This window comes from Schistocerca serialis, chromosome 5, assembly GCF_023864345.2.
Source record: "Schistocerca serialis cubense isolate TAMUIC-IGC-003099 chromosome 5, iqSchSeri2.2, whole genome shotgun sequence".
NCBI lineage: Eukaryota > Metazoa > Arthropoda > Insecta > Orthoptera > Acrididae > Schistocerca > Schistocerca serialis.
Genome location: NC_064642.1, coordinates 525343454 through 525487632, shown reverse-complemented (window position 1 = coordinate 525487632; position 144179 = coordinate 525343454).

Genomic DNA, 144179 nt, shown 5'->3' with positions numbered 1-144179 from the left:
TACAAGAGAAGCAAAACGGCAGTTCCACTCACATAGCCCCTCAGTTACATACCACACTGCTAAGTGGGCGTGCTTATAGTACCGACGTATTCGTTACCACAGTGCCGGTCTATAACTGTAAAGCAACACTTCTAAAGAAAGAAATAAAAAAAAACTGAGTAAACAGAAAGTTGAAGTAAAGTAGTATGAGATGTGAGAGGGGGAAAACCTGTTAGGCTACGTGATCGCCACGCTGGCTCTATTAGAAGACGCCATCATGGATGCAACGCTTAATTTTTAAATGAAAAGAGGGTCATGTGATCTATCAAACATACAGAGAAGTACACGAGAAAAAGAATGATGTCTTTCATTTGAGCACACCTTTATTCGTTTTCAAGTTATGTCACATGTTTGCAAAACCAGGCAAATGCTGATGGTTATAACGGCTACAGAACGTGCTCAGTGCATTATCCAACAGGGTGTATACTTGTCGTTATGTACCTCATTTATTTGTTATGGACTTTAACCAACACTTGTACGGGAATGCGATCACACGTATCCTGACGTGAATAAAGTTTCTGATCTTCAATGCATACACAACAGCCTTCACATGTACATACAGATAGGAAGCTAAGAAATCAGAGGAACGGATCAGCCACTCCTTCGGACTAGTACGACTTATCCATTTCCGGACAGCTCATTACCGATGTACCGCGGACCCAGTGTCCTCCGATATGTGGCGAGTTCTGAACTCTGGAGCCTTGCTTAACAATCCACAACAACGATAGATGTTGCTTCACCGGTAACCGTTCTCGGTCACCCAGATTTCTGTCTGTCTGGGCCAGAGTGTGTTTCACTGACTGTCACAAGAAGTTTCACCACTGCACTGTGGGTAATGGATGGCGTCGCCCTACGATAACATAAATGCTCATCTCTACTAATAAGAGGATGATTGCTGTGCTTTTGGTTTGCGTTTTTTCCTTTCATGCAACCTGCGAGGAAGAAAATTAAGCCGTAACCTGAGAATGAATAAAGCTATGCTCAAATGGAAGGTATTATTGTTTTTGTCGTATAATGATCTAATATCTGATGTGTCGCATGAACCTCCTTCTGTTTGAGAATTAAGAGCTGCATCAAAGATGGCTTTCAAAATGGCTGCCATGTTGGTCACATTGCCTGATAGTTTTTCGTCTCTGTCATATTATACTCCTTTAATTTTCTCTCTACCCAGCTCTTTTTTGAGAAGCGTTGTTGCACACTTATGGACCACCCTGTAGTGTTCACGTCGATACGAAAATTAGAGTACTGCTCTTCGATTACGTGACTTTACCGGAACTGTGAAGCAGTTACACGGCAGTCACAGTGTGCGATAGCAAATGACAGTATAATGCTCTAAAGCAGGGGAGTCCATCCCTTTAGCTCACCTGGGCCACATTAGAAGAAGACAAGTATGAAAGAAACGCGACGGACCTGTGAGAGAATAGCGTCGTGTGGCAGGAGTTTCTTATTGAAAGCCCGCATCTCGTGGTCGTGCGGTAGCGTTCTCGCTTCCCACTCCCGGGTTCCCGGGTTCGATTCCCGGCGGGGTCAGGGATTTTCTCTGCCTCGTGATGGCTGGGTGTTGTGTGATGTCCTTAGGTTAGTTAGGTTCAAGTCGTTCTAAGTTCTAGGGGACTGATGACCGTAGATGTTAAGTCCCATAGTGTTCAGAGCCATTTGAACCATTTTTCTTATTGAAAACATTCATTGTATCATAACTTTAGGTAAACTTTTTTCTTTCTTTTTTCTTTTCATTTTTTTTTTTCATTTTTGTTTAATGATCGTGTGGGAGACGCAGACTTCTTGGGCCGCATTGACACTTGCTTTGGGCCGGATGCAACCCTCGAGTTCTACACCCCTGTTTTAAAGTGAAATTTCACAACTGCAAATTACCTTCAGGCAGCGTACGTTTTGGAGAAAGATCGACAACAGATTTTCCTCGACAAACTACAACCATACGCAGACGATTGTTATGAGTTACACAAAATCTACGACGTAAGAATACTCGTCAGGAGTAATAAGTCTTAGATTCTGAACCCAAACTCCCCTCAGTCATTTTCATGGGCGTGACTTCATTGTAAATACGGGTGGTTCTAATGTGCTGTCTGTTGTTAACGACATGGTATACAAATCTCGAGGCGACCGGGCATATGTATTGTGACGAGAAGCTATGTGATGAAGAGGCTGACAACCGTTTCTCTAGCGTCATATATGAAAATCAAACATAAGGTTTGGCGAAATAGTCGATTTCACTGAGACGGCCTGATGATGTGGGAAGGAATCGCCTTTAACAAAAATGCGGACACTCCTACTATCGACCCGATCATTCAGAGCTCAGTTGATGGATGGTGTGTCAATAAAGTGAGTCTATTGCTCATATGGAAGAGTCACTATGCTTCTTTGTCTTAAATTCTATCGAACGTCTCGTTCAGTAAAAGTAAACGTGGCAAAAAGAGCTGATCTTTTTTAAAACTTCTCTATCTCGATTCCTAATCCTACCTCGTAAGGAATCCAGAATGACGGTCAGTACGTAAGAGTTGGCAGTAACAAGGGCTCGTATATTCACATTCCCTTTGGACAATTTTAATGACTCTCGGTGTGTCAGCAGTCTTTCCTATAGCTGTTTTCGCGTGTTCGCTCCACTTTAAATCGCTACGCCTTGATATTTAAGAGTAGTGTCGGCTTCCATTGATTGTGTGTTAATGATGTGATCAAAAAATGCTTAGTACAGGCTGCTTACACACAAAAACCTCCAGGCTGCCTGTTTATTATTCGATGAATGTGACACGATAGAGACGCGAAATTCTCGCGGAATTACTTTTCTTTACGTATAAGACAACTGGAGTTAGCCAAATGTTACTATAACCGTTATACAGACGATTATGCTGATGCTGTGTGATAAGTCTGTGGCCTATACGAGTTTGTACTGGTGCTTTAAAATCTGTTCCAGCAAATAAAGCGGCCGATGAAGATGACTATAAAATTAACACGTCACGTCTCAAGAGACTAGGCACTTCTGCCTACTGTACATGGGTAAAAATTTTCTCATTTATTACAGCACATGAACCTAGTTTTTTCCTGACATTAACTTGTCCATTTATTTGAAGATACATTGTTCCTTCTCCCTGTAATGGCAGGAGGAGAGTTAATATAGCTGTACTGCATTACAGCCTGATCTGTGTGGTGCCATCTCCTTTACTTTATCTTTAGATTACGAGTTCTTCTTCCTCTGTGTCTAACTTACTGCTCAATAATATAGAGGACAGTTAGAGGGGGAATAACCCAGCAGAGGTCGAAACTTCTGCCCTCTGTTCTCTTACTGGCTGGAGAAGTTCGCTGTGATTACTCAAGCGGGATACACGTAAGAGGACGACGGTTCAGTAACCTCCCCAGAAGCTAACTGGAATCGACTGTGCCGTGTCTCTTAAGACGGTTGCTCTGTTAGATGGTTTTATTGACATGAGGTGGAGTACTCCCTGTGCATCTTAGTTCCTTACGAACTTCTCTTAGTCGTGAAACCGCGAGGCGTATGTGTACCTGAGTAATTCACGCATTTATATCTCAGCGAGGCAAAGTGCATTCTAAGAGCTACAACGATGTATTTTCAAAGCACGTATTGCCTCGACGTCATTACAGCCCACACCATGAACTCTACTTATATGTAAAAGAAAAGGTGCCCAGCAACAACAATGAAAAATAATAACGGTTTCATTCAGTGTTTTGAGTACGCAAATACGAGCTTCCTAGTTACACGTTTTTATTTCGCGAAAAGTAATATTGACTAATATACCTGTTTCAGCGCAAAGCGAATGATTAGGTCTCTCCTTCTCTCCCCCCCCCCCCAGCCTTACCCCCTTGTCTCACTCTCTCTCTCTATCTCTCTCTCTCTCCGTCTTACAAACACATTTATCCACAAGCGCTACACAGTGCTTTCATTACCACCATAAGAGAAAGCTTCGATGATTATTATTCAACAATAATGCACACATTTCCTCTTCAAAATAACGCTACTGAAACCTGATGGTTGTCGAAGAGTTCGTTCTGCAACACTATTTACCAAAAATATTCTTTTCAGAGTATTGTATGAATCATTAATTTTGGAATATGTCAAATGTTTAGATCACTTAAAAAACGTCAGTCACCAAAGCTTGATAAATTTTCCTACAGTTCTTCGGCATGCACACTCCAGACTACGACGAAATCATTCGTGTGTTATGAGCTCAGCAGGCAAACCCGCTCCTACGTCTTCTTCGTGAGCGCCTCCGTAACAATACCTTGAAGTGCACTGCTGTCATCAAAATTTTTTCTGCTACATTAGCAGGTCTTGATTGCTATCCATTCCAGGCTGTATATCGATTCTTTCAAGACGTCCTGTCCCTGCTGCCACTCAGCACACCTTCCAGGATCTGAAATCTCCACCTCCCTCGTCTCCTCATCTCGTCCTTGTACTATCCTTGTTTTTATGAACTCCTACTTCTTTAATATACGCCCTCCTCACTATCTTTTCCTTCCATTTCTTACACTGAATAATTTCCTCTGCTCTCCTCAGTATCTCCTTACATTTTCCATCCTTCTCTACCACATTTTCACTGCTCTGTCTCTCTTCTTTTTCCATGATTCAGCACCATACACGAGGTCTTTTTTCAAATCTTTGTCCATATTCCAGCAAAAAACTTCATATCTTATAAAACATCTATTTCACAACTACTATCTTGCTTTCAATTCCTGTGCTTCCAATCACTTTCTATTCTGTTTCCTAGGTGCTTAATGTTCTGCACGTGTGGTAATAATTCTCTCTTCAGCACTATCCTTACCCATTTATTTCCTCCTAGTGTCATTAGTCTTGTTTCCTTATATTTATTTTCATTCTATAGCTCTTTCTTTTAGCGAAAATCACATACGCTGTTTCCTCCAACTGTTTTTCTCCCATTGCTGGAACGTCTGTATCGTCTGCAGAACTCAAAAACATTACGAGTATTATTATTATTGTACTTTTATCCTCTTGTCGTCTACTGGGCAGTGCTCAGTCGTAGTCACTAAGCACATGCTGAAAATGTAACACGCAGATGCCAGCGTTGTGTCACTTCTGTTTCTAATCCAGTCCAGTTAGTACTTTCTCCTGTTACTCACTGCTGCTTGATTTAAACATAACGAGGGGAAAGACAGAGGCTGTTTAGAACCCCATCACTGTATTAAATGGCGATCTTTGGCCAGATCATTATATTACAAACACTTACTGAAAGATGTTTTACAAGACGACGTGGACCTGTTGAGAACCTAACAATTTTTCAGCGTATGTAAAAATAGTTTCTGTGTACTTATAAACATGCAACCTTTGGTAAAAGTGTACACAGAACCTACCTGACGGACGTCTTCACACAGTGGATAGAAACTGGTTTCGCTGTTGATGGTCGACGCGGAGCGGTGGAAGCTTCTCAGCTAACGACTGCATCGATCGGCTCACGGAAATCATCTTCGTGCAAATTGGTTCTTGATTGCTTTCCTAAGTAGCGAGCCAATGAATAAATTACCCAAATGCTCAGGACAGAGGACTACAAGGTTTGCACTATAGCGCCGCAGGCAAATGTATTTGTCCTCGAGATAAGTTAAACAAGAAATATAGCTGTGATTTGAAATTCTTCTTCAATTAATTAAAAGATGTACGTAAATCGTAGCTAGGAAACGGATACAGATGAATGGGATTCAGAGGAAGCTTGCGTGTATTAAGTTACCATTTATACATAAAATTATGTATTGAAGATTTAACGCAATGTGTAGTAGGAGAAAAGAAACACCAAACACAGGAAATAATTTAAACTATTTCACGTCGAGTAAACTTCTACAGCACCTACAGAATCTTAGTTTCACTTGCATACTCTCACTAATGGCTATCATTGCGAGTCAGATAAAACGAATTAACCTGAAATGGTGATGGAATATATAAATATCACCCTTATAAAGCGAGAAGTTTGCACAGTGTGAAGAAGTTCCCGCAGACATCGTTTTGTGACTTCTCCTGCTCTTATGCTTGTACAAAAAGAGAATAATCGTTCTTTGGGTGTATCGATCACATAGTGCAAACATAGAAGCCTTTTGTAAATAAACTAACTGGGATCCTGTAAAGTGTTTCAATGCCCAAGAACAAGATTATCTTACTTGGAGACATAAATTTAAACACAAATATCATGACTGGACCTAAGAGTAGTCAAATAAATATTCCAGTCAGTTTTGGCATGACACTGTTAATCAATAGCGCAACAGTGGTAACAAAAACCTCAGCATCACTAAGTGATCACATTGTTGCAGTTATGGGTCGTGAACACTAAATTATAGATATAAAATATCTCTCCCATAACTTTGTGGCAATTAATAAAAGTAACAGCTGCGCTGGATGAGCCCACCAGGCTAAAATTTCTATGAGATGTTATTAGGCTTATTTTGGACTAAATTGTATACGCAAAACAAAATAAATGAAAATCTCTCTAAGGTAAGTACAATATTTAAACCAGACTTAAGTCACTGCAAAAAATACCCACATCAATATCTACAACAACAACAACAGCAAGTATAAGGAAGTCCTCCCAGACCGTGAAATATTTTTGTTCGACGCGAAAGTCTCATAGTGAGTCAGGGTTTCTAATTTATTATCAAAGATAAAAAGGGGAACAGGAAGGTATTGTTCTTGCAGAAAATTCAGCAAATGACAAAACAATTTTCAAGTGTAGCAGAGAAACTACCATAAATAATTTCCAAATCCATATGTTGTTCCAGTAATAAAATTATGTGACAAGTACAATGAGTTGTTACCATCTATGAAAATAGTACTAAAATTAAAAAATAAAAAGAAATTAGCGGGCATAGATGAAAGGTCAGTCTGTGTACTTAGTTAACTAGTCTTATATACACCTACTCATATTTCGACGTAATAAATGATTTTTTCGGGTCACATAACTTTCCAGAGTATGTGAGGCAGAAAATAGTTGTGCCTCTACTAAAGAAAGGTGATGCATAAGATACAAAAAAATTACAGGCCAATTTTCTCTCCTGTCTTAATTCTGAAAATAATTAACCCCATTATGGAAGACAGTATAACAAATTACTAGAATTAATATAACTTCATAGTGGAATGCAGTCGATTTCTGGAGTTTTACAAGTACAGAATCAGCCATTACAGAGTTTACAAAAGAGATAATTGATGCAATAGACAAACATAAATGTGAAACCTCCTGGCAGCAGGAGAGCTTCTGCGAAGTTCGGAAGGTAGGGGACGAGATACTGGCAGAAGTAAAACTTTGAGGATGGGGCGTGAGTCGTTCTTGGGTAACTCAGATGGTAGAGCACTTGCCCGCAAAAGGCAAAGATCCCGAGTTCGAGTGTCAGTCCGGCACACAATTTTAATCTGCCAGGAGGTTCCATATCAGCGCACACTCCTCTGCAGAATGAAAATATCATCCAAGCATAAATGTGTCACAAGTGTATTTTGAGATTTCGTAAGGGCCTTTGATATTTTTAACAATTAAATTTTACTAACAACAGCACAATCACTGCGAGTAAGAGGAATTGCCAGTGACTGGTTCTGATCACATCTAAAAATAAGAGGCAGAGATAGCACACACTTCAAATAAAGTAAAATCTTAAGCTAAGTATTTATCCGTTAATAAATATACTAACATTGAAATCTCTCAGGCAAGCATCTTAATATCAGTACTGGGTTTCATTTATGTCAGTGAGTTCCCAGACAATGTTGACATGGGGAAAAAATGATTTTGCTTATGACAGCATTGTTGTAATCACAGGTAAAACGTCAGAACTCCTTGAATAGGAAGCAAATGAAACCTTGAAAGATGTTTACATTTGTTCATCATTCAGTAACACATTGAACATAACAATCAGCATACATTTGTCCTTTAAGGGGGAACTAAAAGTGCAAAAATGTGGATGAAAATCCCATAGAATGTATAAGAAACATAAAATATTGAGAATTTAATACTGACTGTCACCTGAAGCCGAATGAACACACAAATACACTAACAAAGAAAATTACATCAGTTTGCGATGTCCTTCAAAGCTTGCCATCAGTGTGTAACAGTTAATGCCTTATAGTTACACACTTGTCCTATTTGTAGTCGATCTTCAGCAATGGAATCATTTCTTAGGGACCTCACAAACAAAATATTTATACAGTCTTTAAGAGACAAAAAGAGCCATTAGAATAACAACTGTACAGCTCTGTTTAAACTGCTGGGGATGCAAAATGCAGCGTGTGAGTACATTTATCAATTTGTCATAAACATCCAGAATAACATCAGCCGTTATCTGAAAAATAGCAGACTCACAGAAGAAGAGCTGCATTAAGTATACGTTTGTCAAGAGTTACCAAACAAAAACCAACAATCATCACTTTCTACAAAGGTATAAAATTGTACAATAAATTACACAAGGAGTTTAGAGACAACTAAAATCCGATTGTTTTATACTTTTTCTTCAAGCATACCCCTTAAATTATTCCCACTACTAAGGATTAGTTAGGTTACACAGAGTGGGAGATATTAATAATTAACATTATTTATTAACAAACAATAGCCATCCTGTGGTAAACTCTCATACTTTCATGGTTCTTACTGTAAATTTCTGTGACCAGGTTATGTAATGGGACATTCTGAGTCTTTTCTGTCTTGTTGTGCTGAATGTCCCAGTCAATGTGATGAGATGCTGATTCAACTTTTTCATATGGGCGAAATAATTTCTGGTAAGATTGTATTACTGTATGCATAAATAAACTTTTTGTTCTTAAATTGTTCCTTCATCAATTAAAATGTATATATCATATTTAGTAAATTCTCTATGTGTGGATAGACAACTAATTAACTAATACTTCTAATGAATCTCATAAAATTTCTGAAGGTGTGTACACAGACTATACATGAATATGAATTGGGGTGCAGGTGCATTTGTCTCAAACAACACCTTAATTACGAAAAAGAGAGAATTTCACATTTTAATTCATGGAAACAATAATAAACGTAGCTCATTATAACTAAAGTGCCATCCAGCACTTGACATAAAGACCGAATAATGTGCTTATAATTTTATTTCACTGAAATATTTCACTGAAAGACCTGAATCGAAACAAGGCCCTCGGAGGAGACAACATTCCATTAGAACTAATGACAGCCATGGGAGAGCCAGTCCTGACAAAACTCTACCATCTGGTGAGCAAAATGTATGAGACAGGCGAAATACCCTCAGACTTCAAGAGGAATATAATAATTCCAATCCCAAAGAAATCAGGTGTTGACAGATGTGAAAATTACCGAACTATCAGTTTAATAAGTCACAGCTGCAAAATACTAATGCGAATTCTTTACAGACGAATGGAAAAACTGGTAGAAGCCGACCTCGGGGAAGATCAGTTTGGATTCCGTAAATATGTTGGAACACGTGAGGCAATACTGACCCTACAGCTTATCTTAGAAAAAAAGGTAAAGGAAAGGCAAACCTACGTTTCTAGCATTTGTAGACTTAGAGAAAGCTTTTGACGATGTTGACTGGAATACTCTCTTCCAAATTCTAAAGGTGGCAGGGGTAAAATACAGGGGGCGAAAGGCTATTTACAATTTGTACAGAAACCAAATGGCAGTTATAAGAGTCGAGGGGCATGAAAGGGAAGCAGTGGTTGGGAAGGGAGTGAGACAGGGTTCTAGCCTCTCCCCAATGTTATTCAATATGTATATTGAGTCAGCAGTAAAGGAAACAAAAGAAAAATTCGGAGTAGGTATTAAAATCCGTGGAAAAGAAATAAAAACTTTGAGGTTCGACGATGACATTGTAATTCTATCAGAGACAGCAAAGGACTTGGAAGAGCAGTTGAACGGAATGGACAGTGTCCTGAAGGGAGGATATATGATGAACATCAACAAAAGCAAAACGAAGATAATGGAATGTAGTCGAATTAAGTCGGGTGATGCTGAGGGAATTAGATTAGGAAATGAGAAACTTAAGGTAGTAAAGGAGTTTTGCTATTTGGGGAGCAAAATAACTGATGATGGTCTAAGTAGAGAATATATAAAATGTAGACTGGCAATGGAAAGGAAAGCGTTTCTGAAGAAGAGAAATTTGTTAACATCCAGTATAGATTTAAGTGTCAGGAAGTCATTTCTGAAAGTATTTGTATGGAGTGTAGCCATGTATGGAAGTGAAACATTTACGATAAATAGTTCGGACAGGAGGAGTATAGAAGCTTTTGAAATGTGGTACTACAGAAGAATGCTGAAAATTAGATGGGTAGATCACATAACTAAGGAGGAGGTATTGAACAGAATTTGGGAGAAGAGGAGTTTGTGGTACAACTTGACGAGAAGAAGGGACCGGTTGGTAAGACATGTCCTGAGGCATCAAGGGATCACAAATTTAGCATTGGAGGGTAGTGTGGAGGGTAAAAATCGTAGAGGGAGACCAAGAGATGAATACACTAAGCAGATTCAGAAGGATGTAGGTTGCAGTAGGTACTGGGAGATGAAGAAACTTGCACAGGATAGGTTTGCATGGAGAGCTGCATCAAACCAGTCTCAGGACTGAAAAGCACAGCAACTAAAAATTTTATTTTTAACAAATCGTTGTGCAATGTGCAACATACTCTCCACTAGAATATTAACATGGCATGAGTAATCAACGCACAATGGGACACGACATAAAATCAAAAATGTTTTTGAAGATCTTTTCTAAACCATACAATAAAAATTCTTTTGAACATGACCTTTTCATAATAAAAAATTCGTTTAACTACGTTCTCATTATTAGAAACCCATATCAAATTCTTTTAAGCATACTACCTCAGCTGAATCATACGTTTACTTTGATTCCAGAATCGTGTTTCATATCTCGTCTCATTTCAGACTCTCCTGCTTGAGATAAGAGCCTGGGTAATTCAAAATTTAATTAAATTTCACGTTATTGTGAAAAAAGATACATACCTCACGCTTCACTTTTACTTTGTGTATTGTGTCCATCACAGCTGTTTTAAATTTTCACGTACATGTATTGTTTGTTGAGTTTAGGAATCTACAATTTCTTTGCTCTATTTCCACTCCTTTCTCGGAGATATACACGAGAGAAATAATTGGCTTTATGTCCTAGTCTTTGTGTCTTTTGATGAAAAAGTCTTCGTTGGTTAACCTTATTATTGCATTTCAAATTGTTCTTCTGCTTGTGTAGTCGAAAATATTTATCGCTTTGAATTATCGATTATTTTGATTGGTAACATCCTTCAGCTGATGTAATGTGAATATACAACAATTGAACTTTATTCGTTTGTTTTCTTAGTTTCTTAGATTTTATCTGTGCATATTAAATTGTAGCAAAGCCATTTTCTTTTTCAATATCGAATATCTGGTAGAACATAACACTATATTTCCTCCTCTGCTCTATACATCGTAATTTCTTGTATTTACTGTATTTGGTATGTCATTGGACTCGTTTTTCTATTTTTATCAATTTATGTTATCACTCATTTTCTTCTTCATGGCAGCTGTATTTTTCTTGTTCTTTTTGCGTTTTTAGTATATATATCCATTAAATCAAAAGACGATAGCAAGGCACTTTTCTCCTTTTCATGACCAAACCTGAAAACACAGAAGGGCGAACTGTTTTCGGCAGTGGATTGAGCAACAAGATTCTTTTCTTGACATCACATATGCAGTGTGCATGTGAACTGCAGACAATAAATCTTAAACGGGAAGAGACAGATAGCAGCTTTTAGAGTTGTTTAAAGTTAGCTTTGGTGAGTATTTTGCGAATGGGCCATTCGTGAGGCGTATATGGTAACTTCGCAGAACGTAACACCTTTGCCCATAACAGCACAGATTTTATTCTAGAAGATCAAACGAAGTCACTTTTTTAACCGACATTTTTGGTGTTGCTGAGTTCGTTCTTACAGAATTTAGTAATGAGCTATGCACCCGCTTCCCATTTACAGCAGGTGGTAAGAAATCGTGTAATCGTATACACCGGATGTCACTAAGTAGCTGTTGAGAATCAGACTACCAGGTCATACGCAGTCCATCGTCGATGGCTGTGGACATGTACATGAGTTTCGCGTTCACGTTCCATTTCCACCGATCTTTATTTTTTAAATAATTCTTCGTTACTTTTACGGGTCCAAATTCTAACATAAGATTCTTAATTAGCTCCATTGCAACTGGAAAGAGCTTTAAACTCGTACTCACGTGTGACTTACGTGGGAGTGTGGATGTGTACTCAATACAATAGGAACCAAGTAACTGAATAATCACATATTTGGTGTCTTGAGGGAATCGAGGATGCCCTTCCCCACCCCCCACCCCCCCCACCCCCCCACCAAAGATACTTTTATTTGAATTTGGGTTGATAAAATTAATTATTTTAAACAAATCGCAAAGCAGCTCAGATTTCGTGCAGGGTAGGACAAGATGGTTACATGGATTGAGGTAAAGCGCAGTCTGTTATAAAAGAAGGTGAATCGTCATTGTGAAATCAAGAAACGAGGGGAGTGGGCTGAACATGCCCACGGCCCTGGCCTGTCGATTACATAAGCAGGAATACAACAGGAGAAACTAGTGGAAGCGAGTGGTACTACCATAAATAGTTTACAATGAGCAAATATACGTCAAATATCTCAGTTTTCAATAAATATATGCTGCTCGTTAAGTATGGTCTCTACTGAATTATTCATACGTGCGTTATCTCCATCTGTTCACAAAAAGCTGTGTAACCTCCACTGGAATGGAGAGATAACTCACATCATGTTTGGTAGTAATGTGATATTAGAATCATGTTATATCCTCAATTTACTGACATTTATTTTACCGGAATCACCATTAATGAATACGAGTAAAATTATAAGCCATACCTAACATTTCCTACAAATTTCATGATTCTGTATATGGCCCTGTCTACTGAAAAATATTTTTCATTGCTCGTTTATAAAGGACGAATCCTAGAAAGCGCCAACACGCAGCTTGGTGTCAGATTCAATGATCTTGTCCTGAAACTTTAAATCTGTAAAAAAATTCTAAGCTAGAAGATTTACGTAATAGGGAAGGCTAAATGCACCTTAAGAACATTTCTTCAGCCTGTGAAGCACAGGCTGGTGCCTGTACTATATAGTTCATATTTTTTTTCTTTCCAAAGTAAGATTTCTCTTCTGTGTTCTTCCTTCTTAAGTCTATTATTTGTTACATATTTCATATTTCCAGCCAGTCTCCCTGACATACATAGGGCTACAGGTGTAACTAACTATAAACTTTCTGGTGTTTCGTAACGGCCATGATTGACAGTAAAGTTGTGAAGTTAAAGGACGCTCGAAAGCGATAAAATTTTGGCAGTCGTGTCAGAAACTTTCCCAAAAGAGCTCTTTAACACGTTTTTCCGTTCGGTACAACTTTTCCACCTTATTTTAAACTGGTTTCCCGCTAAACTAGAGAAAATAATTATTAAAATAAAAAACATCTTAAAACGATAAGTTCTTAAAACGGATTAAGAAGTATAAACTAATTTCTCCTAGCTCCAAACAGATTTTTAACCCCATACAGATAGTCCTGAAAATTATTGGTTGTGAATGTTTAATAGCTAGGAGGGTACTCGTAAAATTTGAACCGGAAAGCATGGGGCACACGGAATAGTTAATAGTGAGGAGTGTAGGGAGTAGCTGAGATTGAGAAAAACCACAAATATTTCATACCATTTGCAGCGCAATAAAAATGTAAGTGACCTCAGTGAACTGTGCGTGCATGAGTTATCTGTTGCATGAGCTCTAAGTTTCTGTTTTCAAATCTTACAAATTTTGCTATAGCTATGAAAAATTCACAAGCATAGGTTTTTCACGACAACCTGTATGGGTTAGGAATCTGTATTGGGCTCGGCAAAATTTTCTTATATTTTTTGTGCGTTTTAAAAGGCTTTATTCAAATTATTATTATCCAATGTATTGGCTCGAGCCTGTATCTCCCATATTGACTCTCAGTTTGAAAATATTGTCGACTATAATCGTGATATGCATTATTTATTATCGTAATACCCCCCATGAACCATGGACCTTGCCGTTGGTGGGGAGGCTTGCGTGCCTCAGCGATACAGATAGCCGTACCGTAGGTGCAACCACAACGGAGGGGTATCTGTTGAGAGGCCAGACAAATGTGTGGTTCCTGAAGAGGGGCAGCAGCCTTTTCAGTAGTTGCAGGGGCCTTGTAACACTAACCAAAATGGCCTTGCTGTGCTGGTACTGCGAACGGCTGAAAGCAAGGGGAAACTACAGCCGTAATTTTTCCCGAGAGCATGCAGCTTTACTGTATGATTAAATGATGATGGCGTCCTCTTGGGTAAAATATTCCGGAGGTAAAATAGTCCCCCATTAGGATCTCCGGGCGGGGACAACTCAAGAGATTGTCGTTATCAGGAGAAAGAAAACTGGCGTTCTACGGATCGGAGCGTGGAATGTCAGATCCCTTAATCGGGCAGGTAGGTTAGAAAATTTAAAAAGGGAAATGGATATGTTGAAGTTAGATATAGTGGGAATTAGTGAAGTTCGGTGGCAGGAGGAACAAGACTTCTGGTCAGGTGACTACAGGGTTATAAACACAAAATCAAATAGGGGTAATGCAGGAGTAGGTTTAATAATGAATAGGAAAATAGGAAAGCGGGTAAGCTACTACAAACAGCATAGTGAACGTATTATTGTGGCCAAGATAGATACAAAGCCCACACCTACTACAGTAGTACAAGTTTATATGCCAACTAGCTCTGCAGATGACGAAGAAATTAAGAAATGTATGATGAAATAAAAGAAATTATTCAGATTGTGAAGGGAGACGAAAATTTAATAGTCATGGGTGACTGGAATTCGAGTGTAGGAAAAGGGAGAGAAGGAAACATAGTAGGTGAATATGAATTGGGGCTAAGAAATGAAAGAGGAAGCCGCCTGGTACAATTTTGCACAGAGCACAACATAATCATAGCTAACACTTGGTTTAAGAATCGTGAAAGAAGGTTGTATACATGGAAGAACCCTGGAGATACTAAAAGGTATCAGATAGATTATATAATGGTACGACAGAGATTTAGGAACCAGGTTTTAAATTGTAAGACATTTCCAGGGGCAGATGTGGACTCTGACCACAATCTATTGGTTATGACCTGTAGATTAAAACTGAAGAAACTGCAAAAAGGTGGGAATTTAAGTAGATGGGACCTGGATAAACTGAAAGAACCAGAGGTTGTACAGAGTTTCAGGGAGAGCATAAGGGAACAATTGACAGGAATGGGGGAAAGAAATACAGTAGAAGAAGAATGGGTAGCTTTGAGGGATGAAGTAGCGAAGGCAGCAGAGGATCAAGTAGGTAATATGACGAGACCTAGTAGAAATCCTTGGGTAACAGAAGAAACATTGAATTTAATTGATGAAAGGAGAAAATATAAAAATGCAGTAAATGAAGCAGGCAAAAACGAATACAAACGTCTCAAAAATGAGATCGACAGGAAGTGCAAAATGGCTAAGCAGGGATGGCTAGAGGACAAATGTGAGGATGTAGAGGCCTATCTCACTAGGGGTAAGATAGATACTGCCTACAGGAAAATTAAAGAGACCTTTGGAGATAAGAGAACGACTTGTATGAATATCAAGAGCTCCGATGGAAACCCAGTTCTAAGCAAAGAAGGGAAAGCAGAAAGGTGGAAGGAGTATATAGAGGGTCTATACAAGGGCGATGTACTTGAGGACAATATTATGGAAATGGATGAGGATGTAGATGAAGATGAAATGGGAGATATGATACTGCGTGAAGAGTTTGACAGAGCACTGAAAGACCTGATTCGAAACAAGGCCCCCGGAGTAGACAACATTTCATTGGAACTACTGACGGCCTTGGGAGAGCGTCCTGACAAAACTCTACCATCTGGTGAGCAAGATGTATGAAACAGGCGAAATACCCTCAGACTTCAAGAAGAATATAATAATTCCAATCCCAAAGAAAGCAGGTGTTGATAGATGTGAAAATTACCGAACTATCAGTTTAATATTTCACAGCTGCAAAATACTAACACGAATTCTTTACAGACGAATGGAAAAACTAGTAGAAGCCAACCTCGGGGAAGATCATTTTGGATTCCGTAGAAACACTGGAACACGTGAGGCAGTACTGACCTTACGACTTATCTTAGATGAAAGATTAAGGAAAGGCAAACCTACGTTTCTAGCATTTGTAGACTTAGAGAAAGCTTTTGACAATGTTGACTGGCATAATCTCTTTCAAATTCTAAAGGTGGCAGGGGTAAAATACAGGGAGCGATAGGCTATTTACAATTTGTACAGAAACCAGACGGTAGTTATAAGAGTCGAGGGACATGAAAGAGAAGCAGTGGTTGGGAAGGGAGTAAGACAGGGTTGTAGCCTCTCTCCGATGTTGTTCAATCAGTATATTGAGCAAGCAGTAAATGAAACAAAAGAAAAATTCGGCGTAGGTATTAAAATTCATGGAGAAGAAATAAAAACTTTGAGGTTCGCCGATGATATTGTAATTCTGTCAGAGACAGCAAAGGACTTGGAAGAACAGTTGAATGGAATGGCCAGTGTCTTGAAAGGAGGATATAAGATGAACATCAACAAAAGCAAAACAAGGACAATGGAATGTATTCTAATTAAGTCGGGTGATACTGATGGAATTAGATTAGGAAATGAGACACTTAAAGTAGTAAAGGAGTTTTGATATTTGGGGAGCAAAATAACTGATGATGGTCGAAGTAGAGAGGATATAAAATGTAGACTGGCAATGGCAAGGAAAGCGTTTCTGAAGAAGAGAAATTTGTTAACATCGAGTTTAGATTTGTGTCAGGAAGTCGTTTCTGAAAGTATTTGTATGGAGTGTAGCCATGTATGGAAGTGAAACATGGACGATAAATAGTTTGGACAAGAAGAGAATAGAAGCTTTTGAAATGTGGTGCTACAGAAGAATGCTGAAGATTAGATGGGTAGATCACATAACTAATGAGGAAGTATTGAATGGGATTGGGGAGAAGAGAAGTTTGTGGCACAACTTGACCAGAAGAAGGGATCGGTTGGTAGGACATGTTCTGAGGCATCAAGGGATCACCAATTTAGTATTGGAGGGCAGCGTGGAGGGTAAAAATCGTAGAGGGAGACCAAGAGATGAATACACTAAGCAGATTCAGAAGGATGTAGGTTGCAGTAGGTACTGGGAGATGAAAAAGCTTGCACAGGATAGAGTAGCATGGAGAGCTGCATCAAACCAGTCTCAGGACTGAAGACCACAACAACAACAATACACCACAAATCCAATTCATGAATAACTTAACAGTAACAGTCCGATGCCAGCGGCATTGCCGAAGCTGTAATTTCGGTTCCCGTCGGATTACCGAAGTTAAACGATGTCGCGCTTGGCCAGACGTTGCGTGGACGACCGAGTCTGCCGAGCGCTGTTGGCAAACGGGATGAACTGAGCCCTTGTGAGGCCAACTGAGGAGCTACTTGACTGAGAAGTAGTGATTTTGCTCACAAACACTGTGATGTGCGCACCACATGCCTCCGTATCCCGCATCCAGTGACCCCAATCGGTTTGTTATGATATGATGGTCGGTCGATAGTGTCTAGCCTTCGTAAGCCTGTTCGGACAGAGTTAACTTTGTAACGTTGTGATACTGCGACGCTTCTTTGCGGCTGTCTGATGTATCCAAGTTATATTATCGTGATATCCACAATTTCGTTCCGTATAATATGAAAGCATTTAGCTACGTCAGACATTCAAGACAGTATTTTAGTACCTACGACGATTTAAAAATGGAAGTATTGAGTATATGAGCATCTTCCAGGAGAATCAATTATTCCTTTTTCTTCTTGTATTTAAGCAGAGGATTGTTGCAGGTTCTACTTGTACAATTAACAATTTAAGGCCGGCCGGCGTGGCCGAGCGGTTCTAGGCGCTACAGTCTGGAACCGCGCGACCGCTGCGGTCGCAGATTCGAATCCTGCCTCGGGCATGGGTGTTTGTGAAGTCCTTAGGTTAGTTAGGTTTAAGTAGTTCTAAGTTCTAGGGGACTGATGACCACAGCAGTTAAGTCCCATAGTGCTCAGAGCCATTTGAACCATTTGAACAATTTAAATTGTAATCAACAGCCACCATTAGATCCGGTGTCATGAGACTTTTTATGCTGCGACATCGTATTACCTACAGTTAAAGAAGGAATAAGAATTATTTCATCAGTTATGGCACGGTATTACACAGAAGGAGTCTTTGTAGTTCGTTACTGTAATTTACCTTCAGGCAATATTCTCGTTCCCATTCCATGCAGCTGATTGAGTGACGAGCACCTAACTGTCAGCAGAGCTTTAGCGAGAGCTACTGACGGCCATTTGGGCAGTGCTGGCGCCACTGCTGTTCAAATTGTGCCGTGTTGTTGCAGGGAAACAGAGGATTTCAATTAACGCAGTTCCAGACTCGTCCCGAGTTTGCTCGATTCGGCGTCCCCGCAGCGAGCTGTCCACAAACAGGGCGGAACACGGCGCTAGCAGCTGCGCCTGCGCACCTCTGCCTGCTGCTACTCGCTGCTCCCTGAGTGGGAGAAACACGACAGCTGCCGGCCACGCGATGTGCGGCGGGCGGAGGGCGGTCGAACGCTGGCGGGGCGGAAAGGGGCACAAGTCAGTGAGCGCAGCAGGGGCAACACGCCACCCCCAACCCCAGCCAGCTAGCAGCCGTAGCCAGCTACTGCAGCAGCTGCTATCCAGGCTAACGACTCCCTGAGGGCGCTGCTCCTGTCACACCTCAGGTCGCTTTTCCAGTTGCCATTACTCCAGGGGGAACTTCGTCCACTGTCCCAAGACACGTCTCCAGCAATCCAAGACACTGTCATCTGCTGTAATTCTGCGTTGTCACCACTGACCTCCTGTGACGTGATCATTGAGCGTTGGCTGTTCTTTAGCCAGACAGTTGGCACTATGTAATATATTGATTATTCCCTGCTACTGTAGTGTTGTCTTGAAGCTGTGAGAAAGGAGGACAGGCGCTCCAAGGCGCAGAAGCAGAGACGATGCTGAAGGCAGACGAAACTAGGAGAGATATTGTTGTTGTTTTTGTTGTTGTTGTGCTTTTCAGTCCTAAGGCTGGTTTGAAGCAGCTCTCCATGTTACTCTATCCGGTGCAAGCTTCTTCATCTCCCAGTACCTACTGCAGCCTACATACTTCTGAATCTGCTTAGTGTACTTATCTCTTGGTCTCCTTCTCCAATTTTTACCCTCCACGCTGCCCTCCAGTACTATATTGGTGATCCCTTGATGCCTCAGAACATGTCCTACCAACCGTTCCCTTCTTCTGGTCAAGTTGTGCAACAAACTCCTCTTCTCGCCAAATCTATTCAATACCTCCACATTAGTTATATGATCTACGCATCTAATCTTCAGCATTCTTCTGTAGCACCACATTTCGAAAGCTTCTATTCTCTTCTTGTCCAGACTATTTATCGTCCATGTTTCACTTCCATACATGGCTATACTCCATACAAATACTTTCAGAAACGACTTCCTGACACTTAAATCTAAACTCGATGTTAACAAATTTCTCTTCTTCAGAAACGCTTTCCTTGTCATTGCCAGTCTACATTTTATATCCTCTCTACTTCGACCATCATCAGTTATTTTGCTCCCCAAATAGTAAAACTCCTTTACTACCTTAAGTTTCTCATTTCCTAATCTAATTCCCTCAGCATCACCCGACTTAATTCGACTACATTCCATTATCCTCGTTTTGCTTTTGTTGATGTTCATCTTATACCCTCCTTTCAAGACACTGTCCATTCCGTTCAACTGCTCTTCCAAGTCCTTTGCTGTCTCTGATAGAATTACAATGTCATCGGCGAACCTCGAAGTTTTTATTTCTTCTCCATGGATTTTAATACCTACTCCGAATTTTTCTTTTGTTTCCTTTACTGCTTGCTCAATATACAGATTGAATAGCATCGGGGAGAGGCTAGAACCCTGTCTCACTCCCTTCCCAACCACTGCTTCCCTTTCATGCCCCTCGACACTTCTAACTGCCATCTGGTTTCTGTACAAATTGTAAATTCGCTCCCTGTATTTTACCCCTGCCACCTTCAGAGTTTGAAAGAGAGTATTCCAGTCAACATTGTCAAAAGCTTTCTCTAAGTCTACAAATGCTAGAAACGTAGGTTTGCCTTTCCTTTATCTTTCTTCTAGGATAAGCCGTAGCGTCAGTATTGCCTCACGTGTTCCAACATATTTACGGAATCCAAACTGATCTTCCCCGAGGTCGGCTTCTACCAGTTTTTCCATTCGTCTGTAAAGAATTCGCGTTAGTATTTTGCAGCTGTGACTTATCAAACTGATAATTCGGTAATTTTCACATTTGTCAACACCTGCTTTCTTTGGGATTGGAATTATTATATTCTTCTTGAAGTCTGAGGGAATTTCGCCTGTCTCATACATCTTGCTCACCAGATGGTAGAGTTTTGTCAGGACTGTTACATGAAGTAAGCCCTGTGAAAATGCAGACGCCCCCCAGATGCGGCGCCAGGGCGCTACTTACTCTTCAAGGGATTAACATGTAACTTCATATGTCGTCTAGACGCTGTGGTAGGTTGCCACCGTAGAACTTTGTAACCAAGAGGCACGTACTAGCGTATAAAGTCAGGTTGATACCAACACTGAGAACAGAAACGTCAGTAGGCTCACAAGGGTTAGAAAGATAGCGAAAACGCCAAAAACTGCTCACCTAGCAGTCCCTACTCCGGGGAGCCCAAGGGGTGGGGCTAAATGATGTACAATAATAATGTTGCAAGCCTTATTTGGCAGAGCAGTTACGTTTATCTTTCAGCCGAACAATGTTTATAACAATCACGGACTTAGTGCAACTGCATTAATATCCCCGCCTTAGGAGCAGTAGAGGGGACCTAACTAAACCGTGATTGGCAGGCGCCTGCTAGAGATCTGCGGGACTGGCTGGGTGGCTTTAAGTGAGAAAAACAGTACCCCACGCGAATGTTTAAAACCCCTAGATTCCGCACTTTGGCGGAGTTCTCAGTCAGTCGATCTGGGCGCCGAATCCGCGTCCGTCGACTCCAGCCTCGGTCCAGCTCCGTGTAAGTCTGCTCTCCCACTTGGAGTGCCTCAGTGAACAGTGTTACATTCAGTCTGTTTAGTTTTGCAACCAAGATGTTGCTTTAAGATGCTGCTAGTGTTTGCTACTGTGGTTAGCATCCACTCCTGGCTTCTGTTGTAGAAGTGTTATTCATGCTTTTTCTAACCCTAGAACTAGCCTCCAGTGTATTAGTTGGCCCTGTCTGGAATAAACAACTATTTCAAAACCCTGTTGGTCCAAGACTTTCCACAACGAGATCCCTACCAAGTCTCACCACCTGCATTTCTAGTAAATGCCTGTATCAGTGCTGGATCAGATAGAAGAAAACAATCAAATGCCTTCACTGTGAATTGTCCTTCTGCCTTCTGCTCTGTACCACTTGGGAGCGCAGACTGATCAGTAACCCCTTTTCTCCCTCTCCCACCTATGTCAGAACACGACAACTAGTGTCTGAAGAGAATAGACACCATAGCGTCATGATTATGCTGTAAATCCGAGTTCGAGTCCCAGTCCAGCACAAATTTTCACTTTTCACCGCTGAATTATGGCAGTGCCCTTATACAGCTGACGTCAGTATTTCTCTTTCATCATGTACGAGCATATGTAGGGCTGAGACTGCGGAATCATGACTGTGTGGTGTCTTTTCTGTCAGACATGTTCGAAAGAACGGAGATCACACACACACGCGCGCATGAAAAAAAGTTTTGCATCACCCCGATTCCCAGAACTCCTGCAATTGTCGTTCTGTGGATATTGCATCACAGACACAGTCCCTTTGACTGTTCGCAGATGTCACCAAACCCGCCCAAAGATGTAAACAATCATGCATGAGCAGCGCCTATTAGCTGGAGGGAGTCCGACTGCCAATCAAAGGAGGTACACGCCTCGTGTTGTCTGTAGTTCAACCATTCCTAGACGGTCAATATCGCGGTTCGATCGCGTTCGCGTTGTTACTTTGTACCAGAAAGGGCTCTTAACGAGGGAAGTGTCCAGGCGTCTCGGAGTGAACCAAAGCGATGTTGTTCGGAAATGGAGGAGGTACAGAGAGACAGGAACTGTTGATGACATTCCAAGCTCAGGCCGCCCAAGGGCTACTACTGCAGTGAATGACCGCTACCTACGGATTATGTCTCGGGGCAACCCTGACAGCAACGCCACCGTGTTGCATAATGCTTTTCGTGCAGCCATCGAAATTAAGCGCCGTCGGGCTGGTTAGCACTTGTATGGGTGACCATCTGGTCTTCCTAGCGCTGCTGACAAGCAGGGCGCACGCAGCCACTGTGAGGTAAACTGAGGAGCTACTTCAATGTGAAGTAGCGGCTCAGGTCTCGTAAACTGACTTACGGCTGCGAGAGTGGTGTGCTGACCACTTGCCCCCCCCATATACATATCCAATGGCGTCTATTGGCTGAGGATGACACGGCGGCCGATCAGCACCGTCGCGCCTACATGACCTGTTAGGACGGAGTAATATAATTACACTACTGGCCATTAAAATTGCTACACCAAGAACGTAGATGATAAACGGGTATTCATTGGACAAATATATTATACTAGAACCGACACGTGATTACATTTTCACACAATTTGGGCGCATATGTCGTAAGAAATCAGTACCCAGAACAACCACCTCTGGCCGTAAGAACGGCCTTGATACGCCTGCCCATGCAGCTTCCACACGTTACCACAGTTCATCAAGAGTAGTGATTGGTGTATCGTGACGAGCCAGTTGCTCGGCCACCATTGACCAGAGGTTTTCAATTGGTGAGAGATCTGGAGAATGTGCTGGCCAGGGCAGCAGTCGAACATTTTCTGTGTCCAGAAAGGTCCGTACAGGACGTGCAACATGAGGTCGTGCATTATCCTGCTGAAATGTAGGGTTTCGCAGGGATGGAATGAAGGGTAAAACCACGGGTCGTAACACATCTGAAATCTAACGTCCACTGTTCAATGTGCCGTCAATGCGAACAAGAGGTGACCGAGACGTGTAACCAATGGCACCCCATATTATCACGCCGGGTGATACGCCAGTATGGCGATGACGAATACAAGCTTCCAATGGGCGTTCACCGCGATGTCGCCAAACACGGATGCAACCATCATAATGGTGTAAACAGAACCTGGATTCATCCGGAAAAATGACGTTTTGCCGTTCGTGCACCCAGGTTCGTCGTTGAGTACACCATCGCAGGCGCAGCCATGGTCTCCGAGCTGATAGTCCATGCTGCTGCAAACGCCGTCGAACTGTTCGTGCAGATGGTTGTTGTCTTGCAGACGTTCCCATCTGTTGACTCAGGGATCGAGACGTGGCTGCACGATCCGTTACAGCCATGCGGATTAGATGCCAGTCATCTCGACTGCTAGTGATACGAGGCCGTTGGGATCCAGAACGGATTTCTGTACTACCCTCCTGAACCCACCGATTCCATATTCTGCTAACAGTCATTGGATCTCGATGAACGCGAGCAGCAATGTCGCGATACGATAAACCGCAATGGTGATAGGCTACAATCCGACCTTTATCAAAGTCGGAAACCGGATGGTATGCATTTCTCCTCCTTACACGAGGCATCACAACAACGTTTCACCAGGCAACGCCGGTCAACTGCTGTTTGTGTATGATAAATCGGTTGGAAACTTTCCTCATGTCAGCACGTTTAGGTGTCGCCACCGGCGCCAACCTTGTGTGAATGCTCTGAAAAGCTAATGATTTGCATATCACAGCATCTTCTTCCTGTCGGTTAAATTTCGCGTCTGTTGCACGTCACCTTCGTGGTGTAGCAATTTTAATGGCCAGTAGTGCAGTAATAACTAAGTACGAAAACATTTCACATCTCAACGTGGATGCACCCTAAGTCTGACCCGTTGCGGGAATTATGGGAGATGCTGCGAGCAATAATGAAAATGATCAGGGGGCGCTACGGCAGTTGTGGGCGACAATTTGGGACTTTGGGTCGCATGTGAAGCGTGCTCATATGGCCAAAAGCTTAAAGCGACTACTCATGTAAAACGGGAAACCCGTCTTAGAGAGCCTCTGTGGCACAAATTTTCACCTGTTGGCAGTCAATTATTTTAATGCCCTCATGCAGCTGACATTCGTAATTCTCTTTCATCTGTTGTTTTACTGTTTGCGAAAATCCTGGTTCCACCTGTTTAATATGGCGATCCGTCATTAGTGAACGTATGACTGTTCCATAGGCAATTAAGATAATTGGATTTCTAATTAGACATAATGTATCCTGATACATCTCGGACATAATTCTTCTTGACACATAATTTAGAAGTTACATTCACAAATAAACATAGGAGAGTTAGAATAAACCGTTATTAGATTCTTAAAACAGATAAATTTTTTAGAATAGCATGTACATCGCAACAGTATGTTAATCACTAGAAAATAGGCTTCGGTACTAATATGCATTGCGTTCCAAAGTCACTGAACAGTTATATAATTTATGTAACGCAGTCTATATTTAGTAAGTGGAACAAGATTGAGGCCTACCAGAAATTTGCAGTACACATCATATTCTTTTATATTCAAATTCTCCCCTTTCTTTATTAAAACACTGATCAAGGATTTTTTTTAGTAACACTGCAAAGAAAACATTTCATGAAGAATTCTACATCTACATCTACATGATTACTCTGCAATTCACATTTAAGTGCTTGGCAGAGGGTTCATCGAACCACAATCATACTATCTCTCTACCATTCCACTCCCGAACAGCGCGCGGGCAAAACGAAGACCTAAACTTTTCTGTTCGAGCTCTGATTTCTCTTATTTTATTTTGATGATCATTCCTACCTATGTAGGTTGGGCTCAACAAAATATTTTCACATTCGGAAGAGAAAGTTGTTGACTGAAATTTCGTAAATAGATCTCGCCGCGACGAAAAACGTCTTTGCTTTAATGACTTCCATCCCAATTCGCGTATCATATCTGCCACACTCTCTCCCCTATTACGTGATAATACAAAACGAGCTGCCCTTTTTTGCACCCTTTCGATGTCCTCCGTCAATCCCACCTGGTAAGGATCCCACACCGCGCAGCAATATTCTAACAGAGGACGAACGAGTGTAGTGTAAGCTGTCTCTTTAGTGGACTTGTTGCATCTTCTAAGTGTCCTGCCAATGAAACACAACCTTTGGCTCGCCTTCCCCTCAATATTATTTATGTGGTCTTTCCAACCGAAGTTGTTCGTAATTTTAACGCCCGGGTACTTAGTTGAATTGACAGTCTTGAGAATTGTACTATTTATCGAGTAATCGAATTCCAACGAATTTCTTTTGGAACTCACGTGGATCACCTCACACTTTTCGTTATTTAGCGTCAACTGCCACCTGCCACACCATGCAGCAATCTTTTCTAAATCGCTTTGCAACTGATACTGGTCTTCGGATGACCTTACTAGACAGTAAATTACAGCATCATCTGCGAACAACCTAAGAGAACTGCTCAGATTGTCGCCCAGGTCATTTATATAGATCAGGAACAGCAGAGGTCCCAGGACGCTTCCCTGGGGAACACCTGATATCACTTCAGTTTTACTCGATGATTTGCCGTCTATTACTACAAACTGCGACCTTCCTGACAGGAAATCCAGAATCCAGTCGCACAACTGAGACGATACCCCATAGGCCCGCAGCTTGATTAGAAGTCGCTTGTGAGGAACGGTGTCAAAAGTTTTCCGGAAATCTAGAAATACGGAATCAACTTGAGATCGAGCTTAGGAAAATCGGTAATCGAAATTCATCTTTTAATTACCAAATTTAATTTGGGGAACCAAAAGGCTTATTTAAAATTCTGTCTTGGATGCTCAGGAAATACATAAGTTATCTGCTTAGAGAAATGTGACACAATGTAAAAGCTACTCCTACGTGCTACAATGCTTTCATTTATTGTCGAAATAAGAATTTTGTTTCAAAACAATGTTGGAACATTATAGTTAACAAGAGTAGTTCGCTTTCTTGAGCAGCAACATAGAGTGCTACAGCGATGTGTGAGAAGTGGTGCCCACGTTCGGAACACAGACGGTGGGACTGCTCACGCCATATGGTACTGAAATAAGGCAGCGTTGTGAAGATGTGTGAGTAAGTACCGAGAGTGAATCTACCTTGGCGATTCTTAACGACGGGGACCCACCAACGTTTCGGCGCGAAACTAAGACCTTTCTTTATCAAATAGTAATTATTAAAGCCACGTTGAGCACAATAAGTGCTAAGCCTGTCGTTAGAGCTATGCTACTGCCGTGCTACTCTGCAATGAACTATATCAGAAAACAAATAATTATTATTGTGACGACAACGACGAATAGTTGCGAAGCTACGCAACATGTCCTACGAACTGTTGCGTGCGGAACTCTCCAGCAGGCGTTAGGATACAGGCCAGATCTGTTCTGTTATCTGTGCCGCTTTTGCCCTCGATTTTCAGTATTTTTTGAAGTTATACGGATCACCATGTATTATTGCGAAATATTTTACGGTGTTTGGTATTAAATGCACCATAATGGCTTGCCACAATATTTTTAATGTAGATTAGCTACACGCATTTCCACTTATAGCCTCATTGGTTGGCTGTTTGCATCTCCGAACGAATGCAATGAGCCACTCAGAATTGGTTCAAGGGACTACGTCGGCAAGAGCAAGAGACAGAACACGTACGGAGGAATTCTAATCGTCGATTCACTCAGTTGATTTAGGAAGGGTTAACTTAACTTATCGAGTCTCTAGAAGGATGGAACGACCACTTATACTGGACATCATCTATACCAGTTTCTAAGAACTAGAGGCTATACTGAGAAATATTTATGAAGATTTAGTACCACGGGGGATATTGAAAAGAGTACCTGGAGTACTCTGATACACATGCGTACACACGGAATGTTTACTATCCAGATTATGGAAGATTTCTTCATCGTAACCAGTCAGCTTTCCAAGAGGAAGGATTCCTTTGCGTAGTATAGGGGGTCGTGGTGGGAATTCTATTGCAGCACGACGTCCAAGCACCCTTATTTTGAGACAGCTATCAAGGTACGTCCTAGAACCTAATGCATATTGGGCATGAGCTGGATCACACTGGAAGTGGAGCTGATCATAGTTGTGATATGCATGACGATTCCTGATGTACCCTCTTGAACTAGAGGCTAGTATTTCCGTCCAGTGAAACAGAGATGGCCTTGTAACAATGGTATTGGAACACACGTTACAAAGACAGTACAGTTGAAAGGAATATAATGAAATTGAAAGTAATTAGAGTCACTTAAAGACTTGAAATCTCAAGAGATTGGTAGCGAGCGATGATCTGATCTAGGGAGGAATAAATGCGTAGCGCTAAGTGATTACCCGATTTGAAACGCGACAGACAGCAGCCACTCCGTCACTTACGGGCACTATTTTCTTAGTCAAGGTTCAAATGATTCAAATGGCTCTAAGCACTATGGGACTTAACATCTGAGGTCATCAGTCCCCTAGACTTAGAACTACTTAAACATAAGGACATTACGCACATCCACGCCCCAGGCAGGATTCGAACCTGCGACCTTAGCAGCAGCGCGGTTGCGGACTGAAGCGCCTAGAGCAGCTCGGCCACAGCAACCGGCTCTTAGTCAAGGGAGAGATTTTTCCCTTTTTTTGTACTGCTGTTTTTAATATACAAATGAATCTTGATTGATGTTTGAAGAAGTTACAATTTTCCTCCAACAAAATGTTTTCTATTAACTGCGTGCGTATTTTCAGTTGTAATTGGTTTTGGGGCTATGAATAAGAGTCATTTTGCCGCGAAAAGCAACTTCAATCTGGGCCCTGATAGCAGCAATATCAGGAGCGTTAAGAACAGAGATGAAGCTGCCAGTCTGACGCTTCTGCAGAGGCTGCCAAACGATTTGACTCCAGAGGTACTGCAGAAGTAAGTGTACGACGACTATTTTCACGTACGCACTTGTTTAAGTACGTTCATTTCGTATGTAGCTGCAGTCTGATGGATTTCTTTTGTTGCAGCCAGATGTAGGCAGTCACCCCTAAAAAAGGCATTTCCTTCTCTCTCTCTCTTTCTCTCTCTGTAAGTATGAACAATAATATGTTTATCTAATGTAATATTTTTTTCACTTCCCTAAAGAATTTTTCAACATTTTTGTGTCTGTGTAAATGGGCGAAGTCTAGTCAGGCCTTATGACTGTGCATTCCCAGAGTGCGTTCACTCCACGACCTATGACTGAAGTTGACGCAATGCCCAGTCCATCTGCGTCGAAGATTCAACTGAATGGCCCGACGCCGTTCTCCAGCGTGAGCTCATGACGAATGATGCCGATCGCCGAGAGAGAAACACGTAAGCAGTAGTATTTCATTTTATCTTCTATAATCATTTTTACAGATTTGAATGCATCGCTTATGAGATTTAATTTTTTTGTTTCTAAGCACGCTCGATGATAATATGGTTACAAGGGAATGGACTGACGACCCACCCTCTGACATCCAACGCCGTTTTGCAACGTGAGTTCGTGGGGAATCACATTAACCGTCGAGGGACAGACATGTGAATAGTAACTCTTCATTTTTCTTTTCTACTAATTTTTAGGTCACATTCAATCATTGCCAATAAGATAATTGATAATAACATAGTAATGTGTGAGAAGGGTGTAGAGCCCCACCACTGAGATAGAAAAAATCTTAGAAAATATTATTGTAACTTCTACGATCACGATGCAAGATTGATTTCTATATTATCAACAGTAGTGTAAAAAAACAAAAAAGAGGAAAATCTCTCTACCTTTTGACTGAGAAATTAATGCCGTTAACTGAAGGAGTGGTTGCAGGCTTTCGCCTTTCAAATCTGGTAATCACCTAGCGCCATGCATTTCTCCTCCTTAGATCAGCTCATCGCTCGCTTGCTCTCTCTTGAGATTCCAAGCCTTTAAGTGATTCTAATTACTTTCATAGTTCCTTTTAGCTATACTGTAGTTTTACCATGTGTTCCCATACCATTATTACAAAGCCATTGATGTTTCACTGGATGCAAATACTACTTCAAGAGGTTACATCAAGAATCGTATCGCATATGAACAACTATGTTCAGCTCTGTTTTCAGTGTGGTGCACCTCATGCGCAGCATCCATTAGCTTGTAAGACGTAAATAGATGACAGAGGGATAGAAAAACAATTAAAATCGCTCAGAGGGGGAAACGCCGCTGGACCTGATGGGACACCAGTTCGATTTTACACAGAGTACGCGAAAGAACTTGCCCCCCTTCTTGGAGCGGTGTACCGTAGGTCTCTAGAAGAGCGTAGAGTTCCAAAGGGACGTCGAACTGATGTGCAGAACTCTATACCTATTTCTCTAATGTTGATCAGTTGTAGAATTTTGGAACACGTTTATGTTCGAGTATAATGACTTTTCTGGAGACTAGAAATCTACTCTGTAGGAATCAGCATGGGTTTCGAAAAAGTCGATCGTGTGAAACCCAGCTCTCGCCATTCGTCCACGAGACTCAGAGGCCCATAGACACAGGTTCCCAGGTAGATACCGTGTTTCTTGACTTCCGCAAGGCGTTCGATACAGTTCCCCACAGTCGTTTAATGAACAAAGTAAGAGCATATGGACTATCAGACCAATAGTGTGATTGGATTGAACAGTTCCTAAATTAGAGAACGCATCATGTCATTCTCAATGCAGAGAAGTCTTCCGAAGTAAGAGTGATTTCAGGTGTGCCGCAAGGGAGTGTCGTAGAACCGTTGCTATTCACGATATACATAAATGAGCTTGTAGACAACATCAGAGGTTCACTGAGGCTTTTTGCGGATGATGCTGTAGTATATCGAGAGGTTGTAACAATGGAAAATTGTATTGAAATGCAGGAGGATCTGCAACGAATTGACGCATGGTGCAGGGAATGGCAATTGAATCTCACTGTAGACAAGTGTAATGTGCTGCGAATACATAGAATGAAAGATCCTTTGTTATTTAGCTACAATATAGCAGGTCAGCAACTGGAAGCAGTTAATTCCATAAATTATCTGGGAGTAGGCATTATGAGTTATTTAAAATGGAATGATCATGATAAAGTTGATCGTCGGTAAAGCAGATACCAGACTGAGAGTCATTGGAAGAATTCTAAAGAAATGCAATCCAAAAACAAAGGAAGTGGGTTACAGTACATTTGTTCGCCCACTGCTTGAATATTGCTTACCAGTGTGGGATCCGTACCAGATAGGGTTGATAGAAGAGATAGGGAAGATCCAACGGAGAGCAGCGCGCTTCGTTGCAGGTTCGTTTAGTAATCGCGAAAGCGTTACGGTGATGATAAACTCCAGTGGAAGACTCTGCAGGAGAGACGCTCAGTAGCGCGGTACGGGCTTTTGTTGAAGACCATACCTTCACCGAGGAGTAAAGCAGTATATTTCTCCCTCCTACGTATATCTCGCGAAGAGACCATGAGGATAAAATCAGAGAGATTAGAGCCCACACAGAGGCATAGCGACAATCTTTCTTTCCACGAACAATAAGAGACTGGAATAGAAAGGAGAACCGAGAGAGGTACACAAAGTACTCTCCGCCACACACCGTCAGGTGGCTTGCGGAGTATGGATGTAGATGTAGATGTAGATGTAGACGTAAGTTGACAACGTTTTTAAAAGAAGGGTGCTTGGACGTCGTGCTGCAATAGAATTCCCACCACTATCCCCGATACCACTCAAAATAATTCTTCTCTTGAGGAGCTGACTGGTTACAATCAGGACGCCTTCCACAAAACTGGATAACAAACATTTAGCGTTTATGCATGTGTGTCAGAGTGTTCCAGGTATACTTTGCAATATCCTCTATGGTACTAATTCTTCGTAGATATTTCTCATTATAACCACGAATCCTTAGAAAGTGGTATAGGTGATCTCCAGTACAATTGGTCGATCCATCCATAATTAAGTTAACCCTTATTGAATCAACTTAGTGAATTGACGTTTAAAGTTTCTCCCTACTTGCTCTTGCTGACTTAGCCCCTCGAAGCAGTTCTGAGTAGCGCATTGGATTCGTTCGGAGATGCAGACAGCCCAAATGTGAAGCTATGAATGGAATCGCGGGTAGGTAATATACTGTAAATATATTTATGCAAGCCATTACGGTGCATTTAACACCAGACACCGTAAAATAATTCGCAGTGATACATGATGGTACAGATGACTTCAAAACGTATGGAATTCAAGGGCATTGGTGCCACAGAGAACAGATCTGGTCTGTGTCTTAATCACTACTGAAGAGATTGGTGCGCAACAGTTCTTTAGGACATGTTGTATGGCTTCGCAACTATTCGTTCGTTGGCGTTAGAATAATAATTGCCATTTGTTTTATGATATAGTTTACTACACAGCAGCACTGCTGTAGGGTAGCTGTAATGACAGGAGCCCGCTAGCATTTATAATACTCAAAGTGACTTTGAATTACTGTCGGATGTCTTTCCTACGTACGTCAAAACCAGTTATCTTTTGTTTTTGTTACTCTTGAGAATTATGTGGCCTCCAGTTATCTGCTTCATTTCCTTAATTATTATTAAAAATTTTCATACAAGCCAACCATTTATGTCTAATTAATACAGCCACTTGTTTTAAAACAATCAGCACTCTAAAACATTCAGCTCTCTTTCATCATCATGCTGCTGGAGCGATCATCTTAATAAGCTATACTCAGCTGCATTAAAATACGCTCAGTTGAGTCGTGGAGGGTAAGTCGACCACTCACTGATAACAACATCTGTGCATACAGATTTCCTAAATATGCTAAATATGTTTCCGTCTTTCTTTTTTATTGTGTAAATGAAGAAGGTGATACAGCTGTCTTCCTCAAATTCTGTTGTGAATATGATCTTCGGGTGTTGTGCAGTTAGTTTCTGTGCTTTGGTTTCAGTTTCCTGTAGATTACTTGTTGTTGTTGTTGTTGTTGTGGTCTTCAGTCCTGAGACTGGTTTGATGCAGCTCTCCATGCTACTCTATCCTGTGCAAGCTTTTTCATCTCCCAGTACCTACTGCAACCTACATCCTTCTGAATCTGCTTAGTGTATTCGTCTCTTGGTGTCCCTCTACGATTTTTACCCTCCACGCTGCCCTCCAATACTAAATTGGTGATCCCTTGATGCCTCAGAACATGTCCTACCAACCGATCCCTTCTTCTGGTGAAGTTGTGCCACAAACTTCTCTTCTCCCCAATCCTATTCAATATTTCCTCATTAGTTATGTGATCTACCCATCTAATCTTCAGCATTCTTCTGTAGCACCACATTTCAAAAGCTTCTATTCTCTTCTTGTCCAAACTATTTATCGTCCATGTTTCACTTCCATACATGGCTACACTCCATAAAAATACTTTCAGAAACGACTTCCTGACACTTAAATCTATATTCGATGTTAACAAATTTCTCTTCTTCATATCCTCTCTTCTTCGACCATCATCAGTTACTTTACTCCCTAAATAGCAAAGCTCCTTTACTACTTTAAGTGTCTCATTTCCTAATTTAATTCCCTCAGCATCACCCGACTTAACTCGACTACATTCCATTATCCTCGTTTTGCTTTTGTTGATGTTCATCTTATATCCTCCTTTCAGGACAATGTCCATTCCATTCAACCTTCCAAGTCCTTTGCTGTCTCTGACAGAGTTACAATATCATCGGCGAACCTCAAAGTTTTTATTTCTTCTCCATGAATTTTAATACCTACTCCGAATTTTTCTTTTGTTTCCTTTACTGCTTGCTCAATATACAGATTGAAAAACATCGGGGAGACGCTACAGCCCTGTCTTACTCCCTTCCCAACTACTGCTTCCCTTTCATGTCCCTCGACTCTTATAACTGCCATCTTGTTTCTGTATAAATTGTAAATAGCCTTTCGCTCCCTGTATTTTACCCCTGCCACCTTTAGAATTTGAAAGAGAGCATTCCAGTCAACATTGTCAAAAGCTTTCTCTAAGTCTACAAATGCTAGAAACGTAGGTTTGCCTTTCCTTAATCTTTCTTCTAAGATAGGTCGTAAGGTCAGTATTGCCTCACGTGTTCCAGCGTTTCTACGGAATCCAAATTGATCTTCCCCAAGGTTGGCTTCTACTAGTTTTTCCATTCGGCTGTAAAGAATTCGTGTTAGTATTTTGCAGCTGTGACTTATTAAACTGATAGTTCGGTAATTTTCACATCTGTCAACACCTGCTTTCTTTGGAATTGGAATTATTATATTCTTCTTGAAGTCTGAGGGTATTTCGCCTGTTTCATACATCTCGCTCACCAGATGGTAGAGTTTTGTCAGGACTGGCTCTCCCAAGGCCGTCAGTAGTTCCAATGGAATGTTGTCTACTCCGGGGGCCTTGTTTCGACTCAGGTCTTTCAGTGCACTGTCAAACTCTTCACGCAGTATCATATCTCCCATTTCATCTTCATCTACATCCTCTTCCATTTCCATAATATTGTCCTCAAGTACATCGCCCTTGTATAGACCCTCTATATACTCCTTCCACCTTTCTGCTTTCCCTTCTTTGCTTAGAACTGGGTTTCCATCGGAGCTCTTGATATTCATACAAGTCGTTCTCTTATCTCCAAAGGTCTCTTTAATTTTCCTGTAGGCAGTATCTATCTTACGCCTAGTGAGATAGGCTTCTACATCCTTACATTTGCCCTCTAGCCATCCCTGCTTAGCCATTTTGCACTTCCTGTCGATCTCATTTTTGAGACGTTTGTATTCATTTTTGCCTGCTACATTTACTGCATTTTTATATTTTCTCCTTTCATCAATTAAATTCAATATTTCTTCTGTTACCCAAGGATTTCTACTAGCCCTCGTCTTTTTACCTACTTGATCCTCTGCTGCCTCCGCTACTTCATCCCTCAAAGCTACCCATTCTTCTTCTACTGTATTTCTTTCCCCCATTCCTGACAATTGTTCCCTTATGCTCTCCCTGAAACTCTGTACAACCTCTGGTTCTTTCAGTTTATCCAGGTCCCATCTCCTTAAATTCCCACCTTTTTGCAGTTTCTTCAGTTTTAATCTACAGGTCATAACCAATAGATTGTGGACAGAGTCCACATCTGCCCCTGGAAATGTCTTACAATTTAAAACCTGGTTCCTAAATCTCTGTCGTACCATTATATAATCTATCTGATACCTTTTAGTATCTCCAGGGTACTTCCATGTGTACAACCTTCTTTCATGATTCTTAAACCAAGTGTTAGCTATGATTATGTTGTGCTCTGTGCAAAATTCTACCAGGCGGCTTCCTCTTTCATTTCTTAGCCCCAATCCATATTCACCTACTATGTTTCCTTCTCTCCCTTTTCCTATACTCGAATTGCAGTCACCCATGACTATTAAATTCTCGTCTCCCTTCACAATCTGAATAATTTCTTTTATTTCATCATACATTTCTTCAATTTCTTCGTCATCTGCAGAGCCAGTTGGCATATAAACTTGTACTACTGTAGTAGGTGTGGGCTTCGTATCTATCTTGGCCACAATAATGCGTTCACTAAGCTGTTTGTAGTAGCTTACCCGCTTTCCTATTTTCCTATTCATTATTAAACCTACTCCTGCATTACCCCTATTTGATTTTGTGTTTATAACCCTGTAGTCACCTGACCAGAAGTCTTGTTCCTCCTGCCACCGAACTTCACTAATTCCCACTATTTCTAACTTTAACCTATCCATTTCCCTTTTTAAATTTTCTAACCTACCTGCCCTATTAAGGGATCTGACATTCCACGCTCCGATCCGTAGAACGCCAGTTTTCTTTCTCCTGATAACGACATCCTCTTGAGTAGTCCCCGCCCGGAGATCCGAATGGGGGACTATTTTATCTCCGGAATATTCTACCCAAGAGGACGCCATCATCATTTAATCATACAGTAAAGCTGCATGCCCTCGGGAAAAATTACGGCTGTAGTTTCCCCTTGCTTTCAGCCGTTCGCAGTAGCAGCACAGCAAGGCCGTTTTGTTTAGTGTTACAAGGCCAGATCAGTCAATCATCCAGATTGTTGCCCTTGCAACTACTGAAAAGGCTTCTGCCCCTCTTCAGGAACGACACGTTTGTCTGGCCTCTCAACAGATACCCCTCCGTTGTGGTTGCACCTACGGTACGGCTATCTGTATCGCTGAGGCACGCAAGCCTCCCCACCAACGGCAAGGTCCATGGTTCCTTCATTGTCAAGACAAAGCTGACATTCGTCTGAAACCCAGTCTTCCCTACCGTCACCTACATAGCAAAAACTTGGACGATGGAGACGGCTGGCTGTCGCAGGAGTGATGCTTCGGAAATGCGGTGCCATAGAAGATTACTTCGAATACCTTGGTCAGCATATCGAACCAATGAGTCGATACTGAGGCATCACAACAAGAATGTAAACTCTTGTCAACCAAAATTGCCAGCCGATGTGGCCGAGTGGTTCTAGGCGCTTCAGTCCGGAACCACGCTGCTGCTACGGTCGCAGGTTCGAATCCTGCCTCGGGCATGGATGTGTGTGATGTCCTTAGGTTAGTTAGGTTTAAGTAGGTCTAAGTCTAGGGGACTGATAACCTCAGATGTTAGGTCCCATAGTGCTTAGAGCCATTCAACCAAAATAAGTAGAAATATTCTGGTCACAGTGTCAGGAGGCAAGAGACAGTGGAAGGAACAAACAAAGATGGAAAATTCGACGTCCCAAGATCTAGAGGAAGCGCACCATTGCGGTGAATACACGAGATCGACTTACCGCAAGCAAGTCGCTATGTTGCTTGGAGACAGATGGTCGTGAGGCTTCCTCGTTTGGCCACTACACTCTTGCATAGAGTTAGATAAAAGAGACAAAGAGTGAAGTAACTGAATGACAAAACTAGTTTCAACATTTCCTCTAGTCCAGTCAGTTCTCCTAGTGTTAGTTTTATCTTTGAGGACATTATTTTTGATGGTTCAATGATTTCTGCCTCACCACATACAAAAAAGTAGTACGAGAAACGAATGAACTAGTGGAAAGGTCGGAACCTTGGCCGATATTTTCATTAATAATACAGAAAATAAACTCTTTGATGAAAATCTGTCATGCCTTAGGTGTACGTGTATCTGACCAGAAGCTCGTTTTTATCTATATAACGTAAAATTAGGAGAAGAATTCAGCTACATAGGAATACAGGCAGGGTATCTAATCACTCGTGAAAAAAAAGTATAATTAAAAGCAGCAAGACTATTAGTGGCATATCGAAGGCCACTGCAGTAGGTGGAAAAATTAGGTAATCTACATAGCGTGGAAAGAGATTGGTTCATAAGAATTTTCGAGTAGTGTTCCCTTCGGTGTCTATTTCTCTTGAGTGCCATACCTCATTTTGAATGTAGTGCAGTTATCGGCGGTCCTGAAAGCAAAATGCGAGTCGAAGTATTTTTTTAAGTACGTGTTTACATGGGATAACCCGCTTGAGATCGAGGTAAAGGATTGTGGTGTACAGCTAAGATGAAATGGATGCCAAATCGAAATTTACTCGTCAAAAATTAGGCTGTTTCAGTTAGACTTAGTGTGCAATCACTGACAAGACATTTAGCAATATTTTAATTTCCTTATCAACAACGATGATTGTGATTTCTTTCGATAACTACTAAACTAGAAAAAGGCAATGTATCTTACGAAGCGGGGTAAATGCAACATCACTGTAGTATTTTGTCGTAAGGAATGAATAAAATCCTTAGTATTTTCACTGATATATATATATATATATATATATATATATATATATATATATATATATATATATATATATACATTGTTGACAGTGATTTTACAAAGAAATTTCATTCAGGGGTTCTGGAGGGCTTTAAGAAGACTAATTTTTCTTTTCGTTAAGCGCGAAAAATGTGCAGTCTGAAAGCGCACGAAACTGAGAAGTGTATCGGGCTAAATGTGAAAAATAAAAAAGGCCCAAATTCTAGAATAAATGTCATTTTTATTTCGAAATATGAAACATATAAGTAACACGTCATTAAAAGCAATTTACAACTTGTTACTGCTATAAAAATTTTTCCTATCATCACAGAAACCGTAGAACGAAATTGAGAGGTACAAGAAAATAACTGGACCACGGAGGTAGTCGAACTTATTGAATTTGCATCGCTTCTTTTGTAGAGTCACTTGTTTTTTTTATTTTTCGTCGATAAATCTATCACTGAATATACAGGGTGATTCAAAAAGAATACCACAACTTTAAAAATGTGTATTTAATGAAAGAAACATAATATAGCCTTCTGTTATACATCATTACAAAGAGTATTTAAAAAGGTTTTTTTTTTCACTCAAAAACAAGTTCAGAGATGTTCAATATGGCCCCCTCCAGACACACGAGCAATATCAACCCGATACTCCAACTCGTTCCACACTCTCTGTAGCATATCAGGCGTAACAGTTTGGATAGCTGCTGTTATTTCTTGTTTCAAATCATCAATGGTGGCTGGGAGAGGTGGCCGAAACACCATATCCTTAACATAACCCCATAAGAAAAAATCGCAGGGGGTAAGATCAGGGCTTCTTGGAGGCCAGTGATGAAGTGCTCTGTCACGGGCTGCCTGGCGGCCGATCCATCGCCTCGGGTAGTTGACGTTCAGGTAGTTCATACAGATAAGTGCCAATGTGGTGGCGCTCCATCCTTCTGAAATATGAATTGTTGTGCTTCTTGTTCGAGCTGAGGGAACAGCCAATTCTCTAACATCTTCAGATACTGTAGTCCAGTTACAGTAGCACCTTCGAAGAAAAAGGGACCAAAAACTTTATTGGCTGAAATGGCGCAGAAAACGCTCGCCTTACGCGAGTCACGTTCATACTGAGTTGTTTCCCGCGGATTCTCAGTGCCCCATATACAGACATTGTTACGGTTGACTTTCCCGTTAGTGTGGAAAGTTGCTTCATCACTAAACACAATCTTTGAAACGAAAGATTCATCTGTTTCCATTTGAGCAAGGATAAAATCACAGAAATCGATTCTTTTAATCTTATCAGCTGCAGACAGTGCTTGAACCGATAAGGTTGCATAACTAACCTTTTTCGTAGGACTCTCCATACACTTGATTGTGGAATTTGCAGCTCTCTGCTAGCTCGGCGAGTCGATCTTCCTGGTCTGCGAACAAATGCTTGCTGGATGCGTGCTACATTTTCATCACTCGTTCTCGGCCGTCCAAATCTTTTCCCTTTGCACAAACACCCATTCTCTGTAAACTGTTTAACCAACGTTTAATACACCACCTATCAGGAGGTTTAACACCATACTTCGTTCGAAATGCACGCTGAACAACTGTCGTCGATTCACTTCTGCCGTACTCAATAACACAAAAAGCTTTCTGTTGAGCGGTCTCCATCTTAGCATCAACTGACGCTGACGCCTAATCAACAGCGCCTCAAGCGAACAAATGTACAACTAAATTAAACTCTATAGCTCCCTTAATTCGCCGACAGATAGTGCTTAGCTCTGCCTTTTGTCGTTGCAGAGTTTGAAATTCCTAAAGTTGTGGTATTCTTTTTGAATCACCCTGTATTACCGGTGATGTGTTGATGAATTTCTTGGTCATTTGGTAGGTTAGGAGCTCGACTTTCAGGACAGGACAGTGATTTTCTGTGCTCTGAACCGGACATACAGTTCATACTGGACTTGGAACAAGGACGATACATCAATTATTTGCATTTCAGAAGTGCACGCACTGGAAAGGGCCGTACCTTTGTTACTTTAGCAAACAAACGCAAACAGTGTTATTAATGCACGTGCCTGCCGGCTGCTGCAATGCAAGAAACGTTTGTTCAGTTCACTAGCTCGTCTGTGACACTACAGGCCAATGAAAGAAAAAAGAAAAGATTATTAGCGGGTCGAGATTCAATATGGTAATGTGGAAAAAAAGAAAACTTACGGATATGGCGGAAAATTATAGGGCAAAAGAAATTCTCGTGGTTATGTTAACCAAAAATCAATATGAGGAGATTGTGGAAAACTTAAGTATAACGAATGCAGGGGTTTTTTGCTAATCACTGAACATGTTTTTGCTAAATCGAGCGTGGTGTATTTCCAGGCTAAAGCAGTACGAGGTCACGGTGTGCAAAGAAAATTAGGAAACCGGAAGTACTAGATATAGAGCAATGTAATATACGGTGGTAGCCCAGAAAGCAATGCACAACATTTTTTTTTCTTCAACAGTTGTTTATTGAATACAATGAAACGAAAACATAAGAAAGAATGATGTTCCTCCTGCACTCCCCATTTTTCCACGTAATTTCCATCACGTTCTATGGTCTTCCTCCAGCGATACACAAAGAAGTCTATGCCCTCTCCGTACCACACTTTATTCTGACGAGGAGACCATTACTTCACTATGTGAATCACTTCTTCATCGTCCTCGAAATGTCTTTGCATCTACTATTTATTTGCTGATTGACAACTTCAGCGCCTACTGCTGGGTTGTTACCCGTCGGTCCTGGCGAATGGGCACATCAGCAAGATGCATCTCGTCACGCGTGACAACCGTGGATGTGCTCCCCAACTCTGTCAATCTTGGAGCTCTGCCGAGCAGCCTTCTCGTAATGGCCTCACCCCCGTTGCCCAGGGACTAACCGTGCTTATGTCGACTACAGATGCTCCATAAAATGCGCACGGACGTTTCTGAATGTTTCCAACAGTTCTATTCTCCGCAGTGAGACATTCGATGACGACATACTGTAACTTACAAATGACGTTTTCAAACACTGTTGCATCTATTTTATGCACCGGAGAAAAGTTGCGAGCGAACTCCGAAAATTTCAAATAAAGCAAGCATAAAGTTTAATTTCGCATTCTTGCCATTATTGTTGGCTTGGGATTAAAAATGTGGTGCATTACTTCCTGGGTGACTCTCATAGCATGTCTCAATAATCAAGTCACAAATGCAGCACGCTTGAAGACGGCTTTAGGATACATACACCTGTCTATCGTAAGACGGACTTCGAAGTTCTTACTCATTTTTACATTTTAATTTTTTTTAATAGACACCTTTTTGGTAACATTTTTCTGTCTCGTCACTGATGCTTGATAGCTGTACATGATGACCCTATGCTGGTCATGAAGTAACCATACGCTGTAACGTTAATTTCTAATAATGTCTACGTTGCTATGAAACATCTTAATGATTATAAACCGTTTGGGAAATTGTATTGCATTTGTTTTGTCACTATATTGTACAGCGGGGCTATTCCAGTTATTTCAACTATAAGCTCATGAAACTTTTAAATAAAATCTGTCAATGTGATACAATTACAGTATTTTGATTGTGAATACATTTCAGTACATAACAGGTCGAAATTCCTTTACATGAACAAAGTATTAAATATACGTATGAAGAAGGCAAAAATCACAATCTATAAAAATGATGGGGCTATTTAACCCTGTCGAGAATCTATTCTGCCCAGTGTATTTCAGTGTCAAAATCACAAGCATTTACCACAAGTATATTTTTCGTCCTTTTGCAACCACACACAGATCGAGAAACCATGTAGCACACGGCAGGCACTTTATCCAGTGAAGCTGTGTATAAAACTTTTTGACACTTGTTTCATATCTTCCTCTGACCATCAAGCACTTAGTTTTCTCCTTTTGTTTGTAGGGATCATCTAAAAAGAAACCAAGAAAATGTGTTCTCCAGAACTTTGCAGTAAAACATCAAGTAAGTTGATAATTTGACTGAGTGAAAATAGCCCCACGTGTACGGGCCGAATCAGCATCAGGTGAGGACATTACGAAAGACGTAGCAAATCCGACATTTGTGGAAAAAGCCAGCAATATTTCTTGATACACGCAGTTCATAACCTCTGTTCTTGTACAAGTAACAATATGAGCTAAAATTTCATATTATTTTGCATGTTAAACCTTAATTTGTTCGGTTGTATTCTTTAAATGTGGCAACAATCCATGACAGTTCACTTACCTCCAGAGTTTTTTCTTCTGTCCTATCAATAGCACACATCAAAAAAAGTTTTGCATCAACCCGGTTCCCAGAACTCCTTACTATGGACGTTGACTGTGGATATTGTATCACAGACAGAGTCCCTTCGACTGTCCAGAGATGTTATTAAACCTGCCCAGATATGTAAACAACCATGCATGAGCAGCGCCTATTAGATGGAGGAGGTCCGACAGACGAGCAGTTCCAGTCATTCCACCAGGATGGAGGTACACAGCTCGTGTTGCCTGTAGTCCAACCATGCCTAGACGGTCAATACCGCGGTTCGATCGCGTCCGCATTGTTACTTTGTGCCCGGAAGGGCTCTCAACAAGGTTAGTGTCCAGGCGTCTCGGAGTGAACCAAGGTGATGTTTTTCGAACATGGAGGAGATACAGAGAGACAGGAACTGTCGATGACATGCCTCGCTCAGGCCGCCAGAGGGCTACTACTACATTGAATGACCGCTACCTACGGATTATGGTTCAGTTGAACCTTGACAGCAACACCAACATGTTTAATAATACTTTTCATGCAGTCACGGGACGTCGTGTTACGACTCAAACTATGCTCAATTGGCTGCATGATGCGCAACTTCACTCCCGACGTCCATGCCGAAGTCCATCTTTGCAACCACGTGACCATGCAGCACGCTACAGATGGGCGCAACAAAATGCCGAATGGGCCGCTCTGGACTGGCATCACGTGCTCTTCACCGATGAGTGTCGCATATGCCTTCAACCAGACAATTGTCGGAGACGTGTTTGGGGACAACCCGGTCAGGTTAAACGCGTTAGACGCACTGTCCAGCGAATGCAGCAAGGAGGAGGTTCCCTGCTGCTTTAGGGTGGCATGTGGGGCCGACGTACGCCGCTGGTGGTTATGGAAGGCGCCATAATGGCTGTACGATACGTGAATGTTATCCACCAACCGATAGTGCAACCATATAGGCAGCATATTGGCGAGGCATTCGTCTTCATGGACGACAATTCGCGCTCCCATCGTGCACATCTTGTGAATGACTTCCTCCAGAATAACGACATCGCTCGACTAGTGTGGCCAGCTTGTTCTCCAGACATGAACCCCATAAGGATAGACTGAAAAGGGTTCTTTATGGACAACGTGACGCACCAACCACTCTGAGGGATCTACCCCGAATCGCCGTTGGGGCGTGGGACAATCTGGACCAACAGTGCCTTGATGAACTTGTGGATAGTATGCCACGACGAATACAGGCATGCATCAATGCAAGAGGACGTGCCACTAGGTACTAGAGGTACCGATGTATACAGGAATCTGGACCACCATCTCTGAAAGTTTCGCTGTATGTTATTACAACATGCAATGTGTGGTTTTCATGAGCAATACAAAGGGCCGAAATGATGTTTATGTTGATCTCTATTTCAGTTGTCTGTACAGATTCCAGAACTCTCAGAAGAGAGGTGATGCAGAACTTATTTTGATGTGTGTATAACAGAAAACAGTGGGGCGACATAGAGGCACTGGCACACACTGAAGGCAAAACGACCTTGACTCTGTGAGGAACCAGCGCACAGTTACAACATTTCTTATTTCAGGCGCATTGGCCTTATGAGCGGAATAGCCACCATCTAACCAATGGATATGTCAAGAAAGTATGTAACGTCTGTTTCGTATGGTTTTGTTGCACTGAAACGTGGTTTTGTATTTTATTCCAGATAAACATATGATTTTATGTTATGTGTTCTTCTAATTCGCATATTTATTTACACATTTAACGAGTTTTTTTTCCTCTTTCTTGTTTTCCACTCTCTGCAGTTCCATTTCGTAACAGAGGGTACTTTTTCGACATCTGGCGGGCAGTACGGCGTTCTCTACCTTGGTTCCTGACGAGACTTTAAATCCTACTCTTCCTTCCTCCTTTGGTCGCATAGGCACTCTCAGCACGCTGATCTTTATATTCCACGACAAAGCTTGTATTTTGTGAAGATAATTTTGGTTCAGTCCACAGTTATGTGAGTGTTGTATTTCACGTGTGTTTTATTGTCAGGGGATATGTTTTCCCTTGTTGTCTTTGGTGTGTGGCTGTGTCTTTTTAGATCTGATGATAATATGTCAACAGCGATACCGGTAACCGTTTTTCGGTTTCTGCTATTAAGCCAATTGATCGTTACATTTGTTTTCATTACCCGATTCGTTATTTGCTCTTACGTAAATGCAGTTTATATTGGAAGCTCTCAAATCATTTATTTTTACGCGAGGTATAAGCCGCTGTCGAGTTGCACTCTGGGCACAGGTTTCGTCTGCTGGGAGTACCAGTCTTTGACCGCATACAGTGCACTCTGGAGGCAGTAACTTGTAACATCCACGTGATAAATTATTGGCTACAGTGAGACGAGAGGAAATTATGTCTCTAACAGTTATAAACATTATCTATCGACGTATGAAAAAACAGTGAAAACTTATAAATATTAATTATTTATATAATATTCTATGATATAATTGCACATACCGATGCATACAAAGACAATGATAATTGTAAATTGCTTTTATGATCTGCGTTTGTCTTCCTTTTTTTTTTACCTTTTGTTGGTTGGTTTTTGTAAGTTGCGGACGCATATCAAACTGAGGTCTGTTAAGAAATTGTAATTATTTGTTAATTACTACTTGAAAATAGAGTTCATTATTGTTATAAATATGAGTGAATAATTATTTGTAACTTTAATTCCTCTCTCAGTAAGCATTATCTGTGTTAATTATTTCTTTCCGCTGCAACAAGCGCAGCCATTGATGATAGCGATTTGTATCGCGTTTTTGTCTGTGTTTTCCTTAGAAACAAATCAAATGTTTGCTTGATGAGGTCTAAATACCGCACAATATAAAAGTATAGTTTATAGCGTTTAATAAACATTTTACATATTTACTTATTTGCTCTAACAATAGAAAGTCTCTATAAATTGTCTGCCGCCATCTTAACAATTACCACAGCGGCAAATTCAAATTACGCATCTCTGCAGATATAAATGCTGAACGTAATACAAATGCGTAAAAATAAATGTGCACCGGTTGTCCCGAACTTATTTTAATGAAATTAATTCGAATCAGATTGGTTCTTTAAAAACAGTGCTCATAGCACGATCGTTATAACAAACTTTTCTAGCTGATATATGGAGCCGGAATTAATTACGCACGAGTTGAGAAGAATATTGTTTCAGGTAATATACGTCAGTGTTGTGCGCGGCTGATATTCGGTGGTTTTAATGATCATTTTGCTGAAGATAACTGCTTCCATCTTAGTCAATAGTTGTATTGAATCTGTTGTATGAACTGTGATTTAGTGACACTTACACAACTTACAGACAACACTTTAACGCGACGTTAACTTGGGGTTCTTTAGCAACTTGATCAAATCTTTAGCCGGGAGAAAAATTATTTAGTAATTACTCAATGTAATAAAATGAGATGATCATTTCCATTTACAAATTAGTTAAATATCAAACCACTGAATAACCCAGCGAACGCCACAAACTGACTGACCAATCGTGGGTGGTTGAAATTTGACTTGGCGTGTCCATGTGGACTGAGCACAAAGCATTCTGCTGCTAGTCTCAGTGCGTGGGCGCTGCGCGCACTTTTCATGCTTCTATTGGTTCAAATTATACGAGTTTTTCCAAAGTTTCATTTCGATGGTCACTTCCACGCTGCGGTGAGAGTGGAACTGCCTAGCGTGCATTGGCGTAGTATTCTAATAGCATAATTTTCAGCTTAATACTGGTAGATGAGCTTTCTTCGTGGTTCATGTTACATCCGTTGTTCAAAGAGAGAGACTTCGTTCCATGTTCAAAGTTCAATAACGGTCTTCCACTAATTCATCCTGAATGCAGTTCACTTCTCACGTTCCTGTCCCATTTGCTTACTACTACTACGGGCATTAGAGGTTATATGGGATTAGTTTCGTTCGAATAATGACGATTTTTTTGTAATAGTGTTCCACATGGTGCCATGGAGAACATCTTTCAGCACTACTGTGTTGTTTTTCTCGAATAAAAATAATAATTACAACTCCTCTTCAGTTATTTCTCACTAGCCGACAAACCTTTCATCCCTGGGTATTGACTTTGCCAATTTCCTATTAGAAACGAAAACAAAAAACTGAACTGTGTTCGTTGTGAAGCAGCGAAAAAATTTCTTTTCCATGTATTCGTGAAAACACCTTTGATATTACGAAACACTCGAACAAGGAAACATGCATTATTACGTATGTAAAAGTAGAGTATGAAACATGTTCTCATGCAGTTTTTGTAGACTGGACGTAGCAGCTGTGCGCGTCTACAACACGGTTTTGTAAACGTCTCTATGGCAACGCCTCTTTGTCGGTCTATAGACAGCTATCGTTCTCGCCTACAACCGTTTGCGCTTCGCAAATTGAAAGGTCTCTATGACAACGCCTCTTCATAGCTCCATTGACTGCTATCCTTTTCGTCTACAACCGTTTCAGCTTCGCAGGGCCGGCCGAGGTGGCCGAGTGGTTCTAGGCGCTACAGTCTGGAACCGCGCGACCACTACGGTCGCACGTTCGAATCCTGCCTCGGGCATGGATGTGTGTGATGTCCTTGGGTTAGTTAGGTTTACGTAGTTCTAAGTTCTAGGGGAATGATGATCTGAGAAGTTAAGTTCCATAGTGCTTAGAGCCATTTAAACCATTTGCCAAAAGCGCTATCAGATGTCAGAGAATTCCTTAAGTGGACTCGACTGTAGGAGTGTCTTAGGAAAATAAATAAATAAAAGATGTTCACTGCTCCTCTACTCCTCGTTCCCTACGTTATCCTTGATTCCTGGACGGTAGGAACAGGACATGGTGGCCAGGTCTAGGGTTGCAGCCTCACCTCACTTTGCCACACACCTCCATTTGTGCGCCGGGAAAGTTCCTATACAAAAAAGTGGTCAAAAAAGGGGGCAGCGCCTTTGATTACTAACCAAAGCATACTCGGTCCCCGTTTCGAAACACGCCACCTCATACATTTTTATTAATAATCAGCATTGCCGGCCGATGACGTCCGGCGTAACAAGTCACTCTCATTCTGCCAACATCCTTGTCAAAGACGGCGAAGAGCGCACAGAGGTTCAGGGCACTGTCTTGTCCTTGGGGCGGGAAACTGCCACTAAAGGCGGAATAATCACCAATGATCAACGGCGTGAGGATGCAGAAGGCAATGGAAACCACTACATTAAAGACACATAATGTGTATCCACAGGACGTATGGCCTGTAGCTGAGTAAGAAGTGTCATGATGATCTCTCCATTGACATAACATTCGGGACTAGTCCACCACTCGGATCTCAGGGAAGGGGACTACCAAAGGGGACGTGACCATGAGATAAAGATCGAATAACCAACGAAAGGATAACGTTCTGTGAGTCGGGGCGTGGTATGTCAGAAGCTAGATAATGTCAAAAGAGAAATAAAAAGGTTCAGTCTAGATATAATGGTGTCAGTGAAATGAAATGGAAAGATCACAAAGATTTCTGGTCAATTAAGAGTGTCATAATGTCAACAGCAGCAGAAAATGGTATAACACGAGTAGAATTCATTATGAATAGGAAGCTAGGGCAAAGAGTGCGTTACAGTGAACAGTTAGGTGATAGGGCTGTTCTCATCAAAAGCGACAGCAAACCAACACCGACAACGGTGATTCAGGTATACACGACGACGTCACAAACTGAAGATGAAGAGACACAGGAGGTAGATGAGAATATGGAACCGGTAGTTCAGTACGTAAAGAGAGATTAAAATCTAATAGTCTTGGGAGAATGGAATGCCGCTGTATGGGTAACAGCGGAATAATAAGTTACGGGAGAATACGGGTTTGGTACTACTAGGAGTGAGAGAGGAGAAAAACTAATTGAGTTCTGCAATAAATTTCTTTTTGTAATAGCGAATACTCTGCTCAAGAATGACAAGAGAAGGGGTACATTTGGATAGGTCTCGAAGTACGACGGAATTTCAGTTACATAACATCATAGTCAGATAGAGATTCCCAAATCAAATACTGTATTGTAGGGCGTACCCAGGAGCAGATATATACTCAGATCACAACGTGGTAGTGATCAAGAGTAGACTAAAGCTTAAGAAATTAGGCAGGACAAATCAGTACGCAAAGATGTGGGATACGGAAGTATTACGGAATGAGGAGATACACTTTAAGTTCTCTAAGGCTACAGATAATGCGTGAAGGAATAGCTCAGTAGGCATTTCAGTTGAAGAGGAATGGATATCTTTAAAAATGGCAATCACGGAATTTGACAAGAAAAACATTGGTACAAAGAAGATAACTGCGTAGAAATCGGGGGTGACAGAACAAATACTTCAATTGATCGATGAAAGAAAGCAGTACGAGAACGTTCAGAGAAATTTAGGAATGCAGAAATACTAGTCGCTGGTGAGTGAAATTAGTAGAAAGCGTAGGGAAGTTAAGACGAAATGACTGCACAAAAAATGTGAAGAAATTGGAAAAGAAATAATTGTAGGAGAGACTCAGCACATTGAAAAAGTCAAAATGACCTTCATTGAAAATAAAAGCAAGGCTGGTAACATTAAGACTGCAATGGGAATTCTATTGTTAAATGCAGAGGAGAGAGCGCATAGATGGAAGGAGTACATTGAAGGCCTGTGTGAGGTGGGAGATTTGCCTTATATAGGAGAGATAGGTGATTCAGTGTTAGAATCAGAATTTAAAAGAGCTTTGGAAGACTTATCATAAAATAAAGCTGAGGGCATAAATCAAATTCCATAAGAATTTCTAAAATCGTTGGGGGAAGTGACAAAAAAAGTCTACTCAAGTTGGTCTGTAGAATGTATGAGCCTGTCAAGATACAAGTTGACTTTCTGAAAAATATCATCCACATAGTTCCGAAGAGAGCAAGAGATGACAAGTGACAATCAGTTTGGGTTTAGGAAAGGTAAAGGTACCAGAGAGGCAGTTCTGACGTTGCGGTTGATAATGAAAGTAAGACTAAATAAAAATAGACTCTTCAAAGTATATGTCGACCTGGAAAAAGCGTTCGACAGGGCAAATGATATAAGATGTTCGAAATTCTGAGAAAAATAACTGCAAGCTATAGGGTTGCCCGAGTAATACAACAAACACAAGAGCCAAGAGGGAATAATAAGAATGGGAGACCAAAACGAAGTACTTGGTTTAGGAATCGTGTAAGACAGAGAAGTAATTTTCGCCCCTACTGTTCAGTCGAAGGAGCAATGATGAAAATGAAAGAATTGTTCAAGAGTGGAATTAAAATTCAGAGCGAAAGTGGTGACATTGCTATTGAAGAAGAATTACATGATATGCTCAATGGAATGAACTGACTAATGAGTACAGACTATGATTTGAGAGTAATACAAAGAGAGACGAAAATAATGAGAAGTAGCAAGTATGAGAACAGCGGGAAACTTAACACCAGGATTTATGTTCCGAAGTAGATTAAGCACGGAATGCGCCTACCTAGACAGCAAAATAACAAATGTTGAACGGAGCAGACTAACAGTGGCAAAACGGGCATTCCATGCCAAGAGAAGTTTTCTAGTGTCAAACATAGGTCTTAATTTCTACAAGAAATTTCTGAGAACGTGCCTTTGGAGCACAGCGCGGTATGATAGTGAAACATGGATTGTGGGAAAACGAAATCAGAAGAGAATCGAAGCATTTGAGGTGTGGTGCTACACACAAATGTTGAAAATTAGGTGAACTGTTAAGATATCTGTTAAGACATCATGGAATAAATTCCGAGGTACTAATGGGAGATGTAGAAGGTTAAAAATGTGGAGGGAGGCAGAGATTTGAATACATCTAGTAAACAATTAATGACGTGGGTAAAGAGGTAAAGAGGTCGGCATAGGAGAGGAATTCGAGGCGGGTTGCATCAAACCAGTTAGAAGTCTGATGAGTTAAAAAAACCTGATCGCTTATTTTAAATAATAACTATTTACATACTTTGATTCTCTTTTATGCTGTTGTTTGATCTGTTTTGAAGATCTAAAACCTATTTATATTCTACCATGTAAAATTAATGGGTCGCTTCTTGCTCTGCAGTCATGGACTGTGCAGCTGGTCCCGACGGAGGTTCGAGTTCTCCCGTGGGCATGAGTGCGTGTGCTTTTCCTTAGGATAATTTAGGGTAAGTAGTGTGTAAGCTTAGGAACTGATGACCTTAGCAGTTAAGTCCCATAAGATTTCACACACATTTGACATACTTTTTGCCTCTTGCTCCTAATGCCTAATGTAAATATTGGGCAAATACTCGTTTCTGATCAATGTTTTCAGTGCGAATTCTCGTAATTGATAAACTCTGCGCTGTAATTTAAACCATTTTGCATTAATAGTGTTTCTAAAACAAATCCTTGTAAGTGGTTTAACCAGCATTTTTCCATATTTGAAAAATTCTTTGATATTGTCCCTTTTTGGCGCCTCTAAATTGTATTGACTTATTGGTGCTTCAGAATTAACTGCACTAATCTGCTTTTGATTTCTTTTGCCAATAATTACTTGACATTCTTCCTTATTGGCACCTCTGTAATTTCATTGCTTTAATGATGGATCTCAGGTTATTTACGTGTTCTTGATGAGAGTAGATTGTACTGAAATGAAATTATTTAATTTTTCTGCCGAATTTGGGCTGTCCAGGGTCCCGCATCCTTCACCGTTTCAGCAACAGCAGTATCGGGGTGGGGGGTTTAGTTGCACAACTGGTAGTGAACAAGTGGTCTTTTCTGTAACTATTTTGTTCATTGTTTAACTATAGTGTTCCTTGTTTTTACAGAGTATACGCCATCTGGTTGCTTATTTATACCAAGATAAATTGCATTTGATGATAAATGTAGCATTTCTTCGAAGGCCATCAAAGATAATGAACGATACTTTTGCAGCGTATCTCACTAATGTGATGCCCTTAGTGAAGATTGGCATCACCGGGACAAACAAGCTGTCCTTTTGACTTCTGCTTTTTGCTGTTTTCCTTTTTCGGTTGCGACGCAATCTACTCAACGAATGAAGCCCATTTTCCTGAAGATGCGAAACAAATGCAGTGAGTAAAAAAAAGTCTAGGTCAGGAAAACGTAGATCAAAGGAATGCGAGCATGTGCAGAGAGAGGGCGTGTGTCTCTGCGGGACGGTGGCCGGAGGTTAATCGAAGCGTCAGCGGCTCGGCTGCGCTCGAGGCCGGCGCAACGCCGAGCTTCCTGGTAGCTCTTTGTTCGGCGGAAGTCGGGAAAGACGCCGCACAGAGGAACCGGCATCAAAGGCACATCACACGCAAGCCGCCCCCTCTTCCCCCGCCGGAAATTGCCAGCCGTGGGGCCGAGGTATCGCGTTAACCAAACCACACAACAGTACAAACGCCAGAGGTAAGCTTTCCAGGAAATCAGAAGAGCTACGAAACGAAGAAACTCACCGTTACTGAATCATACGACGACAAGGTGATTAATGGCCAAATAATGACGCCAGCTTCTGTTTTATTTAGGAGACAACACTGGTCTACATGGATACTCTACAAACCACATTTAAGTGCCTGGCAGAGGGTTCATCGAATATATAATACATCAAATAAGTAGAGGAAACAGAGTGAAGAAGCATCACCGTTTGTGAGTAACGGCCACATTTCTCTTCGTGACTGATTTAATTGTACTTCCTTTGTCACAGTGGAATTTGGCAAACTCATCTCACAGCAGCTATTGCGACAGAATTCCGAAACGGAGTGCCTCATTAAACAAGTAATTGACAATCACAGAGCTCAATCGTCGTCGTTGTCGTCGTCGGCTGATACTCGTATCCGAATTTTCATTTCTCTACTGAGATTTCCTTTGTCACGGTTCAGGCGTGGAAGTGTCGTTGATGGCTTAGCAATGTGTACAGTGTTAGGTCTTTATTCAGGAAGACACGCTTTGTAAGACGTCCAAATGCTACATGGGCAGCACGTAATCTATTCTCCACATCTTTTCCAGGTGAGCAGTTAGATGACAGTATGCTTCCCAGGTAGAGGAAATGGTCCACTTGTTCCAAGGGTGTATCATAAATGGATATGCTCAATAGCTAACGAAAAATCCCATAGTGTCGGTTTGCAGTAAGGTAAAAGAAGAAATTTCATATTTATTTTTATACTTGGAAGCTCTTGTATCGCTAGCTGTCGATAACTATTAAAAAATTACGGTCACTGAGGTGAAATAAATAAAAAAGGGACGTATAAGTATTGATATATCGCCATAGATAAGAAAGTTCCGTGTGTTTAATAACTGGCAAAACACTCTCCTTGTGTGCTATCATTCGCCAAACTTTCGTTTCGATGTCTCGAGCAGTTTACGAGATATGAGAGATGTTGCGAGTATTTCGTTCTCGCGGGCGTGAGATCGGAAGTGAGTGCACTACGTAGGATCCATTTTCTCGAGATCGGAGGCAGATAGAGACATCCTCCCAAGTCAAAACAAAAATTCAACATGTTAGCTAAATCTCATACGCAGCAACATATGGTGTAATACGCACCAAACGCAAAATCATAGTGACTCCTAATTTTCGTTCCAAACTTTTTGAGTTTTGCGTAGTGTCTTACTAAAATGTGTACATCACAATAATAATGGTTATTAGCGAGATGATGGGCACTTCGCCAAGAAGCTGACATATAACGCTACAAGTAAGGCAAAAATCAAATATTTTTAGTGAACAGTTTCTGTAAAATCGTTTGAGAAAGATAACAGGTTGCGCGCACTTCGGTTCTGTCCGCGCGGAGCGTCGCCAGTCGGCCGTGCGAAGTATGCGTATCCGTGGCATTATGCGCTGGGCCCGCGCGGATTGTGCGGAACATGCGTGTCGCGTTTTAGTGTCGTGTCACGTCACACGTGCTACACGCGTCTCAATTTGCGCCTAGCCTTACGGCTCGCCTGGGCCCGTCAAAACCGACATTGGACTGTTGATGACTGGAAACATGTTGCCTGGTCAGACGGATCTCGTTTGAAATTGTATCGATTGGATGGACGTGTACTGGTATGGAGACAACCTCATGAATGTATGGAGCCTGCATGTCAGCAGGGGGGAGATTCTGTGATGGTGTGGGAAGTGTGCAGCTGGAATGATATGGGACCTTTGGTACATCTAGATACGACTCTGGCAGGTGATACGTACGTAAGCATCCTGCCTGATCACCTGCCTCCATTCATGTCCATTGTGCTTTCCAATGGATTTCGGAAATTCCAGCAGGACAATGCGACACGCCACACGTCCAGAGCTTAAACACTTCCGCTGGACACCAAACTCCCCAGACATCAACATTATTGAGCATATTATCTGGAATGCCGTGCAATGTGATGATCGGAAGAGATGTACCTCACCTACCATCCCCCTTGCACTCTTTGAGATTTATGAGCAGCCGTGCAGGATTCACTGTGTCAGCTCCCTCCAGCACTCTTTCAGACATTAGTCAGTCCGTGCAGCGTTATGCTGCAGCACTTCTGTGTGCTCGCTGGGACCCTACACGATATTAGGCAGGTGTACCAGTTTCATGGCTCTTCAGTGTATAAGCGCCGAAGTGTGCCACTAAGCTGCTCTTTCGGCGGCAAACGTGACTTTGTACGCTGACGGACCATAGGCGGAACGTCTCGCAATGTTGTTTGTTATTCAGTGAATGCGACTGATAATCACGACTGCCAGATAGAGCTAGCTGCTGTGTAGAAAGGCCTTATCTCCCATGAATACGATGTTGTATTCCCTCGGTGTAGGACAGTTTCGGACACAGGTTTCTATCTGCACTTTGTTTTTCTCCCGTGCGCTGGAAAGCGTTAGAGATTTCGGAGGGTTCCAGGAGAAAAATAAACTGCAGTTGGAAACCTGTGACTGAAACCGCCATCCACCGAGGCGACGGAGTATCTATTTCATAGCAAGCAAAGCGTTTCTAGGCAGCAGCTAGCTCCATCTCCACCACTGCTGATCGTGGCAATCAGTAGCGATTACTGAGCGACAAACAACGTTGCGAGACTTACCGCCTAAGATCCATCAGCATGCAAAGTCACGTTTACTGCCGAAGGAGTAGCTTAGTGGCAAGCGCCGTCCCTATAACTTCGACCGTCTGTAACGTCATTGGATGACATTTCTGGGCACGGGTTCCTATCCTCGATGTGCTGCTCAAGACACCCTTTATAATTCTGCCAAGTTTTTCACAACGTTCCTGGGACTTATGTACAATGTATCAGTTATTGTGCCTAAAATTAACACAACTGAAATCAGTATGATCATAAAATGAAGGCTTTCACGGCGGGTGTTCTCATCACGTAACACTTCCGGACGGAGATGCCCTGGTCCATACATAAGACTCTCCCCTGACGTTTCGCCTTCGACTGCGGAAGGCATCCTCCGAGGACAATCGCCGATTGTCCTCGGAGGATGCCTTCCGCTGTTGAAGGCGATACGTCAGGGGAGAGTCTTATGTATGGACCACGGCATCTCAGCCCAGAAGTGTTAAGTGATGAAGATCAGTGTGTTTGACACCCAAATTTTCGAAAAGTCCTTCGGCACCATTTCTTGAAAGTATTGGTTCTCTATTTTGTTCTAATTAATGTTCATCAAGAGATTTGTTTTAGAGTGCTGTACGATGGCTTTTAAGCATTTACAGCTTTTACAAGGCTCGATGCCATATAGTTTGAGATCACTAACTGCATTGCCGACTGTGCCTGTTTTCTAGCAACCATTGCTCGACGTATGCTCAGTAGATGAGGATAACGAACAGGATGAGCAGAAATCTGCAGCTGTTTGCTGACGATGCTGTGGCGTATGGGAATGTGTTGTCTTTGAGCGACTGTAGGAGGATACAAGAAGATTTTGACAATATTTCTAGATGGTGCATGAACAGAAGCTTGTTCTAAAATGTAAGCAGATACAAATGAGTAGAAATAAGTATCCCTTAATGTTCGAATGCACACATTCACGTCGATTAAATATCTAGACGTATTGCTGTAAAGTGATATGAAATGGAATGAACATGTAAGATTTGTAGTAGGGAAGGTGAGTGGTCGGCTTTAGTTGATAGGGAGAATTCTAGGAAAGTTTGGGCCGTCTGTAAAGGAGACCCCATATGAAGCGCTAGTATCAACAATTTTTTTATACTTTTCCTGCATTTGGGGTCGCAATTGGCTGGACTTTGAAGCTATACAGAGGCGGGCTGCTGTACTTACTAGCGGTATTAAGGAGATTTGAAATTGATTCTGTATGGATCGCAAAGGCATATTTATTACAAGAAACCTCTGGAGCAAAGACGTTTTTTTCTCGTACACTATTGAGGAATTGCAGAGACCAGCACTTCCAGCTGACTGTAGAACGGTTCTGGTGCCTCCAATGTATATTTCACGTAACGACCAAGTAGACAAGATAAGAAATATTAGTGTTAATGTGGAGTCAAAATGGTTCAAATGGCTCTGAGCACTATGGGACTTATCATCTGAGGTCATCAGTCCCCTAGAACTAAGAACCTAACTAACCTAAGGACATCACACACATCCATGCCCGAGGCAGGATTCGAACCTGCGACCATAGCGGTCGAGCGGTTCCAGACTGAAGCGGCTAGAACCACTCGGCCACAGAGGCCGGTTCGTGTAGAGTCATATAGAGAGATGTTGTTCCCTTGCTCTATTTGCGAGTGGAATAGGAAAGACACTGAGTAGTAGTGGTACAAGGTAACCTCCGCAATGACCGTACTACGACCTGCAGTATATACGTAGAGGTCTAGAAGTTGTAGTCGACTTGAATTGGCCCACTGACCTTGACCCAGTCGGCTTCTTTGAATGCTTTGGTTCTCAGAATGATATTTTTATGAAGATATGAATGATTTGTAGTTGTGTATCGCATACTGTTTGAGGTAGTCATGTACAGCAAATAATAAGTAAATATCTGCCACGTTATTCCACAAGAGCTTATGCACTGAAAATTGTAACACGTCAGGTAACTTAATATTATGCTCAGCGAACGCATACTGAAGTGCCGGCAGGAGCTTCATCGTGTGAGCTTTTAGTGTCCAACCTCGTGAAGCACTGGTATTATCCGTATGGTTGTGCTGCCTTTATAAGACTAAATGATGGTCATCTTGCCACGTTCATCAACTTGCTCCGATCTCCTTTATGATTGACCTTAGTCTTGCGGCAGAGAAACACATCAGCATCAGTAAATACTTTATCATAAATAATCTGACTACATCTATCAATAAAGACAACCTCGATACTTTTCCAAGCACAATAATCTTCATATGTAGGGTACCATGTTGCTCTTCTCGAACATTTTTGATATTTTGGAGTCTTGTAAAAAATGTAATTGATCCTTCTTAGATATATACGCTAGGCTACATGTCGGGCCCACCTCCTTTTCAATATTATTACGCTCATAACTACTTGTTTTACTCCCGTCTTCTTCCTAATCCTGTTTTTGATGTCCAGCCTCCTCTAATTATTCCCATCACACATTTCTATTGCTCGCTGAGCAGTGCTCAGTTTTGGGGTAATTTTCACACTAAGTGTCAATGTCTCACAAACAAGGCAGTTCAGATGTATTCTGTCAACACGTTACGGTTTTAAGTATGTGGTAACAGCCTATGTTATACAGACTGTCCCAGCTATCTTGTCTACCCAAAATATCTCTGGAATAATAACAGCTATTGGAAAACGACTTTCACCGGTATCAATGTAGGGCTGGGGTCCATGAATGTACATACTTGGAAACATTCTAAAACGAAAGCATATGTGTTTTTTAACACAAACTTATGTTTTTTTTAAATGGACCTCCTATATTTTTTCTTCAGCAATCCAGAGCATGACAAAGTACATACACAATGGCGTTGATTGCATCGCAATATTCCCATTACATCCCGAGATATTAAGACACGAAGTTGACGCTTGAAACACCCGACATGCGCTGCTAGCGCACGTCCTGAGGCTCAGGCGTGAACCCCATGCTGAACGTAATCGCGATGTGATTGACATGCGTAATCACACTTCCATACTTATCAAGAGGTCCGAAACGAATAATACGGTCTGCTGCCATCCTGCATTAACGTCGTACATTCCAGCAGGTATTTATCCCATAGGCTAGGGGTGATGCGGTTCTGTAACGCATCTGTGTACCGCAACGTTAGTTACAAAGTTAACTTCGCTTATCGTTAATCCGTTACTAAAAAGGTAATGCCGTTCGACGTTAAAACTTTACTTTACTGTAGATCTAGCGCAAGAGACAGTTAATCATTCACTCGTAATAGTAAAATTCATGTTGATGGTTTTAGTGAAACGAGCAAGTGGACTAAAAGTTTTACCGTTGTTTAGTTAAAAATGTTTTGCTTTGGGAAGTTCAGGTAGGACACAGAACATGAATGTAGACATGTTTAACCAATTAGTTTTATTATCACATAATTATCAATGTTATGTTTATCTAATGCGTTAAATGACAAATTGTTGCAAACAAATGTTTCTTAACATCACTGGGTAAAATGGCCCTTTGTAGAAACTTGCACTGTGACACCAGCACTACATAGCGTTCACATCTCATGCTCAAAGTGATGCCCATTGGCTTGCACACATAGGGTCACTCTGCGGATGATGGCTGCCCTACTTCGTGCCACTGTTCCCTCTTTAATGGCTGTACAAGCATCAATAATGTGTTGCTTCATGTCCTCTGGTGATTTTGGTTCATGTTGGTAAACAGCATCCTTCTCTGCTCCCCAAAGAAAATAATCCAGCGGTGTAAGGTCCGGAGATCGGGCAGGCCACCTAACTGGGCCACCAATCCACCTACCAGTGATCTTACGCTTCAGAAGTCGTCGTGCTCGTAAGGCGTTATGTGCAGGGCATCCGTCATGCTGATACCACATGACCATTCTCCGGTTCAGAGGTACAGTGTCCAAGAGAACAGGAAGATTATGTCGTATAAATCTGGAGTATTGTCTGCCATTTTGGATGCCATTTACAAAGAAAGGTCCGATAATGGTATCTCCAATAATCTCACACCAAACATTAACTTTCCACGGACGTTGATGCTCTACCTGACGGAGCCATTTTGGATTGTCTGCGGACCAATAATGCATATTCCTCATACTGACAATTCCTTTGTTGGAGGATGATGCCTCGCCGGTAAAGAGAACATCTGCAAAAAAATTTGGATTAGTCAGAAGGTTTTGTTGAGCCCACCGACAAAATGTTACCCTATTGCGGAAGTCATTTCCATGAAGATCCTGGTGTAAATGAACATGGTAAGGATGAAATTTATGTCGTTTAAGAATACGCTGTGCACTTGATTTCGACACACCAACTTCACGTTCAATTTCACGTGTGCTGATTTGAGGATTCACAGCTATGGTAGCGAGCACAGCAACTTCAGCACGTTCATCTGTGCGTTTTCTAGGACAATGTCGAGGTCTTGGATTTAAGCTTCCCGCTTCACGTAGACGAGATGTGAGCCCGCATCTCGTGGTCGTGCGGTAGCGGTCTCGCTTCCCACGCCCGGGTTCCCGGGTTCGATTCCCGGCGGGGTCAGGGATTTTCTCTGCCTCGTGATGGCTGGGTGTTGTGTGCTGTCCTTGGGTTAGTTAGGTTTAAGTAGTTCTAAGTTCTAGGGGACTGATGACCATAGATGTTAAGTCCCATAGTGCTCAGAGCCAGTGCTCAGAGCCACGAGATGTGAGACGACCAACCATCCGGCGCGAAGGCGATGGCTTGTCAGGGAATCGTCTTCTGTACAGTCGTTCTGCCTGAACAGCATTTCGTCCATCTGCAACAGGGTACAGTACAGGTATGTAGAGTAGGGTAGAAAACAGACATATTAACTTAATAATCACAATGTTCGCTAACAGTACTATCAACAAACAAGCAATCTCATAACGTATTTCCCGTCAACGTACATTCTCCATAGATCAGCAGCATTTCTACCATATCTTCATGTGTGTACATTATACCGTACAGTATAAGTTCCACAACACAACGTTGACTCACAATGTGTAGTATCTCCGTGCCGTCACTAGATTACTCTGATGCACGGCTACACTGGCAAGCGGTGTACTGCACGCCAAAGCAACAACAAATGGGACGCTCGGAAGGTGGTGGAGTACAGGAGTTTGCATGGGTCGCAAATCGTAAACACTGCGAAGTGGTAACTGTGGCAGAAGTGGGTTAAAAAAAATGGCTCTGAGCACTATGGGACTTAACATCTATGGTGACCAGTCCCCTAGAACTTCGAACTACTTAAACATAACTAACTTAAGGACATCATACAACACCCACTCATCACGAGGCACATAAAATCCCTGAACCCGCCGGGAATCGAACCCGGGAACCCGGGCGTGGGAAGCGAGAACGCTACCACACGACCACGAGCTGCGGACGGCAGTCGTGGGAACTACTTGACTAGGTAGAGCCAGGCCCTGCGCGACAGGCACAATGGGTCATATAACGCATTAGATAAACCTTATTTTGGGTGTGCAGGATAAATAAGACAACCTGACAGGTGTGCACCGATCGGTACTGGTTCATATCGTGTACGTAGATACGTAAAACGTGCAAGAGGGAAACCATTATGTGCTTATGAGAGTTGATGGCAGCAGACCGTATTATTCGTTTCGGACCTCTTGATAAGTATGGAGGTGTGATTACACATGTCAATCACATCGCGATTACGGGCAGCATGGGGTTCACGCCTGAGCCTCAGGACGTGCGCTAGCAGCGCATGTCGGGTGTTTCAAGCGTCAACTTCGCGTCTCAATATCTCGGGATGTAATGGGATATTGCGATATAATCAACGCTGTTGTGTATGTGCTTTGTCATGCTATGGATTGCTGAAGAAAAAATATAGGAGGTCCATTTAAAAAAAAAAACATAAGTTTGTGTTAAAAAACACATATGCTTTCGTTTTAGAATGTTTCCAAATATGTACATTCATGGGCCCTATCCCTACATTGATACGGGTGAAAGTCGTTTTCCAATAGCTGTTATTGTTCCACTGATATTTAGGGTGGACAAGATAGCTGGGAAACCCTGTATAAGGAATGATTTCGGTAATATAGCATATTCTTAGTTGACAAATTGTTGAAATATACATATATTTCTAGTTATATGAAGTCAAATGAAGTTGTAGCAACGATATAAGGATCATAGAAACAATGATAAACCTAAGAGTGACTATAGAGGGCCTCTTGAGGAAAAGTAAATTTAGGAATTCGAACCCATTCTGACGTAACAGATTATTCCCGATTATTAATACTCGTAGTGGTGTACGCCATCTTAGAACGTGTCTTGTCCTGCATCGCAGAGGGAGTTTTGCTCTTTTTTGTACTAGGCATGTGAACAGCTGACGTAGTGCGATTAGCACTGTGTCAGCTTAGTGCACAATCCAACCGTATGCTGACACTGTCTGTGAATCTAAAGATGTATTGTTAATTATATTATTCTATCCATTTTGGTCGGAGAACACCACATCAGTTTTTGTAAAGTACTCTGTAGGAAATACCACAACCAGCCACTTGCAGTTTGTATGTTTCCTTCAGTCTAAACTCTATTATTAATTCTTATCCAATTTATTTCATATTTCATATACGGTTTAGTGGCTGCTAATAAAATCACACAGTCGAAATTTCGTACCATTACATATGATTTTTCAGCAATACAAAATTCTATTTAAAATCCGTAATATGTTTGCTTCTATTACGAAACGGAACGGAGTTAGGGATTATAATACAATGAAGCGCAAAGGAAACTAGTATAGGCATGCGTATTCAGATACAAAGACATATAAACAGGCAGAATACGGCGCTGCGGTCGGCAACGCCTATACAAGACAAGTGTTAGGGGCAGCTGCTAGATCAGTTACTGCTGCTAAAATGGCAGGTTATCAAGATTTAAGTGAGCCTGAACGTGTAGTTATAGTCGGCGCACGAGTCATGAAGTGGGATCTTCCCATAGGAGTGTGCCATGAATATCAGTAATCCGGTAAAGCATCAAATATACGACATCGCTACGGCCGCAAAGAGATCCTGCAAGAATGGGAGCTACGACGACTGAAGAGAGTCGTTCAGCGTGACAGAAATGCAACCCTTTTGCAAATTGCTGCAGATTTCACTGCTGGACCATCAACAAGTGTCAGCGTGTTAACCATTCAAAGAAACATCATCGATATGGGCTTTCGGAGCCGAAAGCCCACTCGTGTGGCTCCGTTGTGGAGCTTCAGGCCTGTCAACACCAACATTGGACTGTTGATGACTGGAAACATGTTGCCTGATCCGACGAGTCTCGTTTCAAATTGTCTTGAGCGTGTTGGTGCCATTAGTAGGTTGGCATTGTGTGATAGGGGTGGTGGTGTCTCCTTTTCTTCTTGTGTTTACTGGCGCCACTGCGTTTGCTAGCGTTGTCTGCCCGCGAGTGGCAGCAACATCGGTTATCGATATCTAGTATGGTGGTACCATCTTTGGAGGTACGTCAAGTGTTTTCCGGGTTGGAGTGTGTCGAGGAGTTCGTTTGGGACAGAGCAACAGTGAGGTCCGACTGTGCTAGGACATGCTGGGACCGCTGGCAGCACGCAGGCACTGCCAGATCGAGGGGCCGTAGGTGCGAGGGACACAACCTCGTCGTCCACCGGACGCAGCACGTTTGAGCTGAGTGACCATTAACCCAGTAGTGAAACCTCCACTATTTTGAGATCACGTCGTTTGTTTGCGCGATGCTGCTCGCAGGGTCACTGAGACGAAGAGCAAAGAGTGGAGTGACTGGAGGTGGCGAAATTAACTATCCGTCCTCCATTTCTTATTATTAATCATTCCTTTTGTTATTAGTGGTGAAGTTCAACCAACCGTATTTTTCTGCCTAGTGGCCGCTAACGCCTCAGTTACCGCCCCTGGAGGCAAGCGTATTTTGGCGGCAGTGTACCTTTCCTCGCCTTGCCGCTGCTGTCCGGTAAGGCGTTTAGTTAGACAGCCTCCTTGATTGTGGTTTGGATATATTGTTTCCTTTGGACTATGTAAGGTGTCAAGCAAGTCCAACACCTTCCATGAAAACCCTGACATGATAAGCAAATCCAGTAGTATGTCACATAGCTCTGAATAAATCGTGACATTAAATTAACCAAAGTAATACGAGTAAGGAGTGAGCAAATGGAATACCGCAGACTAACACAAGAATGCCTAAATGCATGTCATACCCTTCCACCGTGGGACAGACTCAGTTCCGAGGGGAGAAACGAGAACAGAAGCCGAGAGCAGAACCCTGTTAAGCGAGAAGGCCCTACGATAAGGGACGGACACCCACGTCGCCAGCTAACCGCTACGACCACACCACCCGCAAGTTTTCAGCGTGAGACTTTTTCGCGTCTCTGTTACGTTAGGACCACCCCCCAGCCCATGTTAAAAGCTGGAGCCCTCCACAAGAACAGTATAGATCTTACGATAACACTAAAGGACCACACCAGCTGCAAGTTTTAGCGTGAGACTTTTTCGCGTCTCTGTTACGTTGCAAACTTTAAAAACATTGCCCCACCACGGAAAGTATAACGTTTCTCATTGGATAGACAGAATTTTTGTAGGCGGAGCTTAAGGTTAACATTGAGATCCTTATTGGTCAGATGAAAACACAGCCAGATAGTTTTTTTAAACCAACTTCGGTAAATTGTAGTAAGGAGCAGTTAGAGGAGAGTTGCTTCTGAGAGGGCGAGCTGGACGGAGCTGCGCCGGCCGCCGCCCCCTGACGAACACTGACAAGGTAATGAACGCATGCGATGCCGCATTTTTGAGCGCATAAGGCTTCACTCAGAACTGCAGAAGTCTCATCTGTTACATCCCCTTTACGTAATACTAGTGTCGATCGTCGATTAAAGCTCATGGTGTTCACATTTGCCACTTGAAGTAAAAATCTGAAACACGATGATTTTTCTGTTATATAGTTATTGAGAAGCCACATCAGCCACTGTAATTTACGACAAGTTCGATAAGTAATTAAAGATAATTGAGGGTCACTGTAGACCATTTTTATAGTTTTCTCTTTTGTGAAACTTAATTTAAACCTAGATTATAGATGTGATATGGCATAGGTCATCCTTCGATCCATTGTAGAACTTGGAAACCCACTCAGGGAATATTCGTTCACATTTTTGTTGAACGCAGTCGGTTTTTACCATCCTGTATTAAAACGTTTCCTTTTAGCAATAGTGCAATTTATAAACAATGTTTTGTGAGTAGAATAAAATTTCCATTGGTAAACTTAACTGCTTTTTCGACGTTATTTTACCAGCTAACTAAAAATAGGAAAGCCTTGAACCCCTTCCACTAAATTTAGTTAGTATTAAGATTCTTTTACAGGGAGTGCAGTGGAGCTGACGCTGAAATCATTAAGTATTTGGTTATATCATCGCTAGTCTCACTGAACTCTTCTGAATTCTACATGTCATCTGTGGTCTGGCGTCTCCTTACCAGCAACAGGTCCCAGGTTCAAACTAGTCAATTCCCTAAAAACACGCTCAGAGCGTCGTTGCGCGAAAGTGGTAGGGAGACACGATATAGAACAAACAGACACCATGCAGAATGTTTGGAATTACATTGGTCTTCGTGGTTCCTTCTGCTTCTGGATGTTCTAGACACCGGATTCTGAAGACTCAGTGCTGTCCTTCCGCTGGTTCCGCCTTACCTGGGTTATTCCTTCATTGTATTGATTATCAGACGTTAAGTAGATTTTGGGAGAGTGTTGGTCTGCATTTAAACTGTCACTAGTTTGAGTTGCCATCCGGTTAAATGAATACAACTCTTGGCTACCTGTCCCATCTTTTACGTTGGTTTGGTCAGATTGTGATGATTATTTTTTTTAAATATTTTAATTTTGAATTATTACTGCTTGGGCCTTCGGCCGACAAAGAATTTCAAATTCTTGTTAATAAGGCCTTCAGCCGTGAGTGTAACTTGTCTGAAGAAATTTTAATTAGACAAAATAGCTTAACACTGAAATTTTGATGATCGTTCTTTAAATATCTCTCGAAGAAGTTTAATTGCTTCTCAAAAATTTGCTATCCAGGCCTTCAGCCGTCCAAATTGTTTTTTGATTTATTACTATTGGGGCCTTCAGCCGACAGATAATTTGAATTTCTTGTCAATAAAGCCTTCAGCCTTGAATGCAATTGATCTTAAGAATTTTTAATTAGATATTGCTTTTTAATAGTGAAATTTTTAAGATTGTCCTTCTTTAAAATATTTTAGTATCTCTTGGAAATGTTTAACTGGTTCCAAAGAATTTGCTATCCAGGCCTGCAGCCGTCAAATTGTTTGTTTCTTTTTTTTTTTTTTTTTTTTGAGTTATTGCTATTGGGGCCTTCAGCTGACAAATAATTTGAATTCTGGTCAATAAGGCCTTCAGCCGTGAGTCAACTTGCTTAAGAATTTTTTAATTAGACATTGTGTATTATTAACAGTCAAATTTAATAATTGTTCCTTACTACAACTTTATTTGCAACTGTTTCCAAATAAAGTGTATGTGATTAAAAAAAACTGAACAACCAACGGTAACTGATTACGGCCCCATCCACACCGAATCCAGCCTTTCCGTAAGTCCAGATTTCAGGTATGGAGACAACCTCATGAATCCATGGACCATGCTTGTCAGCAGGGAACTATTGAAGCTAGTGGAGGCTCTGTAATGGTGTGGGGCGTGTGCAGTTGGAGTCTTACGGAACCCCTGATACGTCTAGATACGACTCTGACAGGTGACACATACGTAAGTATCCTGCTTGATCACCTACATCCTTTCATATCCATCGTGCGTTCTGACGGACTTGCACAATTCCAGCAGGACAGTGCGACACCCCAAACATCCATAATTGCTACATTATGGCTCCAATAACACTCTTCTGAGTTTAAGTACCCCCACTGTCCACCAAACTCCCCAAACATGAACATTATTGAGCATATCTGAGATGCCTTGCAATGTGCTGTTCGGAAAATATCTCCATACCCTTGCACTCCGCGGATTTATGGACACCTGTGCAGGATTCATGTTGTCAATTCGCTCCAGCACTACGTCAGACATTAGTCGAGTCCATGCGACGTCGTGTTGTGGCACTTCTGCGTGCTCGCGGGGGCCCTAAACGATATTAGGCAGTTGTAACGGTTACTTTGGCTCTTCAGGACATATCTCTGTATACTTCATCTGACGTTATACTTTTAATATTACTTTACAGGTACTGCTTATCGAGAATCTTTTTTATTACTGATTTTTACTGTGTTAACTTGCTGACATAACAGAATGATTTCAGAATTATTATTTCATTAAATTTTGTTGTCTGTGTGTTTTGGAAAGAGCGAGGAAAGTGTGTGGGGGAGAGTGGGGACGTACGTGAGTGTGGATGTTTACGTTGTTGGAAATTATGTACAAATATACATGGGAAAATTTTGTGCAGTATTGTGGTACATGTTACGTGTGTCCCGTGTGAACTCTTGTATAAATGCAGCCACAATAACTGTTACTAGTAAATTGGTTAATATTTAATTTATGGGGGTAATTTTGACTTTGTTAGGAGTAATTTGTTAATATTTTATTTATAGGGATAATGTTGAGGCTGTTTTGTGTTTTGTTTAGAATTGGTGTAGTAAATTTAATTTTTTGTAGTTTCAGTAAAGATATTGTTTGACTTGGGGAGTATTCTTAGTGTTTGAGAGCAGGAGCTTTTCTTATTGACCGATCAGTTTATCAGACAACGTGAATTAAGCATTTTCCGCGCATAGAGTATGGCTTTGTGCTTATAGTGCGTGGAGGAGTCGCTCGGTAGCCGTGTTACATGTTTGAGCAGTTTGGCAGCTGTTTGCGTACAAAATCTCTGATCGGTAGCCAAATAAATGTAGCGTGTTACGTGATCTGTATGAAACATTATGGCCAGTAGTTCTTTTCAAGAAGCCCACTCAACGATTCGGTGCAGTAACTCACTTTTAGCTATGCGTCAGTAATGATCGTGGAATATATTCGGGTTGAATGTGGCTTTTTAGCATATGTAAATCTATAGCAGAGCAGTGTTAAACTGAACTTGCATTGATAATAGATTCCAGTAATACTAGAGAACTTGGTAGCCATTTATATTGTTTGAGCGGCATTACATTAGAACTACTTGAGGCATAAACCTTTTTATGTAAGTATATAAAATCCCAAACGCCTAATAGTTTCTTAGATACTCGCAGCGTCGAGTTTTAGTTATGCAGCCTTTTTTTGCTAGATACTAGACGGCGATTCTTCAGCGCTGGTTTCCATCGACTAAATTAGTATCTAGTCTTGGAGAGTGAAGGGAATAGACTTCAAAAAGTCTACAAAAAGTCTATCGAGCTAGGTAGACTGAATTATTTGCGCCGACATTAAAACAAGAACGTTATTTCACCGAACTATTATCAGGCGTAAGTTTTAGAGAGCAGGAAGACGACCCCGCCCCACAGCAGTATTTTCCAGAAATCTACAGACGCTTCAGAATGTCGACATTATAAAGGAAAACACCTGCCGTCAGCTCACTCCGTCGACATCGAACGTGAGTTTGTGTTTAGCCACAGCGGAACATAGCGGACGTGCCTGCAGCAGCAACAGTACTGTTTGTACACAGGATTTAGTTCTGTTTTTGTTGTCAAGTGCTTCTGTGACGATATGATTTGTACCTGTGTATCAGTGTCGTCTAATGAATACTAAGATATTCTAAAATATGCCTTGTGTGAGCTAGCTATGGAGAGTAGTACAAGATTAGATAGTCTAGCAGCATTTCTTAAACTGGATCCTGTAACTGCCTGGGCGAGAGTTATCTCCCGTGTGGTATACACCAACATTGACTAAAGCAGAATGGGGACAGAACCCGTGATCTAGGGGTCAGTCCGGCTTTAGCACCCGTGCACTGCGGACGTTGCTGAGTGTTTCTACCCGCGGAGCGGGCTCACTCAATGTTGTTTACTTTCAGCGGCCTTCACCCACGTATTCTTACATATACTATAGCCATGGCCAACTGTTTTCGGAAATCCACACTAAAGTTCTCTTTCAGTAATGGTTACAACCTAAAAAGGCTTTGGAAGTGAAATTCTTCCTTCGTAACAAAGCTAAAATCACAGCTTCCGACAGTCTGGGCATCAAGCAACACGGAGTACGTCAAAGTCGTCTATGAAGCGGCGTGCGAACGAATTCTTCGTGACACAAACGTGGACTACGCTTTTGCCACGCTGACGGCAATGTTGTCTTTGTCACTGACGGCCGCGAAGTCTTGGGCATGCCCAGCATACTAGTTTTTGAATTACTATTCGAGCTCCCAACGGAAGACGTTATCGCGGCTTTCCGCCGCAACGGCATTGTACATGGTCATGTTGTCGAACGCTGGGCGCAGTTCCATTTATACCCCTTTATTACCGGAGTGCGACAGATCTCCATTGTCACATGCCGTGTTATTAGATAACGACGAGTCGACCCTTCTCGCTCATAATCTGATGCTACTTCGGCACCACTACCAAAATTAATGACTGACGATGATGCTGACGTCACAACGCTCATTGTCCCGACGACAGCCTTGATCCTGGACTGGCACGACTCCCGCCCACCTTGCGACGCACAGGGACAGACACGTAACAACGATCATGTATACGGCGGAAGAGCAGGCTCCATACGCCCCCCGCCCCCCAATCTTAAAAGGGCGACAGTCCTGACGATGCCATGGAGAACTTACATGACGAAAAAAATGACAACAACGTGACACTGGACCAGGAGGTGCCGGTACCTACTCCGCAAGCTCGCCCAGATGCACCTCCACTAATGGACTCCATCGTTACGACTGCCGCCAAGACGTCTTCTGCTCCTACTGCCGATGTGGAACGCATGGACGCTACAACGACGGTGCCCTCGACGACGTGAAGTGGGATGTGGACCATGACACAAACCACTCTCTGGGGACGGAGTTACACTAGACGGAGACCTAGTTACGCCGACGGCAACGCCACGAGGTGGCGTGTGGCGCGAGTCACTGCTTCCTTGCTCCTCGTCACCCCCCCCCCCTACCTGCTCCGATCCCTCACCAAGCCACGATGATGGGGTTCCACCACACGGCAGGGCTCAACTCCAAACATACCGAACAGCAACGATTAAGAGTAACAACATTAGCTCCCGAGTGAAAATTCAATGGATGTGAGAGATGATATAGGCATCGGACGTCGACATCGCACTATATGTACACACATTTGGCCACATTTCCGGACGTCGCTGGGTGTACCACTTACCCCTCCACTGGTGACCACCTTGGATGTGCCATAGGCATCTATGCCCGTGAGGTCATCCAGGTAGCTGACGTCACATGCCTTCCGTCCGCCAGAGGCGTGGTGATTATCGTCATGGAGACGTGTATCGTCAATATTTATGCCAAGTCAGGCCACACCCGCACACGTGACAGGGCACGCTTCCACTCAGAAGACATCCCCCATTTACGTCTTTGGCGCTGTAACCATTATTTGCTTGGGGGTGATTTTAATAGTGTCCTGCGTCCTAAGGATGAAATGCTCATACAACACCTGTCAAGAACTGCGTCTTGTCTTCCATGATCTGTTGCTCCGCAAAACTGGAGAAGTTCAGCACGGGGACACACCTGGACATACTTACCAGACTAGTCACTCCATGAGCCTCCTTGACGGGATTTACGTCTCTCGGGAACTCAAAACGGAAGTAGAATCCGTTATGCATTGGAAAGTAATGGAGAGAGTTAGCTGCTGAGAACAGTTCAGTAAATGGTTGCTCTCATCAGTTTCGTTAGCAAACCCACGCCGACAACGGTAGTTCAGGCATACACGCCGAAGTCGCGAGCAGAGGATGAAGAGGTAGAGTAAGTATATGAGGATATTGAATGGGTAATTCAGTATGTAAAGTGGGATGAAAATCTAATCCTCACGTGTGACTGAAACTCAAATGTCGGGGAGGGAACAGATCAAAAGGTTACGAGAGGATATTATTTAGTCACTAGGAATGAGAGAGAAGCAAGACTAATTGAGTTCTGCAATAAATTTCAGATTGTGGTAGGGAATACTGTGTTCAAGAATCATAAAGGAGGAGGTATAATTCGAAAATACAAGGAGAAACGGGAAGATTACGTCCTGGGCTGATAGAGATTCGGAAATCAGATATTGTAGCACATATCCAGAAGATATACAGACTCAGATCACAAACTACTAATAATGAAGAGTACACTGGATTCAATAGTACAGAAGAGTCTGTGTGGAAGAAAATGATATACTAAAGTACTAGGGAATGATGAGAGACGTTTGAAGTACGATTAGGATGCGGATAGTGTGATTAGCAGGTCAGCTGAAAAGGAGGGGATTTCTTAATAAAGGGCAATCACAGATGCTGGAAGTGAGACACAGGCCAAAGACGTAACTGCTAAGAAACCTTGGATAATGGAAAGAATACTTCCACTGGTCGACGAAAGACTGAAAAGCTGTCTTGGAAAAACAAGAATAGAACTTAGGAACGAAATAAATAGGAAGCGAGGGGAAAACGGGGAAGAATTCTGAAAAGAAAACATCGTCGGAAGGGCTGATTTAGCATATATAAAGATCAAAATAGCATTCGGTAAAATTAGAGACATGGATGGTAATTTGAAGAATGCAACAGGAATTTTCCAGAGGAAAATGCGGATAGATGGAAAGAGTACATTGGAGGGGTATGAGAGGAAGACTTGTGATGATACAAGAAGGAGTCGATAAGGAAGACTTAGGGGAACCAGAATTAGAGTCAGAATTTAAAAGACTTTGGAGACTTTGAGACCAAATAAAGCAGAAGGAAGAGACAGTATTCCACTGGAATTCCTAAAATAATTGGAAGACGACTAATCACATTGGTGTATAGAATCTACGATACAGTCTACGTACCGTCAGACTTTTGAAAAAATATCAACAACACAGTTCTGAACATAGAAAGCGCCGATATGTGCTATAATTATCACACAATTAGCTTATCTGTTCATGCAACGAAGCTACTGACAAGAATTTGATACAGGAGGATGGAAAAGAAAATTGAGTATTTGTTGAATGGCGATCAGTTGTCTTTAGGAAAGGTAAAGGCTCGAGAGTGGCGGTTCTGACGTTGGAAATGAGCGCTTGGCGTCATTGGCCGGGAGGCCTCCTGTGGGGCAGGCCCAGCCGCCTTGGTGCAGGTCTTATTACATTCGACGCCACATTGGGCGACCTGCGCGCCGGATGGGGATGAAATGATGATGAAGACAGTACAACACCCAGTCCCAGAGCGGAGAAAATCTCTGACCCAGCCGGGAATCGAAACCTGGCCCGTCACGCTGACCATTTTTTATCTCATTTTGTTCGCTTTTGTTCGTTGTGTTGTGGCGTAGCAAGACAGCCACGCCACGGAAGTAGCCGAAAGGCACGCGTGTAGTTCACGCAGGCAAGAGATAGGTCTGTAACAGGATACGTAATGAATGCTATAAAGAAAAGTACGTAGCTTCTGGAATACTTAACTTTAATCCATCCTTGTTGTATACATCGCTCTTGACGATACAAGTGAGACTCTTTAGATACAAGCTATGTAAGGCTAATGGCGCCTTGCTAGGTCGTAGCCATGGACTTAGCTGAAGGCTATTCTAACTATCTGCTCGGCAAAGGAGCGAGGCTTCGTCAGTGTAGTCGCTAGCTACGTCGTCCGTACAACTGGGGCGAGTGCTAGTCCGTATCTCGAGACCTGCCTTGTGGTGGCGCTCGGTCTGCGATCCCTGACAGTGGCGACACGCGGGTCCGACATGTACTAATGGACCGCGGCCGATTTAAAGCTACCACCTAGCAAGTGTGGTGTCTGGCGGTGACACCACATTCCTCCCCCGCAAATCGGCGAACGGTCGTGTTATAAGGCTTCCGCCCGCCGTGGAGAGGACCCCATGTTGACGTATGCGATGAGATGGGGAGCCTAACAACAGGCGAGGCTGTGCCACCCGCACCCGGCCATTCCGTCCGAGGGGATCTAGAAAACGCATGAAAACCTAGTCCAGGGTGCACGTCAACATGCGGTGTATGCGCCTGTACAGAGACAGGAGGGGTATCCGACGCGCGATGATGTCATGTGGTCCGGAGCGGGCAAGAGTTCCATGGCGGAGGACAGCTGGTCACGGGAAGCGATCGGCAGCGCGTGACCCAGGGAGGCGCTTGGCGGCTGCAGCGAAGCGTCCACTGCGGGCGGCGCCGGCGGGAGAACAGGCGGCGGCGGCGGCGGCGGCGGCGGCGGCGGCGGCGGCGGCGGCTGCGGTGGCGCGTCGCCATGGGGCGAAATGGAAGGCATCGTCGGTAACACCTGGGGATGAGGCGAGCCAGTAGATGGGTCCCCAGGGCGCTGACTGGACGGCACCGTCGCTGAAAGCAGACGGGGAGCGGCAGAACCCGTGCGACGACAGAGGCGCAGCTGATTGAGATGCCAACGCACCTCACCAGAGGCCCTCAAAACCAAATACATCGCGCGGCCGAGGCAGCGAAGAATGCGCCCTGCGAGCCAACGCCGTGAACCTCTTTAGTTGCGATAGAATACATCGTCGCCTGGAGCAAAAGCAGGAGTCTGCCGCTGCACAGGAACCTGATGCGGCGGATGCAGCAAAGACATCAGGGTTCGATGAGGACGACCGTGGAGCAACTCAGCCGGCGAGTGACCATCTCGGGGCTGAGAGCGATACGATGACAAAAAGAGCAACAACGCGTCCTCCCGAGAATGTGACTCTTTTAACTTCAACATCTGTGACTTGAAAGTCCGGAGGCGAAAACGGCGCGGATGTCAGATGTTGAATACCATTGGCCTTGCAGAAAGACTGAAATTCTGCAGACATGAATTGTGGGCCATTGTCGGAAACAATAGTCTGCGGAAAACCTTCAATGCAAAAGATAGCAGACAACGCTTGGATGGTGGCAGATGACATCGTGGAAGACATCCGGACGACAAAAGGAAAATTACTGAAGGCATCTACCAGAACCAACCATCGAGCATTCCAGAATGGACCAGCAAAATCGATGTGCAAGCGTTGCCAAGGGGAAGTGGCTTTTGGCCATGCAAAGACTTTCCTCGGCGGTGCGGATTGTTGTTCGGCACACGCCATGCAAGAAGAACACATATTCGTAATCACAGCATCGATTCCGAACCAAGTACAGCGCTGACGAGCAAGTTGTTTCGTTCGCACTATACCCCAATGTCCTTGGTGAAGAAGCCGTAAAACAGAGGACTGTAACGAACGTGGGACCACGACGCTGGACTGATCATTATCAGAACGCAACAAAAAAACACCACGTCGAACAAAAAGTCTCTCCTTGTGAGCAAAAAATCGGCAAACCAACGGATCCTCGATCCGAGACTTTGACAAAGGCCATTGCGTAGCAACAAAACGCAAAACGGTAGCAAGGATCGGGTCAGCAGCTGTGGCTGTAGCTACGCGACGAAAATCAATCGGAAACGATTCGCCCACTTCATCGGTTTCCGAATCAATGAACATGCAAGCAAGTTCGGAAGAATCGAATGCTCTATCCTCAGCAACAGGCAAACGGGACAACGCATCGGCGTTTCCGTGCTTAGCAGTGGACCGATACAAGATATCGTAGCGGTACTGCGAGAGGAAAATAGACGAGCGAATGAATTTCTGCGCTGTACGCGGAGGTACAGGCTTGTTCGGATGAAAAAGCGACGTCACAGGTTTGTGGTCTGTGATGATGGTAAAGTGACGACCAAACACGAGAGCCAAAGCTTCTTTCTCTATCTGTGAATAATTTCTTTGCGCAGACGAAAGCAATTTGGACGCAAAGGCAATAGGGCGATCATGCGACCCATCTCTGTGCGCAAGCACAGCACCGATCCCGAAATCCGATGCATCTACCATCAACAAAAGGGGTTTCTGGGGATCGAATGGCGTAAGGCAAGTATTTGAAAGCAACGCCGATTTCAACTGGCGAAAGGCGCGTTCGCATTCCGTCGTCCAGACGAACGGAACACCTGTACGGCGTAAGCGATGAAGCGGAGCTGAAATGGAAGAGGCATTGCGCACATTCACTCACACCTTGTGATTCTAAATCGTTTAAAGTTCTTGCGACCTCATCACGCAATGCGTGGGGAACATTGCGCGATCGGAAAAATTTCGGTTGCGCGTTTACTTTCAGTTCCAAATGTGCTTCATAGTTCTTAGCGCAACCAAGGCCCGGTGCAAAAATGTCTGCAAATTCTTCACACAGACGAGAAACACTGGCGGAAGGCACAGTCTGATCCACTGATAGGAGCTGATTTACAATAGACAAGTTAAACAATTGAAATAAATCTAAACCAAACAAGTTCACTGCAGAAGAAGAACGAAGAACGTAAAATGACACAAGTTTTGTTTGTCCCTTATATGTTGCAAGAAGAGTGCACTGTCCTAACACAGGGATATTCTGACCTGAATAACTATTTAACTTAACATTTGCGACACGCAACAGAGGTTTGCCCAGTTGTTTGTACGTGTCGTAATTGAGCAATGAAACTGCAGCTCCAGTATCGAGCTGGAATGGTATGACCTTGCCATTAAAGTCCAAATCTACAAAAAGTTTATTGTCCTGCTGACGACAAGAGCGACTGTCTCGTGCAAGTTGAACTGACACTGGTACAGAAGCACTTGCGACTTGACGCGATTTCCTGCGACGTCGATGCACAGTATTTGTAGGACGAACACAGTCACTGTTAGAGACAGTGGCACTGGACGAAGTGGAATTAACTACATGAATGTCCATGGGCGAAGGTTCACGAGCCTGAGTATTCTTGGTTCGATTCCGGCGCGAAGCAAAGGGCCTAGAATGGTTGTGATTGTCTGATCTGAGCTTTTTCTGGCAAACACTTTGAACATGTCCTTTCTTATTACAGAAAAAGCAAATAGCTTGGCGTGACGGCAATTTTCATTCGAATGTCTAGTAGCACACCGCGGGCATGATTTCACTGCATTTGTATGCTGGCGCGGCACACCTGGTTTAGAGCCTGGCGGCAGCTGCGCAGACGTGTGCGAGGGCAGTTTACCGGTCCGTGCAGCGCGCCCGGCGGGCCGGTTAATGTTACACACGGCTGGCGAAGTTGCAAATGATTCCTGAGCAAAGTCAAGCGTGTCTTGTCTATCCAATATGTCTATCACTTGTTGAAGGGAGGGATTGATGAGTGTCAAAATCTGTTCCCGTATGCGAACATCAGAAACGTTCTGTGCTATTGCATCACGTACCATAGTGTCTGAATAAGGGAGCCCACATTCACACTCAATAGCACAATCCCGAGTAAGGCCTTGCAATGTTGCAACCCACTCCCTATTAGTCTGACCGGCCGTACGTTTTGTACGAAAGAAAGTATACCTTTTTGCAGCTATGTTAACTGTTTCCTTGAAATAGGCATCTAAAGCAGACAAAATTTCTTCGTAGGACAGAGTTGCTACGTCGCCTCGGGGAAATAATTTCACTATCACACGGTACGTTTGCACCCCTACACACGCCAATAAATGAGGCTGCCACTCGCTACCTTGAATTCTGTAGGCGGCGAATTGAAATCCAAACTGGCGTGACCACTCCGTCCATGTTTCCACGTCGGCTTGAAAATTACGGAATGGGGGTGCAACTGCATGTTGCGGCTGCGGTAGCGATGAAGCGGCGGCGGCCGCATCGTTTTGCAGTGCACATTGACCCTGGACGAACTGTCCAAGGGCATCCAATAACGCCTGCGTCTGCTGATTCTGCAAGCGATAAAATTCGGACAGTACATCTGGAGAGTGTGGCGAAGCCATGACACAAGTAAATCAAGTAAGGATAAAGAAGAAAATCGTTTTAATCGTCGTCGCCAACTGTTGTGGCGTAGCAAGACAGCCACGCCACGGAAGTAGCCGAAAGGCACGCGTTTAGTTCACGCAGGCAAGAGATAGGTCTGTAACAGGATACGTAATGAATGCTATAAAGAAAAGTACGTAGCTTCTGGAATACTTAACTTTAATCCATCCTAGTTGTATACATCGCTCTTGACGATACAAGTGAGACTCTTTAGATACAAGCTATGTAAGGCTAATGGCGCCTTGCTAGGTCGTAACCATGGACTTAGCTGAAGGCTATTCTAACTATCTGCTCGGCAAAGGAGCGAGGCTTCGTCAGTGTAGTCGCTAGCTACGTCGTCCGTACAACTGGGGCGAGTGCTAGTCCGTATCTCGAGACCTGCCTTGTGGTGGCGCTCGGTCTGCGATCCCTGACAGTGGCGACACGCGGTCCGACATGTACTAATGGACCGCGGCCGATTTAAAGCTACCACCTAGCAAGTGTGGTGTCTGGCGGTGACACCGCACGTTGCATCTGCTCGGGGCGGACGTCGTAAGACATCCGTTTAAGTTCGTTGTTGATCGATTAACTCGGTTTTTTTTATTACAGTAGGCAGCTAACTGTCTGACCGAACACGCTGAGCTACCGTGCCGGCTCACCGCTCAGCTATCGGGGGGGACGGTTCTGACGTTGCATTTGACAATGGAAGCAAGAAATATAGCCCGCCCGGTTAGCTGTGCGGTCTACGCACGGCTTTCCTGACTGGGAAGGAGCGCCTGGTCCCCGGCACGAATCCACCCGGCGGGCTTGTATCGAGGTCCGGCGAGCCGGCCAGACTGTGGATGGTTTTTAGACAGTTTTCCATCAGCCTTGGTGAATGCTGGATGGTTCCCCTCACTCCACCTCAGCTACACTGTGTTGGCCATTGCTGTGCAAACAAGTTCTCCACCTACGCGTACAACACTATTACTCTACCACGCAAACATAGGGCTTACACTCGTCTGGTGTGAGGTGAGACGTTACCTGAACGGGGGGTTTCTCCACCAGAGGCCGAACCGCGCAATAACCCTTAACCCTGAAAGAGTGGTTCCGTGTGGGGTGGCGGAGGGGTGGGATGCGGTAAGTCACCGTGGGGTTGTGGACCACTGTGGCTGCGGCGGGGACGGAGCCTCTCCATCGTTTCTACGTCCCCGGTTAACGTTCAATACAATACAAAGAAACGTAGACACGCTCGTAAAATCTGTATTCGACAATGCAAGATGTTCCGAATTATGAGAAAAAGTTGCAGGGAGAGGCAGGTAGTTTACATACTGTACCAGAATCAAGAAGGAACAATAAGGCTAGATGACAAAGAATGAAGTGCTCTGATTAAAAAGGGTGTAGAAAGGGGATGTAATCTTTCGCCCCAACAATGCAGAATATGCATCGAAGAGGCTATGGCGGAAATAAAAAAAAAGTTCAAGAGTGAGATTAATATTTGGGGTGAAAAGATATGAATGGTATGATTCACTGACTACACTGCTATTGCAAGTGAAGAAGAATTAAAGGATCTATTGCACGGAATGGACTGCCTAATGAGTACAGACTGTGGACTGAGAGTAAGCCAGAAAGAGACAAAAGTAATGAAACAATCAGACATAAGAATAACACGAAACTTAACGCCCACAACGGCCGAAGCGAGGACATAAAACACACACCAGCACAAACGAAGAGTGAATTCTCGACCAAGAGCAGTCTGTTCGTATCACCAACAGAGAGTTTAATTTGAGTAAGTAGTTTCATAAGACTGTATGTCTGGAGCACAACATTGTATGGTAGCGAATCATGGACAATGCTAATGCCGGTACACAAGACAATCAGAGCGTCCGAACTGTGGTGCTACATGAGAAAGTTGAAAATTAGGTTGACTGATGAGATGTGGACTGGGGGTTCTCCGCAGAATCATCGAAGAGAGAAGCATATGGAAAACACTGAAGAAAAGAAGAGACACGATGATAGGGCATGTGATGAGACGCCAGGGAATATCCTAAATTATACTAGAGGGTGAAAACCGTGCAGGAAGACGAAGACTGGAAGGCATCCACCAAGTAATTGTGACGTAGAATACTAATAATTCAGTGAATATTAATGCTAGAAAGATTAGTGGTAAATCATAGACTAATCTGCTAGGAAGACCAGTAACGTACACAACTACGAAATCAATGACAATGAAGTTGGATAATCAGCAGCGTTTTACGTTCAGTGTTACACACAACTTGTAGTGATCACCTTGTTCGTAATAAACTTCTGGAAATATTCCGTTAAACCTGATGCATCAGCGTGGCTGACGAAACTAAAGCAAGTAAATATCACTGAGAACTATCTTTATAAAACGAAAGTGTTTTTGTGAGAGGCTCTCGAGTTACAATCCGTGAACAAAGATTCAGTATATTTCTGCTTTCCTGCAACTATTCCAGGAAAATATAAGAAGTACAATAATTTTGCCGGTGCTTGTGTCTTTGTTCTTAGAACGAGGCATTAACTCTGCACTGTACTTCATACTGGACTGAATCTTAGAAACGTATTAGAACTATGCTTTAAAGAGATGATGCATGTTTGTACACTGTTCGCTTGTAGTTTCTAACTCTTGTGGTTGTACTCTTAAGTTCTAAGTGTAGCGAGCCAGAGGACTTTTTTCCACTAAATTTTTAAAACAGAAACAAGTAGTGTGATACAGACATCACCATCATTGTAATTAATGGCAAGATAGACCATTATTTCCTTTCACTGCGGAGCGTTTCAGGCTGAGAAGCGTGTTGCATTACTGAGAAGCCAAAGGCTACATGCACATGCGTCCGCTCAATGTGATGATTGCGCTGCGGTGTATCGGAACGACCTGCCTGTCACGAAGAAAGAGACGGATGGGCGCACCAGAATACAGTTTCTATACTCCCAACAGTGAACGGGATATACTGGAAATGTACAATACTACACTAGATGCCGCTGCAAGTGGCAAAACTGAGCGAGAGAACTCAAAAAATCTGTTGATCAGCAGACGACTCCATACACGTATACATTTCTTCTGTACGTACTGAGAGGGCGTTCAATAAGCAATACAACGCATTCTTTTCCTCTGCCAGTTTCAGTCGAAAAACTGCGAAATTTGTTGTGGGGCATCGTGGAATATACGCCCTATGGTTTCACAAAGTTCCTATATACGCAGATTTCAAAATGGCGTCTGTAACGGAGGTGAGTTTCAAAGGAGAGAGCTGTCACTGAGTTTTTTTTTTTTTTGGTTGAAAACCAGAGCATAGCAGATATTTACAGGCGCTTGCAGAATGTCTACGGAGGCAACAAAAGCATGGTGAGTCGTTGGGCTGGTCATCTATCATCACTGCAACAAGGTCGCGCAAACCTCTCCGAACTCCAGCGCGCCAGCCGACCGCACAAGTTGCCACTCCTGTAATGTTAGAATGTGCGGACGCTCTCATTCGAGGTGACCAACGGATCACAATGAAACACTTCGCTGCTCAACTGGACGTCTCTGTTGGTAGTGCTGACACACTCGTCCACCAGTTGTGGTACTCAAAGTGGTGTGCCCGCTGGGATTCTCGCCGCCTAGGAGAAGACAATATAGAGCAACGACGGAATTGCTGATTTGCTTGCGCGTTACGAGGCTGAGCGTGACAATTTCCAGCTGAAGATCGTCACTGACAGTGAAACAATAATTCTTCACTTCGACCCGGAGACAAAAACGGCAGTCCATGGAGTGGCCCCACTCCATGGCCCCTCACCACCTCTCCACCGAAGAAAAATTTCAAAGCCGCATCTTCGGTCGGTAAAGTCTTAGTGAAGGGCCTCTGGGAACCTAAAGGGGTTGTTCTGTTTGATGTTCTCCCTCATGGATCAAAGACTAACTCTGAAATTTACTGTGCTGCCTTAAGGAAATTGATGTAGATGCTTCAGTTTTTTCGGCGCTACAAAAACGCAAACGAACTTCTCAGTGACAACGCAAGGCCGCGCATCCGATAGACATAATTGTACTGTTCTTTCTCATCCACCCTACAGCCCGTACCTCGCACCTTCCGACTTCTGTCTGTGTGGGTTCAATGAAGGGTGCACTCCGCGGGAAGCAGACGTGGATCATGTGGAGGTTAGTGATGCAGCAACTCGACGAACAGTGATACCATGGTGGCATATGGGCCCTCCCAGTACGTTGACAAAAGGCCGTCGCAATGAGGAAACATATCCCTCGATATAAACCTGTCTCTCACTGTGTCCTTATGAGTTTAAGTGCAGCTTTCCGTACCTATAACGATTTCAGCTTCGGTGCTTTCTATCAGCGCTTGAAGTTCCGGTACTTTACCAACGCAGCTTAGACAGTTTACAATTACAATACCGATTGCTGCTTGGTCCCCGCATGTCCTGACTTTGCCCCGCACCCTTTGAGGCTGTTGTCCTTTCTGTACTTGCCCGAGGCCATCTAACCTAAAAAACCGCCCAGTCCACGCCACACAACCCATGCCACCCGTGTAGCCGCCTGCTGGGGGTAGTGGACTCCTGACCCATCCAGCGGAACCCGAAACCCCACCACCCTATGGCGCAAGTCGAGGAATCTGCAGCCCACACGGTCGCAGAGCCGTCTCTGCCTCTGATACAGATTCTGTACGAAAGTTCTGCAGTCAGTCCTGTCGACAATACTGCAGATGGTGAGCTCTGCTTTCATCCCACTAGCGAGACTGGCAGTCTTCACCAAACCAGATAGCCGCCGGAAGCCAGATTCCTCCGATCCATAGCGACACACATCACTGGTGCCGACGTGAGCGACTACCTGCAGATGGGTGCACCCTGTACCCTTCATGGCATCCGGAAGGGCCCTTTCCACGTCTGGAATGACTCCCCCCCGGTATGCACACAGAGTGCATGTTGGTTTTCTTCCCTTCCCTTGCAGCCATATCCCAAAGGGGCCCCATCACGCGCCTGACGTTGGAGCTGCCAACTACCAGTAAGCCCTCCCTCTGCGACTGCCCGCATCTTGCAAAATGGTCCAAATGGCTCTGAGCACTATGGGACTCAACAGCTATGGTCATCAGTCCCCTAGAACTTAGAGCTACTTAAACCTAACTAACCTAAGGACATCACACAACACCCAGTCATCACGAGGCAGAGAAACCGGATCTTGCAGACTGAGGGGAAACCTCTGGAACAGGACAAGCAGCCACGTCCGGCCGAAAATCGGTATCAGCTGGAGACAGAGCCTGAAACCGGTTTGTCAGACAAACTGGAGAGTCCTTCCGTTCAGCCCTGCGGAATGTCTTTTGCCTCCTGCCACACCTCGAGACGACCTCCCACTCTACCACGGGTGAGGTGTCAGCCTCAATATGGGCAGTATCCCGAGCAGTCACAGCCGTAGTCCGATCGAGGGATGCGTGGGACGAGCTGGCCGTCCCCGACAAACCCCCGTCCAGACACCCACAGTGATGCCCATTGGCAACAGCCTCAGGCTGTGTGACCAAAGCCAACACTGTCTGAAGCTGGGAGCGAAAGGATACCAACTCAGCCCGCATCCAAACACAGCAGTTGCAGTCCCTATCCATGCTAAATACTGTTGTGCAAAGAACGTCTGAACTAATCTACAGAGAGCACAAACAATTCGACACAAAATTTAAACGGTTATTAAAATACAAGATTGCCTAGTAAATGCAGAAATGCTGCTACTTGCGCACTGCTGACACACTGCTCGTCGGCAGAAGGAGACTACGCGATTTTACACTATTCAGGTACTAAAACGCGATCCTACAACTCTCAAATACTATAGTACGCCCGAAATTTGTGAATTAAACTATGCAAGTACCTAAAAATACGCAAAGAAATTAAGAATTAAACTATGTAACAAATAAGTGAGCTAAGAGTATACGACTTGCTGCTGGCAGCTGCTTATCCAGCGGCAGAAGGTGAAACATCCCCTTTGAAAAATTAATGAATTACTGTGCTGATAAACCTCTTACGTTATTTGATTTTCAAACAGCTGAACAGAACTGAACGTACTCAGACATTTCTCTCTTTACTTATTCTGATCAACACTAAACTGACTCACAATATTTTTAGCGCAACGCAATCTTTCAATAATCCCTACAAAAGAATGGCCCTGACTATCAATAACCTATACCTTTCGGGAATCACATACCTCACAAAAATCTTCGTTACACAAACTACTGCAATACAGCGTGCGCAAATACTGCCAGCTGAATAAAAGATTGTAATTACTGAAAGCACTAACTACTGATAGGCATAGTTAGCAAATGAAAGATTTTGATAGAGAACACACAACGTATTTACCTTAATAATGCTCAAAAGTCATCATATATATAATTTAATGATATCCAATATTACAAATTTACTCTTTCTGATGGACACACGTCCCGATCGTCCGCTCTCAAAATTCTGCCAGCTCTCTCCCCACATCCACCACTGCTGGCGGCTCACTTCCAACTGCGCAACACTACGCGCTGTTCACATCCAACTGCCCAATACTACAATAGCAAATATTCCAACAATGCAAACCAGCCACAGACTTCACACAGAATAGTCAGTGATTTTCGTATAGAGCGCTACGTGGCGTTACCAACATTAAAACCTAAACAGCCTACTTACAAAGGGAGCACACTGGCTGTGACCAACCGAAATGGCCGTTGAAAACAAAAACAGAAGACAGTCGACTACGCGAATTTACACTATTCAGGTAGTGAAACGTGATGCTACAACTCTCAAATACTATAATAAGCCCGAAATTTATGAATTAAACAATGCAAGTACCCAAAAACACGCAAAGAAATTAAGAATTAAACTATGTAACAAATAAGTGAGCTAAGAGTATACGACTCGCTGCTGGAAGCTACTTCCCCAACGGCGGCAGGGAGTCTTACGTGGAGATTTCAATTTACCAGATATAGACTGGGACACTCAGATGTTTAGGACGGGTGGTAGGGACACAGCACCGAGTGAAATTATACTGAGTGCACTATCCGAAAATTACCTCGAACAATTAAACAGAGAACCGACTCGTGGAGATAACATCTTGGACCTACTGATAACAAACAGACCCAAACTTTTCGACTCCGTAAGCGTAGAACAGGGAAGCAGTGATCATAAGGCCGTTGCAGCAACCCTGAATATGGAAGTAAACAGGAATATAAAAAAAAGGGAGGAAGGTTTATCTGTTTAGCAAGAGTAATAGGAGGCAGATTTCAGACTACCTAATAGATCAAAACGAAAATTTCTCTTCCGACGTTGACAATGTTGATTGTTTATGCAAAAACTTCAAGGCAAATGTAAAATGCGTGTTAGACAGGTACGTGCCGAGTAAAACTGTGAGGGGCGGGAAAAACCCACCATGGTTCAACAACAAAGTTAGGAAACTACTGCGAAAGCAAAGAGAGCTTCACTGCAAGTTTAAACGCAACCAAAACCTTTCAGACAAACAGAAGCTAAACGATGTCAAAGTTAGCGTAAGGAGGGCTATGCGTTAAGCGTTCAGTGAATTCGAAAGTAAAATTCTATGTACCGACTTCACAGAAAATCCTAGGAAGATCTGGTCTTATGTTAAATCAGTAAGTGGATCGAAACAGCATATCCAGACACTCAGAGATGATGATGGCATTGAAACAGAGGATGACACGCGTAAAGCTGAAATACTAAACACCTTTTTCAAAATCTATTTCACAGAGGAAGACCGCACTGCAGTTCCTTCTCTAAATCCTCGCACAAACGAAAAAATGGCTGACATCGAAATAAGTGTCCAAGGAATAGAAAAGCAACTGAAAGCACTCAACAGTCCACTGGACCTGACGGGATACCAATTCGATTCTACACAGAGTATGTGAAAGAATTTGCCCCCCTTCTAACAGCCGTGTATCGCAAGTCTCTAGAGGAACGGAAGCTTCCAAATGATTGGAAAAGAGCACAGGTAGTCTCAGTTTTCAAGAAGGGTCGTCGAGTAGATGCGCAAAACTATAGGCCTATATCTCTGACATCGATCTGTTATAGAACTTTAGAACATGTTTTCTGCTCGCGTATCATGTCATTTCTGGAAACCCAGAATCTACTCTGTAAGAATCAACATGGATTCCGGAAACAGCGATCGTGTGAGACCCAACTCGCTTTATTTGTTCATGAGACCCAGAAAATATTAGATACACGCTCCCAGGTAGATGCCATTTTCCTTGACTTCCGGAAGGCGTTCGGTACAGTTCCGCACTGTCGCCTGATAAAGTAAGAGCCTACGGAATATCAGACCAGCTGTGTGGCTGGATTGAAGAGTTTTTAGTAAACAGAACACAGCATGTTGTTCTCAATGGAGAGACGTCTACAGACGTTAAAGTAGCCTCTGGCGTGCCACGGGGGAGCGTTATGGGACCATTGCTTTTCACAATACATATAAATGACCTAGTAGATAGTGTCGGAAGTTCCATGCGGCTTTTCGCGGATGATGCTGTAGTATACAGAGAAGTTGCAGCATTAGAAAATTTTAGCGAAATGCTGGAAGATCTGCAGCGGATAGGCACTTGGTGCAGGGAGTGGCAACTGACCCTTAACATAGACAAATGTAATGTATAGCGAATACATAGAAATAAGGATCCTTTATTGTATGATTACATGATAGCGGAACAAACACTGGTAGCAGTTACTTCTGTAAAATATTTGGGAGTATGCGTACAGAATGATTTGAAGTGGAATGATCATATAACATTAACTGTTGCTAAGGCGGGTGCCAGGTTGAGATTCATTGGGAGTAGTCCATCAGCTTACAAAACACTCGTTCGACATATACTTGAGTATTGCTCATCAGTGTGGGATCCGTACCAGGTCGGGTTGACGGAGGAGATAGAGAAGATCCAAAGAAGAGCGGCGCGTTTCGTCACAGGGTTATTTGGTAAGCGTGATAGCGCTACGGAGATGTTCAGCAAACTCAAGTGGCAGACTCTGCAAGATAGGCGCTCTGCATCGCGGTGTAGCTTGCTTTCCAGGTTTCGAGAGGGTGCGTTTCTGGATGAGGTATCGAATATATTGCTTCCCCCTACTTATACCTCCCGAGGAGATCACGAAAGTAAAATTAGAGAGATTCGAGAGCGCACGGAGTCTTTCTGGCAGTCGTTCTTCCCGTGAACCATACGCGACTGGAACAGGAAAGGGAGGTAATGACAATGGCACGTAAAGTGCCCTCCGCCACACACCGTTGGGTGGCTTGCGGAGTATAAATGTAGATGTAGATGTAGATTTCGACTAACAGGATGAAACACAGCTCTTTTATTCTTCCAGTCATTAATGTAGCATCAGTGTCCGAAAACATAAAATCATTTCTCTAAATATGCAACATAGAATATCACCGTTGAGCAGCAGTAACAGGTCTGAAAAAAAGTTTTGCAATAAATGTCACATTTGACAAAAGTTTCAAGTAACTATCATCGAAAATTTATCGCAAAAGTGGTTCTTGTGTCTGAATTTTGTACTCCAACTTTTATTTAGATAGGAATAACTAAGAGTTCTCAATATTTTATTATTATTTATAGTGCCATAACTGACATTGATTGGACTAGACCTTTTGAAACAAAATAAGAAACTGGTAATCAGTGAAATATTTAAGTCTGAAGAACGTACTGTTGTAAGCAGACATTTTGAAAGTCTGCCAGAGTTCGAAATTTGCTAGGGAAGGTGGCTGAAGAGATGAGGTGTAAACGGATACAAACATAAAGAGTTTTCCCCGCTAATCGGCGACCTACAACTAATGAATAAGGTCCTAAGATTAATAAGTTTTGTACAAAGGAATCTATATAGGTAAAATATGGGCACTGTAAACAGTGTTAATTTAGTTAATGGATGCACTGGGTTTATGATGCTAAAGAACTATGTTGTGTAGGCGGATAAAGTAAGAAAACGACTGGAGTGAGGAGGAACAGGAAAAGAAATCACTGTAAAGCTCCTGAGAGATCGAGGGACAGTCAGATGCACGAATACCTATAAATTATGTCTAACGTAGCGGAGTGCAAGGGAGTAAAGAGAAAACCAAATAAATGTATACTTCTTCCTATCATTCCCTGTGTTGTAGCAGATTTGCTTGTGGTGGCATTCTATCAGTCTAATTATTTAAGTCATGTTAAAAGAACAAGCTTTCTGTTTTTGTCCTTGATTACTTACAATATCACATCTGGGATTCGTAAAGGTGGAATTCCTTCGATATTAGTTTGCTCAAAATAAATCCGAGACAGAAATCGTGGAAAAGAAGATGGCTTGTTATTATGAAAAGTATTTGCTCACAAATATAAATATAGGAAAAAAAACTAATTGCGGGTAACTGTGAGATATCCTCAGAACAACAGTACATAAATTTGTGTTATTGTAGGAGAAAATTTTTGTAAGGCAGTATTTTAAAGACAACTGACAGCCAAACTCTCAAATGTATGGAAATATATGTAGTAATAAATGATCAATTACAGTCACAATGGAAGCAGTGACTTTGCACTATACGCTATATTAGTGCTATAAACGTAATAAGCTGCCGCATATAATATTGTAGATATACAGCAGAGTTTGAAAATGTAATCTTGGTATAGCTATGTAACGAATGTATCACTGTGATGTCCGACGATGAAGGTTAGACGATGATGTGCTGCACAGTAGGAGGCATTCAAGGCACATACACCGCCAGCGGCATTAGGCTGATTGCGAGAGCCCTGTTCAAATATTTACATGTTGACATTGTTCTGAGGCCGTAGGCCGACGGCAAAGATGACGGCCGGCGAAAAGGGGCAGTAAGCCTGCTGTATTTTTATGTCTAAAGTGGAGGCTCCGCTAGCATTAATGTATTTCTTATTAAGGAGAAACACCTTACATCGCTGTTGCAATGCTCACATCCTTTTATATCGACCACTGGTGCGCAACTAAATGGATCTTACGTGGTGATTATCACACCGTTGTTAAAAGCACCATGAGGCTAGAGCTTTTGGTACAAAACAGAAAATAATAGGTACTTAAATACAACTATCTTGTATGAGGGGAAAACCGCAGCCGCAAATAGGTATCTAGAACCATAACCGGTTGTCTGCTCTTGCAAACGATTTATGTAACGATAGTATTCGTAGCTTAGAAGCCACGTCATCAGGTTATATCCGTTCAGTTACAAAAGGCGTTCACTACAATTGTGCTCGAAATATGGTTACAGTCAGTAATGCTCTATCACATCGTACTGCACCTTCAGCAGTAGTTTGAGCAGCAATTGACACCACAGTGACACATGTAACTGTCACAAATTGCTTACTTCAAGGACAGCTCCGAGGCAGAGGCCCTGTGGTATGCATTCTGCTGACCCCAAATGACCACCATCTACGACTTCAGTGGTGTCAAGCGAGAGCTCTGTGGAGAGGGTGAGTGGGGAGATTTGTTGTGTTTTATAATGAAAAAAAAAAATGGTTCAAATGGCTCTGAGCACTATGGGATTTAACATCTGAGGTCATAAGTCCCCTAAAACTTAGAACTACTTAAAACTAACTAACCTAAGGACATCACACACATCCATGCCCGAGGTAGGATTCGAACCTGTGACCGTAGCGGTCGCGCGGTCCCAGACTATAGCGCCTAGAACCGCTCGGCTACAACGGCCGGTTTCTGATGAAAGCTTGTTCGGCCTCTGCCATTGACGATCGTATGTTGCTTAGAAGGAGCCAGTTGAGGGCCTACAACCAATGTGTCTGCGTGCTAGACGCACTGGACCTACACATGGAGTTAGGGCCTGGGGTCCGATTTCGTATTACAGTAGGAGCACTCCCGTGGTTATCCTGCGCATCTTGACTACAGATCTGTACGTCAGTCTGGTGATTAGAGCAGCCTTGCGGCCATTCATCAACAGCATTTCAGGGGGTGTTTTCCAACAGGATGACGCTTGCCCACATGCCGCTTTAGTAACCCAACATCCTCCACAGAGTGTCGACGTGTTGCTCAGCCTGCTCAATCACCACATCTGTCTCCAATCAAGCACATTTGTGCCACCATCTGACGACATCCACAAACAGCATTAACTGCCCCTGTAATGACCGACCGTGTGCAGAAGGCATGGAACAACATCCCACAAACTGACATCCGGTACCCGTACAGCGCAACTCATGCACATTCGCATGCTTGCATACAATATTCTGGTTCTTACACTGGTTACTAATGTACCAGTATTTGACATTTTTAATGTCTTATCTTGCGCTCACATTAAACTGTGATCTGGCAGTGTTAATCGCTTAAGTGTGTTACCTAGAAAACTGTATTGCCAAAATTTTATTACTGATACTAATTATATTTTGCTGTTGCGATACTTTTTTCCGTCAGTATATAAGGATTACCACTGTTCCTGTGAACTTGCACATCCTTTTCAAACAGATCTTTCTCATTTCGCAGTATTCTTAGCTGATGCAGTCTTCTTAAATTTCCCTTTCCCAGAATTCGCTGTATCCGAAAACATCTGTTTTGTACAACTATGAATTCTCTTTAAATCTGAAGCTATCATTGTTGTTATTATTGTCATACTATTGTGACTAGTATTAGTATCAATACTATTAGTGGCAACAGCTGCTGTAGTAGAATTATTGCCAGTGTGAACTTTGCTGCTTCATAGTCAGCATTATTTACTCACATTTCCACTTCATACATTCGTTTTAAAACTATTAGTCTTATTAAATTGTTATTCCTTAGGTATCTGCCATATAGAAAAGGAACTTTATGTGTGAAACCCCGTTCTGAGGGAGGAGAGGGCCTGATGGAGCTGATTGTATGAGGTCAAATAAATGAAATAAATATTGTATGACACCTTCGACCTGCCACCTGCAGGTCACTTGCCGCTACTGCTATCGATTGTAAAATGGCGGAAGCAAAGACGTAGATCTAATATGAAGTCTCTTATGATTAGACGCCCTATAAAGCATACATCAGTACTGCACGCACAGGGAGCTCTTTAACGTAGAGTCGAGTGCCAAAAGGAAAAAGCAATTCCGCTTTTCGCTGCCGCAGCTTTGTGTTGTAGCAGTGACCAATACGAAAAGAAAACGATCGTTATAGGTGAAAAAATGGATGAGCGGATAGGGTAAGAGGAGAGGCTTGACATCTTTTCGAAAATAACTTGTTTTGAAGGACGTATCATTTAAACGAAACAGGAACGACATAGTTCATTAAATGTAAATGAAGAGCTATTTATTTACTGCAAATGATGTGTGTGTTCAATAAATGAAGTCTGTTTAGAAACCAACGTAAATCTCCTCAAAGTCAAAACGACTGCTGTTTTAGGCCTCACTGTCATGTACTATGTATACTGGTACTACAGTTAGTGAAGAGAGTTTCTCCATTTTTCAAATTTCTTCCAATGTTGTGGCGGCCTCTAGTCTCCACATACAGCAAATTTAGCTATGTCATGGTTGCTCCTCTTGCTACAGTATTTATTGTTGATGACAAACTGTTGTAGTTCATATCCTTCAATTAAAACACTCGTTCGTTGCACCAAGTCACCATATTCTGCCTTCTTTCCTCTTCTAAATCAATCTGACCACGCAGCTCAGAAGCTGAGAAATACACAGGTGTAGACAGCTTGAAACCAGACGTGTGCATGGTCGATTCGACTTCTAGTGTCAACATTCGTGTAACAACGTATGTAGTTCCACCGATGGATGAAAACTTGCCTTCTTTTCCGTGCAACAGCAACAGCAAGTGAATCAGGCAGTCTACGAAACTACATGGATGCTTGTTGTGCGCTGAAGGGTACGAGTAAATAGATACTAAAACGTGAGTAGACAAGAGATCACATCCAACTAGGAAGAAACCAGCCGGCCGCAGTGGCCGAGCGGTTCTAGGCGCTTCAGTCCGGAACCGCGCTGCTGTTACGGTCGCAGATTCGAATCCTGCCTCGAGCATGGATGTGTGTGTGTGTGTTAGTTACGTTAAGTAGTTCTATGTCTATGGGACTGATGACCTCAGACGTTAAGTCCCATAGTGCTTAGAGACATTTGAACCATCTGAAGAAATCAAAATCGATCGCAACTATCTCCACGCAACATCCGAAGCAGCTTCCTCAATGCACATCGATTTTGGAGCACTGTCTACTTATTATGCTACAGATGAAGTATATTCCGCTGCTGTAATCGCAATGGATAACCACACAGCACGAAATTCCAGTTCCCGTAAGAGCATAAGAGACCGCGAACAACGACGGGCCTGGGATTGCTTGGAATGTCATTCCTACTCCTTGAATTTGAGAGACTAATATCTTTCTTTTATTTAAGTGACCACTACTTGGGAAGCTCTTTGCAGGTATTCAAACATCTTTGGGACCAAGTCGTTGAATCGTATAACCTCATCACGCACATGACTTTATTTTCGGGAAAGAAGGAGTGCCATCGTGAGTGTGTACAGATTTGGAAGTGTAGATGCGCTGACTGAACAGTAACGTAAAAGTTCAAATTACGATACCAAGAACATACTAGGTTAGTGCTTAAAGTCATCATCCAAATCTAGAAATAAGTGTGAATTGCGTACAAAAAATCTTTAATCACATTATGTAATTTCATTATATAACAAAGCACAACTTTTACATATTACAACATACGGAATTTAATGGAGTATTGTTCAGAATACGTATATTAGAAGTTGAGCATAATTTTTTGTAGGGGAAAGTCTTAACTAGTCACAGAAAAAGTTCCACTTCCGTATGAACAGGCCACTGATTTAATATCTTACGTCAGGACTTACTTAAATATTCATTTGATACGAGGATTCACGCAGAATTAAACAATGCCATTCAGAAGTTTCTGAAGCTTCTGTGACACATGCCATGAGGATCAACAGTGTTCGATTTCTTCACTGTTTCTTTCACTGAGATTACAGCACAAAGTGTCTTATACAAATCAGGTAGCTAAGTTATGTGGTATAAAATATTTTCACCACAGCTTCTCTCTCTCTCTCTCTCTCTCTCTCTCCACTGTAAGTTAACGAGCGACAACAGCAAACAAGAGAAATGTAATCTCGGCTTAGTTTCTCGAGCGAAGAACGCCGGCCATGGCACATTGGGCTGGAGTTGGGGGGGGGGGAGGGGGGGGGGGGGAAGGGAGACATATATCCGATCAGAGAAAGTTGGCCCTTCAGATTCCATTCCAGAAAAGATGAAGTATTTCATCCCTCGAAGGAGGCGTTACAGAATGGGTATCACTCTCCCGCCACTCCCCCTCCCCCACACCCACTCCCCACCCGCTGCACCCTCGGGAGGAAGGAGATTTTACAACACCAAAGAAACTCTGGGAAAAGGTTATGGTGATAAATAACGAATCCTAAATTAAATGCTATTAGCATTATGAGCGATCTCAATTAATAGGAGTTTGAAAAATGAAAAGAAATTTTTAGGGGAAAGATATATATTATAACAATAGATTATAAGTAATTATTTGCACCAAGGGGACGTGGTCTAATTCGTGATGAGGAAAGTGGTGAACCAAACTGTTTCAACCCAAACTTGTGAAGTTAAGTGCAAGACATGCTCGCCCACTAAAACCCCTGGTTGGGTCATCAGTATTGGCTACGATCTGATTGAATTAATGTCCTGCGTTCTTAACGAGATTGGCTGAGTAAAAGTTCCATGGAAGTGCAATTACACAATTGGAAGTACCTATATGATAAGCTGTGTAGATAACTTGCTGCTATTTACTCGCCTTTAAAGTTGGCTGTTACACTTGCAACTATAGCTATTCAGTTAATTGCCGTATTAGTTACGCGGGTCTCGTACGAAGATACAACTGTGTAACTATTTATCCATTGCGAACAATGAAATTGTCCTTTGGGCCGTTGTGTGAGGTGTTGAGGAAGTATAAGTTCCAGCTGAGCTGATCAATCGGGTCACAGCCCACTTCACGGTGAATTCTGGTCGAGTGTCTAAAGAGGCATTTGTGTTGTGGCAAGCTTAGCGGAAGACATTGTTAGGAGTGTGATGGCGCGATTATCTGTTTGCGGCACGACGTGCTGTTAGATACAGTCCGGCTGCGTGCAGGAAGAGCACACTAGCAGTACGATTTTGTTTATGTTTCAGAGCGAACACGTAGTTTACGCAAAACTATTTTCTTGGCCAACTTAAAGGTGGCGGGTTTCAATGAAACTTCCATGACCTGGAAGCGTATCTCCCAGGATCTGCTCTTTGTGCCTTTGTAAGGAGTGTAAGTTTCGATACTAATCCATTCGAAACGTATAACATTTAATTTCGTCCGCTCCATATCAATGAGCTTTTGTCGATGTTTTGCGACTTGTATAGATTTTGCTTTGTTTGATTTTGATCAATTTTGGAACCCTGTGTGCCGTATGTTTTCTGAGCGTTAATGTTACACACGCTACAAATATAGTGTTTTAACTTCTCTGGGAGACAATTATATAGATTTATATTTAGACATTCTTTTAAATTAATTTTTCCTTTCCATGACATTCCTATTTAGACGAAGTTAAACCGAATTGCACTTAATAGTTAGCATATCACCACTCGATGCGAAACGTACGACTTATCTTCAGCCATTTGTAGTATTTTTATAGAATTCTTACTGCAATTAATGCCAAAATAAATCACTGTGAACTTTATATTTAGCAGTTCTATGCATGAGTTTTCAGCACAATATGTACGTATAGGAGTTGACCCAGTTGGCAGGGACCCAGTCCACCATTCTATAACAAGTGTGACTATTTGATATCTTATGTTTTTGAGACATCATCAGACTGAGCCCTCATGCCTTCCGCTGTGCGTAGGGCTACAAGCCATGTTGCTTTACAAATTTTCATGCATGATGAGATGTTTATCGCGTTTACTCGGATTTCTGAAAGTTGTTTCCTTCTCCAGTGCCGCTGTAAATCGTAATGGAAAGTAAGCGTTCCATGTCTAGGTAATATTCTAGCAGTCAGATCACGTTAATTGTTTCATTAATCCAAAATTTTGTTATGAGGGGCCACACTATTTCAATTTGGGGCGTATCCAGACTTACTTTCATAGGAAATCCTTTCTCAAATTCTACCAGGAACCTAACACTTGCTGCATCGTTTCTAAGATATTTCTGTTTCATCAGCACGTGGTATTAGTTTTGTAATGAAATGCGGATTAATTTATATTGTGTTTGATGCTACTGAACTGTCATCATAACTTGTAAGTTGCGCTAATTGATTATACTCGTCAGGAAAGTTGAGTCACGGCTCTCGCGTAGACATAAAGCGCAGCGGAATCACGGTTTTCTCTTTTATGTATATGAGCCTAGTGGAGTTTATATCGCTTACTTTTATCATATTCCAGAGTTGTGACTGGCTTCTAGTTGAACAGTAATGCAACACGCTGTGGCCCAAGATGTCTAAGGCAATAAAGGAACTCATACCGCGAAGGACACTAAATAACTAGTTGCCAAGGTAATCCATAACAACTGCCCCCCTCCCCCTCATCCACAACAAACACATACATAGTCATGCACAGCCTTTATGAGTTTTGTCTGTTTAGAAGGACGCTCGTTGTTTCTAGTGAGATGGGTTAGAATTGTGAATATTTATTAACATAGTTTGAAATGTCGCTTTCTCTCAACATTTAATAAAGATATGTTCCAAAAGATATATATTTGTAGTTGACTCTATTTCTTTACAGCTGCCTTTATTTGTCTGTACTAAGCTTAGAATCGTGGAGACATCTACATTACCATCTTTTCCGTTGATCTTTCGCTCTTACGTCCCTGCACTTTCATTCACTTCACGTTGGCACTCTTTCTACATATCACTTTTTAATCTGCTGCCATTTGCAACAGTGTTCTCCAAACTGTCCTTAGTTTTTTTCCTAGCCTTACCTATGCAACGAATTGTGTAACCCTCTGAACGCTTAGAATGGTTTTTCTATATTTCCATGAGATACTACCAAAAATGAAAGCTACAGGACAACAAAGCGTTTCTAATGCTTATAATTCAGCAGAAAGCGTTAATGGTTCAGATAAGTAATCTGTTTTTGTAGTGTTTAGTGACACGAGATGAATGTTACCAGAGGAGGAAGCCAATGTAAATAACGTCCATAACGAATCGTTAGATACGAGGGTGGATCGAACGGTAACGTCTGCTGTCTCATCAAACTTGATAATGAACATGTAACAGCCGAATTTGTACGGGTCATAGCCTGAATTGTCTTCTACACGACATTATCGTTACATGCCTATATGTTTATCTGTGTAGACAGTTTGCTGGTAGTTACTTGACTTTAAGGTTGGCTGTTACAGTTGCAACTATAGCTATTCAGTTATTTGCCGTATTAGTTACGAAGGTCTCATACGAAGATACAACTGTGCTATTATTTATCGATTGCGAACAATGAAATTGTCATTTGGGCCAGTGTGTGAGGTGTTCAGGAAGCATACTTTAACTTCCGGCTGAGCTATCAATCATGTCACAGCCCGCTTCACGGTGAATATACAGAACATGGGTCCCCTGCTGCTTGCGCCATCGTTGAACTCAGGCATCAAAGTTAACGTGTAAACATGTAAAAATGCATTGTGACTATTTTGAACATTAGTGTTATGTAGAGAACACTGAAACCTATGATCTGTACTAACTCTGCTACTATATGTTCATTGTCAAATTTTTTATGTCGCAGGAGGCACTACTTTTTGATGCAGCCTCGTATATTGTTACAGTAAGCGATTGTAAACTGTTCCTAGAGTTAGGATAATGATCTTCTACATTAAAGGTCGCTAACACGACAAAAGATTGGTTACAGTTCTTCTTGTTGAATTACTAAACAATAAATGTATGAAATATCTGCAAAATAAAATCATAGGTAGTCCTGAGGCGTTCCATTACATCCACAGCCGTCGTCGAACACCTACACATACACAGTGATGATTCGTGAAGTCTCTCTTGTAATATATTTTGCAATTCTTTTGAACTTGACAATACCTTCCGCAGTACCTCTTTACACAATTGCAGCCGCTTTTGTATGGACACGCTCATAGCAACGGTACATGATCGAATAATGTGTGAATGAATGCAGGGATGCATTTTTTTGGACTGAATACGCACTGCCTCGCTATTTGCTTTCTTTTCATGACCGTAATGTTCCCTTGAACTAGTGGTAACTCCATACAATTTTAAATGATGAAAGAAGTAAAAAAGTTCGATGCGAGATGCTCTGTCACATTCGCCTCTATCTAATATTCAAACACATATGTGAGTGGAACATAAATGCAGGTTCTGCATTTCGATAAAAGTACACACCTCTGCTCCACAATTCTTTTCATGCGTCATTCGTTACATAGCTTCCAACTTAAGACGATTAATGAAGAAGTTCACTGCAGGAACGAAGAACTAAAATGCAGATCGTCGGGACCTCTTTTTGATAAGTAAGTAATAAAAAGGTATACTTAACATGCATCTATATAACATTAACAATACTGATGATAGAGTTTAGACCCGGTTGGTACTTTGGTTTACTTTTATTGGTTTATTAATCCCCTCAATATTGTTATATTTTAAAATAATGATTGATCTTTATATGTTTCTTGTAACTTCGATGATATGGCGTGTGAAGTGGCCTTAGCAAGAAAAAGCTCCCAGGTAGACGAGTAGCAATGAACACTTTATTATCAGTAACATAAGACATACGTCTCATTACACCACAAGGTCTACAGTTTATTCATTCACAGAAACACAAAAAAACTTCTTGATCAATCGGAAACATATCAAGCTGTTTGATAGCTGTGTAATAATTGACAAACTTGAAACTAGGATTTCTAGTAGAATGGTATCAATGTGAACATAACAGCATAAATTCTACTTCCAGAGGAAAAACTGTTTCGGCTGCTATCAAGGATTCACAATCACAGAAACGTCTAAGAGCGTTGGATACATTGTCATTGTGCTTGAGTCTGTGTAGGTCAAGGTCACTGAGCGTAGCTCGTTGTAGATTGCGGCCAGTTCGTGAAAATTCCGAAAGTGATGATTTCCAGGATAGTGCGTCGGCTTAAACTGGCCTGGGTATGGCCGTGCGTCGTTCTAAATACGGTGTGGATGGAAGTATATGCCACAGACTGCTTGCGGCCACGTGACATCGTGGACGCAACAACACCGCGATAGCTACGGCTTCTAATGGCAATGTGGATGCTGACTATTGGCGAAGCGAGCTGCCTTTGGTCGTAGCGGTGGCTGCCATAGTTTCACGTGACAACAAGCTCTTTCTCCTCGTCATTTGTCGGATCCATATTTTCTGGTTCATAGTCCCATGGCGCCTACAGGGCCACGTCTCGGTGACTCACCTCATAGGCCTGTTATAGAGGTAGACTATATGTCCTGTCACAGCAGCTATGGGCGTTTTTCCACGGATTATGTCTTATAACTCTATCAAATTCCTTTCTACAACCAATGAAAGCTGTGAATGATTCCCATTTATATTTTCGACCTACTCGATTACCCGCCGACGTATGTTAGCCCACACAGAACGTCGGCTTTAACTCACATTATTATGACGATTTTTTAAGCGTGACTTCATAGTGTGCTAATGGAGATAGGCTACACCAGATAGGCTGTATTATTTTTCTATTATCTACGCAGTTGGCTAATTTCGATCATTTGTCATTTTCAAGCCAATATCTTAAGCTTGACACGTTCTTGAAAATGACTAAAGATCGAAATTGGCCAACTGTGTAGGTAACAGAAAAATAATAGAGCCTACCAGGACCATATTTATATTCACAAACTACGCTGAGACTGTGGCCCCCCACAACAATAAAATTTTCAATTATTCCTTTCAGTTTGCATCATATTTTGGAAAGTAGGTTGTGACGAAAGACTGATATGTAGTGCAGCTCCAGATATATGTTAGATTAGAAAGTGACTGTTTGTGTTGGGAAGGCGTAGAATGTGATGTCTTAGGGATGACTATAATTCGCACTGGATTTCAACGTGTAGTTTATGTACACCAAAGGAGACCTTTCTAAAATCCAGTAAAACCCCTCACACAAGACTGTCACTGGAATTTTATGATTAACACAGTAATTATTTTCACATGTACCTGATATCCCGCGTTGGACAAGCGTACGCCGCTTCAATTGTTTCAGTCTCTTTAATCATAATTAATATGTCACACTTCAAGTACCTTGCGTTTAACATTAGATGTATGTCAAAGACATTGGAGTTAGCTCTGCGATTTCTTCTAAAATGTTTAACAAAATATCTACGACATTGGACAGGCATTACAGAAGAGAAACACAAATTAAATTTTATAAAATCTTGGCGGTCCCAAATCTCTTGTATGGGAGTGAGACATTGGTTCTAAAACGTATAGGATACTCAAGATGTAATCAACACAGGTAAATGTCCCAGCTCTGATGTGTGGTAGCGAGACACATGGGGTAAAATGTAAAGAATACCCCAGATCGCAGCACTAGAAATTAGATTACAGCGTGCAGCTAATGACTGCTTGACAAGAAATAATTACCTGAGTACCAGAAATGAACTAAAGTTGTATTCTCTACGAGCCAAAACAAATGAATATTAAAACAAACACTTCAAATGTATCGATTAAAATTGCGTACCAAAATTATCTTCACTATGTCCTCCCTCAGAAAGACGCAGTGTAGGCGTCGTAGAAACTAGTGAATTACTAAACCATTACAAGCCATATGGTGTAATCTGTAAATATGATGATGATGACGATCCATAACTGCTACTCTGAGATGAAAAAGTTTGCACAGGAGAGGAATTCGTAGCGGGCCGCATCAAACCAGTCAGAAGACTGATGACTCAATAAGTAAATAAATAGTTTCTTTTGTGACTGTAGCTTGAGTGATCCCTGTGGCTTGTAAAACTAGTAGTCTAGACCTTCAATAGGTTCGTATCAGAACAATAGTTATTACGCAAACTCAGTTAGAATTAATCAGTATTTAAATAGTGCAAAGTGTAGAAGAGATGCTTTCTTCGTCAACTTTGGACCGACTTTAAGGATATTTGAAGAACAAATGAACACTTTATGCTGTCACATTCTCTAGTCCTTGTTTATCTTCACAATACTTCGTCTGTACTTCTCTTTACACAGGCACATGCGGTATTTCACTAACCCCCCCCCCCCCCCCTCCCCCCTTACTCTAGGAAAGATTTTCGATAGCCCGCTTGCCCTTCTTATTCTTTCCAGTACCTCATCATTGTGTAACTTGGGTAACATCTATTAAACCTGTTGTCTATGATTCCCGTAGAGTAGGAACTAAAGTTTGATATACATGAGACATAAATTTCAGCGCAGGTGTTGAAATTGCAAAAGCAGTATCTTTTTATGTTTATCGTATATAAAACTACAAAGACGTACCGAATATTTAATTGCTTGGAACTTTTTAAACATTTTTAATTCCTAATGTTTCGAGTATTTCTAACTGAACTCGATACCACGATTAATCTTTTCCTCTTGAAAGGCAAAGTACCGGCCTAGTGCTACATCATCGTTTCCATCTCTCATCCAGCAGGAGATGGGCGCCTGCCGGCTGTTCGGTATTCCGGCGAGATACAGAACATTGGGTCCCTGCTCCAATATCACGTCTCCTCGTCTGCCGACCCACACCGGGATTTCATATCAGGCTGTCATTTTCCAAACGGATGGCGCTGTGGGTTCTTTCTCCGCACAAAGAAACAGCCTGAATGGAATTCTGACGTTCTCGGTTTCCTTTAGTATTTCCTTTGTTCCCTCCAGAGGAAGCGTTGTCTGTTTATCGTTTCTCTGGAATGTGGTCAAGTGTGTTGAATTGCCAGCATGCCCTGAAGTAAGATATTGTAAAAAATCTGCATTTAGCATATTTACTTTTATAACCAAGTAAAAGATTCTACTTAACTTTTACACATTCATGTTGTGGAGGAGGAGGAGGAGGAGATTAGTGTTTAACGTCCCGTCGACAACGAGGTCATTAGAGACGGAGCGCAAGCTCGGGTGAGGAAAGGATGGGGAAGGAAATCGGCCGTGCCCTTTCACAGGAACCATCCCGGCATTTGCCTGGAGCGATTTAGGGAAATCACATTGATGTTGTTGTGAATTGCCAAAATCCATAGAAGTACGAAGTCATCATTTTTCCAGTTTATTATTATTCCAAAACTTTAATATTTAGAACTAAATTCCGCTTTTAAAGTGTTCTCGCCATTGTCTACATCCATTACTATTTACTTTCACGACTTACATACACACACACACATACACACACACACACACACACACACACACACAACACACACCAAACATTATAACGTTCCGTTTCAGCGCTTTCCATTGCACGTAACACAGAATGTTATTGATTACATTCAAATTCTAACGTGACTTAAATTATTATATGTGATTTTGTGAACTTTGAGGCCTCTGGAAATCAAGTTCTCAGGGAAGTTAATAATTCAGAAACATAGCCTTTTTTACGAAGTAACTGATTTCTGTTGCTAATATTTTACACTACACAATACGTGAATATTCTTCGCCTGAACGGGAGAAATTCGCCGTATCCTCAGCTACCAAATGTAATAACTTTTCTACAGCATCCATGATTTCGATCCCAAAATGTGTTGAAATTTAACTGAATAATTTACTTGTTGATTACTACCGTTGTCGCAGAATATGTGGTTGTATGTACATAAAGTGTTGTTCACATTATATTTTCATAATGCTTATGACATTTTTCTTTCAGTTGTTGTTGCCGATTGTAAGTATTTCATTATCATGCTCTTGTCTTTGAAATGGGGCGTTCGCTCCACTTTGGATGCAACCGATTGTCGTCACTTGAATAAGTACTATCTTCTGTCCAGTACCTTCCGTATTTCAAAATATTCCACACATTAAACATTGCGACTACGTCTAGTACTGACTTTTAGTGCGCATTTGGCTGACTGAAATTCTGACATTATCCCGCATCTGTAAAAAGGTTACTAGCTATGCTGCGAAATTTGTCGCTGTCGGGGGAACTTGGTGCCGCCACAGTACCTAAGGCTACGTCAGGTGTTGCTACAGTTCCCATTTAGTCAGCTGTTCTTTCATGGTTTCGAAAAAAGGCCGTATTCGTCCACCCAAATCCAACAGTATTGTTTTGATTTTTTAAAATTCTGAGAAAAATAGGTGTAAGCTGTAAGGAAGAACGGGTAATATGCGGTTTGCTCAAGAACCTAGGGCGAGCAATAAGACTGAAAGACGGTTTAAAAAGAGTCTAAGACAAGTGAGCCGTGACGAAATGTCACGGTTGGTTCTCTGCGTTTCCTCCTTGTCTGTAGCGCGTTCCTTTTGAAATTCCAGCTTCGCGCTCTGTTGTTTCCTTACCCTCGCCAGAGGGCTCTGTGGCGTTGCTGCGATCGGCTGCCTGCCGTGTTTGGGACAGAGCGTCGGTCGGGAGGAGGAACTCTTGATTGCGGACGTCTGGGAGCGCACAGCAGGCCACGCCGTATTGTCGATGTTTGGCGCGACTCGTGTCAGGTGTGATGCATCGTTAAGGCAGCGATAGCAGCCAATGTTACTGTCTTGGATGCAGATGGATCAAAGGGTTGTCCTTTGAAACTCCTATCCTACGGCTGTCGTCGGATTTAAAGTAAAACGTTTTGACCATTATTTTACGTTATTTGCAAGCAGCTGGGCACTTTGGCGTCTACAGTAATTCGGCGAAGATTATTTGTTTCGTCGGTGTGTAAATGATTGAACAAGGAGCAGTTTTTTTAATATTTACCTTATGCTCGTGTTCTACGCGTGCTTTTTGCGAGTGGAAACCTGACTCTCGCCTTTGTCTGTTGATTTTGAGCGCATCGTCAAATACTGGATGCAAGTAGTGACTTTCAATTAATTAACTGGATTCTTCGTTTTCCTCGTCACGACACGTGTTAAATGGCAAAGTGGAATTGTAGACCATAACTTGCTACCTCATTTGCGTGGCTTCAATAACAGGGCCTAACCTGTTAGTAATTAAGGCTTGCGGTAAACAAAGGTATTTAAGTATGTTGTTTTAAATACGAGGGGCGTTCAGAAAGTAAGCTCCGATCGGTCGCGAAATGGAAACGACTATGAAAATCCGATAAAGCTTTGCACAGATGTGTTGGGTAGTGTCTCTAGTATAACCCCAGTTAGCATCACGTCGCTCTTCTCATTTCTGAGCTCGCAGTGAGTGCGTAAAGATGTCTAGAAAATAGTGTCTGCCGCCAAGTACGCGGGCCTGGTGAGAAATTTCGCCTGAAGCTATGCAGCTAACATTACATAACTGTCGTGCTGTTTCGTCTTCACGACAATTCTCAGCCGCATTCTGCAGGGGCAATGAAGATGCTCCTGCATCGTTTTCAAATGGAAATGTTAGATTACCCACAATACAGTCCGGTGTAGGCCAGCGTGGAGAATTGGCGGAAAGCACTGGCGGCTGCCTTCTATGATGAGGCTATTGAAAAGTTGGTACAACGCTATGACAAAAGTCTAAGTCAGAACGGCGACTACGTAGAGAAGTAGCTGAAAGGTGTAGCTAATTGTTACAAGTAAAACATTTCTGATGCTCACTGTGGTTTCAATTTGGCAATCAATCTGAGCTTACTTTCTGAACAGGCCTCGTATTATCTGAAATGTGTCAATGGTTTATGTTGCGCTAGTTGATTCTGGGGTATGAACGGATGTGTTGGACGTCTCCCATGTAAGGGAATCCTGCTAGTTTTGATTACCTGCTGACCAGGGTCCTTGCTCGACGCTTGTTTTTAAATACGCTGCTAACCTGGTTAGCGTATGTTGTGGCTATTTAAATTAATCGCTGCTCAATAGCCCAACACAGTTTGTCGGCCGTCAGAAGCCATGTATGTGTTATTTATTCCTTTATTCTAGTCAATCTATAAGCATGCTATTCTTAATTTGTTACTCTAGTTAGGCATTAAGTTGCCATTTTTAGGGTGTTTGGATATCAATTTCAAATTTATTGTTTTCCCACCAGTTTGTAATTGTGCTTATGCGTGTATATGTATTTATTTATATGAGTGGAATCTACATTTTTTACTACTATTGAGCTATAGTTAATGTCATATTGTAAAGAAAGGAACTTACTGGAGGTTAAGTGTCGCCGTAAGGTGTTGTAGACGAGTGCACTTCCCTGTTATTTAATGTTCCAGTCAGTGTGTATACTTGCTATTTGCCCTTTAAATGGAGTGTGCCTGCCTTGATGTCATAAGTGACTGTTTCATAACCAGTTCTTTAACGCTCCTACGTAAATTTTTATATTTATGGGAGAACTTAAAGTGTGTTCCCCTGTTGAACTTTAACTAAAGCTGCAGAAAACTGAATCAGGATTTATTTTTGTTCTAGTGCTGTTATCTGTCAAGTGTTACACGCGACATTTTTTTGGTCTATAATCAAGTGTTACAATAAATGCAAATTGCAGTGAAGCGATGCGTTATTTCAGTTGTTCTCGTGATTTCCCATTTCCGCAATGGTTAATCTAAACTCATAATATTTAATTGTTTAAATATTGGAAAGAGGTTGGTGTGTCTCAACAAGTTCGCAGTATTCCGCCTCTACTGCTCAGTCCATACATCTAAGAACCAATGACGGAAATAAAAGAACAGTTTAAGAATGGAATTACAATTCAGGACGAAGTAAGTCAATGATAAGATTCACTGATAACATTGCCACCCTCACTGAAAGTGAAGAAAAATTACATGTTCTTATGAATGGAATGAACATTGTAATGAGTACAGAATATGGACTGATAGTAAACCAGAAAAAGACTGAAGTAATGACGTAGCAGAAACGAGCATAGCGAGAAACATAACATCAGGATTTTGATCACGAAGTAGACGAAGTTAGGGACTTATACAACCTTAGAAGCAATGTTGCACGAAGCAAGGAGGACACAAAATGCAGACTAGTACAGGCGAAGAGAGAATTCCCGGCTAGGAGAAGTGTACTGGTATCAAACATAGGCTTCAATTCAAGGAAGGGTTTCTGAGAATGTACTTTTGGAGCACAGCACTGCATGGCAGTGGGAAAACCGGAACAGAAGAGAATTAGAGTTTTAGGGATATGGTGCTACAGGAAGATGTTAAAATCGTGTAGAGTGGAACGGTAATGAATGAGGCTTCCCGTAGAATCTGCGAAGAGAGGATCATATGGAAACACTGACAAGAAGAAGAGAGTGGATGATAGGACATGTGTTAAGACATCGGGGAATAGCCTCCACGGAACCAGAGGGGGCGCCAGAGAGTAAAATCTGTGGGGGAAGACTGATATTGGAATTCATCCAACAAATAGCTGAAGATGTTGGTGCAAGTGCTGCTCTGAAATGAAGATGTTAGCGCAGGAGGAAGATACGTGGCAGGCCGCACCAAACGAGTAAGAAGACTAATGACGCAATTATGTACCCAGGTAGTTCATCTACTGGATTTGATGTGTGAAGTTGCGGGTGTCAAAATATGTAACATAATTTCTCGTATATCCCTTGATTTCATTGACTTAGAAATTTAAAATTTTACACCGACGAGTGTATGTGAAATGCTAAGGTCTACGGTCCGTAGACTCAAGTATTTCATACACATTGAGGAGCCAGAAGTCATTAGATAGTGACATGAACATATGCAGATGGCAGTAGTGCCACGTACATAACCCATAAAAGGGCAGTGCGTTTGAGGAGGTGTGATTTGTAGCCAGGTGATTCTGTAAAAAGGTTTCCAACGCCATTATGGCCGCACGACGGCAGTTAACAGACCTGTAATGGGTAATGGTAGTCGGAGCTGGACGCATGGGACATTCCGTTTCGTAAATCGTTAGGGAATTCAATATTTCACGATCTACAATGTCAAGTACGTGCCGAGAATATCAAATTTCAGGCATTACCTCTTACCACGGACAACGCAGTGTCTGACGGCCGTCACTTCATGACCGAAGAGCAGCGGCGTTTGCGTAGAATTGTCAGAGCTAACAGACGAGCAACAATGTACGAAATAAACTGAAAAATCAACGTGGTACGTATGGCGAACGCATCCTTTAGGGCAGTGCAGGACAGTTGGCGTTAATCGGCTGTGGCGGCAGAGGTCCGGTCCGGCCTGAGTGCCTTTGCTAACAGCACAACATTGTCTGCAGCACCTCTCCTGGACCCGTGACCATATCGTTTTTTTTTTTTTTTTTTTTTTTTTTTGGGGTCGTCAATCTTCTGACTGGTTTGATCCGGCCCACCACGAATTCCTCTCCTGTGCCAACCTCCTCATCTCAGAGTAGCACTTGCAACCTACGTCCTCAGTTATTTGATGGATGTGTTCCAATCTCTGTCTTCCAGAATGACATTTTCACTCTGCAGCGGAGTGTGCGCTGATATGAAACTTCCTGGCAGATTAAAACCGTGTGCCCGACCGAGACTCGAACTCAGGACCTTTGCCTTTCGCGGGCAAGTGCTCTACCAACTGAGCTACCGAAGCACGACTCACAGCCGGTACTCACAGCTTTACTTCTGCCAGTAGAGCACTGGTAGAGCACTTGCCCGCGAAAGGCAAAGGTCCCGAGTTCGAGTCTCGGTCGGGCACACAGTTTTAATCTGCCAGGAAGTTTCTTAACCTCTGTCTTGCTCTACAATTTTCGCCCTCTAGAGTTTCCTCTACTACCATGGATGTCATTCTCTTATGTCTTAAGAGATGTCGTATCATCCTGTCCCTTCTCCTTGTCAGTGTTTTCCACATATTCCTTTCCTCTCCGAATCTGCGCAGAGCTTCCTCATTCCTTACCCTATGAGTCCACCAAATATTCAACATCCGTCTGTTGCACCACATCCAAAACTATTCGATTCTCTTCTGCTACGGCTTTCCGATAGTCCACGTTTCACTAAGATACAAGCACATTCCGAGAAATTTATTCCTCAAATTAAGGTCTGTGTTTGATATTAGTAGACTTCTCTTGACTATGAATGCTCTCTTTGCAGTGATAGTCTGCTTATGATGTCCTCCTTGCTCCGTCTGTCACTGGTTATTTTACTGCCTAGGTAACAGAATTCCTGAACTTCATCTACTTCGCGACCGTCAATCTTCATGTTAAATTTATCGATTTTCTCATTTCTACTACTACTCATTACTTTTATCTATCTTCGATTTACTCTTAATCCATATTCTGTATCCATTACATTGTTTACTCCATTCAGCAGACCACGTAATTCTTCTTCATTTTCATTCAGGATGCCAATGTCATCAGCGAATCGTATCACTGGTATCCTTTCACCTTGAATTTTAATTTCACTTCTGAAGTTTTCTTTTATTTTCATCATTGCTTCTTCGATGTACAGATTGAACACTTGGGACAAAAGACTACATCGCTGCCTTACATTCTTTGTAATTCGAGCACTTCGTTCTGAGTCGTCCACTCTCGTTATTCCCTCTTGGCTCCCTATAGCTTACCGTATTTTTCTCAGAATTTCGAACGTCTTTCATCATTTTACATTGTCGGACCCTTTTCCCAGGTCGACAAATCCTAGGTTCGTGTTTTAATTTTTCTTTGGTATTGCTTCCATCATCAACCACAATGTCAGAATTGCGTTTCTGATGCCTTTACCATTCGTAAAGCCAAACTGATCGTCATCTATCACATCCTCAAGTTTCTTTTCCATTCTTCCGTACATTATTCTTGTCAGAGAGTTGGATGAATGAGCTGTTAAGCTGACTGTGCCACAATTCTTGCACTTGTCAGCTCTTGCAGTCTTCGGAATTGTGTTGATGATATTTTTCCGGAAGTCGTATGGTGTATCGCCGGACTCGTACATTTTGTTGCCACTTCCCCCAATGATTTAAGAAATTCTGAGGGAATTTTATCTGTAGCTTCTGCCTTATTTGATCTTAAGTCCTCCAGATCTCTTTTAATTTCTGATTCTAATACTGGATCCCCTATCTCTTCTAAATCGATTCTTGTTTCTTCTTCTATCAAATCAGACAAATCTTCCCCCTCATAGAGGCTTTCAATGTACTCTTTCCACTTATCCTCTCTCTCCTCTGCATTTAACAATGGAATTCCCGTTGCACTCATAATGTTACACCCCTTGCTTTTAATGTCACCGAATGCTGTTTTGACATTCCTGTATGCTGAGTCTGTCCTTCTGACATTCATTTCCTTTTCTGTATCTTCACATTTTTCATCCAGCCATTTCGTCTTAACTCCCATGCACTTCCTATTTATTTCTGCATTCCTGAATTTCCCGGAATGCTTTTGTGCTTCCTCCTTCCAACAACGGCAGTATTTCTTCTGTTGTTCATGGTTTCTTTGCAGTTACCTTCTTTGTACTTATGGTTTTCATTCCAGCTTCTGTGAGGAATCTTTTTAGAGACGTCCATTCCTCTTCAACTGTACTGCCTACTGGCCGGCCGCTGGTGGCCGAGCGGTTCTAGGCACTTTAACCTGGAACCGCGCGACCGCTACGGTCGCAGGTTCGAATCCTGCATCGAGCATGGATGTGTGTGATGTCCTTAGGTTAGTTAGGTTTAAGTAGTTCTAAGTTCTAGGGGACTGATGACCTCCGACGTATAGTTCCATAGTGCTCAGAGCCATTTTACTGCCTACTGAGCTATTACTCATTGCTATATCTTAAGCCTTACAGAGCTTCAATCGCATCTCGTCATTCCTTACTACTTCCGTATTCCACTTCTTTGCGTATTGATTCTTCCTGAATTATGTCATAAACTTCAACCTACTCTCTGTCACCACTATATTGTGATTTGAGTCTGCTCCTGGGTCGCTTTACAGTCCAATATCTGATTTCTGAATCTCTGTCTGACCACGATGTAATCTAACTGAAATGTTCCTGTATCGTCCGGGCTTTTCCAAGTGTACCTCCTCCTCTTGTGATTCTTGAACAGAGTATTCGCTACTACTAGCTGAAATTGATAACAGAACTCAGGTAGTCTTTCTCCTTTCTCATTCCTTGCCCCAATCCCATATTCTCCTGCAACCTTTTGGTCTTCTCATTCCCCTACAACTGCATTCCAGTCCCCTATGATTTTTAGATTTTCGTCTCCTTTAACGTACTGTATTACCCTTTCAGTTTCGTCTTATACTTTCTCTATCTCTTCATTTTCAGCTTGCGACGTTGCATGCGGTGTTGGTTTGTTGTCGATTCTGATAAGAACAACCGTATCACTGAACTGTTCACAGTAACACACCCTCTGCCCTAGCTTCCTATTCATAACGAATTCCCGTTATACCATTTTCTGCTGCTGTTGATATTATCCTATAGTCATCTGACCAGAAATGTGTCTTCTTTCCATTTCACTTCAGTGACCTCAACTGTATCTAGATTGAGCCTTTTCGGATTTTCTAGTTTCCCTAGCATGTTCAAACTTCTGACATTCCACGCCCCGACTCGTAGAACATTATCATTTCGTTGATTATTAAATCTGTTTCTCATGGCCACCTCCGCCTTGGCAGTACCCTCCCAGAAACCCGAATGGGGGACTATTCCGGAATCTTTTGCCAGTAGAGGGATCATCATAACACTTTTTCAGTTGCGTGCTACATGTCCTGTGGATACACGATATATGTCTTTAATGTAGAGGTTTCAAGTGCCTTCTGCATCCTCATGCCGTTGATCATGGCTGATTCTTCCATCTTTAGTGGCAGTTTCCTACTCCCAGAGAAAGAGAGTGCCCTGAACCTCTGTCCACGCCTCTGCCATCTTTGACAAGGCCGTTGGCGGAATGAGGGTGACTACTTATGCCGGAGGTCTGCGTCCGCCAGTGCTGATAATTAACCAAAATTTAAGCAGTGGCGGGATTCGAAGCCGGGACCGAGGACGTTTTGATTGCTAATCAGAGACACTACTGGTCTGTGTTATTGCTCAACTTACGTGCTAGAGAAACCAAAATTGCAATTTAACCACAGCTACTCAAAGGAGATAGGAATCTAGTGATCTTTGCTGATGGACAAACTTGTGGTTGGTACATAATTTTAATTTCAACTAGAGAACAAATTTAATTATTACAGAATTACAGAATCAGAATATCAATACAAATTTTTTTTAAAGATACAAACGGAATTACCAAAGACCAAGTCTTTACATTTTGGACGTTTGTTCTTCACCAAACTTAGAAAAACTATGTGATTAGATCATGAACTAATATAACAAACATTATTTAAAAGATAATAATTACATCTGGTTGCAAAAGGATAAGAGAGTCACCACCATAAGTACACTATCAAGTTCATTGCTTACGTAACCAAAATATACACAACACTAATGCTTCTCCTTTAGTTACTTAAGAAAAGATCTCGTCCATCCCGGCGGACAGGCCGGACATTTAACTAAAGGATGGAAGCGGGGCTTATACGCGGTGGTACTCTGAACAAACTAGTAGAAAGCAACCGCCAAGCAATTTCGATGATGATTAGGCTGCAAGCCAGGGCAGCAAACACTCCGAACACACACACGATCTCAACCTGCCTGGCAAGGCGACAAACGCCATCGCTGCACATGCCAGACCATTTCTGCAACAGAAAATAATACGCGCGGCAGACAAAATTCAACTAGTCATTCACCTTTTTCAAGACCATGAAAGGCTTACTAACTACGTGACTATCTGTAACATAACTGAAAACCAAACTGAGACTTTTACCGAATAAAAGGACAATTAAAATTACACTGACTTAACATAAGCTCTGCCCTTCATGTTAAAAGAAAGTCTAAAACCAAAACTGGGCGAAGAGCACACTAATTAACAATCAAATTAACACTGCAAGGAACCTTTAAAACAAGCAGTAAAACTCTATTCCCTTTTGCATTTGCCGAAATAATTAGACTCCGCTCCGTGGAAACAACACTTCGAAGCCTCAGGCTTCGTAAGTTCCGTATAACACTCACTTATTCAAAACCATCCTTAAATGATCTCCGGTAGATACAACACGCCACCATAAGTTTTACAAATCTTCACAGGTTAACAGTAGAATATGAATCATACGTAACTTCATGCTTCTAGTCACGCGATGAGAAGATGTCGAGCATGAGATGACGGGCCTGCCACAGTTTCGCACGCAAGCGCGTCGACTACTCAGCGCCGTACACCTGGCGCTCGGCAAAACAGCGAGGACGGCGAGGACGGCGAGGCCCAGGCACAGCGGATCGAGTTGAGGGCCTGCCTTCAAAACATGTTGCCTCGTTGAACGCCGACCGGAGCGAGAGTCCGGCCACACGCCAGGCCGGAAAACCAAAGGCGGAACAGTCAGAGATATAAGACCAGATGAGTGTCGATATCAGCGACGCGAGTGGAGCATAACTAGCGCCTTTTTATATCTCATTCTGTTCATTATTGGTGATTGTATATGTTGGGGGAGTACGTCCCATGACGCTTGTTCAAGTCCATCGTGGATCCATTCACTCAGTTTTTTATTACAGAGGGCAGCTATTCCCCTGACCGAACACGCTGACCTGCCGTGCCGGCTAATTCACGGCCTGGTCAGATGAGTCTGATTTTAGTCGTTAATGGGTGACAGTAGGGTTTGAGGTTCGCGTGGACACCACGAAGCCAAGATCTCAAGATGTGAACAAAGAACAATGCAAGCTGATGGTGGCTCCATAATGGTGTGGGCTGTGTTTATATGGAATGGACTGGGTCCTATATTCCGACGTAACCAGCCACTGACTGGAATGGTTATGTTCGGCTACTTGGAGACCATTTGCAACCAATCATGAACTTCACGTTCCGAAACAACAACGGAATTTTTTTGGAAGGCTACTTGCCTTTTTACCAGGTCACAATTGTTCGCGATAGGTTTGAAGAACATTCTAATGATTTGACCACCTATATGATTAGACATGAATACCACCGAACATTTATGGGACCTAACCGAGAGGCCAGTTGGTGTACAAAATCCTGTATCTGCGACACACTCGCAATTATGGACGGCTACAGACGTAGCACAGTATTTCAGCAGGGGACTTCCAACTGCTTGTTGCGTCCATGCCACACCGAGAAGCTGCGCTACGCTGAGTGTAAGGAGATTCGACACTGTATTATGAGGTATCCTATGATTTTTGTTACGTAACTATAAATTTCAATATGATGCTTCTTTTCCGTGGAAAAGAAGTCTTCACAGACGAATGCATCTATAGATTGCGTTGATTTAGAAGTTCAAACATCGTACACCGTCAAGGGTCTGTTCACTTAGTTATTTGACATAAATTTCCACTCAATATCTCTACCCGTTCCTGAGAAAAGAGGGTCTTAAAATACGACCGTATCTTTGGGTTATTTTGACTTAGAAGCTTAAATTTGCACCGCCAAGGAGACGTTGACTTAAGTATTTGACGTGAATATCAACTTGATACCTCTGATACCTCTACCTGTTCCTAAGTGTTCTCAACAGAAAGGCAGACGGACAACGAAATGATCCTTTAAGGGTCCGGTTTTAGCAAGTAATATTCGGAACTGTAAAAAACAAAATAAAACTACACTAATGGCCATTAAAATTGCTACACCAAGAAGAAATGCAGATGATAAACGGGTATTCATTTTACAAATGTATTATACTAGAACTGACATGTGATTACATTTTCACGCAATTTGGGTGCAGAGATCCTGAGAAGTCAGTACCCAGAACAACCACATCTGGCCGTAGTAACGGCCTTGATACGTCAGGGCATTGAGTCAAACAGAGCTTGGATGGCGTGTACAGGTACAGATGCCCATGCAGCTTCAACACGATACTACAGTTCATTAAGAGTAGTCACTGGCGTATTGTGACGAGCCAGTTGCTCGGCCACCATTGACCAGACTTTTTCAATTGGTGAGAGACCTGGAGAATGTGCCGGCCAGGGCAGCAGTCGAACATTTTTTGTATCCAGAAAGGCCCGTAGAGGACTACACTAATGGCCATTAAAATTGCTACACCAAGAAGAAATAAAGATGATAAACGGGTATTCATTTTACAAATGTATTATACTAGAACTGACATGTCATTACATTTTCACGCAATTTAGGTGCAGAGATCCTGAGAAGTCAGCACCCAGAACAACCACATCTGGCCGTAGTAACGGCCTTGATACGTCAGGGCATTGAGTCAAACAGAGCTTGGATGGCGTGTACAGGTACAGATTCCCATGCAGCTTCAACACGATACCACAGTTCATTAAGAGTAGTCACTGGCGTATTGTGACGAGCCAGTTGCTCGGCCACCATTGACCAGACGTTTTCAATTGGTGAGAGACCTGGAGAATGTGCCGGCCAGGGCAGCACTCGAACATTTTTTGTATCCAGAAAGGCCCGTAGAGGACCTGCAACATGCGGTCGTACATTATACTGCTAAAATGTAGGGTTTCGCAGAGATAGAATGAAGGGTAGAGCCACGGGTCGTAACACATCTGAAATGCAACGTCCACTGTTCAAAGTGCCGTCAATACGAACAAGAGGTGACCGAGACGTGTAACCAGTGGCACCCCATACCATCACGCCGGGTGATACGCCAGTATGGCAATGACGAATACACGCTTCCAATGTGCGTTCACCGCGATGTCGCAAAACACGGATGCGACCATCATGATGCTGTAAACAGAACCTGGATTTATCCGAAAAAATGACGTTTCACCATTCGTGGACCCAGGTTCGTCGTTGGGAACACCATCGCAGGCCCTCCTGTCTGTGATGCAGCGTCAATGGTAACCGCAGCCATGGTCTCCGAGCTCATAGTCCATGCTGCTGCAAACGTCGTCGAACTGTTAGTGCAGATGGTTGTTGTCTTGCATACGTCCCCATCTGTTGACTCAGGGATCGAGACGTGGCTGCACGATCCGTTACAGCCATGCGGATAAGATGCCTGTCACCTCGACTGCTAGTGATACGAGGCCGTTGGGATCCAGCACGGCGTTCCGTATTACCCCCCTGAACCCACCGATTCCATATTCTGCTAACAGTGATTGGATCTTGACCAACGCGAGCAGCAGTGTCGCGATACGATAAACCGCAATCGCCACAGGCTACAATCCGACCTTTATCAAAGTCGGAAAAGTGATGGTACGTATTTCTCCTCCTTCCACGAGGCATCACAACAACGTTTCACCAGGCAACGCCGGTCAGCTGCTGTTTGTGTATGAGAAATCGGCTGGGAACTTTCCTCATGTCAGCACGTTGTAGGTGTCGCCACCGGCGCCAACCTTATGTGAATGCTGTTAAAAGCTAATCATTTGCATATGACAGCATCTTCTTCCTGTCGGTTAAATTTCGCGTCTGTAGGACATCATCTTCTTGGTGTAGCAATTTTAATGGCCAGTTGTGTATTTTTTTTAAGTCATCAGTCTTCTGACCGGGGTGATCCGACCTGCCACGAATTCCTCTGTTGCACCAACCTCGAGATAGCACTTTGGCTCTCAAGTCCTCAGTTTTTTGTGGGATATATCCCGATCTGTGTCCCCGCGTACAGTTTTTACTCTGTGTAGCTCCATCTGATTCTCTGCTATTTGAACATAAGTCTTTTCACCCTTTCTCTCCTCCTTGCCGCTGTTCATCGTAAATTCCTTTCTTCGCCGTTTCTATAAATAATAGCTTCATTCCTCTTCTCTCCAGTTCACCTAATTATCAATATTCTTCTGAAGCTCCACATTGCAGAGGCTTCGGTTCTCTTGATTTCCGTTTTTTCCACAGTCCACTAGCGCTACCATTCGAGTATACCCGTACGGAAACATCTTTCTCAAATATCTCATGCTAGTGGATTCATTTTGCTTAATAGTACCCTTTTCGCTTGTGCTAATCTACTTTTCATGTCCTCATTTTTCTATGGTAGTCGAGTTCGTTAATTTCACATACTTCGTGGCCAACAATTTTGACGTTAAGTTGGTAGATACTTTCATTTCTGCTACTCCTCATTGCTTTCATCTTTCGTCGGCTTAGTCTCAGTTCATTTTCTGAAGTCATACTATTCATTCTGTTCAATAAATCCTATAATTCTTTTTCACTTTCGGTGAAGAAAATAATGTTATCAGCGAAACTTACTATTGATATCCTTTCACCCTGAATTTTAATCCCACTCTTGAATCTTTCTTTTATGTCCATAATTGTTTGTTCAATGTTTTGATTGAACACAAGGGAGGAAAGATTACATCCCTGACTTACAGCCTTTTTAATCCGAACACTTTGTTCTTCGTCTACCAATCTTATTGCTCGCTGTTAGTTCTTGTACATATTTTAAGTTGACTGTCTTTTCCTATGGCTTATCCCTCTTTCTTTTTGAATTTCGTACCTCTTGCACCATTTTACATTATCAAACGCTTTTTCTAGTAGGTCGAAAATTCGCACGAACGTGTCTCGATTTTTCTTCAGTCTTCCTGTCATTATCAAGCATAACGCGACAACCGACTCTCTGGTGCCCTAACCTTTCCAAAACGAAACTAATCGTCATAACTTCAATTTTCTTTTCATTTTTCCGCACATTATTATTCGCATCAACAAGGATGCTTCAGCTGTTAAGCTGATTGTGCGATACTTCTCGCTCTTATCTGTCCTCGCTGTCTTCATAGTTGTGTGGATGATGTCCTTCGAACATCTTCGATTCGCCATTTTTAACATATCAGTTGCCTTTTTCGCAGTATCAACATCCTTAGAGAATTCAAAATGAATTTATCATTATTCGGTACTTCAGAATCCCAGGCCTTTTCACACTGATTCTTCTGGACGATTCTCTGAAACAACGGTCTACATTTCAGCTTTATTGTGATCCGTGTCCATAACTGGTCCAAGGTAGTCCTTATAATCCAATATCTGATTGAGGAAACTCCGTGTGACCATGATACAATCCACCTGGAATCGTTGAGCGTCCTTAGGACCTTAGAAGTACACCCTCCACTACATAAGTTTTTGAACACAGTTATTGTTATTAGATGAAATTTATTGCAGGTGTCCATCAGTTCTTCTCCTCTCTCATTTCCGTTACGAAGCCCATATTCTCCGGAAACACTGTCTTTAATTCCTTCATGAATCCTCTGGACAGTGACGTCAAAGGTTTGGCACATATAAACTCACACGATGTTGGTTTGTCTCTGAGTAGGACAAACAGAGAGAAACTTCGTAATCCACAACAAAGAGCATGTGGATGTCCTACGACTCAAGAAGTTAAACATGCCGAGCTTTGGGTATGAAGTTGCCTTTTGTTAAAGATCTATCTCATCGATCTCCTGTAACAGATATTTACATTCACAAGCTAATCATCACGCCAAAAACCTTTTTGCATACGAACTGAATCAACACTTTTTTTTTATCCAGATTTTCCAAGACAATCTGGCATCAGAACCCATTAAAAACGATCGTAACATTATACATCTTCCTGTGTAAATTATTATTCTCTTATTCACGTAATAACCACGCCCCTTAGCTTGTTTTACCTGTAAATATTTTGCTCTGTACTATTTTATATTACAATGACTCCATGAACGAAAGCCCTGTCACATATGGTAGTAACTCATTCACTAGTTACGTAGGAAGTACTTAACTCTATCTGTTAACTTTTGTATAACTTTTTGATCCATATTAAATGCGTATCGTCGGCGTATGAACACATCTGCCGTTTGCAATATTTACTTACTTCCATTAGCTATGCTTATAAATATTTAGTTTGTAACGCACTGCATCTCAAGGACAGCGATGCGGTAAGTATGATTGCGTTTTGCCTGATTTACATGCAGCCAACATAACGTAGCTGTCTTTGAGTCGTGCACGGCTCGTGTTCATGCCATTTATTGTTTGTCATCTTTTATTACGGTACTGCCGCCTCGTTTTCTTATTCCATTTACTGGCGTCGCTAACTGCCTGCCTTACTTGCCCGTGAGCGGCAACAGCAGCGCGTATCGATAATTGCACTGTCACACCATCTCTGGAGCGTCCGATAGTATTTCCGGGTCGGTGTGTATCTGGGAGTCAGTTGGAGACGGACCAGGAGTTCTAACAACCCTACCACAACAAAGGTCAGCATTTAATAACGATTGTGGTGTTGCTCACTCTGCTAAATACTGCATTATCGGGCAACAACAGTCATATTATGTGGCAGGTGTCATTAGAGCACAGTTAATAGTCATTTCATGTAATAATGAAAAAACTAGGCACTCAACTTTTTGTGTTTCACACGCAGGTCTCGTCGTAAAATTATGGCTCAATCGTTGAAATACAGGTGGTTATGATTCCAAGCTCGGATGCAAAGAGGCCTAGGTTTTATCCTGCTATATTCAAAAGTTTTGTAGATGCGCTTCACAAAACATTCTTCAAAATTACACTTTTGCAGGACAATGGTGATGTAAAAAAAAAAAAAAAAAAAAAAGCAATCAGCACTCCGAATTTAAGTTAAACTTCCTTTTAATTGCAATTATTGCAATATCACTTATCACACAAAACATCACTTCACAATACAAAACATACTAGAAAACATCTCTCTCACAGTCACTGTTAAAGTTCACATTTTATAAGCGGACTACGTTATGCGTTTTTCCAACATGACGTCCAACACTTGACTTTCTCAAGGTCCGACTCTCTAACAACTCAACAACTAACTAACTAATAATCGCTTACGCGCCCAAAAATCAAAGTTACAAGTACGTCAAAGATCATAGTGACAAAAGAAAGAATACACATAAGAATAATATCCGACTCTCTAACAACTCAACAACTAACTAACTAATAATCGCTTACTCGCCCAAAAATCAAAGTTACAAGTACGTCAAAGATCATAGTGACAAAACAAAGAATACACATAAGAATAATATCATTGCAATATAAACATATCGATTATCACAAATGAAATCAAATCTGAATGTTGTCTCAGGAATATGTCAACTACTTTACAGAAACACAGTAGAATATAGCTGGTATCGAGAGGTTCAGGTGAGGTGCCGTAATGGTTGCGTAATTCAAGTACCATTACAGAGTGCAGTCGGGACGCGGCAGCAGTGAAGTCGGGGACGGAGTGCCGATGAGGCGCGGACAGCCAGTGCTCGCCGACCACTGGCGACACACATGAACTGTCCGACGGAGGGAGATTGGAGCAGGACGACCGTTGGTTGGTCGGTTGGTCACCTCATCGTCCGACGTATATTTGGTCCTTTCACCATTTCCGGGCCTGGGCAGTTAGTCGGTTAGCGTAGAGCAGCAAGGAAGTGCCTGTCGCGCGGCGTCGGGCCGGACCTGCTGGCGGCGTGCACCCGCGTCAGGAGTGTGATGTGCTGCTGGCGAGTGCTACGAAGTTCGTCGCCCACCGATCTAGGACATGAAAGTTGAGTTCTCACTTAACTTACCATCGAGCCTCAACTGTTTACGTTTCTTTGTTTGATCCTGTTTGTCGCGTTTGGGACATTCCTCCAAGCAACAACGTGTGTGTTTTCAAGTCATCTAAGATTCCAGCCATCTTCCTGTGGAGTTTAACTTAATTTATTCCCTGTTATTGAAGTTGACCAGCGGTATCTTCTGTGTTGTGTCCGTTGACGTTCCCGTTACCTGCCCTGGTCATTGACGTTATTTTAGGCAGTGTATTTTCCTCGTCGTGTTGTTGCTGTCCAGCGCGGCGTGTAGTTCGACAGCTGAGGTGTTGTTGGTCGTTATGGGTCTCCATAAAATGTCAGCCCCTAAATAGATCAACGGAAGATAGAAGTCACGAATGCGACCATCATCAATAGGGGTTCAAGACCAACAGGACGGATACAGTGAAATAAACGAGACTTGAGTGTGTGAGTTTCTTAAGTCATCGTCAAAACAGTACGTCGCACACGTAGCATCTGCGTCTTTCTTCGTGTATAAGCCAGGCCCAACCGCACCAAAGGAACGAGGCTTCGTGAGCACCTTATACCGTAAGCGAAATATATGTCTTTTCCATAAGAAACGACCAGACAATTGTTGTAGTTTCTTCGCCGTCATCGAGGGAAGCTGATAAACGTGAACCACGTAATAAGTATTGCATAAGACATATGTATCCAGTATTCTGACTTTCTCGAGCAGAGTAAGAGAACACCTTTCATGCTCTAGTTTCACTCGCTGAATTTATTCCATAACAGACTTCCAGTTGAGAGTCGCCATTTTGAGTGGACAACGATCAATGATGACAATGAGAGACGTATGCCAATCCACTGCAGTAGCCCATGGAACGACCGCAACTTCAAAACCGCGCAAAGAAAGAAGCCTGCATTTACCTTCATTAAGTAGTGCATCTGAACTCGGACAATAATCATCGATTAAGGCCTTCAGACAGACCCGCATAAGCACGAACAGCTCTAGTTCTTCCAGAAAGCGCCCAACCTTTCAGCAGGGATGCTAGCATCCGAAGTAGTGGCACCAGAGCCAACATAGATAAAGTAATTGACGGTGGGCTTCCTTGAGGCACTCCCCGACAGATACACTCCTGGAAATGGAAAAAAGAACACATTGACACCGGTGTATCAGACCCACCATACTTGCTCCGGACACTGCAAGAGGGCTGTACAAGCAATGATCACACGCACGGCACAGCGGACACACCAGGAACCGCGGTGTTGGCCGTCGAATGGCGCTAGCTGCGCAGCATTTGTGCACCGCCGCCGTCAGTGTCAGCCAGTTTGCCGTGGCATACGGAGCTCCATCGCAGTCTTTAACACTGGTAGCATGCCGCGACAGCGTGGACGTGAACCGTATGTGCAGTTGACGGACTTTGAGCGAGGGCGTATAGTGGGCATGCGGGAGGCCGGATGGACGTACCGTCGAATTGCTCAACACGTGGGGCGTGAGGTCTCCACAGTACATCGATGTTGTCGCCAGTGGTCGGCGGAAGGTGCACGTGCCCGTCGACCTGGGACCGGACCGCAGCGACGCACGGATGCACGCCAAGACCGTAGGATCCTACGCAGTGCCGTAGGGGACCGCACCGCCACTTCCCAGCAAATTAGGGACACTGTTGCTCCTGGGGTATCGGCGAGGACCATTCGCAACCGTCTCCATGAAGCTGGGCTACGGTCCCGCACACCGTTAGGCCGTCTTCCGCTCACGCCCCAACATCGTGCAGCCCGCCTCCAGTGGTGTCGCGACAGGCGTGAATGGAGGGACGAATGGAGTCGTGTCGTCTTCAGCGGTGAGAGTCGCTTCTGCCTTGGTGCCAATGATGGTCGTATGCGTGTTTGGCGCCGTGCAGGTGAGCGCCACAATCAGGACTGCATACGACCGAGGCACACAGGGCCAACACCCGGCATCATGGTGTGGGGAGCGATCTCCTACACTGGCCGTACACCACTGGTGATCGTCGAGGGGACACTGAATAGTGCACGGTACATCCAAACCGTCATCGAACCCATCGTTCTACCATTCCTAGACCGGCAAGGGAACTTTCTGTTCCAACAGGACAATGCACGTCCGCATGTATCCCGTGCCACCCAACGTGCTCTAGAAGGTGTAAGTCAACTACCCTGGCCAGCAAGATCTCCGGATCTGTCCCCCATTGAGCATGTTTGGGACTGGATGAAGCGTCGTCTCACGCGGTCTGCACGTCCAGCACGAACGCTGGTCCAACTGAGGCGCCAGGTGGAAATGGCATGGCAAGCCGTTCCACAGGACTACATCCAGCATCTCTACGATCGTCTCCATGGGAGAATAGCAGCCTGCATTGCTGCGAAAGGTGGATATACACTGTACTAGTGCCGACATTGTGCATGCTCTGTTGCCTGTGTCTATGTGCCTGTGGTTCTGTCAGTGTGATCATGTGATGTACCTGACCCCAGGAATGTGTCAATAAAGTTTCCGTTTCCTGGGACAATGAATTCACGGTGTTCTTATCTCAATTTCCAGGAGTGTATATATCGGGGGCCTCAGAAAAAATGGCCATTAAAAATCACCGAAGTTGAAGTACCCTTAAGCAGATTTGAGAGCACTCGCCGTGTGTCAACAATGAAACCAATTGCCCCAAGAATCCGAAACAAAAAGTCATGATTAATACGATGAAATGCATTATTAAAGTCTAGAAAAGCAGCATCACAAGGGACGGACGTTACAGCAGCGATCGAAATCACGTCACGACACTCAATTATAGGGGTAATGGTACGACCAGGTACGCAGCTTTGATGTTTTGCAACAATCGTCTCCATAAGTCAACGTCCTATATTAACCGCCCTCGCCACAGTCTTATAATCAAAGTTTAACAAAGTAATTGGGCGAAAGCTATCAGGGGCAGCCGGTCCAGGGCATTACGGGATTAAAACAATTTTTTCTACCTTCAACGAGGTCGTCACTGCTATACCTAGTAACACTTCATTCAAAAAGGACGTAAAGGTAGCTCCCAACAACGGCCAAAAGCGCACGTAAAATTCGTTGGGAAGTCTGTCCAGACCCGGGGTCATACGAGAAGGCGATCCCACAATACGTGTAACTTCTTCAGGCTGAAAGGCATCTAAGAGCGCTTCATTATATTTAGGTGTAATTGTCGTATCCAAAACACTTACTCGTGGGTCATAAAATGTTTCACTGGACTCATCGATGTTGGAGATGTATTGGTGTAAGATATGCACGATATCAGCCTGCACCATTACGATACGTCTATCATCTATCGTGAGAGAATGAATACAAGCGCATCGGTGACGGCTATGATGCCGAAGTAAGTGATATAAGGAGGTAAGGTCGTCCGTCACCTTGAACGTGGCTTGGATTGCATTTTCAGACATTCCATTTTTATTCTCTTCAAGGTCAACAACTTTGCTTTTAAACGCCTAACATCCGCAGTTCGTGGAGGGACGTGATCCGCAGCAGCATGAAGTTCACGCAGGATGGAATAGTAATATTCGTTAGTTCTCCGAAGGTCTCACGCTTTGGCAGCACAGAAAAGTATCAAAGTTCGTCTGAGCCTCAGGTTCGCCAGCTGTGTCCACCAGTCAGGGATGGAAGAGTATTTCCCAGTGGGCCGTAGAGTAGCTCCCATACGTCTCGTATCACGTTATCGAGAGAGGGGTCGGCTAGTTGAGCAACGTTTAATATCCACGAAGTGCGAAACAATTTGACTGGTTGCCGTTCAAGTTTGAGAGTTGCAGTCACAGCACAGCTACGGATCTTCTGCAGTCACTGAGAATAGGAAGAATATCTGGCATCAAACCGTAGAATCATTCGACCACACACATTCAAGTCGAAAAGCTTGGTCTGTTATCAGAAAACTGGATGCAACAAACTCAGCACCTGTGGGAACTAAAACTGCCATCAAGCTGAATGATTTTGCCAAACACCTAATCCCAGATTCCAAGAGCCCAAAGGATAAGCCGACAAGAAGAGTAGCCCCAAATTCCTCTAAATTTTCCAATCTATTCAATGAAGAGGAAGTAAGAGATCCCATCACAAACATGAAAGGTGGGAAGGCAGCTGGATTCGATGGGATGTACTCTGTATTTCTCACACACTGTGGACCAGCAACTGCCAAATGGCTTTCTATCTTCTTCTCAGACATTCTCCCCACTGGAAATCTCCCACCATTATTCAAGAAAAGCAAGCTAATAGCAACCCTTAAACCGAACAAAGACCCAACAAAAGTAGAAAGTTACTGCCCAATATCCCGTTAAGCGTTACATACAAACTACTTGAACGCCTCACCTACAACAGGATCTATGAGACGATTAATAAACAAATACCCATAGAGCAAGCTGGAGTCAGGCCTGGTAGAAGCTGTAATGACCAAGTGTTTGCATTAACAACACATATTGAAAATGGATATGAGAAGAAATGCGTAAGCATAGCTGCTTTCTTGGATCTATCCGCCGCCTACGACACCATATGGCGAGAAGGCCTTCTCTTAAAATTTGTGAGCATCATTCAGTGTCGGAAACTCACAAATCTACTTAGAAACATGCTAAGCAACAGACTTTTCCAGATTTACTCTGATAACGACAGAAGCAAAGTCTTGAAAGTAAGTGAGGGCCTAACTCAAGGATCTGTACTAGCCCCTCTCCTTTTCAATTTATACATTTATGACCTGCCAGCCACAACCTCAAGGAAATTCATATATGCTGATGACATCTGTTTGGTAACTCAAAGCTCCAGTTTCACCACTGCTGAAAGCACATTAACTGCCGACATGGAAATCCTGGACACATACTTCAGTTAATGATGCCTCCGCCTAAACCCTCAGAAAACTGTTACTTCAGCATTCCACCTACGGAACAGACACTCTGACTATAAACCAGAGTTAAACTCCGAGGCCAAACCTTGAAGTACTGCAGCACACCGAAGTACCTCGGAATAACATTCGATAGGTCCCTAACTTTCCGACAACATCTCTCCAACGTCGCCGCAAAAGTGAAGAACCGTAGTAATATCATTCAGAAGCTTGCTGGTACCTCCTGGGGTTGCAGCGCTCAAACCCTAAGTTCAACTGCTTTGGCACTATGTCGCTGAATACTGTTGTCCAACTTAGTTGAACGTGCTCACTGTAGTACGATAGATGCGTAACTCAACCAGACAATGCGACTTATCATAGGCTGCATACGTATCACTCAAACTGCATGGCTACCAGTTTTAAGTAACATCCAACCTCTAGCTCTACGAAGATCAGATGCTCTCCTGAAGACCTGGAGAAACATTCAGAAGAACCCCAGCTACCCGTACACTGCGATATATTAATAGCAGATCATCAGCGTCTGAAGTTAAGAAAACCACCTTGGCGAACTGAACGACATCTTGAAGCTTCCAACTTTAACATCAACGAAGTATGGAGGAGTCAGTGGGAAGAATCGTCAGTGTTCAACGGTCATCTGGTTGAATAGCTTTCTATGTGAGTTCCAGGTTTCATGCTCCCCAGACGCCAGTGGAGAATGATCAACCGCATCCGAACAGGTAAAGGGAACTGCGGATATCTATAGCACAAATGGGGCTGGGCAACATCTCCAGATTGTGACTGTGGAGCTGCCCTGAAAACAATTAATCACATTGTTGGTGAACGCCCGAAACGAGCCTTTGGGGGATCAATAAATGACATCCACCATGCATCACCTGAAGGGTTCAACTGGATCAACAGATTGGACTTATAAATCTAAGAACTTGAGTAATGTGTAGATAATTTAGCATAATACTTTGAACATTTGATTCTGTACATGTATTTTGCTTGTCATTTCTTACACTGTATACTCTTCAGATTATGTATTTGATCCAAGCTCTGTATCATCATACGATAAATAAAATAACAGCACAGCGATCCGTAAACGAAGCGGAGATGACTTCAACATTAAGAATACTATTGCGCAGACAGTCTGATAAGTAAAACCTATCTAACCTGCTACTAGAAGTTGCAGTAAAGTGTGTATATGTGACGAACGTCGGATATTTACATGTCCAGACGTCTTTCAGGGGTAAGGAGCGGTCCAATTACGTAACTCACGAGAGAAATTAAAGTTTAGTGATCCATCTGCAGGTCACAACACACAGTTAAAATCACCACCCAAGAGTGTACCCTGAGGACTCTTACGCAACAAATAAACAATTTACTCTTTACGAACACGCGAACGATCCACTGTGCGACCAGTGCAGAAAGGGCATATAAAAGAACCAAGATAAGTTTAATTGTTGACAACATACACCCCTGCCAGAATCCAACCATTCCACTTCAGCAGTAGGAATGTCTTCGCGAAAGAGCAAGGCAGTCCCCGTAGAATACTTGGGTCTACATTAAAGATCACATGAAAACCAGGTAAGGAGAAATAACTAAATAACACCTCCTGTAAGAATACCATGTCCACACATGAATCATAAATGAACTGACGCTGCGAATCCAATAGCAACTGATACCACACGATTAAAAATTAAGGAAATGAATGTGTAGGCTTGGGTGATCGATCACATTTATATAGGGTTATACGGAACGTATCGCGCACAACTAGGTAGACAGCTGAGACTCCAAGTCCATTGCGGAGTCCACAGATGAATCAGACATAGGGGGACCAGAAACCCATCATCGCAACATTTTTTCTTAGATTTCTTACGTGCCACCGCACGGTCATGTTGTATACGTTATTTCTGTTGGCTACGTGGCATGGCGGCCTCTGCAGATGGAGGTGTTGGAGGGTTCAAATGGCTCTGAGCACTATGGGACGTAACATCTGAGGTCATCAGTCCCCTAGAACTTAGAACTACTTAAACCTAACTAACCTACGGACATCACACACATCGATGCCCGAGGCAAGATTCGAACCTGCGACCGCAGCGGTCGCTCGGTTCCAGACTGAAGCGCCTAGAGCCGCTCGGCCACATCGGCCGGCTTGGGAGGAGTCATAGGCACAGCTTCCTGCCCCTCAGAACAAGGGTCATGTAATTCTGATCCAGCCACTAAGGCGGAAGCATTCTGTGGAAGAACCAATCCAACAGTTGATACTAGGTCGCTAATTTTATTCTCGTCGGGAGCTGATGTAGGCAGCAAATTCAGGAAACCGTCGGCGGCTGGAGTCGAAGGAGTAGGACACTGCATTGTTTCAGACTGTAACTGAGGCACAAAGACGAAGGGGAGAACTCTGCTCCCTCTCCACACACAGGCAGCTCAGAAGGAGCCACTTCGCGAGCAGGAGGGATGCTGGAGATAACTTTTTCGCCACTCACCGTACCACGGACGGGAGGTATCCTATCGCCAAGAGGAGCAGGGTCACAATCGATGCGGAGGAGGTTGGGGCAGAAGGCACAGTCAAATACTCACCATCACCATCTTGAGTGCGACGTCGTTTGTTCGTTACTGTTACAGGTTCTATCCTCGGAGCAATAGGATTGTGAACCTGTGGCGGAGGTAAAGGCGGCAATTCATTAACACGATTATCGGAATTGACTTTTTGTCCGTTATGGTCCAAAGCAGAAGTTGGTCCGACGGCGCGAGTGGAAGGAACAAGATCAGCAACCGTCAACTTACGCCGCTGCACCAATGACGGCTGTAATACAAAAAACCTCCGCAGGCAATTAGACTGAACTTGTCCACTGTCATTATATAGGAAGCAGGTTCCCTCTCGACGAGTATACATGACACAAACGTGATAACCACACACTAGTAAATGTGATGTAATATTGCGTTTGACATGCAATTCCAAGGAACGAATCCCACTGTAATACTGTATTCTGTGTTGAGTAGACCAGCATTCATGACGGACGTTTTTCACGTTACCACAAGGAGTTAGTATGTCCTTTAGAAAGTTGTCATCAATCACCGATGGGAGGTTGTACACTCGAACATTGGTATAGTCAATTTCAGCAACTGCAAATGACCGATACTAATGAAATTACCGTGATGCTAGAACGGGACTTAAGAACTATGTCGCGACAGCAATCTTTCAACGTGAAGGGGATCTCTAAATTTCACGTAAAACACATACTCATTTGCATCAAAATAGCGGTGTGGACCTGATCACACACGAATTTCTAGAGACGCGGATCGTGGAATACACGTGGAAACAATGGAAGCCATAGCGGAGCAGCCGACTCCGCTGCAAGTAGACGAACACAGACAGACACTAAGGCGGAGCGGAGGCACTACGACTCACTCGGCAGACAGAACAACACTGACGAGGAAAATTTCACACAAGCGACGCTGCGGCAAGTGAAATAAACAAGAAACTTCCCGCTCGGCGCTCGAAGCGGAGCTGCTCCTCCGGGACACAAAGTTATAGCAACTACCAATCGCGTACGATACGATTACGGAATGGTGCGAGATACTGTGTGACGTCACACCTTTTCTATGACACAGAAATAATATATAACGAGTCAAAGAGGCACAGTGCGTCCTTGATGGAAATACAGACAGTTCATCTGACTCTGAATTCCAAGAACGCAGTTACGAGGAGCATAAGCTAACTGAAAGTGACAGAGTAGGTATTCTGCTAGGTTTTATTAGATCTGCTTGTTCTGTAGTTGCCGTGGCTGACAGAGTGTGGGAATGTATTAGCTGCTAACGCAAGTGTCATAAAATTTCAACACAGTGATGGCAAAGTTACTCATGTGGTAACAGGTCGTGTAGAAAATGGCTTGAGAAGCTTTGAAGCATAAGCTCTAGCCCGTGATTGAAATGTATCATAAGATGTGGTTGAATTATACACTTATCATGTCTATCTTACGACGGCAGTTATGTAATGAAGGAAAATTGTTTCGGTCACAGTTCCGAAGTGCGTCAAGCGTAATCAGATTTTATATTTACTAGGAAAATGTATCTCTTCAAAGAAAATATGAAAAAGCGTAGAATTCTACTAATGAAAAAGTTTTGCACCTCCATATTTACCCCAGTATGTTAATTGCTTCCTTAACATTTGCCTCGGGTGATGTATCCACAAAAGGGCAAACAACCCACGAATTACTGTCGTTAATGGTATCTTTTCTCAGCTTTTCTTGTGAAGCAATTCAGTATTTCCGAAACAGGCTCTTCTGGTTACCCCTGCAATGTGTTGAATGGAAGTTATGAGGAGGCTTATGATGCACAGCTTATCTTATGGTTCGATCACAGATTTTGTTCTGGCTGTTTGAGGAGAGAATAAAGGAACGACTTAAAAACCGCAGTTTTTCTCCAGGTAGATCCAAACTGCCTTGCATACCAACCAGTGCACAGGCTAAATCGAGCTTGCTACCGCCAAGCCAACATGACACTGTTGCAGTACACCTCTTTCCAATACGACCATATTTCCTAGTGTGTATTGGAGTGCAATCATACCTTAGCCGCCAAGCGTCAAATCTGGGTTCAAACAACAAATTTTACTTACTCAGTGTCACATCTTAAATGGAAGTTATTCAAAATATTACATGGAGATGACAGGGACGTGTTGTATTAGACATAAAACCCGGCTGCCAGCCACGCGTCACAGAGACGAAGTCCGTATCATTCCTTAAGGTGGCCAATGTTCCTAGCTGCTCGATCGGCAACACTGTGGAATGTGGAAGTGTTTGGAGGAAGATTTGTTAGTGTTCTCGAGTTGTTATGGTTAGGTATCTGCTTGTGATCTACTGATAATTTTCGTTCTCTGCAAAAATCCTGTGTTCGAGTCCACTCCAGATATCAGCTAAAGTTACTAGTCTTATGGAACCTCAAACATAATTCGTTTCATTTTCACATCCAACTACAGACAGAAACACGTAAACCACGTGCGGTCTGAGGCGTCATGTCACTGTTCGCGCAGTTCCCCTCGTCGGAGCTTCGCGTCCTGCCTCGGGCAGGGTTGCGTGTGTTGTTCTTGGCGTAAGTTAGTTTAAGTTAGAGTAAGTAGTGTGTAAGCTTAGGGATCGATGACCTCAGCAGTTTGGTCCCATAAGATCTTACCACAAATTTTCCAAATTGAAGCCAAACAGCTCATTGTTGTATGAGGAACAGAACAATTTACCCATGGGAATTTACCGCCCGCACAACAGCGACCGGCTGTTGGCCGTATGCTGCCCTCCACCAACGACAGATACCATCGACCAGGTGAACCTTTGGATCAGCGCTATGAGTGTATTTATCAACGGTTATTTTCTTACTTGAAGTTCTCGTATTTATCATGTAGTTAGGGTTTGGATTTTGCATGCTGGCATTTATGAGCATTGTTCAAGTCAGAGAAAAGTGGGAAAAGGACTGAAAATTTGCGACGTATTGTTCACTTTGAATTTAGTAGAAGGATGAAGGTCGCAGAGGTAGCTCTGAGCCTTTGTATTGTGTGTGAGGCGATTGCTTTTGGGTAAAGGACGTAAGAAAAAGATTTCTTTACTTCAAGAATGATCATTCTGGCACGAATGATTTTTCATAGTCAGGAAGCCTCGATTACAGACATATGTGATGAAGTGCTACCATTTAAGTGTCGTACGACATTGACATTCAATAGGCAACGTTCACAAGTCGGGAACAGTAATACTGTATGCTCTCATATGGAAACAAAGGGGTTACTATTAACGCATTTTTTTTATTGCATGATCTCATCAGCTGGTTTCTGGAGAATTCCAGTGCAATATTCCTACTGGTGATTAGTTACGTTATCTTTATGTTAGCTTCTTAAGAAGAAGTAATGGCTGAGACCTTACAAAAAAAACGTATATGCAAGCAAAGGGCAGTGTGAATATAATATTTTGCCCCAGGAGAGAATATACCGCCGTTGGCATTTTATGTACAGTGTAAGAAAAACGACATACAAATCTTTTTCACTGAAAAGACTATCCAGGAATGAGAAAAGTCTTCCGTCACAGACCTATTCCTCTGACCTTGTACCCTCAGATGTTTACCTTTCAAGCTACTTATCGAAAAAGACTTCAAAAAATTCCTCTCTGCACGAAATTCACTTCAAACTAGGTTTGTAAACATCTTTACTCAGATCCAGTAGATTTCCATATACGTGGAACCGGTTAACTAGCTGACCGTTGTCAGACTGCATTAGATAACGAGAGAGGATATACTGGTTATGATTAATTTCTCTTTGATGTTTACTGTTGTGTTCAATAAAATAATGGACAACGCTTTTAAAATATGCACTTTACTAATTCGAATGAAATTCAAAATACCGAGATATACATACAGCTAAATTCTATTGTAATGAAACATAAGGTATCTGGAACAGGGGGATGTCTATGTCAGCGCGAATTAGTAAGATATAACTGAAAATGGCCCAAGGCCGAAATCGTACGATGGTACAGGAAATAAAGAGAATGGCAGCTGAAGGCTTCAAGAAATCTTTCAAAAAATTCATCTCAGTTGCGGACCCTATCGCAATGAAAATTATAGGATATTACTCATTATGGACTTCGAATCGGTCTGTGTCTGTGTTTACTTGCTGCATTGAAGTAGTATATAAATGCAGTTTTTCAAAATTTCATGATTCATTTTGGATCTGACTGCTTGTTGCTCTTTCATAAAAAAGCTGAAACAGCTAAAACTGTATCCTTCAGCGAGACTGTAAGCAAGAACAAATGCAGCCCCCACTTTACAGGTGACCACGTTCCGTTGCAGCTAGCAGAATATTGCAGCATTGGGCTTTCTCTTATCCCTGCATTACTGGCTAGGACAGATAATCTTACGTGAAAGACGAGATTAATTGGAGTTTCCAATTCTAATGATTTTCTTGGGCACAAAACTATAAACTGATTCCTTTATTTCACACCTTATGTGAAAATCATTCAGATCATTTAATGGAAATGATATGAATATTCCAAGTGAACTTTGTAGGCTTATTCTGTGTCATCCAGGAAGTAGCTCTTCGTTCACAGGGTTGTGAAAAGTAACCTGCGGTGTCGTCTTGATTCAGCTATAATTCTAACAAGAACTATACAAGTGTTGGCCGGTCTAGGAAGTGACTACAGTTCGTGTGTCAAAGACATGGCGGCCTAGCGCCAAAATACCCAAAGTATATACCAGTCAGCCTTATTTGCATTTCTGTAACTGGGTTTAGGAACTACAGCGTCGTCCTAATAATACTCAGATGCACCGACTGCTAACGAAACAACACATATCTTTAACTTTCACATCTATTTCGGTTTTTATGACTTACCCATACTGAAACTAAAAAAGATCATCGTCAAGCACGTTTCAAATTTTTAGAACACCTCCAGTAGTTATTCTGCAAGCGTTATGAGTGAGCAACACATCTTTTTCAGTCTGACACACTTGGAAAATATTTTTCTTGAGATCGATGTCAGTGGAACTGTGCATGAAAGACAGGTACACAAATGAAGAGGCAACAACACAGCATCGACTGCAAAAGTAAAATCCGCAGAAAGACTTTGTAAGCTACGAATAACACTAAGTTCCAAATCAAGAAAAGCTAATATACAGAAAACCATAAGAAATGACAGAAAATGCAGTCTGAAAATTCTGTTGAAAATCAAACTAGCGAATATATGCATCCAACTTTGATTCCAGCTTCTGCTATCGCGAAAGGAGATGCAGTTGTTGTCAAAAATAGGAACAAGCAACATAAAACGCTGACTGTAATGTCTAGAATAAGCCATCCTTGAGTAAAACTGTCATTCAGTTCCTAAATACTAAAATAAAGAATCGTATCATCACTTCGTGATGATCAAAATATGTCGGTTGCTGATTCTTTGCTATTAAACGCAGAAAGTGCATATGTTGAAGATCTTATCAACGTGCAGTGTGCTGAAGAGAGAGTGATAACCCGAAATAACAACAGGTTCACTAGTCTAAGCGTGGTGCTAAGATTCCATACATCGCTTGCGCAGAGTTTTATTCATTTAGCCCCTACCGTTTTAATGTGAACGTCGACTGTATATTGCCACGCTTGTCGTATGAGAATTATCGAGTTGTATTGGGGATGGCACATATGGGCAGAGGCTATCCATATGCTGCTGAATTATAACGTGAAACTAGCACTACATCAGACTATAGGCCGTACTTAACTTCTACCTGTCAAGGAATTGCTCAGTAGTGGTGAATGGCATGAACACCATTTACCCTTCATTCTACTCACAACACGATCCCAGAATATGACAGTTAATGGCTGCAAAGTGCTTTACGCTCACATCTTTCTGCCAACGACTTAATTTCCATATCAAGACTGTCACCAGGTTACTGTGGCGATAAATAAACATTATAGTCTACCACACTCTCGTTCACACCCACTCCCTCCCCTCACCTGCCACACCAACTGCGGATGTCTCATGAATTATGACACCAAACGCAAATTTATGCCTAAGCTGATGTGCGTCTTTCCAACTTATCCGACTGGGTATTCTAGCATTGCTGCGACGAGAAATTTTTAAGGTAAGTGTGAGTATTCTGTATGGCGATTTTCCAATGTTTCAGTTTTTCATGTCGTTCTTCAATGGCGCGATGGCCCATTATCATTCTTCTCACAGTCCTTTCACTGCCAGGAAACTGAGAGATCTGTCAAAAATAGTTCAAATGGCTCTGAGCAGTATGGGAAATAACATCTGAAATCAGTCCCTTAGAACTTAGAATTACTTAAAGCTAACTAACCTAAGGACATCACACACATCCATGCCCGAGGCAGGATTCGAACCTGCGACCGTAGCGGTCTCGCGGTTCCAGACTGAAGCGCCTAGAACCGCTCGCCCACTACGGCCGGCTAGAAATCTCTCCCACTTGACAACTGAGGAATGGATTGGCACGTATTTTGTGGACCACACATCGGTCCTCTCTCTTATTGGACACACACGGTCGTCCACTGCCTGTTTTCCGACCGATACGCCCCACCATTTACGGTACGCTGCACCTCTCATCAGCCTAGGATGGACAAAAAGTCGCACCTTCCATGAGTGCTATAATACGAACTCTAGTCTCTTGATTCCACAGAGCTGTCATTGTGACAGAAGCATTCGTGATGTAATGAACCCTTTATATAGCGTGTGTTAGGGGCGCTCAACGGCGAGGGTATTAACGCCCTGTCTGATAGAGAAGATCTTTCATTGCTGAACGGAGGAATAAAAACGTATTGAATGAAAAACGAAAAGTTTATCGGGTACTTAATAACAGGGAAAAACAAAATTTGTTTCATTATTGTATAAATTAATAAAATGAAGAGGTAAAACAAATGAAACAATACGAACGACATTATACATCAGTGTGAAGTATATTAGTTTGAGTGCAAGTTTTGAAATTAATTCTTTCTTATGTCCTTCCCAGCACGTTATGTTAACTGACTTCTTGCGGGATGTATTACATATATAGGGTGACAATTATTTAACTATGTGAATTAAAAGCATCATTACTTCTGAACGGTTTGCTTTATGACCTTCAAACTGCACGGTTGGCTGCGGAGCACGATGGGAATTAGTACGCGCGTACACAGGCGCCTTCCTGTTGTAGTCCATTTGCACGTGAAAATTTCGCCAATAAGCAAAATTGGCTCATGTAGGGGATTGAGAATACACATTTCGCGATCGAGAAGTCTCCTCATCCTCAACGGGTGACTGTGTGGTATGCAATGTCCAGTCAGGGAATAATCGGTGCTATATTTCTAGATGGTATGGTGACTACCGGACGGTACGTGGAGGTTTCAGAAAATGATTTCATTCCCAGTATCCAAAGTGACCCTGATTTCGGCAAGATGTGGTTCATGTAAGACGGAGGTCGACCCCGTCGAAGCACGAGTGTTTGATGTCCTGGATGAGCACTTTGGGGACCGCATTCTGGCTCTGGGGTAAACAGAGGCCACTGGGATGGGCCTCGATTGGCCGCCATATTCTCCGGATCTGAACTATGCGACTCCTTTTTGTCTCTAGACAAGGTGTACAGAAATAACCCCAAAACCATTGCTGAGCTGGAAACAGCCATGCAGGAGATCATCGACAGCATCGATGTTCTGACAGTTTAAAGAGTCATGCAGAATTTCGTTATTCGTCTGCTGCACATCATCACCAATGATGGCAGGCATATCGACCACGTCATAACCTAAATCGTAATATCTGTAGTGATGTCTACATGTTGAGTAAAGTGTGTTTCTTGTATATTTAACATACACTTTGCGCTCTTGAAGCCGTGACTCGCGACAACTGCACTGGCAAACAATGCCCAATGTGTTTATGTTGGCTGACTGACGTTCACAGCTGTATGATGCTAAGACGTAGGCAGAAAGACATCATCATGGCTCTGAAGGTAGTGTGCTTACATCACTACCTGCACGTTCTTCGAGTAGCCAAAGCGAAACTCTGTTCGCATACCTGACGGAGCAAGTGAAGCCAGTATCACGTTACTAGTCATCAGAAAATTTACCATTGATTGTATCGTACTGTATTGTATTGAACTGGGGATCTAGGTGGACCTAGAAACGACGGAGAGGCTTCGTCCCAACCGTAGCCTCAGTGGTACACAACCCCACCACAGGCTACAGTAGTCCACGCACCCCACAGCCGCCCCACACCGAACCCAGCGTTATTGTGCAGTTCGGCCCCCAGTGAACCTTCCCGGGAACGTCTCATACCAGACAAGTGTAACCACATATGTCTGCGTGGTAGGGTGATGGTGTGTGTGTGTGTGTGTGTGTGTGTGTGTGTGTGTGTGTGTGTGTCCACTCTATTTTGACCCCAAGGAAAAAAGAACCTTCACACAAAGTAAGATGAGGGTGACACCAAAAGTTACGAAAAACTGGAAAAGAAGTAAGTAGCTTTTTTGCACGCGAAAGTGCTAATCGTGAGTTTCACAAAAATCAACAGTCTCTTTCCATTCATGTACTACTGTCGCTCGCTGATTCTTATAGACGGACTTGCGGACGCTAAGTTTTTCAGCAGAATCGGCCTTGTGCTACGTTAGTAATTACGGTACGGGAAACACGTAGGAAAGGAGAGTAGCCCCTGCAGCGGTGAACATATTTGTGTATGTCTGCACTCAGCACTAACTGACAGCTGCCACAAATCTTTACAGACCTGACAGATATCTTTCAGTAAGTCGCCAGAAGATAGACTGAAAGTCTAATTAACGGTTCTAGGCGCTTCAGTCCGGAACCGCGCGATTGCTACGGTCGCGCGTTCGAATCCTGCCTCGGACATGGATGTGTGTGATGTCCTTAGGTTAGTTAGATTTAAGTAGTTCTAAGTTCTCGGCGACTGATGACCTCAGATGTTAAGTCCCATAGTGCTCGGAGCCATTAATTAACGCCGCTTTTCCGAGTTATATTCAACCAATAATGCAGTATTACTTAAGGTAGTCGTATGTTCCAGCAATAATTAATTCCCCCATGAAAATTCTGATGGCCAAAAGGACCGGTTAGTGTTGAAACCATCAGGGACCAGTTAAGATCAAACTGTAAGAACTCGAGGAGTACTGAAAATGGAAATTCTCTTTCAAAAGGCGGTTATTATTGAAATGATATGGGCGCTCAAAGAATGTGTTGTTGATACGCGATCACCTGTTCTGATTTATACTAGTAGTTTTGCACGTAATCTAACGCTGCCTTCTTAAGTAAATTCCTATTATTAACAGCTCTGGTTAAGCTGTACTTATACTATCCCGCTCTGCAAGCTAGTACACACTGTGCACTGATGTGTGACTACGAAAGTCTGCCCTGATATGCCACCTCACGTCACCCTCAAGAACAGGCAATTAATGAAACCAAAAACTCCTAACATTAGAAGGGAAACACCCGCCAATCCACTCACTCTAATGTACCGGTATGTGACAGCTACCTCATTAGCGCCAAGCAGGCACAGAGTTCACTTTTTGGTAAATACACAAATTCTGCCGATGTTTTCTTAACAAATAACCGTCTGCTATCCAACTGAAACGACAGTCACTACACAGGTTCTATATGTTAAGTAATCAGCCTGCTGCAATGTCGCTTCTACAGCTCAGCGCAGATGGAAACGTGCGTTCCGAGTTGGAGAACACTTCCTTCGCCTCAGAAGTAAAATTCATTCCCGATTGCATGCCTTGGAAAAAGTTTTCAATATCAGTTCTCTGTGAATATCGTTTAGAGTATCGTACAAATGTATTTTGTGTGCAAACATCATACGTAGTAATAATCACGACGCCCTTTTCAGAGATTAAAGCTAAATTTTTTATTCGCGTGATAATGCAGGGCATGTTGCTCCGGTTACCGCACTTCAGTTAACTGTGTTACCTCACACATTACAACACAAAAATCTGTTACAGTGGTTCATACAAGGGGTAGGTTGGTGTAGTAGTTAAGTCGGCGAGTTTGTTATCACTTGTTATCGGGTTCGAAACCTGCCGTTTCTGCAAATTTTCCTTCGTTGTAAACAAAGAAGTGTTAGTTTAGGAAGACAGCGTCAATTGTAACGCTCAAAGTACGCGTAGTATTGTAAGCGTTCGTGTGTATGACTTCCGATACTCGGCGGAGGAAGGCAAGGACAAATAATCTCCTATGGTTTCTCAGTTTGAGGATGAAGTCAGCCTTCGGTTGTTAATCGTTTTCTGTTTTTAGCAGTACGACACCCTTAGATGTTAAACTATTTTTCAACTGATGATTTCCACAGCTGGAGGAACACAACGCGTGATAACTCTGAGGCAAACTATAATGAGTCCTATCAGGCGAAAAAATCGACCCAGCCCCTGTTGTGCAGAGTTGGTATTTAAACCTTTTCCTACGTCGACAATAATCTTCTCTTATTCAGATAATTTGTGAACGTTGCTGCTTATGATGTTTCCCGATTACGCTAAACTTCTTCATCTACGACAACAGCACTAAACAGCGATTTGTGAAGCTATTACTGGCCGAATTTTACCATATTACACTGGTTAGAAGGCAAAAAGCTTGCTCACCAAAAAATTATCTCCCAGAAGCAAAGGAAAAAGCAAAATGAAACCTCCCATGTAGGGAGGTCATGCGACTTTTTGTTTCAGACATCTGAAATTATGCAGAGCCAGTTCAGGTCAGGAACACAAAGATCTGGAATCCACCGCATTAATAAATTTTTAGTTATTATGCATTGTTTGAACACGAAATTACTGTTGCAGTACAGTTGTGCAGCCAATAACTCATTTGCTTATTGTCCAGTGAGAAATATCAGCCGGCCGAAGTGGCCGTGCGGTTAAAGGCGCTGCAGTCTGGAACCGCAAGACCGCTAAGGTCGCAGGTTCGTATCCTGCCTTGGGCATGGATGTTTGTGATGTTCTTAGGTTAGTTAGGTTTAACAAGTTCTAAGTTCTAGGGGACTAATGACCTCAGCAGTTGAGTCCCATAGTGCTCAGAGCCATTTTTTGAGAAATATCGGTGGTAAACAGTTACCGCTACATCAGCTTACTGAAACTGGTCATGCATTCAGTTATAATTTTCGCTTGGCGAATAAGTATAAAGCCTGTGAGTCGGATACGAGTTTTTGAACTCTGAGATGCTTTTCTACAGTGTAAAAGTAGATACTTCAGCTAGAGTTGCTTGGCTAAAATGTGAACTTGCAGTACGTAGAATGGGTTTATTGCAACGGAAAACAGTTAATCTTTAGCAATATTTTCTTCCGTGTACTACATGGAATAGGTGAAGTCGCCCAAGTCATCTGGAGAGAATGACCGTAAAATATAAAGAAACACATTAACAACCTTTGCCTTTGAAAGCGGCGTTTCCAACTACTTTTAGCATTTTACAATCTTTGTTGCTAAGCGGAAGTGAACGAGGTAATAGAACGCAATTTCTGTTATGAAGTACTGTTTTTATTAGTTAATTTAGTTTCAATGTAACCTACGAATAATTGGAAATGTCCGATATTAACTTGAAAAGTATTGCCTTGATTTAGAAAGAATAAATTCTACGCTTAACGGTCCACATGCCACAGAACGCCACAACCATTTGCTGCGAACAAAATATTTACCTGTTTTGGGCAACTGCTTCTAATAATGACCAAGAAGCTTTAAATACTTCCTCCAAGCACTTGTGTAGCAGCGGCAAAATGAACAAGTTAATAGCCTTAATGGCAGTAGTAATCGAAGTATTTTGTAACTTCATACTCTGCAATAGTATTTCTCGACCTAAAAAATTTCTTGAAACAGTGAAAATCCCAAAATGGCCTCGGCTCCAGGCTATGACGGTTAAAAGAGTCTTTACATCCCGCTGACATGAGACTAGCACAATTCACGCGTCAGAAGCCTGCTGATACTTAACCAATTAACTGAGAATTAAATATTTTTAACCGTGTCTGACTTATAATATAAACACATTATGCCTTACGACGCAGTCATGGCGCGGCCCCTCCCACCGGAGGTTTGAGTCCTCCCTCGGGCATGGGTGTGTGTGTTGTTCTTAGCGTAAGTTAGTTTAAGTAGTGTGTAAGTCTAGGGACCGATGGCCTCAGCAGTTTCATCCCTTAGGAATTAACACACAGCTGATCAGTTGACGCAGTCATGAACGTAGCAAACAAGAGCATCTGTGGTTTGGTGGACCGATCCTAGCTTCTTATTTACGAGGCATGCGTCTGATTCCCTCTAACGGAATGTATTTTAAACGCACACGAACAGATCTCCTTTACCTCTAGTAATACCAAGTGAAGGGCGTCAGGTTGCACCGTAGTTCAGAATCTGCATTACAAGCATTATATCCCTGTGCTACCAGCTGGGGCAGAGCTGGGTTAGGTTGGGCCACAGAAGAGGAGGAAGTCGCGGCAAACAGAAACTCGGTCATCAGTGTGCTACCTTACAGTAGAAACTGTGTTTTAATCAATGAGGGAATGGTCATTTGGCGTCCCAGGGCTCTTAATTTATTTGAAGTTGAGATGTCGAAAAATTTGGTTCTGAACTGGTTTACGAATCTGGATCTCATTTTTCGTAATATCTGAACCACATGGAACGATATAATTCGATCATTACGTAGTTTTCCCAAGATTGCAGACACTTCTACGCCTCCATGAAAGACACGCATGTGGTTTCGATTCCTGGTCGAGTACAAAATTATTCATGGTTTAATTATAAGCCCTAGCGTAGGCACACAAAAATACTAGTGACAAATAATTTTCATTTTTAACGTCTCTTCATGTGTTGCCAACAGTAGCGGTAGGTCCCGTTATTTCTAGTTAAACATACACATATCCAACTACCGGCGAACAAACAGTTCGTGGGTAGAAAACAACGACGGTAAGTACCGTGTTCGATTGCGTTCAGGCCGAAATACATTCAAATACATTCAAACATTACGGTATACTGACAATTTTGAATTTTGAACCGTCTGGCTACAGCTGAATGAAGCACAATTTTAGTGCCATACACGTTTCGCCTTTATTCTCTGCAAGGCATCTTTAGGGGCAGGTTGCATGTTCTACACATTACGCTTTTATCCCTCTTCTTATAAATGCCACTTTCGGTTTTTTCCCACATTTCACAGCACTAGGAACTGAACACTGTTTTGATGCAAACCAAAACATTGCATCAAAAGAAGTATCCAGTTCCTAGTGCTGTGAAATGTGGGAAAAAACCGCAAGTCGTGTTTATAAGAAGAGGAACGGCGCCAAAAACGGAACATAAGCGTAGTATGTAGAAAATCGTCCACGCAACCTGCCACTAAAGATGCCTTGCAGAGGATAAAGGCGAAACGCGTATGGCACGAAAATTGTGTTTCATTCAGTTGTAGTCAGACGGCCCGAAAAGTAAAAATTATCAATATACAATAATACTACACGCAAGTGAGGAAGACAGGAGAACAAAAGTTGAAAAAAAATTCAAATACCTTTCTGCTGGTGAAATAATTCGATAACTAACATTTAATTCTACTTAGTTAATAATCTGATTACGTGCTGGGTTTGAGTCCCCTTCGTAAAACTTTAAATCATGGCACTTGGTTTTAAACACATGTAAATTTAGTTATTTGAAATTATAATAAACGTCCTTCGTGGTTACTTAGTAGGGAGATAGGGGTCTCGACAGCATTCTAGGCAAAGAAAAGAAGTTTTCAAGTTCTCAATTGCTAACTAATACTCATGAAAGCTTCAATATCTCACGACTCTTTATGCATACTCACCAACGACAAAAGTGGAAAACTACCACAGTGTCCGCGACAACTGTATTAGAGATCTTTCGCGCTAGAAAATTACGCTGTTATTTCCTTTAAAATCTGAGTTTTTCAATGGTTCATAATGCGATAAGTTCTCTACGTGTCCACAAAACACAAGTTCAGAAAGTTTTCGTAGCGCAGGGACAGCCAATTTTCGAGAGATACTGAGGCTGTTTTAGTGTTCTAACACACATTAAATGATAAAACTTATGAAAAATCTTTCTATTAATTGTAATCAAAACTACAGCGCTGGTCAGCTCTGCTACTGAGACGCGCAGTTTCCACTCAGTGGTTCCAGGTCGTTGCTTCGAACGAAGGCTGACCTTTCACTGTTTACCGATACTCTGCACTCATCTCGCCATCAATGTCCATTTCATTCGACCTTAATGCACTGATCTTCCGGCTTTCAGGGTGAAGCTTAAAAAGTAAATAAACATGGCAACTCCGCAGTTGTATCCACAAATGAAAGAACCAATATTTTTCTTTCGCATAGTCGCTAATAAAACACACACACACACACACACACACACAGATTCTTGATACTGAAATTCATGTCGCTACCTTTTAGCAAGAGCCACCTTTTAAGTCTGTATGCTTCAGTAATAAACAGAGAACTTTGAAATTACGGTACTTGAATGGTCTGACGCAGAATTTACAATAAATGTAAAATTGATTATCATATTGATATTAATACCGTGTTGCTCACAAACCGTTTGACGTATCAGTAGCCACATGACGGCAAGTGTGCAAAAATCACTGCTCATTTAATAAAGCGGCTTATCGGCTTTAAGAGACTGAGTGGAAATCGTTCCCGGCTTTTCCAGCACAGTATATCAAAGATGATTGCCCAGAGTAGGGAGCGCTTTCGATTCTGTAATCTGCCAGGGTAGCTGCTTGTGTAGGGAGGACGTTATACTAATGATTATTTTTCCATTCCTGAAGATAGGGTGAGGTGATTTCCGCTGATTCCTTTTACCTGCATCCCCCACTTAATGTAACAGGTCCCCTGCACACTACACTGACGTAAAAATTATCCATTCATAATGTCAATTTTTGAAGAACTCACGTTCCATGATTTGTATAAACAAGACCGCTGCGACGGTTGGAATTCTTTATTAGAGAACACGACCTGTTTCACAAATTAAATTTGCATCTGCAGGTGCTTCAAGTCGAAAGATTAAAGGTTCTGTTTAAAGCGGATAAAGCCATGCCCAACATTTATATCCAGGTATTTAAAACTTCTGAGTCACAAACGTGCGAGCGTCTATGATAAAATGTATTGCAGGCCAATGCCATACCCAGCCTCCATTGAAAACAGCCTGGGGGGAAGAGCTGCTGTAACCGGTGCCAACAAACCGCAAAAGACATTTTCGGCTGTAGTTGCTCTACATATAAAGCAATGTGAACTCATATTAATTTCGATCCCGTGAGAGGGATTTAAAAGTAACGATTGAAAAAGCATAATATCATCTGATATCCTGAATTATAACCTGCCCGTCAATATTCTTGAAACACTGCGTTCTGCGATGTCAGCGACTGTTATGATAAAGTTCAATAAAACAGATTTTAGTATTTCAGCCATTGTAATATTATTAGAATATTGCATTTAGGATGTATTCCGCTTTCCTCAGATGACTTACTACTGCATCACATTAACGCTCCAAAACATCACACTCTTCGTCGTGTATATGTAAGGTATGCTATGCGGCTGCATGAGATGTATCAAATATTGAACAATGACGTATAAGTTATAAGGGTGTCTATATTTGCCACTTATCTTGACTACGAAAATTCGCCCAGAAGTATCTGTGTAGTACCGAGGGAAATAGTGAATTAGATAACGCTAAAACGATCACGCTATAGGTTAGTACTTTCTGTCAAATGTAGGCAACTGAAAAGAAGCTTTATTCTAATGCAAAAATCATCCACAGTCCTTACTGCTCGCAAACGTTAGAGAACTTGATTTTCGTAAAATTGTGCGTCAAAGCTTGCGCGAAAGACATTTTTGTGTAAAAGTAAACACATAAAGTTGTTCTATTGTTTTTACATTACTGGCCATTAAAATTACTACACCACGAAGATGACGTGCTACAGACGCGATATTTAACCGACAGAAAGAAGATGCTGTGATATGCAAATGATTAGCTTTTCAGAGCATTCAAACAAGGTTGGCGCCGCGTCGCGACACCTACAACGTGCTGACACGAGGAAATTTTCCAACCGATTTCTCATACACAAACAGCAGTTGACCGGCGTTGCTTGGTGAAACGTTGTTGTGATGCCTCGTGTAAGGCACCACTGATCCTACGTCTTCTCTTAGGAGATAGGTTAAGGAAAGGTACGTTTATGACATTTGAAGACTTAGAGAAACTTTTTACAATGTTGAATGGGATATATTTTTTGAAATTCTGATGGTAGCAGGGGTAAAATACAGGAAGTGAAAGGTTGTTTACTACTTGAAGATTTTATTCGTTCGACCTGGACATACAGGAAGCAGTAAAGGAATCTAAATAAAATACTGGAAAAGGAAAATGAAGTTCAGGGATAATAAATAAAACCTTCGAAGTTAGCCGACGATATTGTAAGTCAAAGACGGCAACGGACTTGGAAGAGCAGTTGGACGAAGTGTACAGTGTCCTTAAAGGAGAATAAAAGATGAAAATTAACGAAGGCAAAACATGGATAAATGAGTGTTGTGTAATTATATCAGGCGATGCTGAGGGAAGTAGAAAAGGAAACGAGACACGAAAAGTGGCAAATGAGTTTCGCTATTTGGGCAGGGAATAATTTTTGATGTATGACGTGGAGAGAATACAAAATGCGGACTGGCAATGGGAAGAAAGGAGTTTCTAAAGAAGAGACGTTTGTTAACACATAATATAGATTTATATGGTAGTAAGTCTTTTATCAAGGTATTTGGCTAGAATTTAGCCTTCTACGAAAGTGAAAAGTCGACGAAAAACAGTACCGACAAGGAAGGAATAGAAGCTTTTGAAATGTCATGCTACAGAAAAATGCTGAGGATCAGAAGGATAAATCGAGTAACCAATAATTGGATACTGAATTTAATTAGCGAGAAAAGAAATTTGTGGCAATAGATTAACAGAAGGTATCCGTTGATAGACGTATAGAGACATAGAGGGATTACCAATTTACTGTCGGAAGGAAATGTAGGGGGTAAAACTGTAGAATGAGATCAAGACATGAATACAGAAAGCAGGTTCAAAAGGATGTAGCTTGCAGTAGTTATTCAGAGATAAAGAGGCTTACACAGGGTAGAGTAGCGTAGAGAGCTTCATCACTCAATTTTTATGAATGAAGACCACAACAACAACTTGTATGCGATACGCAAGCAACAGCATAAAATTTTTCACTAAGATCCAAATGGAAATACATATAATTTGATAGTCACTAAAACTATGAAGCACTTATTTTTAAAATTTTATTTAGTTTTTATGATATATAGCATACGTCTCCCTCCCTTCACCCCGCCCACGAATCATGGACGTTGCCGAGGTGAGGCGGCTTGCGTGCCTCAACAAAAGATAGCCGAACTGCAGGTGGAATCACAACGGAGTTCTGTCTGTATAGATGGCAGACTAGTTCGTCGGTCACTGAAGAGAGGCAGCAGCCATTTGACTTGTTGTAGCGGCAACTGACTGACTGATGTGGCCTTTTAAAATTACCCAAATGGCCCTGATACCATGGTATTGTGAACGTTTGAAGGTAACTGCAGCTTTAATGACTCCCATATTGCACGATGTCTCTTCTCTTATCTGTTAGTAAGATATGCACCGTATTCAGGTTGGGCCAGGAGATGACTGGCCATCCGAAAATAATTGCAGAGTAGAAAAACAAAAACTTTTGACAGCTTGTTGTACTTATTTTACAATAAAACTAAAGAATTAGTTTTTGTTTATATTCTTCGTGTACTATTTATTTTAAAAATTGAGAAACCACTAACTTACCTTCAAAATTCATAGAGACATCTTATTCTGACAAACCCTTATCTGAGGACCTGATCAACGACATGACGCTACACACTGAAATTGAAGCATGGTTGACGACATTTGTAAGTTTGAGGTGTGGCTCTGAGTTGTGCACCGATAGTCAAATGGTAAGGTGACCGCTCGCCATAAGCGGAAAATCCGGGTTTGAGTCCCTGTCCACACAAATTTTCATTGATGATCCTCTCTATTCGTAATTGCATACTCATGTCCATATTTTATTCTCTAAGACTCTTTCACAATATAATGATCAGTCAACACATTAGAGTATAAAACACATTCTCTGAAGATTGGCAAGAAGTTGCCACTACAGCTCCAGGAAAAGCTTGGGAAAAGAATTAATTCACAAGCCTTTAAGAAATGACTCTCGAAAACTATTCTAATAAAGAGAACACTCTTACTTCATAATATGCGAATACAATCTCACACAGGACGCATATTTACTTATATCAAGTAAGTATCACTTATTTATTTATTTATTTGTCATTTACATAAGATTTCTTTTTGAGAATACACTTTATTAAAATCATCACTACTGAAAAATTAACTTTGAAATCTTTCGTCGTCTATCAGTTTCAAATTTTGCACTGTGTTTGACACATAGTGTTACAACATAACATCTGTTACGATTTTCTTGCTTAAGAACTAAGGAATTGTTTTCTAGCAATCTGTATTTATCCCATCATAATTTGATTTCTTAGTGATCGTTTACACGAGATTACGACAGCAACAGTGTTTCACTCCACAACGTAATGGCACTGAGATGGAGGATACACTGAAAAATGTTCTTGCAAAAAAACATGTGCATTTATACTGCAATATAATTCTTATTTTTAGAGCAGCGATTTATTACGGAACGAACTTTGTTTCTTCATGCTATATTTCCATTTCAGAAACGATGTACATAGGGAAATTTTATTAGACCAATATTTGTTTTAGTATATTTATTCCTCCTGTAAAGATTAGAGCCCTGAGACCCTTTCTTACATCTAACCAGATGTCCTTAGTGAATCAAAGCAACATCATCAACAGTGCAGAAGAAATACGTCGTGTTATGAATAATAATAATAATAATAATAAAAGTAATTGATATGAGGATGTTAGAAATCTTTATGTTATTAACATTTTGCTAAGAGATGTCTTCGTTACGTTCTTGCCGAATGTAACTATCGGTTTCTTTTGCAGCAGTACAATAGTCGTTTAGTCTGTGGAAGTGCGAGAAACGAAGGAACAAGAGTGGACATGGATGGGAGAAACATGGTGGTGGCGGTAATGGATTCACTGTCGGACCGAACGATAACGGCTGGGAATTGCCGAGGGGGAAACAACGTCTATGGCAAAGGACAGAGCTTTAACCTCCCCTTTGGTATCATCCTTAACCGCTCTCTACCTCGACTACTCACCCATTTACCTTTCTACACCGTCGTAATCAAAAAATGGTTCAAATGGCTCTGAGGACTATGGGACTTAACTTCTGAGGTCATCAGTACCTTAGAACTTAGAACTACTTAAACCTAACTAACCTAAGGACATCACACACATCCATGCCCGAGGCAGAATTCGAACCTGTGACCGTAGCGGTTCCTGACTGTAGCGTCTAGAACCGCTCGGTCAGCACGGCCGGCCGTCGCAATAGAATGCGCGCTTATAAATAATTTTCTTTGGCAGCACATATTTTATAAATTACACATAATCAGTCAGCGTCACTTTCTATGAAACATTTATAAGACAAGAACTAATGAGATGAGTTTCAGGAACTAGATGAGTGGGGTATAATAAAGTACTTCCGCGAAGTTCAGTGCGTTTCCTCAGTAATTTATCAATTGTATTGGGTGAAAAGTGTGCATTTTATTAACAGCGATAAGCGGCGTAAAACTTGTAGTTAGTGCATTCTGATTAGTATCACTGTATTCATTAAGCAAAACACAGCGCTGACCCTTTGGAAAGCAACAGAAGGGAGCAGAGCACAGTGAAGTTGCTCCTAGCTGCCCGTGGCAGTGTTAGGGACTGTTCTGAATCTCCCGGAGCCTGAAACAGGAATTCTGTGAACGGTGAGGGACCTTCCAACAGTGCCCGCCTGGACACGATTCCCCACATACTGCACCTTGTGTGGCCATTTCGCTGCTAAATTCTACCTTCATTACCAGTTATATGACAGTGCAACTTCAGTCGGCTAATTCACGCTTAATGGGAACCACAGAGCAGTTGGTAGTTTCATCGACCACCTGGAACCCCTGCGGCTTCCCACCCTGTTCTGCTGCCGTGACTACATTTCACCGAATAACTGCCATAGAGTTTGTCTCTGAACAGTAACTACTCATGAACAAATTCTATAGGTTTATTGTCCTACGAATTGTAATGTGGAATGAAAAGATTTGAAGGGTGCCACTATAGCTCACATTTATGCACAGTGACGTAATAGAAGTCATTGGATAGCGATGTGCACATTCACAGATGACGGAAGTACCTCGTACGCAAGATACACTACTGGCCATCAAATTGCTACACCACGAAGATCATGTGCTACAGACGCGAAATTTAACCGACAGGAAAAAGATGCTGTGATATGCAAATGATTAGCGTTTCAGAGCATTCACACAAGCTTGGCGCCGGTGGCGACACGTATAACGTGTTGACATGAGGAGATTTTCCAACCGATTTCTCATACACAAACGGCAGTTGACCGGCGTTGCCTGGTGAAACGTTGTTGTGATGCCTCGTATAAGGCTGAGAAATGCGTACCATCACGTTTCCGACTTTGATAAAGGTCGGATTGTAGCCTATCGCGAATGCGGTTTATCGTATCGCGACATTGCTGCTTGCTTTGGTCGAGATCCAATGACTGTTAGCAGAATATGGAATCGGTGGGTTCAGGGGGGTAATACGGAACGCCGTGCTGGATCCCAACGGCCTCGTATCACTAGCAGTCGAGATGACAGGCATCTTATCCGCATGGCTGTAACGGATCGTGCAGCCACGTCTCGATCCCTGAGTCAACAGATGGGGACGTATGCAAGACAACAACCATCTGCATGAACAATTCGACATTTGCAGCAGCATGGACTATCAGCTCGGAGACCATAGCTGCGTTTACCCTTGACGCTACATCACAGACAAGAGCGTCTGCGATGGTGTACTCAACGACGAACCTGGGTGCACGAATGGCAAAACGTAAATTTTTCGGATGAATCCAGGTTCTGTTTACAGCATCATGATGGTCACATCCGTGTTTGGCGACAATGCGCTGAACGCACATTGGAAGCGTGTATTCGTCATCGCCATACTAGTGTATCAACCGACTTGATGGTACGGGGTGTCATTAGTTACAAGTCTCGGTCACCTCTTGTTCGCATTGACGGCACTTTGAACAGTGGACGTTACATTTCAGATGTGTTACGACCCGTGGCTTTACCCTTCATTGCATCGCTGCGAAACCCTACATTTCAGCAGGATAATGCGCGACCGCGACCGCATGTTGCTGGTCCTGTACGAGCCCTTCTGGATGCAGAAAATGTTCGACTGCTGCCCTGGCCAGCACATTCTCTAGATCTCTCACCAATTGTAAACGTCTGGTCAATGGTGGCCAAGCAACTGGCTCGCCACAATACGCCAGTCACTACTCGTGATGAACTGTGGTATCGTGTGGAAGCTGCATGGGCAGCTTTACCTGTACACGCCATCCAAGCTCTGTTTGACTTAATGTCCAGACTTATCAAGGTCGTTATTACGCCCAGATATAGTTGTTGTGGGTACTGATTTCTCAGGATCTATGCACCGAAATTGCGTGAAAATGTAATCACATGTCAGTTCTAGTATAATATATTTGTCCAATGAATACCCGTTTATCATCTGCATTTCTTATTGGTGTAGCAATTTTAATGGCCAGTAGTGTATAAAAGGGTGGTTCGTTGGCGGAACTGTTCTTTGTACTAAGGGATTCGTGTGAAATCGTTTCCGACGTGATTATGGCCGCAAGCGAGAGATTAACAGACTTCGAACAGCGTAACCCTAAATGGAGATAGAAGCATGAGCCACTGCATTTCGGAAATCGTTGGGGAATTCAATATTCCGAGATCCACAGTGTCAAGAGTGTACCGAGAATACCCAATTACAGGCATTACCTCTCACGACGGATGCCGCAGTGGCCGATGGCCTTCACTTAACGACCGAGAGCAGCTGCGGTTGACTGGAGTTGTCAGTGATAACACACAAGCAACACTGCGTACAATGACCTCAGTAATCAATGACCACATCGTTAGTACAGTGTGGTGAAATTTTCCGTTAATGGGCTATGACAGCAGACGACGTATGCGAGTGCCTTTGCTAACAGCACGACGTCGCGTGCAGCGCCACTCGACATCTCGTGACCAAATCGGTTGTGAACAAGGCGACTCGAAAACCGGGACTTGGTCCGGCGAGTCCCGATTTCAGTTCGTTAGAGCTGATAGCAGAGTTCGAGTGTGGTGCGGACCCCACGAATCGATGGACCCAGCCTGTCAACAAGACACTGTGCAATCTCGTGGTGGTTCCATAATGGTGTGGGCTGTATTCACATGGAATGGACGAAGTGTCCTGATCAAACGCAACCGATCATTGACTGCAAATGGTTATGTCTGGCTACTTGGACACCATCTGCAGTCATTCATTAACTTCATGTGCCCAACCAAAGATGGAATTTTTATGGATCACAATGACCTTTGTCACTGAGTCCCAACTGTTCGCGACTCAATAATTCGAGCGAATTATGTGGCCACAGAAACCACCCGACGTGGAAGATAACCGAAAGATCATTTCGTGTACAAAATCTTGAACTGCAGCACTTTTGCAATTATGGACGGCTATAGAGGAAGCGTGGCTTAATGTTTCTGCAGGGGACTTCCAACGACTTGAATCCATGCCTAGTCTGGTTGCTGCACTACGCCGGGAAAAAAGAGGTCCGACACGATATTGAGTGAATGTGTATATGATGC